Source organism: Pseudophryne corroboree, chromosome 7 (genome assembly GCF_028390025.1).
Source record: "Pseudophryne corroboree isolate aPseCor3 chromosome 7, aPseCor3.hap2, whole genome shotgun sequence".
Taxonomy (NCBI): Eukaryota; Metazoa; Chordata; class Amphibia; order Anura; family Myobatrachidae; genus Pseudophryne; species Pseudophryne corroboree.
This window is the reverse complement of record NC_086450.1, coordinates 392,442,803-392,586,981: the sequence shown is the minus strand read 5'-3', so window position 1 is coordinate 392,586,981 and position 144,179 is coordinate 392,442,803. Positions and strand designations below refer to the sequence as shown.

General features: G+C 46.7%; 1 protein-coding gene and 2 pseudogenes across 4 annotated transcripts; all 3 read left to right on the top strand.

Annotated features, from left to right (window-relative positions):
• Positions 1–38,050: 38,050 nt before the first annotated feature.
• On the top strand, positions 38,051–125,097 carry SNX8 (sorting nexin 8). Of its 4 annotated transcripts, none has more exons than XM_063934618.1 (11): positions 38,051–38,246; positions 77,920–78,089; positions 80,221–80,338; positions 92,524–92,645; positions 93,687–93,767; positions 100,386–100,546; positions 101,653–101,785; positions 108,647–108,715; positions 118,830–118,979; positions 119,314–119,463; positions 120,255–125,097. In XM_063934618.1, exons 2-11 carry the CDS (start codon positions 77,946–77,948, stop codon positions 120,366–120,368), a joined length of 1,242 nt encoding a protein of 413 aa, XP_063790688.1. In that variant the 5' UTR covers positions 38,051–38,246; positions 77,920–77,945; the 3' UTR covers positions 120,369–125,097. The 4 variants fall into 4 exon arrangements, with proteins under 4 accessions (XP_063790688.1, XP_063790687.1, XP_063790689.1 ...); XM_063934617.1 differs by having other exon boundaries at positions 38,051–38,302; XM_063934619.1 differs by lacking the exon at positions 38,051–38,246 and adding an exon at positions 38,335–38,589.
• Positions 67,200–67,319, top strand: LOC134946065 (5S ribosomal RNA; annotated as a pseudogene).
• Positions 67,496–67,615, top strand: LOC134947314 (5S ribosomal RNA; annotated as a pseudogene).
• Positions 125,098–144,179: the final 19,082 nt, after the last annotated feature.

Sequence of the window (144,179 nt, the reverse complement as noted above, 5' to 3'; positions counted from 1 at the left end):
GCTAGACACGCCCAGTAGGTAGTGCTAGACACGCCCCTCCAGTGCACCCCCTAATGAAATGTTCTGTGCACTCCTATGTATATATATAAAATGCAGGCTTCAGCACAGATGAGTAAATCAAAATAAGTGATATACTAATTAAGTCACCTGTGCTCAAGCATGGATATCATTAAAACTTGGACTGTTAGTGTGCCTTGAGGACTGAGATTGGGAATGCCTGCCCTACATTATCTCCACATAGAACTATTTTGTCACAATGAGTACCATTTTATAAGATAGATATACCACTCTTGGGTGTGCGGTCACACTCAGATAAACGCACGCATTGGGTGGTTGAAAGCACAAGGCCGAAGGCATATATCAGAGCAAGACCGCACACATACCTCCCAACATGACCCTCTCCAGGAGGAACAAAATGCTCTGCTTCTGGACTTTTCTCTTTGTTTATGATTGCCGGCACCTGTTTTGAACAGGTTAATGGATAAGAAAGGTGTTTCAGTACAGGTAATGGCAATCATAAATTAAGAGGGAAGTCCAGGAGCAGAGCATTCTGTCCCTCCTCGAGATGGTCATGTTGAGAAGTATGCACACACCCAAGAGTGGTATATGTATTACATATATAGTGACAAGATCACAGGAACAGTGGTGGACGCCAGATATATTTGCCCCAGATTTCTAACATATGTTAAAACCCCAGGAATGTTGTATTGGTTCTGCTGACAGCATTTGGATTTTAGTCAAAGCCAGATAAGGGGTTGGATGTGAGCAGAGAGGGTAGGTCTCCATCCATTTAGGCCCAGTTCGGGTCTTCGGGCTGCCTCAGCTCTGTTCTGTCTGCTTAATTGCTGTAGCAGCTGCATGGGATTAGTGATCTTTGGGCTTGGCTTCAGGAGTCTGTTGATTTTTACCTGTTCCCTTTATCTCCTGAATCTGCCTTGCACTGCTTGCTGGTCGTAGAGCTTAGTTGCAGCGGGAACATTTGTCCCTCTGTGTCAGGTCCTAGTTCGGTTGGAATACTGTCTTCCATTCTCCCACAGCTGCAGCTCTGCAGAATCCCTGTTGTTTGTTCATGCAACCAGTCAGTTGTTTGTGACCCTGTTTCATGTGCTGTCTGTAGGAGTACACTGTATTGTTCATTGGATACTCAACAGCAAACACCAGCTGAGTATCTAGCACTCCTGCTATACCGTAATCATCTCCTAACAGTAGTATTGCTCCTTAGTGTCGGTTGCTGCAGTTGCATCTACTAGCCTGGAGCATTCTGTGTTATTTGTGTACAGTGGCGGATCCAGGGGGGGTGCACTCGGGCCCGTGCCCCCTCTTTCATTTGTGGCCTCCGTCCCCCGTCCCCTCCCGGCGCCGGCTCCACACAGGGAGATTACGGGTGCCTGCTGAGATTGTGTTACCAGCGGGCGCCCGTCTCCCTGCACAGCGGCAGCCGGAGGCAGGAGCTCAGTACTGAGCTCCGGCTTTCGGCGCTGTCACTGTGCGGCGTGCACTATGGGGGAGACGGTCACTGTAGGGTGCAGGGCGCAGGGGGGGGGGGCGCCCTAGGCAGCAATTAGAGACCTCTTGGCAAAAGTTGGGCATATATACAGTTGGGCACTGTATATATGCATGAGCCCCCGCCATAATTTTACACAGAAACGCGGGACAGAAGCCCGCCGCTGAGGGGGCGGGGCTTCTTCCTCAGCACTCACCAGCGCCATTTTCTCTCCACAGCTTCGCTGAGAGGAAGCTCCCCAGGCTCTCCCCTGCAGAAACACGGTAGAAGAGGGTAAAAAGAGAGGGGGGGCACATAAATTATGCGCAAAAACATTATATACAGCAGCTACTGGGTTAAAACTAAGTTACTGTGTGATTCCTGGGACATATAGCGTTGGGGTGTGTGCTGGCATACTCTCTCTCTGTCTCTCCAAAAGGCCTTGTGGGGGAACTGTCTTCAAAAAGAGCATCCCCTGTGTGTGTGTGGTGTGTCGGTACGCTTGTGTAGACATGTTTGACGAGGAAGGCTATGTGGAAGCAGAGTGGGAGAAAATGAATGTGGGGTCGCCGATGACGGCGCCGACCCCTGATTGGATGGATATGTGGAAGGTTTTAAATGATAATGTTAATTCCTTGCATAAAAGGTTGGATAAAGCTGAAACCTTAGGACAGTCGGGGTCTCAGCCCATGCCTGATCCTATGTCGCAGAGGCCGTCAGGGTCTCAGAAGCGCCCACTATCCCAAATTGTTGACACAGATATCGACACGGATTCTGACTCCAGTGTCAATGGCGATGATGCAAAGTTACAGCCTAAATTGGCTAAAGCTATCCGTTATATGATTATAGCAATAAAGGATGTGTTGCACATCACAGAGGAAACCCCAGTCCTTAACAAGAGGATTCATATGTTTGGGGAAAAAAGGCAGGTGGTGACCTTTCCCCCTTCACATGAGCTAAATGAGTTATGTGAAAAGGCTTGGGAATCTCCAGATAAAAAACTGCAGATTTCCAAATGGATGCTTATGGCGTATCCTTTCCCGCCAACGGACAGGTTATGCTGGGAATCATCCCCTAGGGTGGACAAAGCTCTCACACACTTATCCAAAAGGGTAGCCCTGCCGTCACAGGATACGGCCACCCTAAAAGATGCTGCGGATAGAAAGCAAGAGGGTACCCTGAAGTCCATTTATATACATTCAGGTACCTTACTAAGGCCGGCAATTGCGTCGGCATGGGTGTGTAGTGCTGTAGCAGCATGGATGGATACCTTATCTGAGGAACTTGATACCTTGGACAAGGATACTATATTAATGACCCTGGGGCATATAAAAGACGCTGTCCTATATATGAGAGATGCTCAAAGAGACATTAGCCTTCTGGGCTCTAGAATAAATGCAATGTCGATTTCTGCCAGAAGGGTCCTGTGGACTCAGCAATGGACAGGCGATGCCGACTCAAAAAGGCACGTGGAGGTTTTACCTTACAAGGGTGAGGAGTTGTTTGGGGAAGGTCTCTCGGACCTGGTCTCCACAGCTACTGCTGGAAAGTCAAATTTTTTGCCATATGTTCCCTCACAACCTAAGAAAGCACCTTATTACCAAATGCAGTCCTTTCGATCACAAAAAGGCAAGAAAGTCCGAGGTGCGTCCTTTCTTGCCAGAGGCAGGGGCAGAGGAAAGAAGCTGCACAACACAGCTAGTTCCCAGGAACAGAAGTCCTCCCCGGCTTCCACTAAATCCACCGCATGACGCTGGGGCTCCACAGGCGGAGCCCCAGCGTCAGCTTCCCTCTTAGAGAGGGAAATAGTGTTAGCTGCAATTCACAATTGTATCTTCAGCAGGTGGTGGTCAAGGTTCCCCTCCTTCAACAAGGAAAGGGTTATTATTCGACCATGTTTGTGGTACCGAAACCGGACGGTTCGGTCAGACCCATATTAAATTTAAAATCCCTGAACATATACCTGAAAAGGTTCAAGTTCAAGATGGAATCGCTCAGAGCGGTCATCGCAAGCCTGGAAGGGGGGGATTTTATGGTGTCTCTGGACATAAAGGATGCATACCTTCATGTCCCCATTTATCCACCTCATCAGGCGTACCTCAGATTTGTGGTACAGGATTGTCATTACCAATTCCAGACGTTGCCGTTTGGTCTCTCCACGGCACCGAGAATATTTATCAAGGTAATGGCGGAAATGATGGTGCTCCTGCGAAAGCAAGGGGTCACAATTATCCCTTACTTGGACGATCTCCTCATAAAGGCGAGGTCCAGAGAGCAGTTGCTGATCAGCGTAGCACGCTCTCGGGAAGTGTTACAACAGCACGGCTGGATTCTAAATATTCCAAAGTCGCAGTTGATTCCTACGACTCGTCTGCCCTTCCTGGGCATGATTCTGGACACAGACCAGAAGAGGGTCTATCTCCCGATGGAGAAGGCTCGGGAGCTCATGACACTGGTCAGAGGCCTATTAAAACCAAAACAGGTGTCGGTGCATCACTGCACGCGAGTCCTGGGAAAGATGGTGGCATCATACGAGGCCATTCCCTTCGGCAGGTTCCATGCGAGGACCTTTCAATGGGATCTGTTGGACAAGTGGTCCGGATCACATCTACAGATGCATCGGCTGATCACCCTATCCCCCAGGGCCAGGGTGTCTCTCCTGTGGTGGCTGCAGAGTGCTCACCTTCTAGAGGGCCGCAGATTCGGCATTCAGGACTGGGTCCTGGTGACCACGGATGCAAGCCTCCGAGGGTGGGGGGCAGTCACACAGGGAAGAAATTTCCAAGGTCTGTGGTCAAGTCAGGAGACTTGCATTCACATCAATATCCTGGAACTAAGGGCCATATACAACGCCCTAAGTCAAGCGGAGACCCTGCTTCGCGACCAATCGGTGCTGATTCAGTAAGACAACATCACCGCAGTGGCTCATGTAAACCGCCAAGGCCGCACAAGGAGCAGGGTGGCAATGGCGGAAGCCACCAGAATTCTTCGCTGGGCGGAGAATCACGTAAGAGCACTGTCAGCAGTGTTCATTCTGGGAGTGGACAACTGGGAAGCAGAATTCCTCAGCAGGCACGACCTCCACCCGGGAGAGTGGGGACTTCATCAAGAAGTCTTCATGCAGATTGCAAGGCGGTGGGAACTGCCACAGGTGGACATGATGGCATCCCACCTCAACAAAAAGCTACAGAGATATTGCGCCAGGTCAAGAGACCCTCAGGCGATAGCTGTAGACGCACTAGTGACACCGTGGGTGTTCCAGTCGGTTTATGTATTTCCTCCTCTTCCTCTCATACCAAAGGTGCTGAGAATCATAAGAAAAAGAGGAGTGAGAACAATACTCATTGTTCCGGATTGGCCAAGAAGGACTTGGTATCCGGATCTGCAAGAAATGCTCACAGAGGACCCATGGCCTCTGCCTCTAAGACAGGACTTGTTGCAACAGGGGCCCTGTCTGTTCCAAGACTTACCGCGGCTGCGTTTGACGACATGGCGGTTGAACGCCGGATCCTAGCAGAAAAAGGCATTCTGGATGAGGTTATTCCTACGCTGATAAAGGCTAGGTAGGACGTGACGGCTAAACATTATCACCGTATATGGCGAAAATATGTTGCTTGGTGTGAGGCCAGGAATGCCCCTAAGGAGGAATTCCAGCTGGGCCGTTTCCTTCACTTCCTACAGTCGGGAGTGACTTTGGGCCTGAAATTGGGTTCCATTAAGGTCCAGATTTCGGCTCTATCCATTTTCTTTCAAAATGAACTGGCTTCTCTTCCTGAAGTCCAGACGTTTGTAAAGGGAGTGCTGCATATTCAGCCCCCTTTTGTGCCTCCAGTGGCACCTTGGGATCTTAACGTGGTGTTGAGTTTCCTGAAGTCACACTGGTTTGAGCCACTCAAAACCGTGGAGTTAAAATTTCTCACGTGGAAGGTGGTCATGCTATTAGCCTTGGCTTCAGCTAGGCGTGTGTCAGAATTAGCGGCTTTGTCACATAAAAGCCCCTATCTGGTTTTCCATATGGACAGGGCAGAATTGCGGACCCGTCCACAATTTCTGCCAAAAGTGGTGTCATCCTTTCATATGAACCAACCTATGGTGGTGCCTGTGGCTACTCGTGACTTGGAGGATTCCGAGTTACTAGATGTGGTCAGGGCTTTGAAGATTTATGTAGCCAGAACGGCTAGAGTCAGGAAAACTGAATAGCTGTTTATCCTGTATGCATCCAACAAGCTGGGTGCTCCTGCTTCAAAGCAAACTATTGCTCGCTGGATCTGTAACACGATTCAGCAGGCTCATTCTGCGGCTGGATTGCCGCTTCCAAAATCAGTAAAAGCCCACTCCACAAGGGAGGTGGGCTCTTCTTGGGCGGCTGCCCGAGGGGTCTCGGCATTACAGCTTTGCCGAGCAGCTACTTGGTCAGGTTCGAACACTTTTGCAAAGTTTTACAAGTTTGATACCCTGGCTGAGGAGGACCTTGTGTTTGCTCATTCGGTGCTGCAGAGTCATCCGCACTCTCCCGCCCGTTTGGGAGCTTTGGTATAATCCCCATGGTCCTTACGGAGTCCCCAGCATCCACTAGGACGTTAGAGAAAATAAGATTTTACTTACCGGTAAATCTATTCTCGTAGTCCGTAGTGGATGCTGGGCGCCCGTCCCAAGTGCGGACTTCTTCTGCAATACTTGTTTATAGTTATTGCTTAAATAAGGGTTATGTTTGGTTGCATCAGGGTTGATCTGATGCTCCGTTGTTGTTCATACTGTTAACTGGGTAAGTTTATCACGAGTTATACGGTGTGATTGGTGTGACTGGTATGAGTCTTGCCCTGGATTCCAAAATCCTTTCCTTGTACTGTCAGCTCTTCCGGGCACAGTTTCTCTAACTGAGGTCTGGAGGAGGGACATAGAGGGAGGAGCCAGAGCACACCAGTATCCAAATTCTTTGTTAAAGTGCCCTGTCTCCTGCGGAGCCCGTCTATTCCCCATGGTCCTTACGGAGTCCCCAGCATCCACTACGGACTATGAGAAATAGATTTACCGGTAAGTAAAATCTTATTTTTTCATAAGAGTCATACATTAAAAAAAACTTTTAAATACAGAGGCAATAATCCACAGATGGCAGAAACATGCATATAACATTCACACCTAAGTCCTATCAGGTATGCTGGTCAAATATGTGAATGATTTTCTGCTGATTTTATGGATAGTGTGATGACAACAAATGATCCTACGCATTTTGTTCTTACGAACTTCTTCAGGGGTGAATAACAGAATGTATGTAAGCATGTAACTTTCACATCTAGTGTAAGCTTACTGAACGATTAAAATAGTAAATCCATCTTGATGTTGAAGAGAATATAAAAAAAAAAATTAATATTGATTTTTATTAAGGTTTTACAATTATACAAAAAATAAGGGGAGAGTACAGAAAAAAAAGGGTGGAAGGGAACAGTAATGGGGTTACACACAGTTTAATATGAAATCGTTCAAAGTACTATGGTCCATTTTAAATAATAGTAGAATGAATTAAAACAGGCATCTAAGATTCACAAAAATATCGAGTACAGGTTTATGGTGTAAAAAAAAGTGTAAAAAAATGTTGTGTATAGCCTTTTTAAATAGGGTGGAGATCAGCATACATAAAGAGTCTGTAAGTAGCCAGTCTCATAGATACTGATGGGTCTAGTGAAAAGGTATTATCAATTGTCACATTAGATGCAAGACACCTATAGGTACTCCAAGAATACCAACGCAGAAAGGGGCAGGAGGCTAAAGAGTAATATACTGCTCCAGCTATTTCAAACTGGTAATGGGAATGAACTGCGCTTTCAATAGCAACTAGGGACGGAACTATCGGTGTGCGCCAGTGGCGAGCGATTAATATCTTTATTGATATAAGGATATGACCCATTATATACCGATCACTGGGAGAAAGATCGACACAGTATATGTGGAGGATAGCCAATTTAGGATGTGGCGCTACATAGAATTTGCAGGCAGGCACCAAATGTCACTTGGAGGGAATGGGAACAGCATATATAATTCTGACTGGGCCCACCACTTAGGATAATATCAGATATACAGTACCATGCACCTATCTGGGACATGATGCATGCTAATTGATAAGAGTGCAGACCTGAGTACGCCAAACCTTTCTCTGTTTCAGAATGAGACATCATCTTTCGTGCCAGTCTTGTTTTTTTACAGCACCAGACATATTTGTTGAAAACAGAATTGAAATTGGACAATAAATAGGTGGTGTGGCCGGAGAGACCCCAGCCCACGTGGACAATGGCCGCTGCGGCACTCAAAGGGTTAACCCTCGTGCCCGGCGCCATATTAAGGGACAATGGGCACTTGGCGACACTGTTAAACGTACTTACGGCGCTGGGCGCGGACTGTTTAAAAGTTTGTTTAATGATGTGTTTTAACATGTCATATGTAGTGCTCTGTGCACAATTGCAGGAATGCATGTTTAACTATATTTATTTTATATTCAAGATATGGTCACCTGTATTTTAAAGGAGAAAATGCACTTACTCTTATCAATGTCTGAATAATCATCTCCTGTCAGTAGGAAGTGGCATGCTAATGGCCCTGTCCTAGCAGAGAGGTGTGAATGACAAAACCTTTTGATGTGTAAGTACCTTAGAGAAATATGCTAATCACGTGGGATCTCCTTATCCCATAGATAAAGTCTATGGGCTTGGAACCTGTTTGTTTCATGTAGCTGATTTAATTGATATACGAATCCTGAATGGTAGATGCAGGAAGGAAGAATATTTGTTTGGTAAATCCAATACAAACCGTATTTAAAGCTATGTGTTAAATGTATCAATGGTGAAGTGTAACCTCCCAGGTGGTAGGAATTGGAGTTTAAATTATACACAACTTTGTCTGTGTGTGGCAGGAAAAAGGAAATAGCTTTTTTGCACTTACTGACATCCTTGTAAAATGTAATTTATTTATACTTTGTGCGATAACCTGATTGGTTGGAGAAGACAGGGAGGGCTTACCCCCCTGAGGTACTGTGTGGAAAATTGACAAAAAAAGGAGGCCTGCGTGCCTCCGTATTGTAGTTGCACCATCTTTATTCTGCTGGAACATCTTGCTGTATGCTGTTGCCCCTAGCAATAGGGAAGAGTCTTTTTTAAGGCTATTATTGAGCAAATAAACATCTCATCTGCCTCAAGAAGATTGCTTCATCTTGTGACCTACAGGGTTATGCCAAACATAGCCCCGTCCTCCGGCTGTCCAGGGAAGCACCTAACGTCTCCAAGTTCCGCCTTCCACCAGCTACTGGTAGAGGCCTAGCAAGTGGCTAGTGGGGATTCGTCAACACCACACAGGTGTGGTAAGGCAGTGCATCGGCACATACAGAGCAGAACCGTGGTTCCAAACGCCACGGCAGGTTAGGAGTTTGGTGGTGGCAGCATAAACCCGCCCACAGCGCAGTGGGTGGAGTCAGTAACAGGCGGTTACTGATGGTAAGCGGGAATCCCCTATGTGGTCAGGCCTCGTGTGACCTGACCCTCCATTCTGTGCGCAGGAGACGGGACACAAAAGCGGCGAGTGCTTTCGTGCGGGACCGTCCTGTCACAGAAATTGGTGGCATAGCGGTGGGATAATCCCAGGCGGCTTTTCATCACCCGATTGGAGAAGCCGAGTTACTCAGGGGAGGAGTAACTGCAGCGCAGGAGAACGCACAAGATGGCGGAATTCAGCGGAATGTCCAAGTATGATCTGGAGATCGTGTGCCAGGAGAAGGATGTGGATATCCATTTCAACGCGTCCAGAAGCGTCATGAAGGCGGCGCTCATGAGCGTGGAAGAGTCCCATCGGGCGGAGGTGGAAAGCACTGACGGCATCAGCATCGCAGAGGACGGCCCAACAGTGGACCTTCGCAAGGAACCGGTGAGACCCACAAGCCCCGCCCTCTCTCACAGCAGCAATGTTTCCCAGCAATCCCTAGCAGGGCCAGGATCCCAACGTCCCAGGGGGGGCGGCCCGGATACCCTAGCAGATCGGCTAGCGGAGTTGGGGGAAAGGGCAACGGAGCAAGAACGCATGCTTTTCATTCGGATGTGGCATGCGGAGCGGGCACCACAGGCCGTGGTACCCCGGGAGCCGTTGTCAGCTGTTGTACACAGATCAGGACGCATTCAGTTTGCCAAGTTTGCAGACAGTGATGGGGACATTGATGGACATTTACAAGTTTTTGAAAGGACTTGTAAACTACACGATTTACCCAAGTCGGAGTGGGTGAGACACCTTGTGCTCACTCTGCATGGCGAGGCCTTGGAGGCCTATCGAGGAGTGGCCACGGAGGACTGTGGGGACTACGACGAAGTCTCACGGGCCCTCCTCCAGCGATTCTTCATCACTCCAGAGTCTTACAGGAAGAAGTTCAGAGACTTGCCCAAGAATCCTAGCAGCACCCATGAGCAGTTCGCCAACCAGCTGCGGCAGTACGTGGTGAAGTGGGTGAAGGATTCGGAAGCCACTACATGGGACGCACTGATCGACCTGATCTGCAGGGAGCAGTTCTACCGCAGGTGCGCCCCAGAAGTGAAGGAGTGGGTGCTAGACCGGGAGCCACCCAGCTTAAAGATGGCTGCGCAGTTAGCAGACAAGTATGTGGCAATTCGGCCACAGGGCCAGAAGCGCCCAGCCAGCAGCCAGCTCCAAAAGACTGTACCACCAATGGAACCCTCCTCTTCAGCTCATCACCCCCAAAGACAAGCATCTTCCAACCCGGGTGCTCTTGGCCAGCAACCGCACCGCAGCGTCCCTGCAACTGATCAGAGATCATCGGTGCCACGACTGGAGCAGAAGTGCTACGGCTGTGGGAAAATCGGACATCTGAGGATGAACTGTCCTGCATCCCAAGCACCCCAGACTCGTGCCCCAAATCCGAGTGCTGGAGCCCAGATCGCTTGTTTGACGAGAGGAGATGAGCCTACAGAGACTGTTCCCCCTCCAGTCAGTCCGATGGAGTGTGGCGAGAGACAGGTGCACTCTGCGGAGAGAGTCACCTGCATGGCCAAACAGCCCCTACACAATATGTGGAGGCACCTGCAGCCGGTCCACGTGGGACCCCTGCAGGGGGAAGGCCTAAGAGACTCTGGGGCCTCAATCACTGTGGTGAGCCCCCACCTTATAGATCCTGCTGCAGTATTGCAGGGTCGCACTGCCAAGGTCACCCTGGCAGATGGAACAGAGAAAGAGGTTCCCATGGCAAGAGTCTACCTGGACTGGGGAGCTGGACCAGAGTTGCGAGAAGTTGCCATCATGGATGGTATCCCAAATGCTGTGGTCCTAGGAAATGATCTGGGTGGTGGGATCGTCACCACGTTTGCTGGCGCCATTTCCCGGAGTCAAGTTCCACAACCACCGTTGACATCAGCTACTCCAGCACAGCCCAGCCCAGAGGAAAAGACTACAGCTGCTAAACAACTGCCAGCACAGCCAACCACAGCATCAACCAGCCCAGAGGAAAAGATTACAGCGGCTAGATCGGCACATCGACCCCGCATGACTTTTGCCTCTGGTATGCCTACGTCCCCTAGCAACGCAGAGGATGTTGGTTCCAGCTCGTTTGATCCTGTGGGGGTGCCCAATGATGCTTCTGACCCAAGTGGTTTGCCAACTCCAGCGGTGAGTATGAGAAACCACACTGACTTTTCCATGACTGACCCCTACCAGACTGACCCTAGCAGTCCCAACCTAGATCCCCCTGTAGAGTGTCCCAATTTAGGAGAGATTGGGGGCCACAGGCAGGAGTTTAGGGAGGCTCAACTCTCTGACCCATCCCTGAAAGACATGAGGCGCCACTCTGGCAGCGGCCTTGACAGGGTTGGGGCACGAAGTTTGACCTGGCAGGAAGGGTTAAGGTACAGGGTAGCCAGGAAAGTGGGAGGGGATAGACCAGATAGGGAACATGTCCAGCTGGTCCCCCCAGGGAACTTTCCTGCGCAACCGGTGTCGGTTGCCAGCGAAACCCCTTTGGACAGCCACTCAGAGATAGACCGTACCCTGAAGTGCCTGACACAGAGCTTACCCTGGTCTGGAATGTCGGATGACGCCCAGACCAACTGTAAGGCTGGTGCCATGCGTTGGCAGCTGGGGCACTCCACTGGTTGTGTTGTCTCTGGGCCTCTGCCCATAGGAGAACCTTTACAGCGAGTTGCTGTGGACATAGCAGGTCCCCTGCCTGTGCGCAGTAGATCGGGGAAGACACGCAGCCTCCTTGTAGTGGATGCCACACAGGATCCAGAGGCTGGTGGTCTGGCCGCCATCACTGTGGCACAGGTAGCGGACGAGGAGGAAAGAGTAGGCCTAGGTGACAGGGTAGGTTTCCCGAGTCGTAGGTCAACAGAGGAGGATTGGAGGGCAGACAGTTGCCAGATAGAAATGACGGAGGTGCAGTGCCTGGGGCACCATGTGGGAGGAGACAGGGGTAGGCCCAAAGCAGAGGCCACCAGAGGCTGTCCCCGACTCACATCACCCAGACAGGTACTGACCTTAGAACCTGTAAGGCCCTACGGACACGTTGTCCTTGACTTTAGTCCTGTAGTGAACCCCTGTACAGAGATGGCTAGGAAGGGCATTCCCAAGTCAATGGACTTTGCACCCGCTTGCGAGTTGGCATTCCAGTCATTGAAGGAGGCTCTGGTACCCGCTCCAGTGCTGATGGCGCACATTCTTGACCAGGACTGTGTTTTACGAACTACTGCGCCACTGCACGGACTGAGAGTAGTACTGAGCCAGGAGGAGCCATATGGGCAGGAGCACCCTGTGGCCTATTTGAGCAGAAAGCTGCTACCGCGGGAGGTGGGGTATGCCACAATTGAAAAGGAGTGTTTGGCTATTGTTTGGGCTGTGAAGAAGCTTCAGCCCTATTTGTATGGCCGCCATTTTACGGTGGTAACGGACCACAATCCATTACGGTGGCTCCAGCACACCACGGGGGAAAACGACAGACTGTTGCGGTGGAGCCTTGCTCTTCAGTTTTATTACTTTCATATTATCCACAAGCAAGGCAAGGCTCATAGCAATGCGGATGGACTGTCTCGTCAGGAGGAGCCTGAACCCCCAAAGAACTCCCGGTAACCCCATTAAGGACTGCGGGACCAGGGACCAAATCGTTGGGACATGAGTCCCTGGTTGACCCGCTTGAATGGGAAGGGGGGGGAGTGTGGCCGGAGAGATCCCCAGCCCACGTGGACAATGGCCGCTGCGGCACTGAAGGGGTTAACCCTCGTGCCCGGCGCCATATTAAGGGACAATGGGCGCTTGGCGACACTGTTAAACGTACTTACGGCGCTGGGCGCGGACTGTTTAAAAGTTTGTTTAATGATGTGTTTTAACATGTCATATGTAGTGCTCTGTGCACAATTGCAGGAATGCATGTTTAACTGTATTTATTTTATATTCAAGATATGGTCACCTGTATTTTAAAGGAGAAAATGCACTTACTCTTATCAATGTCTGAATAATCATCTCCTGTCAGTAGGAAGTGGCATGCTAATGGTCCTGTCCTAGCAGAGAGGTGTGAATGACAAAACCTTTTGATGTGTAAGTACCTTAGAGAGAGATGCTAATCACGTGGGATCTCCTTATCCCATAGATAAAGTCTATGGGCTTGGAACCTGTTTGTTTCATGTAGCTGATTTAATTGATATACGAATCCTGAATGGTAGATGCAGGAAGGAAGAATATTTGTTTGGTAAATCCAATACAAACCGTATTTAAAGCTATGTGTTAAATGTATCAATGGTGAAGTGTAACCTCCCAGGTGGTAGGAATTGGAGTTTAAATTATACAAAACTTTGTCTGTGTGTGTCAGGAAAAAGGAAATAGTTTTTTTGCACTTACTGACATCCTTGTAAAATGTAATTTATTTATATTTTGTGTGATAACCTGATTGGTTGGAGAAGACAGGGAGGGCTTACCCCCCTGTGGTACTGTGTGGAACATTGACATAAAAAGGAGGCCTGCGTGCCTCCGTATTGTAGTTGTACCATCTTTATTCTGCTGGAACATCTTGCTGTATGCTGTTGCCCCTAGCAATAGGGAAGAGTCTTTTTTAAGGCTATTATTGAGCAAATAAACATCTCATCTGCCTCAAGAAGATTGCTTCATCTTGTGACCTACAGGGTTATGCCAAACATAGCCCCGTCCTCCGGCTGTCCAGGGAAGCACCTAACGTCTCCAAGTTCCGCCTTCCACCAGCTACCGGTAGAGGTCTAGCAAGTGGCTAGTGGGGATTCATCAACACCACACAGGTGTGGTAAGGCAGTGCATCGGCACATACAGAGCAGAACTGTGGTTCCAAACGCCACGGCAGGTTAGGAGTTTGGTGGTGGCAGCATAAACCCGCCCACAGCGCAGTGGGTGGAGTCAGTAACAGGCGGTTACTGACGGTAAGTGGGAATCCCCTATGTGGTCAGGCCTCGTGTGACCTGACCCTCCATTCTGTGCGCAGGAGACGGGACGCGAAAGCGGCGAGTGCTTTCGTACGGGACCGTCCTGTCACAGGTGGGTAGGAAAATAGGGATAGTTCTGAATAGATAAAGGAGCTTGGGGAGAACCATCATTTTTAAAGCTGCAATGTGCCCCATCCATGACCAAGATATTCCATCATCCATTCAGAAGTCAGGTGTGAAATCTTTTGTAAAAGGCGGGTAATTTGCTACTATGAGATCGGTCACTTTTGCTGTAATCTGAACACCCAGTTTGTTTGTTTTTAAATTGCGTAGTCTTTATTGTAAGTTTTTTAGAACATCCCCAAAAAATTTTTTTAATGAAGTAAAACAAACAATAATGGCAGATACAGTAAAGTATGCAATATGCAATATGCAGACAGGAGTACTGTCAGACTATGTATACCAAATAAAATGACAGTACATGTCTAACAAAAACAAGATATACAAAGCACTCCACAGTATAATAATAATAAGCAATAAGAGCCCACAGGCGCCATGTGAGCTCACATAACAAGGATAAAGTGAGAATAACCAATAGTTGAGGCATATAAAAGTACAGAGATAACAACATTGCAGACCATGATTAGAATAGTCATAGAGTGAAGGAATATAGAAAAATAAAAAAAAATCCTGAGACATCTGCCATATATCTGAACAAAACAAAAAAACCTACAGTCTCTAACTAAATCAAAACCCCCCCCCCCAAAAAAACAAACCACCCCAGAACCCCCCACCCTGTATAACCTAACCCCGACCTAGGTATACCTGGATCCTCAGATCCCCCCCCCCCCACACACTACTAAACTACTTAACTCGTCTAAGACCTATAAACCCCCACCCACCATTCACAAAACGAGGATAAATAAAATAGATATGACTGGGGCAACTGAAGATAAAATACCAAAAAGTCAAAATCTAAATTAGTAGATCTCCCACATATAAGCGTACATATATGAACATAAGGAAGTAAGATAAACAACCATAAAATATGAGGGATAATGTTTGCTATACCCGATAGATATTCCAATGCGCATCTGGATATATAAGCTCTTGTTAGGGTCTCCTGCCCTGTGCTGCCACGTCGTCATGGCAACCGGGAGACAAGTGCTAGTGGTGTAACCTGAGCGCAGCTGATACTCCGGTTCGGGTCTTTTGCTGTGCAGTGGTTATAGGCTCTGTGCACGGCAGGGGATCCGGTGCTGGTTTTTGTGCTCACAGTCTGTGAGGTCTGAGTGGGGCGTGGACAGCACCTGCTTTATAAGGCCTCTTTTCAGGGTAAGCAGATGCTGCTGAATCTGTGTTGGTTAGTCAGTTCATGAAAGTTAGCCAGTACTGTGTAGCTTTGTATTTGTTTGTTGCTTACTGCAAATAGGCCTGGGGATTTGGTATTACACTCTGCCAATCCAGACCTAGCAGTAAGACTGGAGTCAGTCGTTTAGCTTGCTGGGGTTCTGTTACTACTCTGTGAACTTAGCAAGTTTGCGGCTGTATTCTAAGACTTGCCTGTCTAATCCTGTCTCACTGTGCTAGGTGTCAGGGGTCAGTTTAGTGGCAGTAAGCTAAAACCTGTGCACTGCAAGTGAGAATTAGGATTGTGGAGATTCTCCTTGTGTCTATCATTCCATCTCTGACCAAGGAGTTTACTGCCACACCCGTTGGTAACCCTTTAGGGTTTTGCTGTTGCCCTTAGCAACAGCATTTCGGGTTCTCTACGTATTAAAACACAACATCTTGCTTTTCCATCTGAGCAGTTCTAATACAAGGGAGATACCCAGTTCCTTAGCCTCTGGGCTTCTCTGTTCACTTTGTGTGTATTTTGTTACCCTATCACCTTCTGTGTACATTATGTCATATCCCCCAGTTTGTCTGTGAGTCCATCTGTTTTGCATAACAGTTCAAACACCAGTACATTCCTGCAGACACTGGAGTGCATAACAGTTCTGACACCAGTACTTTCCTGCAGGCACTGGTGTGCATAACATATTCAGCAGCCTAATACTCCTGTTGAAATTTTGTGGGAATATGGAGCATACCCCTCAAAATACGTTGCAACAGGTGGTCGATCAGGTGCAGGTCCTGACTCGACAATTTAATGATTTGTCCATTAAAATGCACACCTCCCAGGCTGCTGGCGGAGCTCCCGCAGCAGCAGCACCTGCAGGGGTTAAGGAGCCGAAAGTAAATCTCCCGGATCGTTTTTCTGGAGATCGCTCGCAGTTCTTTTGTTTCAAGGAGAGCTGCAAGCTATACTTCCGGCTTAGGCCTCAGTCTTCTGGGTCGGAGATTCAGCGGGTGGGCATAGTGATTTCCTTGCTACAAGGAGACCCACAGGTCTGGGCATATGGGTTGCAGCCTGACTGTCCGTCGCTTAAAAGTGTTGATGCTTTTTTTACGGCACTGGGCATGTTGTATGATGACCCTGACAAGACGGCCTCAGCCGAGGCTCAGATTTCGATCCTTAAGCAAGGGCAAAGGCCAGTTGAGGTTTACTGTACGGAGTTTCGGAGGTTGGCCCATGATACCCAGTGGAATGACCCAGCCCTGAGACACCAGTACCGAAGAGGTCTTTCTAACCAGATAAAGGACCAACTGGTACAATATCCCTTGCCTGATAGCTTGGATCAGCTCATGCAGTTATCCATCCGGGTGGATAGACGGCTGAGAGAGCGTAGGCTTGAAAGGGAGACTGAGATTTCCTTCCTTCCCAAGGGAACCTCAGACTCTGAGGAATTTTCTGAGGAGCCTATGCAGATTGGGGCTACCCGCCTCTCCTCGCGTGAGAAGACGCGGAGGAGACAGCAGGGGTTGTGTTTGTACTGTGGGAATAAAGGTCATGTGGTAGTATCATGCCCAGAAAAGCCGGAAAACTTCAGGGCCTGAGGGTGATGGGAAATATCCTGTCAGGCCAGAAGTCAGAATTTCCCAAGAAGACTTTTATCATTCCGGTGACCTTGAAGATCCTTGGTCAAACTGTCAAGACTGAGGCCTTTGTGGACAGTGGGGCCGACGGGGTTTTTATGGACCGCCAATTCGCCCTGAAACACTCTGTTCCCTTAGTACCCTTGGCATCGGAAATTGAGATTTGTGGGTTAAACGGGGAACCATTATCCCAAGGTAAAATTACCTCTTGCACTAGCCAGATTTCTTTGTTTATTGGAGCCACACACTCTGAAAAATTGTCCTTTTATGTGACTGTCTGTACTTTTGCCCCATTGGTGTTGGGGTTACCCTGGTTAAGGGCCCACAATCCTCAATTTGACTGGGTCTCTGGGGAGATTCTTAATTGGGGTACTGATTGTTTCAGGAGTTGCTTGAGCCTTCCAGTCAGGCTCTCGCAGCTAAGTTTGCCAGGATTGCCAGGGTGTTATGTAGATTTTGCGGACGTGTTCTCCAAAAAAGTTGCAGAGGTACTACCTCCCCATCGCCCCTATGACTGTGCCATTGATTTGTTGCCAAATGCTAAGCTTCCCAAGAGCAGGTTGTACTCCCTGTCACGTCCTGAGACTCAGGCTATGGCAGAGTACATTCAGGAGAACTTGGCTAAGGGATTTATCAGACCTTCACAGTCTCCAGTTGGGTCGGGGTTCTTCTTCGTGGGTAAAAAGGACGGTTCGTTGCGACCCTGCATCGACTTCAGGGAATTGAACCGTATCACGATTAAAAACTCATACCCACTGCCTCTCATTTCGGTCTTGTTTGACCAGCTTCGTACTGCCACCATTTTTTCTAAGATTGACCTACGCGGTGCGTACAATCTAATCCGAATAAGAGAGGGGGATGAATGGAAGACTGCCTTTAATACCCACTCAGGGCATTATGAATATTTGGTGATGCCTTTTGGGCTCTGTAATGCCCCGGCAGTCTTCCAGGATTTCATGAATGATGTGCTCAGGGAATATTTGGATAGATTCTTAGTTGTATACTTAGATGACATCCTAATCTTCTCCCATTCCCTGGAGGAACATCGGAAGCATGTACGCTTAGTCCTCCAGAAACTCAGAGACCACCGGCTTGGGGCGAAGCTGGAGAAGTGCGAATTTGAAGTTCAGCAAATCGCATTTCTAGGATATATTATCTCCCCAGAAGGTTTCCAAATGGAGGGTTCCAAGGTACAGGCAGTCCTGGATTGGGTGCAGCCCACTAGTTTGAAGGCGCTTCAGCGTTTCCTGGGCTTTGCGAATTTTTATAGACGATTTATCGCTGGATTTTCGTCTATAGTGGCGCCCTTGGTGGCACTCACTAAGAAAGGGGCGGATGTTGCTCACTGGTCTTGTGAGGCTAAAGCGGCTTTTGCCCGTCTCAAAAGGGCATTTGTTTCGGCCAAGGTGCTGCGACACCCAGATCCAGAGCGTCCTTTTGTGGTGGAGGTGGATGCCTCTGAGATGGGTATTGGGGCAGTGCTTTCTCAGATGGGAGTGTCTGATAATCGCCTTCATCCCTGTGCTTACTTTTCCCGTAAATTTTCGCCTGCCGAGATGAATTATGACGTGGGTAACCGGGAATTGTTGGCTATTAAGGATGCACTCGAGGAGTGGAGACACTGGCTTGAGGGGGCTAAGTTTGTGGTCTCAATTCTCACTGACCATAAGAATCTGGCATATTTAGAGTCAGCGAAGCGTCTCAATGCCAGGCAGGCACGATGGGCTTTGTTTTTTGCTCGCTTTAATTTTTTGATAACATATCGCCCTGGGTCAAAAAACATCAAGGCTGATGCGCTCTCGCTGAGTTTTGCTCCAATCCAGGAGACCACCGAGGAGCCGTTGCCCATTGTTTCCCCATCATGTATTAAAGTGGGCATTACCCAGGACCTCTTATCATTAGTCCTTAGAGCACAGGAGCAGGCTCCTCCAGACCTTCCGGTAGGTCTTTTGTTTGTGCCTCCTAGGTTAAGACAGCGAGTGTTCCTGGAATTCCATGCCAAGAAGTCGGCAGGTCACCCGGGTATTGCCAGAACTCGGGAGTTGCTATCTAGGGCGGTGTGGTGGCCCTCGGTGGCTAAGGATGTGGATCAGTGGGTTCGGGCATGTGACATCTGTGCCCGAAATAAGACTCCTAGAGGGGTTCCTTTTGGCCCATTACATCCACTCTCTATCCCATCTAAGCCATGGACCCACATTTCAATGGATTTTGTGGTGGACTTGCCCAAATCCTCGGGGATGACAGCCATCTGGGTTGTCGTTGACAGGTTTTCGAAGATGGCGCACTTCGTTCCACTGGTTGGGCTGCCATCAGCCAGACGCCTGTCTGAATTATTTATGCTGCATGTTGTGCGTCTCCACGGGTTGCCACTTGATGTGGTCTCTGACCGCGGATCCCAGTTTGTGGCCAAATTCTGGAGGGCATTTTGTTCCGATCTCCAGATTTCTGTCAGCTTGTCGTCAGGCTACCATCCGCAGTCTAATGGGCAGACTGAAAGGGTGAACCAGTCCTTGGAGCAGTTCCTCAGGTGTTATGTCTCCAAGTGTCAGACTGACTGGGTTGCTCATCTGTCCATGGCGGAGTTTGCCTATAACAACGCGGCTCACTCTGCTACAGGGATCTCTCCCTTCCTTTGTGTGTATGGGCATCATCCTAAGGCCAATTCTTTTGACCCCCTGGACTCCACGCCTGGTGGTTCCTCTGTGGTTTCGGTCCTTAGAGGTATTTGGCGGAAAGTGAAGAAAGCCCTTGTGTCTGTGTCATTAGTGACCAAAAGGGTTTTTGATAAGCGGAAAAGACCCTGCAGCTTCAAATTAGGAGACTTCGTCTGGTTGTCTACCAAGAATTTGAAGTTGAGACAGCCATCTCATAAGTTAGGGCCCCGGTTCATCGGCCCTTATAAGATCACCAGGGTTATCAATCCGGTGGCATTTCAGTTAGATCTGCCCCGTTCTTTGGGTATCAATAAAACATTTCATTGTTCCCTTTTAAAACGGGCGATTAGTAATCCTTCTTCCAGTGGAAGACCTTCCCCTCTTCTGATACGTGGCCAGAGGGAGTTTGTTGTTGAAAGGATTCTTGACTCCAAGGTGGTTCGGGGTCGGCTGTCATTTTTGGTGCACTGGAAGGGGTATGGCCCAGAGGAGCGGTCGTGGGTGCGCAGTTGTGATCTTCATGCCCCCAGACTGATACGCTCTTTCTTCTCGCAGTTCCCCGATAAACCCGGTGGTAGGGGTTCTTTGACCCCTCGTCAGAGGGGGGGTACTGTTAGGGTCTCCTGCCCTGTGCTGCCACGTCGTCATGGCAACCGGGAGACAAGTGCTAGTGGTGTAACCTGAGCGCAGCTGATACTCCGGTTCGGGTCTTTTGCTGTGCAGTGGTTATAGGCTCTGTGCACGGCAGGGGATCCGGTGCTGGTTTTTGTGCTCACAGTCTGTGAGGTCTGAGTGGGGCGTGGACAGCACCTGCTTTATAAGGCCTCTTTTCAGGGTAAGCAGATGCTGCTGAATCTTTGTTGGTTAGTCAGTTCATGAAAGTTAGCCAGTACTGTGTAGCTTTGTATTTGTTTGTTGCTTACTGCAAATAGGCCTGGGGATTTGGTATTACACTCTGCCAATCCAGACCTAGCAGTAAGACTGGAGTCAGTCGTTTAGCTTGCTGGGGTTCTGTTACTACTCTGTGAACTTAGCAAGTTTGCGGCTGTATTCTAAGACTTGCCTGTCTAATCCTGTCTCACTGTGCTAGGTGTCAGGGGTCAGTTTAGTGGCAGTAAGCTAAAACCTGTGCACTGCAAGTGAGAATTAGGATTGTGGAGATTCTCCTTGTGTCTATCATTCCATCTCTGACCAAGGAGTTTACTGCCACACCCGTTGGTAACCCTTTAGGGTTTTGCTGTTGCCCTTAGCAACAGCATTTCGGGTTCTCTACGTATTAAAACACAACATCTTGCTTTTCCATCTGAGCAGTTCTAATACAAGGGAGATACCCAGTTCCTTAGCCTCTGGGCTTCTCTGTTCACTTTGTGTGTATTTTGTTACCCTATCACCTTCTGTGTACATTATGTCATATCCCCCAGTTTGTCTGTGAGTCCATCTGTTTTGCATAACAGTTCAAACACCAGTACATTCCTGCAGACACTGGAGTGCATAACAGTTCTGACACCAGTACTTTCCTGCAGGCACTGGTGTGCATAACAGCTCTTAGATGAAAGATGTTCAAATTAAACATAGTTTGGAACCATGTAATAATGAAGTTATACCAATAATAAGAAGACATACAAAAAGCATGAGAGTGGACAATATTTTAGAGATAATCACTGATAAAATGAAACATAGCAAGGGTCCTGGCAACATGTGAATCAACACACAGACTTGAAAAGAAACAAAATCAGTCTGGGGGATGGGCCCATTCAGGAACCAAGGAGTACAGCAATTCATGAGCAGTAACCAGCAAACAAATGGAGTCATCATCCATCTTGCATAGCATTATCCAAGTAGAGAAGAGTAAAGGCCTCAGATCCACAAAAATTATACAATGGAAATCCATCCCCCTCCCTAGCACCTCAGCGGACAGCAATGTGATACAGTACAGTTCTCCAGTGTCAAAAAAGTCACCCTGCGTAGCCTTGAATGAGATTGCAGTGGGGGTCCACACAGTCACCAATGACCGCCGACATCCCAAGCGCCATCACCAACCGTGAAAAACAGCGAATATGCATGGGATTAATCTGCAACTCCCCCCCTTGTATTTATAATGCATTGTGCAGAGGAACCCACAGCATTAAACATCGGCTGCAGCGGAGCAGCAGGCATTACAGATACAGGCTCACCCAAGGGCCCCAAGGGCAGCAACACAGGCAGGCAGGCGGACCCCTCAGGAGAAACAGTCACCGCATCAGTCTGTCCTCCAAAAATATTAAGAATCCTTTTCTTGGATTCCGCAATAGCCTTCAGGATAGATGAGATTAGATATCCAGAGTTAAACATGGCTGCAGGGGGTGCCTCGCCGTGCAGTTGTATGTAAAGAAGCACTGAATGGCAATTATAAATAATATAAAGGTCCAGTCTCAAACAGGCAATATCAGAGGTATAAAACACAGAAGAAATGGCAGTTCAGTTTGTTGTTAATAAAAGAAACCTCAGTGTTCAGCAGAGAACAATAGTGAAAAAAGGTGTGCATTCACTAGGGAAGCATAGGAGCGAGGTTACTAAGTGCCCAGTACTGCGGTTTCCTAGGGACCTGGTCCAAAGATGGCGTCTCCGCGGCGGTAAAGCACTCTCTCAATAAGCTGCTCCCAGGGTCGTCTAAAATGCAAAGATTCAGTCCCCAATATAGGGTGGCAGCAGCGGCAGAGACGCGGAGTTTAGAAGCATCTCCCAGAAGCCACTCCGTATTCAGCTCTGTGACTTAACATATAGACAGGTAGGAGAGGTGGCAGCAGGTAGGTTTGGCCACAGTAAGCAGGCAGTCAATCCCAGCGATGTAGAAGTCTCCCACCGTCGCCGTTCAGCGACGGCAGTCCCCAAATCAGCAGCCCGCCAGCCGTAGCCGGAGGTGAGTGAGCGCGCAGCACAACGTCAGGCAGCGAGGCCATCCGTGACACCCAGGATGTAGGCCACACTACGCAGCTCCGGCGGAATGCCAAGGCTTTTCTGTAGCTACAGACACGGCACAAACACCAAAGGATGCAGCACACAGGAACACCTCTGTGGAGCAATTTCCAACGAGAATGCGGCATGGAGCAGGATATATCAGCAGGATGTTGCTGAGGAGCTACAGCTTGCAGTTGCTACTCCATGCCCTGCCAAGCCACGCCCCCTGAACACCCAGATATTTAAGGCTTCTATCCTGCCATGTGTATGTATATTATAAAGCTTTCAGAGAGCGTAAAAGGGTTGGAGGAAAGTTAATGGGAACTGCTTCTGTTTTCGTATTATTTAGCTTATAATAGGATACCTTGGAAGAATATTAAAAAAAAATGTGTTCGTTGGTTTAAGAACAATAACCTGGTGCGGACCAGTAATAGATTCTTCCAAAAGGTTATTATAGTCCTACACACATCTATATGGTTAGATTGCGGACCGAATATAGTTAAATTCTCTCTGGGAGTGTGGTTAAAATGTGCATCAACAGCAGCAATACTGATTTGGTTAAAAAACAAGGATGGAATTAGCCAGTATTGCACGGACCTCCTTCACCATCAGCAATGAATATATATTAATTTAAGAGTTCTGTATAGCACACACATATCATCACATATAAAGCAATGCTTTATAGGGAATATTTGGTCATTCACACCAGTCCCTGCTCCAGCACTTCCTAAATTCCAATCAATTAGCTAATAATCCCAAATTGAAATAAGAAACCATCTGCCCACTCTGGTATGAGCCGGAAATTGGTCAACAAACAATGTTGTTTTTTTTATTGTAGATTTGAAAAGTCTGACCCTGCTTTATTTACTAGTTTGGACCGTTTTGTACAATCTTTTGTAAATTCTCCACGTAGGTCCATGAGTTCTACACCTGGGTTGAAGGTTGGACTGGTGGAGCTGTTCAGGGGGTTGAAGACCAGGAAGGCACCTGGTCCGGATGGTGTGTCACCATCTACCTTGAAAATCTGTGCTGAACATCTAGCCCCAGTTTTCATAAGGATCTTCAACAGATCTTTGGAATTGTATAAGGTTCCGTCTTTTTTTAAGTGCTCGATAATTGTTCCAGTACCAAAGAAATCCACTATAAAGGGTTTAATTGTTTACAGACCAGTTGCTTTGACTTCTATGGTCATGAAGACATTTGAACGATTGGTGTTGACCCACCTACAGGACTTTACAGGCCCTCTTTTGAATCCATTGCAGAATGCATATCTGGTAAATAGGTTTATGGAAGATGCAGTCAACATGGGGCTACACTATATTTTACAACATCTTGATTTGCCTGGTACATATGTGAGGGTCTCGTTTGCGGACTTCAGTTCGACGTTCAGCACAATTGTTCCGGGTTTATTGTATACAAAACAGATTAGTTTAGGGGATATTGTGTCTACTTGTAACTGGATTGTAAATTTCTTGGTAGACAGGAGTAGCAGGTGAGGATGAGGGAGTTTTCATCAAGTGTATGGAGAATTATTACTGGGGCTCCCCAAGGATGTGTCCTCTCCCCTCTGCGTCTTATTTTGTATACAAATTACTGCATCACTGAGGACCAGACTGAAAATTTGCGGACAATACTATGGTTATTGGTCTCAATAAAGATGGTGAGGAGTCCACTTGTAGAAGAGTGGTTGAACAGTTATCTTTGTGGTGCAGTGGGAATAATTTGGTGATAAATTCACTTACAACAGTGGAGATGATGGTGGACTTTTGGAAGCACCAAATTGTGGTGTCTCCCCTTTTTATAGCTGATGGCGTATCTGTGGTAGACACCATTAAATTTCTGGGTTCCATTATTTTGTGTGATCAGAACTGGGTTTCCAACACACTCGCATCCAGGCCAGGATTTGTTTCAGTTACTTCCCTCAGGCAGGCTAGACCTATGAATAGTTCCCACCATCCCACGGCTGTCAGCTTGTTAAACACCAGAGTTAGTGATACAGAGGTGGGGATATTGGAATGCGCAGTAAAATCCTATCTTATATATTATGTATTTTATTTATTGTATTTTTTGGGGAAGCAGTCAAGATCCGGCTGTTGGGAACCCGGCAGTCAGAATACAGACGCCAGGATCCCGACACCAGTCTGAATGCATACACCGGCATCCAGAAAGGGAGCAAGATCCCGAATCTCGACAACCGGGATCCCTAATAAGGACACACCGCACCGCTGCAGAGGTAAACCGCAGGGGAGAGGTTAGGTTTAGGCTGCAGGGAGGGGAGGTTAGGGTTGGGCTACGGGGTGGGAGGGTTAGGTTTAGGCTACGAGGAGCCGGGGGGGGGGGGAAGGAGGAGGTTAGGTTTAGGCACCTCCGGGGGGTGGTTAGGCACAAAAGGGGAAGATTAGGGTTATGGGGGTGGGGAGAAGGTAGAACACCCATAACTCATCCCTGTCGGTCTTTCTAGGTTCGGTATCCCAGCATCTGTGGTTTGACCGCCCGATACCACATGGCGGTATCTCATACGGATCCTGTTTTTTCGTATTGTAGATGTCAGTATGTTTTATGCATCTTGCTGTAGCAGTTAACCGGAGATGAATTCCTTGTGTATTATTGTATACTTGGCCAATAAAGAAAATTCTGATTTGCATTTAGAGCTTTATAGGACACCTGACCTAATGTGGAATACTCTAGAATCCACTTGGTGCAAAGACTTGCCAGTCCTTTTTCTGACTTAAATTATCACACAGAAAACACTGTGAAGGCACGTAGTTCCTCACGACTACAAGAGATTAAATTTAAAGTGTATACCTAGAGCCTACAAGACTGATCCTAATGCTACAGCGTCCGTGTGTGCATCTTTTGCCAGTATTGCTTCTGTGACTTTATGCATGTACTGCTACAGGCCTTTCCTTAGTATACAATGTGTGTCTGCATGTGCAAGGACTGAGACAGCCATTCTGAGCATCTTTAGACACACCCATCGGTCGTACCATCGAAACCTTCACTAGCCCCATGCTAGATGCAGAATGTCAAGTATGGCCGCAAATGTGACAGATTAGGTTTCTGCAACTACAACCCATGCCGGCGACACTTCCATTACAATCCAAAAAGACATGCCACATCCGTGCGTCTGCTTAGCCACCACCGTCACCTCTATGGAACGTACAATACATTTTAAGAAATCTATAGTCCTAATCACATGAACATAAACAGAAGGGTTAATTTTTCCCCCCAGAAAGTGTCAGCAATAATAGGATTTTAATTACCTACCGGTAAATCCTTTTCTCGTAGTCCGTAGAGGATGCTGGGGTCCATATTTGTACCATGGGGTAAAGATGGGTCCACCAGGAGCCATTGGCACTTTAAGAGTTTAATAGTGTGGGCTGGCTCCTCCCTCTATGCCCCTCCTACCAGACTCAGACTCAGTCTAGAAACTGTGCCCGAGGAGACGACATACTTTGAGAGAAGGAATTACACAGATAGTGGCGAGATTCATACTAGCTCACACAACAGGCAAATCCGACTAACATGCCGGAACAACTCAGCAACAGCTGAAACAGTAAATAACGCAGAACTTACCTAGGAACCAGGCAGAACTGAACTATAAAACCAATGCAGGAAAACGTAGCACTGGGCGGGCGCCCAGCATCCTCTACGGACTACGAGAAAAGGATTTACCGGTAGGTAATTAAAATCCTATTTTCTCTTACGTCCTAGAGGATGCTGGGGTCCATATTTGTACCCTAGGGATGTACCAAAGCTCCCAGTACGGGAGGGAGAGCGCGGAGGCTCCTGCAACACTGCTTGACCAAACTTGAGGTCATCAGAGGCCAAAGTATCGAACTTGTAAAACTTGGCAAACGTGTTCGACCCAGACCAAGTAGCCCCTCGGCAGAGTTGTACAGCCGAGACACCCCGGGCAGCCGCCCAGGAATAGCCCACCTTACGAGTAGAGTGGGCCTTTACAGATTTTGGATACTGCAATCCTGCCGTGGAATAAGCATGCTGGATAGTGAACCTGAGCCAGCGTGAAATCGACTGCTTAGAAGCAGGACACCCAATTTTCTCGGGATCATAGAGGACAAACAGAGAGTCACTTTTCCTATGACGAGCTGTCCTCTTCACATAAATCTTCAAAGTCCTTACTACATCCAAGGCCTTTGAAGCAATTGAGGAGTCAGTAGCCACTGGCACCACAATAGGTTGGTTGATATGGAAAGCCGATACAACCTTAGGTAGGAACTGTGGACGAGTCCTAAGTTCCGCCCTGTCTTCATGGAAGATCAGATAGGGGCTTTTACAAGATAAAGCCCCCAATTCCGACACGCATCGTGCCGAAGCCAAGGCCAACAAAGTGACCGCCTTCCACGTGAGAAACTTGAGATCAGCCTCCTGTAGAGGCTCGAACCAAGCAGACTGCAGAAACTGCAACACCACATCAAGATCCCAGGGCGCCGTTGGCACCACAAAGGGAGGCTGGATGTGCAGAACCCCTTTCAAAAAGGTCTGAACCTCAGGGAGGACAGCCAATTGTTTTTGGAAGAAGATGGACAAAGCAGAGATCTGGACCTTGATGGAGCCCAATCTCAGTCCCATATCCACTCCTGCTTGCAGGAAAAAAGAAAACGTCCAAGTTGAAACTCCACCGCAGTAAACTTCTTGGACTCACACCAAGAAACATATTTTTTCCAAATGCGATGGTAATGTTTAGACGTTATCCCCTTCCTAGCCTGTATCAGGGTAGGAATTACCTCACTCGGGATACCCTTCCGAGCTAAGATCTGGCGTTCAACCGCCATGCCATCAAACGTAGCCATGGTAAGTCTTGATAAGTGAACGGCTCCTGCAGTAGCAGATCCTCCCGAAGAGGTAACGGCCTTGGATCCTCCAGCAGAAGATCCAGTAGATCCGTGTACCAAGCCCTCCTTGGCCAGTCCGGAGCAATGAGGATTGCCAGAACCTTTGTTCTTCTTACCAGTTGAAGAACTTTTGAATCAGAGGAAGTGGAGGGAACACATACACTGACGTGAACACCCACGGTGTTACCAGTGCATCCACCACCCCTGCCTGAGGGTCTCTCGACCTGGAACAGTACCTCCCCAGCTTCTTGTTGAGGCGGGAGGCCATCATGTCTATGTGAGGAACCCCCCACCAACCGGTTTCCTCCTCAAACGCCTTTGGATGGAGGCCTCACTCTCCTGGATGGAGATCGTGTCTGCTGAGGAAGTCTGCTTCTCAGTTGTATACTCCCGGAATGAAGATTGCTGACGTCGCTACAGTGTGCCTTTCTGCCCAGAGGAGGATTCTTGACACCTCTGACATTGCAGCCCTGCTCTTCGTTCTGCCTTGTCGGTTTATGTAGGCCACTGTGGTCACGTTGTCCGACTGCACCTGAACAGCCCGATCCTGTAGAAGGTGTGCTGCTTGCAGAAGGGCGTTGTACATGTCCCTTAGCTCCAGGATGTTTATTGGGAGAAGGGATTCTTGATTCGACTACCTTCCTTGGAAGGTTTCCCCCTGAGCGACTGCTCCCCAACCTTTTAGACTTGCATCTGTGGTTAAAAGGATCCAGTCCTGAACTCCGAACCTTCGGCCTTCCAGAAGGTGCGGAAGTTGTAGCCACCAGAGGAGTGAAATCCTGGCTTTCGGAGACAGGCGAATCCTCTTGTGCATGTGTAGATGAGAGCCCGACCAGTGGTCCAAGAGGTCCAGCTGAAAAGGACGAGCATGAAACCTGCCGAACTGCAGAGCCTCGTAGGCGGCAACCATCTTTCCCAGAAGGCGGATGCACTGATGAACCGACACCCGGGTAGGTCTTAAGACATCCCGGACCATTGTTTGAATCACCAATGCTTTCTCCACCGGGAGAAATACCCTCTGCACTTCCGTGTCGAGGATCATTCCCAGGAAAGACAGCCTCCTTGTCGGCTCCAGATGAGACTTTGGAAGGTTCAGGATCCAGCCGTGCTTCCAGAGCATCTATGTCGTGAGCGCGATGGATCGCAACAACCTCTCCCTGGACGACGCCTTGATCAGGAGATAATCCAGATATGGAAGTATGTTCACCCCCTGTTTGCGGAGGAGAACCATCATCTCCGCCATCACCTTGGTGAAAATCCTTGGTGCTGTGGAGAGGCCAAACGGCAGCACCTGGAACTGATAGTGATCGTCCAACAGTGCAAACCTGAGATATGCCTGGTGCGGCGACCAAATGGGAATGTGGAGGTCAGCATCCTTGATGTCTAGAGACACCAGAAACTCCCCCTCCATTAGTCATGAGATGACAGCTCTCAGATATTCCATCTTGAATTTGAACTCCCTGAGATAAGGGTTCAAAGACTTTAAGTTTAGAATAGTCCTTATCAAACCATCCAGTTTTGGTACCACAAAAAAGTTTGAATAATCAACCTTGTTCCACTTCTGAGGTGTAACTGGAACAATGAACTGGAACAATGACCTCTTACACCACCAATTTTCTGATGGCCTCCAGAAGAATTGTTCTGTCAGCAGAGCTGGCAAGCCTGACTTGAAGAAACGGTGAAGTGGGGGATTTTGAAACTCCAGTCTGTACCCCCTGGACACTATATCCAGCACCCAGGGTTCCAGGCCAGACGACACCCAGACGTGGCTGAACTGCCGGAGTCTTGCCCCCACCTGACCCTCCTCCAGGCCTAGCTTGTCACCGTCATGCGGAGGACTTAAGCGTATCAGAAGCGGGCTTCTGGGCTTGGGAACCTGTGGGAGCAGGTTTCTTTCCTTTGGCACAACCACCTCTGAAGGTGTTCGATGGCTTGTTTTTTCTAGGCCTTGTAGGCCGAAAGGACTGTGATGTAGCTGGCGTAAAGGGCTTCTTCGTAGCCGGGGCAGCCGAGGAGAGAAAAGTAGACTTATCCGCGGTAGCCGTGGCAATCCACGCATCCAACGCCTCCCCAAAGAGAGCCTGACCAGTATAGGGTAGGCCCTCCACGCTCTTCCTGGATTCCGCGTCCGCAGACCAATGGCGCAGCCAGAGACCCCTGCGAGCCGAGAAGGACATGGAGGAGATCCCTGCAGCCATGGAACCCAGGTCCTTAATGGAATCCACCAGGAACCCTGCAGAATCCTGAATATGGCGTAAAAATACATCAACGTCAACCATATCCAGCGAAGTCGACTCCTCCTGCAAAGTGATTGACCACCTGGCAATAGCTTTCGCAATCCAAGCACAGGCTATAGTAGGCTATAATATAGCCCTGGAAGCCGTGTAAATGGATTTTAGTGTAGCATCCACCTTGCGATCTGCCGGGTCCTTCAATGCGGTAGATCCCGGGACTGGTAAAACCACCTGTTTTGACAGCCTGGAGACAGAGGCGTCAACCATTGGCGGAGACTCCCACTGCTTTCTATCTTCCTCTGGGAAGGGAAAAGCAACCAAGACCCTCTTAGGGATCTGAAATTTCTTTTCCGGAGTTTCCCAGGCTTTTTCAAAGATAACGTTTAGTTCTTTGGATGCCGGGAAGGGGGGGCTTCTTATTATCTGTAAAGAAGGCCTCCTCCACCTGTTCAGGAGCTGTGTCAGAAATATGTAAAATATCCCTCACAGCTTCAATCATCAACTGCAGCCCCTTAGCAAATGATACTGTCCCCCTCGACACATCCCCGTCACCGTCTGCAGTGTCAGAGTCGGTGTCCGTATCATCCTGCGTAAGCAATGCAAGTGCACGTTTTTGAGAATGTACCGCAGAGGATCCCGAGGAAGCAGTATCAGACCACACAACCATAGAGGATTTTAGGATCTGAGTGGCATGCTCAGTCCTAGCAACCCTGTCAGAAATCTGAGAAATAGTCCCCCTCAGAGAGACTAACCATTCTGGCTCTCTAGCAGAGATTTGCGCTACAACAGTGCAATCCTGATTACATGGTATGGAGTCTTCCTGGGAAGACAAATCCTCTGCAGCATATGAAACAGTGTCCCTAGACATGTTGTCACACACACCAAACGCTCCACAAACACACAAGGTATTCACTAGAGTTTCCCCCCAAGAATGGCAGAGAAACACAGAGATTGGAGCCAACCCACATGCAGCGCTGTTAGAGGCATAGGGAGACCCCAACCCGCTCTGACTGTGTCCCTTAATAGGTGACACAGCCTATAACACAGCTTCCCCCTCCTTCTACAACCCCCTGGTACCGTACAGATAGCTGGAGTTGCACTGGAGGGACCTGGACATCCACCAGAAGTGAGTGCAGGCAGGAAAAATGGCGCTGAACGCTGCTCGGTCCGCTCTGAGGAGAAGCTCCGCCCCTTCAATGGCGCTGTCTTCCCGCTCTGAAGATTATACTGGCCTGAGGAATTTTGTGCCGGCTGAGATCCACGGACCCCGACAGGCTGGAAATGGTTAGTGTAGGGTATCTTGCTGGCTCAGGGCGCCCCTCACAGCAGTACCGCTGAGCCGTCTGGAAGCGCGGTTAATACCGCGCTCCCACCCTTAAGCCGCCTTCTTCACACTGACCCCCTGAAGGGTTACCTCTTCTGTCTTGGTACATATTACTTTTTATATGATCAGTTTCCTTGTGGTGGTTACAGTGTAAAAGTGAATATTTCTATTTCCCTAGTGAAGGGTTAAAACATGCTATATGAACTCTTATGTGTTTGCATGGATGCGTGCTGCCCTGTGCTAGGTGCCTTTGTCTCTCATACAGATACCAGGCCTGTGTGGGTCTGGCATCCAAGGTCAGTTCCATACCAGATGAAACTTGTTCTTTCTACCCAAATATACTGTGTTACAAAAACTTTGTTAAATGTTTGAGAAACTTGTAGAAAACCCATATATGGACATCCGCCTTTTCTGTTCTGCCTGGTAACTATTAACGAGCCAATGGGAGTGTAACGACATGTCAGTTACACCCATATGCATTGCCTTATATACTTTTGTTAACCTCATAATAAAACAGTGTGAATTTTTACTGCTTGTGTTGTGCATGTACCTTGTGGCTAAAAGTTCATACTCCAGACGTCTAAGAGGCCATCACATCGAGGGTTAAGAATATAAGGTCAAATCCTTTCAGCTGGGGGCTATGTCCGGAATTCAGTGATCGTCCCTGAATGGTAAGATAGAGAATTTATTGTCTGTCTTTGCCATACAGGATTGCGGTCATACACTGAAGCTGAATCCGTGTCAGTGTTCCGGGAACACGTGACAAGGTAATATTTAAGTCCGGGACTTAATATTACGAAGTTTTATGTAAAAGCATAAAACAGGTATCAGGGATACCATAGAATCTTTAATGTCTGGGACTTAAAGATACGTCTGAGAAAGGACCCGGGGTCCAAGCGCAATTCTCCAAAGACGTCAGTATCTGGGATACTTAAAAATAGACCTGGGGTCTATACGTAACGTAGATTATACCTCGATTTGATCGTCTATATATATTTTTGTATGTTTGTAGTGAGATAAGTTCTTATATTTGGTCCAGACGGCTGGTAAGTTTTCGTCTGCCAGATATCTTTACTCAAACACTTTTCTTGCTTCCTGTCTAAAACGCTGTATTTTTCTGACATCTTGTACGAATGGTAAGTATCGTACCCGTCAAAAGATTTCATGTTCTCACTGTACAGATAATGTTGTGATATTGTCAATGACTAATTAACTGGTTAGCTGATGCATGTATAGTAGAGTTGTAAATTTTAGATATTTTCCTTTAAAGTTGTACTGTTGATTTATATTACTGTCTGACAATGGGCTCTAGTCAGAGTAAAAAAACCTGCATATTCCCCGCCCCTCCCTGGTGAGACATGCAAGATGTATGTCGCCCGCAACTCTACCTCAGAGTATTACTTAGTTAACCCATGGGTGGATAATTTAGCGGGATGGATAGAGAAAGCAGGACAGGACCCATTCCTACGGGAAGGCAGTAATTACCCTTTCTATATGGAGATTTAAGAAAAAATGTCAGTTTCCAATAGCACAGAAGCGAAGCAGTGAGAAACTGTATCCCTCTCGCCTCCCCCCTTTGCATTCCAATGTATCCTGCGCTCAGAGACACAAATCTCTTGGCAGCAGTAACCCTTTCACACTAAATGGGATCGCCTCCAACTCCACTGCTGGAGGGTGCGTCCACTAGCTCTGTCCCTAACGCACCAATAACCCAGAGTTTAGATAATAGTAAAACACTGCCCCAAGCCCACCATTACCCTCGATGGCTGTATATCTTATTTGCGCAAAGCTTGCAAAGGACGCAGCTATACACATATGAAGGAAGTCTTTAAAGCCTGTGCTTTTTGCCTGTCGCTGTAGCTTGTAAACAGAAACCTTCATAGTCTGTTACTGCGTTTTGGAAAAGGTTTAAGGACTGCTGGACAGATGACGCTGGCTTACCTTTGCTTAACTCAGAAAGCTTACTCACTTCCCCACTCACTCATAACTATCAGAACTCCAGACGCTTTGACAGACAGAACCAACCCCGCAGTCAGGGAAGATTCCAAAGACCCCGCGCACTGACGGGGCCCGGAGGAGGGTATCCCAGCCTTTATTCAACTCTCCCGTCATAGTAAAGATTCACCTCTGCTGCCACTTATTATAAATGGAAGTAAAATTCCCTTTTTAGTGGACAGCGGTGCAACAACCAGTGTTTTGTGTTCTGACCTATGCAGTATCCCCTCTCACCAGAAAAGATAGAAGGTCTCCGCCCCATGATACAGCAATTCTTACAACAGGGTATTCTCAGACATATTGTATCACCATACTGTACTCCTGTGAACCCTGTTGCCAAAGCTGATGGCAGTATAAGATTTGTACAGAATCTCAGAGCGATCAATCAGTTAATTGTCCCAATTGCACCAATTGTTCCAGATGTAAACTCACTCATTTCTGCAATCCCTGCAGATGCTGCGTTCTTCTCTGTATTTGATTTGAAGAATGCCTTTTTTCAGCATACCTGTAGATTCACAGACACAATTACTTTTGCCTTTTCTTTTGAGGGTAAACAACTTACCTGGTGCAGATTATTGACGCACCTGTTGTCTCCAGGCCACATTGAGGCCCTGGCAACCTCACCATGGTTCAGTCCTGCTACAGTATGCAGATGATCTGCTGCTCTGTAGTAAAACTGAGGAGGCCTGCCGAGTGGATGGTGTTTCATTACTAAACTGGCTTTGTGAATGTGGACACAAGGTGTCCAAAATAAAAATGCAATGGTGTAAAAAGCATGTTGATTACTTAGGTTTTGTGCTCACTCAGGGAGAGAGGAAAGTCAGTCCACAACGCATACAGTCTGTATTGGGCCTGGTCACCCCAACTACCCAGAAGGAACTACTGTCCTTCCTGGGTATGGTAAATTACTGCAGACAGTGGATTTCTGATTGCTCTTATTATGATAACATTTTGAGACAAGCCACACTGAAGGACAAACCTAAAGCTGTACAATGGTCACAAGAAATGTTAACTGCATATGAAAGTTTAAAATGTATGTTGATGAAAAGTCCGGCACTTGGCCTCCCCAATTATGTACTACCTTTCCATCTATATGCAAGGGACAATTGTAAAACCATGGCGGGGGTGCTCACACAGTTTCATGGAGGGAAGTTGCGCCCCGTGGCATTTTTTTTTTTTTTTTCCAAAGTCATGCCAGTGTCTGTGCAAGGTATGCCTGCCTGCCTCAGGGCTTTGGCAGCCTGTGCAATGGTTGCAGAAATGGCCACTACCCTCACTTTAGGCCACATCACAGTACTCCACACCACACATGATGTCCTGGCAATACTTAAAGGCTTGCACACACAGCACATGTCAGCACAACGCCTTAGTGGATATGAAGTACTCCTTTTGAGTAACCCTACCCTTACCATCAAGTACACTGCTAGTTCTTCTGGCCCTGCACCCATTCTCAATGCCCTTTTAGGCTTGAAAGGTCCCGAGGATGAACCACCCGACCTACATGACTGTGCTGCTTCCATTGAAGCTGAAACTTCTCCCAGACTTGACATGTCTCCCGTTCCCATACCAGGCGCAGACATAGTTTTTGTTGACGGCTCATGTAGTAGGCCCAATGACAATACATACCAGGCTGGCTATGCCATTGTCACCCTCCCTGACACTGTGTTGGAAACCCTACCAATACCTTATCAGTCCGCGCAAGCTGCAGAACTCATTGCACTCACTAGAGCATGTCCCTCCCTTGACAACGTCCATCTGCTCACTCAACTTCAAGCTGCTGCGACTAATACTGATCTCTCCGACTGGACTTACCCAATTCTGCAGAAAAAATCCTAAATCAGGATTAATCTGCAAAGAGGGGAAACCCTGTATACCCCAGTCCAGTGCCCCTTTGCTCGTTGCCCAGTGCCGTGGTGTTGGTCACCGTGGTGAAGCCACAACACTCCTCCTACTAACCAATGATTTTTATGTTACTAATGCCAAATCACTTGTGGACCAGTATGTTAGCAGATGCATCACTTGCCTCAGGAACAACCCTAATAAAGCTAAACACCAGCATCTTGAATACCCCACAGAAAACTCTAGGATACTCACCCTTTGAAATACTAATGGGTAGACCCTTTTCCTACACCCTGGGCTAAGAAACCACTAGTAATACAGGAAGGAGATCTAGAACTCATCAGAGAAGAGTATGTCAGGTCCCTGATAACAAAACTGAATGAAATTGAACATGAGGTTGTTTGTAAAAACCCTTTGAATCCACAGGAACCTACACACCCCTTTAAAGTCAGAGACAGAGTCGTGGTGAAGGTGCTCCCCAGGAACAAGAGCCCAGGAGACTTCACCTATGGTCCAGAGACAGAGGTCGTAGCAGTTACCCGAACAGCAGTCCTGACAGAGGAAAGTCCTACCTGGATCCATGCATCCCGAGTAAAAAAGGTTCCTAGACCAGACCTAGAGAGGGAAGCAAGTGATTCCAGTGAGGTACGAACCGGGGCAGACAGCCCTGACCTCCCACCTAGCGAAGAAAGAAGAACAGAAGAAGATGAGGAACCTGTCCCCTATCTCTATCCTGGGGACTATCTCGATAGCCCTACTGGCCCTCATTCACCTCACAATATGTGAAGTCGACATCACACAAACAAATGGGATCCCCACCTTGTGGTATAATTCCTCTAACACACACGTAGCCACATATATCCTTGACTATTTTATGTTCCCCAAAATTGCTGATGACAAATATTATATACAACACAGGAGGAAATCAGGAATGTCTGAGACAGTATATATTTGTGTTACTGACGAATGGTACTATGACATTAGATATTATGGATCTAATTGTAATTCCTGGGAAGCTGTGGGGTGGCAAACAGGATACTATAGTGCAAGACAAAGGTTTTATTTATGGGATATGTATAAAAAACCCAAAATACCAGCCTAAAATTGCTCCCCAAAACAAACCTTTAAAGCCCCATATTGCCACTTCTAAAGATATGGTGGCTATTACTAACCCTACCTTTGAAGACACCCTAGCTATTGAAACTGGTTTCCCTGACATTAATTTTTGGTTGGAATGGATGAAGTATAGTGCTAACAAACACAATAAAAGCAACTGTTATGTCTGTGGCAAATCTAGGCCCCACCTAGGTACAGTGCCCCTTAATATACCCCTAGAACAGGAAAATTGTTTTTTCAGCCTTTTTAATGACACCAAAACAAATGACAGTCAGTGCGAAATGTGGAAAAGGGAATATCCCATATTGTCAAAAAATCCCAACCCAGGAAGCACCATAACCATATATCCTGGAAACTATACCTGTTATACATCTAACACCACCACAGGGAGAAATCTAAAAACCTTCCCACCAGGGTATTGTGCAAATAAGCATATTCATACTTGTAACTTTAATTCTTGTAGGCATTATAGTTTATTGTGTAATTCCCTGTGGAAAGAAACTTACCTCCAAAGGCATTGATAAGGCCCTGATGTATTATGATATAACCACCAGTCCTGTCACCTCCTCTGATAGTGAGGGACCCGACGATTATGTCCAATATCTCAAGAACTGGAGGAACAAGAAAGGAGCCTCACTCAAGAATCATGTCATATAATAATCATGATTCTAAGAGGGGATTGAAGGGTTACCTCTTCTGTCTTGGTACATATTACTTTTTATATGATCAGTTTCCTTGTGGTGGTTACAGTGTAAAAGTGAATATTTCTATTTCCCTAGTGAAGGGTTAAAACATGCTATATGAACTCTTATGTGTTTGCATGGATGCGTGCTGCCCTGTGCTAGGTGCCTTTGTCTCTCATACAGATACCAGGCCTGTGTGGGTCTGGCATCCAAGGTCAGTTCCATACCAGATGAAACTTGTTCTTTCTACCCAAATATACTGTGTTACAAAAACTTTGTTAAATGTTTGAGAAACTTGTAGAAAACCCATATATGGACATCCGCCTTTTCTGTTCTGCCTGGTAACTATTAACGAGCCAATGGGAGTGTAACGACATGTCAGTTACACCCATATGCATTGCCTTATATACTTTTGTTAACCTCATAATAAAACAGTGTGAATTTTTACTGCTTGTGTTGTGCATGTACCTTGTGGCTAAAAGTTCATACTCCAGACGTCTAAGAGGCCATCACATCGAGGGTTAAGAATATAAGGTCAAATCCTTTCACCCCCCGCTTGTAAGGGGGGACAATGACTAACTCACCAACACTTCAGCTCATTGAAGGGGTGGCGGCTGGCTGCCGGGGTGAGCGTTCCCCTGTGGCGGGGCGCAATCTATCCCCTCTGGAGCTGAATGTCCAGTCAGCGGATGCAGTGGCTCAAGACCCCGCAGGGCGCACACTGCTCCACCCCTCAGTCCCTCGATGCAGGGAGGCTGTTGCCAGCAGCCTCCCTGTAAAAAAATAAACTCTAAAATAACTTTTCTAACGAAGCTCTGTAGAGCTCCCCTAGCTGTGACCGGCTCCTCCGGGCACGGTTTATAAACTGAGTCTGGTAGGAGGGGCATAGAGAGAGGAGCCAGCCCACACTATTAAACTCTTAAAGTGCCAATGGATCCTGGTGGACCCGTCTATACCCCATGGTACAAATATGGACCCCAGCATCATCTAGGACGTAAGAGAAATTGTATTAGGAGGTCATCTTATCTCGAGTTCTCAACCAAAATGGAAATTCACATTAGTGAGTTATGTTCCCCTTCTGCCACAAGGAAGTCAGGACATGGAACTTCCCATTTAAACAGTGAACTGTTTGAATGGAAGTTCCATGTGAGTGCATAAAGTGAAAGCAATGCATTGTACAGGGCACAGCCAGGTAGCGTCTAGTTTCCCTTCAGATTCTTGAACATAGTATACATACCCTCCAACATGACCCGCCCCACTAGGTACAAAATGCTCTGTTTCTGGACTTCCCTCTTAATTTATTATTGCAATCACCTGTGAAGAAACAGCTTTCTTATCATTTAACTAGTTCAACACAGGTGATGGAAATCATAAATTAAGAGGGAAGTCCAGAAACAGAGCATTTTGTACCTAGTGGGGCGGGTCATGTTGGAGGGTCTGAGTATACTGTACGCCTATATCACACGCTCCTCTAGAGGGCGACTACCCATTGCGCATGCGCAGCCAAACACGCTTCTTATGAGCAGGGAAGCTGGTGACGTCGGCAACTCCTGGCCTACGGCCGCTTCCGCCAGTCCTGCTGCTTGGACCGTTACCAAGGGAAGGAAGTCACGTGGCAGGGGGAGGGAGACAGTCACATGACGGGGCCCTAAGTAGTGCAATGCATTGCAATCAATGCGGGACTGGCTGACAGGAGAGCGGGCAGGGAGAGAGAGCCAGCACAGGTGAGCCGCTGGGAGTGACGTCATCACACACTTAACCTCTGCACTGCTGGCTGTGTGTAAGTACAGATAGTTGGGGAGAGGGGCGGATTACAGAGTTCCCTTACATTTTGAAAGCTCCCAAAAGTTTTCTTTTAAAATATTATTATTTCTTGAGTAAATGTTCTGGAATAAATAATATAGTCAGTGGATTTGTGCTTTGGACATGTTGCTGCATCAAATGGCTTGTTATAAAGCCCAGGCAACTTTTCTGGATTTTGTGGAACTACGTGTCCCAGCAGGCATAGCCAGGAGACCGTCGGCAGAGTAGTTTTGATGTATTACTGTCTGCAGTATCTTCACTGAGGTTTATCTTCCTTTACAGATGCATCTATAGTTAAAGTCTCAATGATTATGTGTGTTATCTGATGGTAGGGAATGCATAATGCATACAGCACTACAAGACATTTAAAATAATTTATAAACCATTTAGCTGTAATAGTGTGTGTGTGTGTGTGTATATATATATATATATATATATATATATATATATATATATATATATATATATATATATATACAGGTTGAGTATCCCTTATCCAAAATGCTTGGGACCAGAAGTATTTTGGATATCAGATTTTTCCGTATTTTGGAATAATTGCATACCAAAATGAGATATCCATGGTGATGGGACCTAAATATAAGCACAGAATACATTTATGTTACATATACACCTTATATACACAGCCTGAAAGTAATTTGACAATATTTTTTATAACTTTGTGCATTAAACAAAGTGTGTGCACATTCACACAATTCATTTATGTTTCATACACATCTTATGCACACAGCCTGAAGGTCATTTAATACAATATTTTTAATAACTTTGTGTATTAAACAAAGTCTGTGTACATTGAGCCATCAAAAAACAAAGGTTTCACTATCTCAGTCTCACTCAAAAAAGTCTGTATTTCGGAATATTCCGTATTTCGGAATATTTGGATATGGGATACTCAACCTGTATACACATTTTTTTTTATTTAACACAGATGGGCATCCTGCACTTACAAATGCAAAGATATTTACTGAATTGGATACAATATGAAATGCATGCGTTAGAAGTGTAATTCCCTTGCTGGCTTCTATTTTCCACATTTGTAGATCTCCCCATGTGAGGGCTATAAACACAGATTCTCATTTGTTCTCTGATGTGCCTCCATGAAAAGAAGCCTTGTTAAAGTAAGACTTTAAAGTCCGTATAAATATTTAGGAGTTTGCAAAGGGCCCTCCACCCTAGGTGGGAACTCTGCATTAGGAGCTGTGCTAATATGTGGGATTAGTAACTGCGACTACTACTTTTATCGTCTTTCTTTTCATGGCTAAGGAGCAGATTCTGTTTTTGGCTTGAGGAAAGGGCTGTGCCCAGATGAGTAGTGTGCTGAGACTTCGTAATGACTACTCAAGAGGAAAAAGAACCTGTTAAACGCTTTTCAGTAGATACATCCCTGTGATCCGAGCAGCCGGGGAAGCTAGAGTATGAAAATGATTGCTCAACCGGAATGAAAGTAATCCTGTTATTATATGAACGTTGCTGTTTTATTACAAAGTATGGAGTACAAGACTTTACGTAACTTTGCTAGTCTCCTACTACCTCAGAAGGGTTCAGTATGATTTACCGACGGACACAATAACTACAGTCAAGATACCAACATGGTCAAAATACCGTCATATGTTAAAAATGCCGATCTAGTCAGAATACCGACATTTGAAATGCCGATCTAGTCAGAATTCCGACATTTGAAATGCCGATATGTCAAAATACCGACATGAGTTTTTCAGTTTTCTTGTGTGTCAGTGTTGACATGGACACCATCTAAGTGTACCGCGTGCTCGGCACATTATTATATTCCCCCTCCAGGTCCATTGGGATGGTAAAGTATGAACAAGTCTAATTCAGGGTAAAAAAATTCCTTAAAAACACGTCGGCATTTTAAATGTCCGTATTCTAACTATGTCTGTATTTTGTATACGTCAGCATAATGAGTGACGGTATTGTGACCGTGTCGGTATTTTGACTCGGTCAATGGCTCTCAGGATTATGACCGTCGGTATTGTCTGTCGGTAAATCACCTGCTACCCCCTCAGAAGGGGGCGAGCAGAAATAAATAGGCGCACAAAGTATTAGCGTCCTAATGGAGCAACAAATGAAGTACTCCATCTGGTGCAGATCGCTCCAAAAAATAATTGAGTTTCCCGCTTTTTGTAGTTCAGAAAATTGTCTGTGTTAAAAAAAAAAAAAATGTGACAGAGGGGGAAGCATGAATTTGTTTATAGTGTGGAAACTGGGGCAAAACATCTGTACAAAATACATCAAGCAACGTTGCTCACTTTCTCGGCAAGTGTGAATGCAGACGAGGGTGCGCGGTCCCGCGGATTGTTAATGATCCTCGCTATCGGCTGTGCAGACAGCTCAATTTAGACTGTCGTCAAAGAGCTGCCTGCACGGCTCGGCTGCTGTGTGACGTCACTGAGCAATATGGTCGACGCCTAGTGTGTGCCCACCTTTCCCAGTGACTCTGCTCATATACTGGGGTCTATTCATGAAGCAGTGAAAAGAGGAGAAGTTGCCTATGGCAACCAATTAGCTGCTCCGTACAATTGTATAGTATGCAAATTATAATGTTACTTCAATGCTGATTGGTTGCCATGGGCAACTTCTCCACTGGCTCAGTTCTCCACACTTTTCACTGCTTCATGAATAGACCCCACAGTCTCTTATGCACCTTGCTTAGAATCGATCGGTGATATGTCAGTGACTGCGGCGCACACTTAAGCGTAAATCAATTGCATACAAATGGTGAATAGAAGAATTGCCATATTGTTAGCTGGGAGATATGGGCGTCTATTCATAAAGCAGTAAAAAGAGTGGAGAAGTTACCCATGGCAACCAAACAGCTTCTACGTATTATTTTATAAAATGCACTTTATAAATGTTACCTCAACATTAATTGGTTGCCATGGGCAACTTCTCGACTGTCTCACTTCTCCACACTTTTCACTGCTACATGAATAGACCACGTGGAGACAAGTGTTTTTTTAAGCGACTGCAATATCCCATATAGACTTTTGCCACATTTCCTTTCATCTTATTGTTTGGCGTGAAGGTACTGTACACTTCCACTATCAGTAAATAACTTCATTTACACCTGTCTTTTATGTACAGAGGAGGTCCCATCTACCTGTAAATATGTTTTATTACATTTGTTGATTGATTTATGGGTGTTTCACTCAGTGAGTTTTTTAGTGGGTGGGTAAATCTGTTGTAATTGGAAACGTTCAATTAATGCTGGGTTTGTGAGGTGGCAGTGATCCATATTAATCATCTGTATAGCAGATATTTGTATTGAAGAATTGTTGCACAAAATTGTGATTGAGAAACATCATTGTAACGTGGCATGAGATGCTGATCTGGCAATAAGTCACCTTTTCAGACTTTGTAAATACTAACTATTGTTCTAAGCTATACATGTAGCCAAGATGGTTTTCTTCTAATTTAAGCTTGGATGGAATCCTTATCTAGCTAAACTGGAATATGTTTTATTTACTGTATGTGTCCTCACTCCTACAAGCCTGTCTTCGCTTTAAGAGAACCACTGTTTGTGTGCCTCTGTTTCTCTGTAGGTAATTTAAGTGACGTTATAAGGTTGCATACACAGTGTATCTGGAAATTATTCACAGTGCTTCACTTTTTCCACATTTTGTTATGTTACAGCCTTATTCCAAAATGGGATAAATTAATTTCTCTAACGTCCTAGCGGATGCTGGGGACTCCGTAAGGACCACGGGGATAGACGGGCTCCGCAGGAGACATGGGCACTTTAAGAAAGTCTTTAGACCTGGGTGTGCACTGGCTCCTTCCTCTATGCCCCTCCTCCAGACCTCAGTTTGATGCTGGGTGCTTTTCAGTGAGCTCTCCTGAGTTTGCTGATAGAAAGTATTTTGTTAGGTTTTTTATTTTCAGGGAGCTCTGCTGGCAACAGACTCCCTGCATCGTGGAACTGAGGGGAGAGAAGCAGCCCTACTCTCTGAAGCTAGGTCCTGCTTCTTAGGCTACTGGACACCATTAGCTCCAGAGGGATGGGTACGCAGGATCTCACCCTTGCCGTCCGTCCCAGAGCCGCGCCGCCGTCCCCCTCGCAGAGCCGGAAGACAGAAGCCGGGTGAGTATGAGAAGAAAAGAAGACTTCAAAGGCGGCAGAAGACTTCATGATCTTCACTGAGGTAACGGACAGCACTGCAGCTGTGCGCCATTGCTCCCATACACCTCACATACTCCAGTCACTGTAAGGGTGCAGGGCGCAGGGGGTGGCGCCCTGGGCAGCAATATAAACCTCTTATTTGGCAAAAGGAGCATATATACAGCTGGACACTGTATATATGCAGGAGCCCCCGCCAATTTTACACTTTAGCGGGACAGAAGCCCGCCGTCGAGGGGGCGGGGCTTCTCCCTCAGCACTCACCAGCGCCATGTTTTTTTCCACAGCACCGCTGAGAGGAAGCTCCCCAGACTCTACCCTGCTTATACCACGGTAGAAGAGAGGGTTTTAAAGAAGAGGAGGGGCACATAATTCGGCGCAGATAATAACAGTTCTACTGGGTAAACATTAAATTGCTGTGTTTTTTCCTGGGTCATATAGCGCTGGGTTGTGTGCTAGCATACTCTCTCTCTGTCTCTCCAAAGGGCCTTGTGGGGGAATTATCTTCAGATGAGCATTCCCTGAGTATGTGGTGTGTCGGAACGTGTGTGTCGACATGTCTGAGGTAAAAGGCTCTCCTAAGGAGGAGATGGAGCAAATGTGTGTGAGTGGTGTCTCCGTCGACAACGCCGACACCTGATTGGATATGTGAAATTAAGTGCTAAGGTAAATTTATTGCACAAAAGATTAGAGAACAGACAGTGAATCTACACATATCTGTCCCTGTGTTGCAGAGACCTTCAGAGTCTCACAAAGCTTACTATACAAAATAATAGACACTGATATCGACACAGAGTCTGACTCCAGTGTCGACTACGATAATGCAAAGTTACAGCCAAAACTGGCAGCAAAGTATTCAATATATGATTATTGTAATAAAAGATGTTTTGCATATCACTGATGACTCATCTGTCCCTGACAGGAGGGTACACATGTTTAAGGGGAAGAAAGCTGAGGTAAATTTCCCTCCTCTCATGAAGAAAAAGAGCGGGAATCTCCAGACAAGAGACTGCAGATTCCCACAAAGAATTCTCAGGGAGTATCCTTTCCCTACTAGGGCCAGGATACGATGGGAATCTTCCCCTAGGGTGGACAAAGCTTTGTCACGTTTACCCAAAAGATAGCGCTGACTTAACCGCTATCCTCAGGGATCCTGCAGATAGCATGCTCTGGCTCCTCCCTCTATGTCCCTCCTCCAGACCTCAGTTTGAGACTGTGCCCGGACGAGCTGGGTGCTGTTCAGTGAGCCCTCCTGAGCTTGCTGTGAGAAAGTATTTTGTTAGGTTTTTTATTTTCAGGGAGCTCTGCTGGCAACAGACTCCCTGCATCGTGGGACAGAGTGAAGAGAAGCAGCCCTACTCTCTGAAGCTAGGGCCTGCTTCTTAGGCTACTGGACACCATTAGCTCCAGAGGGATCGTACACAGGATCTCACCCTCGTCGTCCGATCCCAGAGCCGCGCCGCCGTCCCCCTCGCAGAGCCGGAAGACAGAAGTCGGGTGAGTATGAGAAGCAAGAAGACTTCGAAATCGGCGGCAGAAGACTCCGTTCTTCACTGAGGTAACGCACAGCACTGCAGCTGTGCGCCATTGCTCCCACACACCTCACATACTCCGGTCACTGTAAGGGTGCAGAGCGCAGGGGGGGGCACCCTGGGCAGCATATGGACCTCTTTTGGCAAAAGTACACATATATACAGTTTGGCACTGTATATATGTATGAGCCCCCGCAAAGAAAATGTATATTTAAGCGGGACAGTAGCCCGCCGCCGAGGGCGGGGCTTCTTCCTCAGCACTCACCTGCGCCATTTTTTCTCCACAGCTCCGCTGAGAGGAAGCTCCCCAGGCTCTCCCCTGCAGATACACGGTAGAAGAGGGTAAAAAGAGAGGGGGGGCACATAATTAGGCGCAAAAATCAATATAAACAGCAGCTACTGGGTTAACATTAAGTTACTGTGTTATTCCTGGGTTTATAGCGCTGGGGTGTGTGCTGGCATACTCTCTCTCTGTCTCTCCAAAGGGCCTTGTGGGGGAATTGTCTTCAGATGAGCATTCCCTGAGTGTGTGGTGTGTCGGTACCAGTGGTGCAAGTGGGCGGGTACGGGTGGGTACGGCGTACCCGTAAGAATTTAGCCGTGGGTACGCCGTACCCACACCGACGGGCCGCCGCTCCACGCCGTCCCGCCGCCCGCCGTGACCGTCCCCGCCGCACCCGCCGCTGATGTGAGGGAAGGAGAGCGCAGCCTGTGCCTCTCCTTCCCCTCAGTCTCCGGTGGGTGTCTCACAGTTTAATTCAGCGCGATCCGTGAGCCAATCAGAGCTCGCGGATCGGCGCTGAATTAAACTGAGACACCCGCCGGAGACTGAGGGGAAGGAGAGGCGCAGGCTGCGCTCTCCTTCCCTCACACAGACAGACGGCAGCGGTGAGCAGGGGACTGGGGGGGGGCATGTATAACTGGCACTGGGGGATAACTGGCACTGGGGGGGGGCATGTATAACTGGCACTGGGGGATAACTGGCACTGGGGGGGGCATGTATAACTGGCACTGGGGGATATCTGGCACTGGGGGGGGGGGGGCATATAACTGGCACTGGGGATATCTGGCACTGGGGGGGCATGTATAACTGGCACTGGGGATATCTGGCACTGGGGGGGGGGCATGTATGTATACCTGGCACTGGGGGCATATCTGGCACAGGGGGGCATATATTCCTGGCACTGGGGGATAACTGGCACTGGGGGGGGGGGGCATGTATAACTGGCACTGGGGGGGGGGCACGTATAACTGGCACTGGGGATATCTGGCACTGGGGGGGGGCATGTATACCTGGCACTGGGGGCATATCTGGCACAGGGGGGCATATATACCTGGCACTGGGGGATAACTGGCACTGGCGGGGGCATGTATAACTGGCACTGGGGGATATCTGGCACTGGGGGGGGGGCATATAACTGGCACTTGGGATATCTGGCACTGGGGGGGCATGTATAACTGGCACTGGGGATATCTGGCACTGGGGGGGGGGGGGCATGTATGTATACCTGGCACTGGGGGCATATCCGGCACAGGGGGGCATATATTCCTGGCACTGGGGGATAACTGGCACTGGGGGGGGGCATGTATAACTGGCACTGGGGGGGCATGTATACCTGTCACTGGGGATATCTGGCACTGGGGGGGGGGCATGTATACCTGGCACTGGGGGCATATCTGGCACAGGGGGGCATATATACCTGGCACTGGGGGTTATCTGGCACTGGGGGCATATCTGGTACTGGGGGCATTTCTGTATCTGGCACTGTTGGGCAATGTATATATGACACAGTGGGAGCAATGTGTATCTGACACTGTGAGGCAATGTATATTGGCACTCTGGGGGCATTTCTGTATCTGGCACTGTGGGGCAATGTGTATCTGGCACTCTGGGGACATTTGTGTATCTGGCACTCTGGGGACATTTGTGTATCTGGTACTCTGGGGACATTTGTGTATCTGGCGCTGTGGGGTAATGTGTATCTGGCACTGTGGGGCAATGTATATCTGGCACAGTGGAGGCATTTGTGTATCTGGAACTGTGGGGCAATGTAAATCTGTCACTGTGGGGCAATGTATATCTGGCACTGTGGGGCAACGTGTATCTGGCACTATTGGGGTCATACGTGTATCTGCCCCATCCCCCATATGTGTATCACGCCCCCATTTCCATTGGCCACGCCCCATGTGGCATTTGGCCACACCCATTTTTTTTTGCGCGCGCGCCTTCGGCGCGCGCACACAGTACCCGTAAGACATTTTTTCTACTTGCACCACTGGTCGGTACGTGTGTGTCGACATGTCTGAGGTAAAAGGCTCCCCTAAGGAGGAGATGGAGCAAATGTGTGTGTGAATGGTGTCTCCGTCGACAACGCCGACACCTGATTGGATATGTGAAATTAAGTGCTAAGGTAAATTTATTGCACAAAAGATTAGAGAACAGACAGTGAATCTACACATGTCTGTCCCTGTGTTGCAGAGACCTTCAGAGTCTCTCAATGATCACTATACAAAATAATAGACACTGATATCGACACGGAGTCTGACTCCAGTGTCGACTACGATAATGCAAAGTTACAGCCAAAATGGCAGGAAAGTATTCAATATATGATTATTGTAATAAAAAATGTTTTGCATATCACTGATGACTCATCTGTCCCTGACAGGAGGGTACACATGTTTAAGGGGAAGAAAGCTGAGGTAAACTTCCCTCCTCTCATGAAGAAAAAGAGCGGGAATCTCCAGACAAGAGACTGCAGTTTCCCACAAAGAATTCTCAGGGCGTATCCTTTCCCTACTAGGGCCAGGATACGATGGGAATCTTCCCCTAGGGTGTCACGTTTGCCCAAAAGGTAGCGCTGACTTAACAGCTATCCGCAGGGATCCTGCAGATAGCATGCAGTAAAAGTACTTTGAAGTCCATTTACACACATTCTGGTACACTACTCAGACCGGCGATTGTGTCGGCATGGGTTTATAGCGCTGTAGCAGCGTGGACAGATACCTTATCAGCAGAGATTGAGACCCTAGTATGTGTGTGTGTGTATATGTATATGTATATATATGTATATATGTATATATATATATATATATATATATATATATATATATATATATATATATATATATATATATATTATAAAAGATGCTGTCTTAGATATATATATAAAACATGCCCAAAGAGACATTAGTCTACTGGGTTCTAGAGTCAACGCTATGTCGATTTCTGCTTGACGTGTCCTGTGGAACATGCAATGGACAGGTGATGCCGACTTAAGAGGCATATGGAAGGTTTACCTTACAAGGCTGAGGATTATGTGGAGAAGGGATCTCGGACCTGGTCTCCACAGCTATGGCTGGTAATTCTGATCTTTTGCCTTATATTCCCGCACAGCCTAGGAAAGCACGACATTTCATATGCAGTCCTTTCGATCACAAAGAAACAAGAAAGTCCGAGGTGCGTCCTTTCTTGCCAGAGGCAGGGGCAGAGGAAAGAAGCTGCACAACACAGCTAGTTCCCAGGAACAGAAGTCCTCCCCGGCCTCTACAAAATCCACCGCATGTCGCTGGGGCTCCACAGGCGGAGCTAGGCCCGGTGGGGGCACGCCTTTGAAATTTCAGCCACAAGTGGGTTTACTCCCTGTTGGATCCCTGGGCAATAGATATTGTGTTTCAGGGATGCAAGCTGTACTTCGAGGAGATGCCCCCTCACCGATGACCCTGCCGGCTTCCCCCCACGAGAGGGAAATAGTGTTAACTGCAATTCACAAAGTGGATCTTCAACAGGTGGTGGTCAAGGTTCCCCTCCTTCAACAAGGAGGGGGTTATTATTCGACCATGTTGTAGTCCCGAAACCGGACGGTTCTTTCAGACCCATATTGAATTTAAAATCCCTGAACATATACCTGAAAAGGTTCAAGTTCAAGATGGAATCGCTGAGAGCGGTCGTCGCAAGCCTGGAAGGGGGGGGATTTTATGGTGTCTCTGGACATAAAGGATGCATACCTTCATGTCCCCATTTATCCACCTCATCAGGCGTACCTCAGATTTGTGGTACAGGATTGTCATTACCAATTTCAGATGTTGCCGTTTGGTCTCTCCACGGCACCGAGAATATTTACCAAGGTAATGGCGGAAATGATGGTACTCCTGCGGAAGCAAGGGGTCGCAATTATCCCATACTTGGACGATCTCCTCATGAAAGCGGGATCAAGAGAGCAGTTGCTGATCAGCGTAGCACTTTCTCTGGAAGTGTAACGGCAACACGGCTGGATTCTAAATATTCCAAAGTCGCAGTTGGTTCCTACGGCTCGTCTGCCTTTCCTAGGCATGATTCTAGACACAGACCAGAAAAGGGTTTATCTCCCGATAGAGAGAGCTCAGGAGCTCATGACACTGGTCAGGAACCTATTAAAACCAAAACAGGTGTCGGTGCATCACTGCACTCGAGTCCTGGGAAGGATGGTGGCATCATACGAGGCCATTCCCTTCGGCAGGTTCCATGCGAGCACCTTTCAATGGGACTTACTGGACAAGTGGTCCGGATCACATCTTCAGATGCATCGGTTAATCACCCTATCCCCCAGGGCCAGGGTGTCTCTCCTGTGGTGGCTGCAGAGTGCTCCTACTCGAGGGCCGCAGATTCGGCATTCAGGACTGGGTCCTGGTGACCACGGATGCAAGCCTCTGAGGGTGGGGAGCAGTCACACAGGGAAGAAATTTCCGAGGTCTGTGGTCAAGTCAGGAGACTTGCCTTCACATCAACATCCTGGAACTAAGGGCCGTATACAACGCCCTACGTCAAGCGGAGACCCTGCTTCGCGACCAACCGGTTCTGATTCAGTCAGACACCATCACCGCAGTGGCTCATGTAAACCGACAAGGCGGCACAAGGAGCAGGGAAGCGATGGCGGAAGCCGCCAGAATTCTTCGCTGGGCGGAAAATCACGTAAGCGCACTGTCAGCAGTGTTCATCCCGGGACACGACCTCCACCCGGGAGAGTGGGGACTTTATCAGGAAGTCTAAGCACAGACTGCATGTCGGTGGGAACTGCCACAGGTGGACATGATACACAAACTGCAACCAGGCGCTTAATAGATAATTAAATTCAATTAATATCATCAATTAATTGTTTTCAAGCTGCAATACAGAGCTACTGACTTGGGGTCTTCAAGTCAGAATAATTAGCACAGGTGGACCACAAGTGGACATGATGGCATCCCGCCTCAACAAAAAACTACAGAGGTATTGCGCCAGGTCAAGAGACCCTCAGGCGATAGCTGTAGACGCCTTGGTGACACCGTGGGTGTTCCAGTCGGTCTATGTATTTCCTCCTCTTCCTCTCATACCCAAGGTGCTGAGAATAATAAGAAAAAGAGGAGTGAGAACGATACTCATTGTTCCAGATTGGCCACGAAGGAGGTTGCAACAGGGGCCCTGTCTGTTCCAAGACTTACCGCGGCTGCGTTTGACGGCATGGCGGTTGGACGCCGGATCCTAGCGGAGAAAGGCATTCCGGAGGAGGTCATTCCTATGCTGATAAAGGCTAGGAAGGACGTGACAGCTCAACATTATCACCGTATATGGCGAAAATATGTTGCTTGGTGTGAGGCCAGGAATGCCCCTACGGAGGAATTCCAGCTGGGCCGTTTCCTTCACTTCCTACAGTCGGGAGTGACTTTGGGCCTGAAATTGGGTTCCATTAAGGTCCAGATTTCAGCCCTATCCATTTTCTTTCAAAAAGAACTGGCTTCTCTTCCTGAAGTTCAGACGTTTGTAAAGGGAGTGCTGCATATTCAGCCCCCTTTTGTGCCTCCAGTGGCACCTTGGGATCTTAACGTGGTGTTGAGTTTCCTGAAATCCCACTGGTTTGAACCACTCAAAACGGTGGAGTTGAAATATCTCACGTGGAAGGTGGTCATGCTATTAGCCTTGGCTTCGGCTAGGCGTGTGTCAGAGTTGGCGACTTTGTCACATAAAAGCCCCTATCTGGTTTTCCATGCGGATAGAGCAGAATTGCGGACCCGTCCACAATTTCTGCAGAAAGTGGTTTCATCCTTTCATATAAACCAACCTATTGTGGTGCCTGTGGCTACTACTGACTTGGAGGATTCCGAGTTGCTTGATGTGGTCAGGGCTTTGAAGGTTTATGTAGCCAGAACGGCTAGGGTCAGGAAAACAGAGTCTTTGTTTATCCTGTATGCTTCCAACAAGCTTGGTGCTCCTGCTTCAAAGCAAACTATTGCTCGCTGGATCTGTAACACGATTCAGCAGGCTCATTCTGCGGCTGGATTGCCGCTGCCAAAATCGGTTAAGGCCCATTCCACTAGGAAGGTGGGCTCTTCTTGGGTGGCTGCCCGAGGGGTCTCGGCATTACAGCTTTGCCGAGCGGCTACTTGGTCAGGTTCAAACACTTTTGCAAAGTTCTACAAGTTTGATACCCTGGCTGAGGAGGACCTTGTGTTTGCTCAATCGGTGCTGCAGAGTCATCCGCACTCTCCCGCCCGTTTGGGAGCTTTGGTATAATCCCCATGGTCCTTACGGAGTCCCCAGCATCCACTAGGACATTAGAGAAAATAAGATTTTACTTACCGGTAAATCTATTTCTCGTAGTCCGTAGTGGATGCTGGGCGCCTTGCTTCAATAAGGGTTATGTTATGGTTGCATCAGGGTTGGACCTGTTGCTCTGTTGTTGTTCATACTGTTGACTGGGTATGTTTATCTCAAGTTATACGGTGTGATTGGTGTGGCTGGTATGAATCTTGCCCTGGATTACCAAAATCCTTTCCTTGTACTGTCAGCTCTTCCGGGCACAGTTTCTCTAACTGAGGTCTGGAGGAGGGACATAGAGGGAGGAGCCAGAGCACACCAGAATCTAAATTCTTTCTTAAAGTGCCCATGTCTCCTGCGGAGCCCGTCTATTCCCCATGGTCCTTACGGAGTCCCCAGCATCCACTACGGACTACGAGAAATAGATTTACCGGTAAGTAAAATCTTTATATATATATCTCAGCACTCTGTCCATGACATTAAGTTCTGGTGCAGGGTCCTAGCAATTAATATAAACACTCACTTCTTCCAAAAGAGAAAAAAGAAATAGACCAGCACTCACGTTTGGTAGATTAAGGAAAAAAAGGGTTTTATTCCTGACAAGCCATCTGGATATAACCCGCTACTACAGTCCGCCCGACAGCCGTTTCAACGCACAATTGTTTTCATCAGGGGCAGCTGTCACCCTGTCCAGAGTCTCTTTAAATAACAGAGAGGGCGCCGGAAAGTTTCAAACAGGAAGACCGTCACCTGGAGGCAGCGCGTCATAGTAGCTGCCCGATTGGCTCCTTTGCGTACATGTGAATTGTGTTGCTACAATAAACAAACCCGGCTCTCTCATTAGCAACCCGCTCCGGCAGCGCGACATCCGTGTAGCGCAGGCAGATCTGTATTTCCGTGCAGCGGCAAACAGGTAAAGTTGCTGCTGTCTTTACCTGTTTGCCGCTGCACGGAAATACAGATCTGCCTGCGCTACACGGATGTCGCGCTGCCGGAGCGGGTTGCTAAGGAGAGAGCCGGGTTTGTTTATTGTAGCAACACAATTCACATGTACGCAAAGGAGCCAATCAGGCAGCTACTATGAGGCGCTGCCTCCAGGTGACGGTCTTCCTGTTTGAAACTTTCCGGCGCCCTCTCTGTTATTTAAACAGGAAGACCGTCACCTGGAGGCAGCGCCTCATAGTAGCTGCCTGATTGGCTCCTTTGCGTACATGTGAATTGTGTTGCTACAATAAACAAACCCGGCTCTCTCCTTAGCAACCCGCTCCGGCAGCGCGACATCCGTGTAGCGCAGGCAGATCTGTATTTCCGTGCAGCGGCAAACAGGTAAAGACAGCAGCAACTTTACCTGTTTGCCGCTGCACGGAAATACAGATCTGCCTGCGCTACACGGATGTCGCGCTGCCGGAGCGGGTTGCTAATGAGAGAGCCGGGTTTGTTTATTGTAGCAACACAATTCACATGTACGCAAAGGAGCCAATCGGGCAGCTACTATGACGCGCTGCCTCCAGGTGACGGTCTTCCTGTTTGAAACTTTCCGGCGCCCTCTCTGTTATTTAAAGAGACTCTGGACAGGGTGACAGCTGCCCCTGATGAAAACAATTGTGCGTTGAAACTGCTGTCGGGCGGACTGTAGTAGCGGGTTATATCCAGATGGCTTGTCAGGAATAAAACCCTTTTTCTCTGACGTCCTAGTGGATGCTGGGACTCCGTAAGGACCATGGGGATTAGCGGCTCCGCAGGAGACAGGGCACAAAATAAAAGCTTAAGGATCAGGTGGTGTGCACTGGCTCCTCCCCCTATGACCCTCCTCCAAGCCTCAGTTAGATTTTTGTGCCCGGCCGAGAAGGGTGCAATCTAGGTGGCTCTCCTGAGCTGCTTAGAATAAAAGTTTAGTTAGGTTTTTTTATTTTCAGTGAGTCCTGCTGGCAACAGGCTCACTGCATCGTGGGACTAAGGGGAGAAGAAACGGACTCACCTGAGTGCAGAGTGGATCGGGTTTCTTAGGCTACTGGACACTAGCTCCAGAGGGACGATCACAGGTTCAGCCTGGATGGGTCACCGGAGCCGCGCCGCCGTCCCCCTTACAGAGCCAGAAGAGACGAAGAGGTCCGGTGAAATCGGCGGCAGAAGACATCCTGTCTTCAGACTAAGGTAGCGCACAGCACCGCAGCTGTGCGCCATTGCTCTCAGCACACTTCACACTCCGGTCACTGAGGGTGCAGGGCGCTGGGGGGGGAGCGCCCTGAGACGCAATATAACAGAATACCTTAGGTGGCAAAACAGAATACATCACATATAGCTCCTGGGCTATATGGATGTATTTTAATCCCCTGCCATTTTACACAAAAAAGCGGGAGATAAGGACGTCGTGAAGGGGCGGAGCCTATCTCCTCAGCACACAAGCGCCATTTTCCCTCACAGCTCCGCTGGAAGGACGGCTCCCTGACTCTCCCCTGCAGTCCTGCTTCAGAATCAGGGTAAAAAAGAGAAGGGGGGGCATTTTTGCCAGCAAATAAGCAGCTATAAGGGAATAACACTTATATAAGGTTATATATATATATATATATATATATATATATATATATATATATATATATATATATATATATATATATATATATATATATATATATATATAATTAATATATATAGCGCTGGGTGTGTGCTGGCAGACTCTCCCTCTGTCTCTCCAAAGGGCTAAGTGGGGTCCTGTCCTCTATCAGAGCATTCCCGGTGTGTGTGCTGTGTGTCGGTACGCGTGTGTCGACATGTATGAGGAGGAAAATTATGTGGAGGCGGAGCAGTTGCCTGTGTTGGTGATGTCACCCCCTAGGGAGTCGACACCTGACTGGATGATTGTATTTAAACAATTAAGTGATAATGTCAGCAATTTGCAAAAAACTGTTGACGACATGAGACAGCCGGCAAATCAATTAGTGCCTGTCCAGGCGTCTCAGACACCGTCAGGGGCGCTAAAACGCCCGTTACCTCAGTGGGTCGACACAGACCCTGACACAGATACTGAGTCTAGTGTCGACGGTGACGAGACAAACGTAATGTCCAGTAGGGCCACACGTTACATGATCACGGCAATGAAAGAGGCATTGAACCTTTCTGACACTACAAGTACCACAAAGAAGGGTATTATGTGGGGTGAGAAAAAACTACCAATATTTTTTCCTGAGTCAGAGGAAATAAATGAGGTGTGTGAAAAAGCGTGGGTTTCCCCCGATAAAAAACAGCTAATTTCTAAAAAATTATTAGCATTATATCCTTTCCCGCCAGAGGTTAGGGCGCGTTGGGAAACACCCCCTAGGGTAGATAAGGCGCTCACACGTTTATCAAAACAAGTAGCGTTACCGTCTCCTGATACGGCTACCCTAAAAGAACCAGCTGATAGAAGGCTGGAAAATATCCTAAAAAGTATATACACACATACTGGTGTTATACTGCGACCAGCAATCGCCTCAGCCTGGATGTGCAGTGCTGGAGTCGCATGGTCGGATTCCCTGACCGAGAATATTGATACCCTGGATAGGGACAATATTTTGTTAACTATAGAACATTTAAAGGATGCATTACTATATATGCGTGATGCACAGAGGGATATTTGCACCCTGGCATCAAGAGTAAGTGCTATGTCCATCTCTGCCAGAAGAGCGTTATGGACGCGACAGTGGTCAGGGGATGCGGATTCCAAACGGCACATGGAAGTATTGCCGTATAAAGGGGAGGAGTTATTTGGGGCTGGTCTATCGGACCTGGTGGCCACGGCAACGGCTGGAAAATCCACCTTTTTACCCCAGGTCACTCCACATCAGCAGAAAAAGACACCGTCTTTTCAAACTCAGTCCTTTCGTTCCCATAAGTACAAGCGAGCAAAAGTCCACTCTTTTCTGCCCCGGGGCAGAGGAAGAGGAAAAAGACTGCACCATGCAGCCGCTTCACAGGAGCAGAAGCCCTCCCCTGCTTCTGCCAAGTCTTCAGCATGACGCTGGGGCTTTACAAGCAGACTCAGATATGGTGGGGGCCCGTCTCAAGAATTTCAACGCGCAGTGGGCTCACTCGCAAGTGGATCCCTGGATTCTACAGGTAGTATCGCAGGGGTACAAACTGGAATTCGAGGCGTTTCCCCCTCGTCGTTTCCTGAAGTCTGCTTTACCAAAGTCTCCCTCCGACAGGGAGGCAGTTTTGGAAGCCATTCACAAGCTGTATTCCCAGCAGGTGATAATCAAGGTACCCCTCCTGCAACAAGGAAAGGGGTATTATTCCACGCTGTTTGTGGTACCGAAGCCGGACGGCTCGGTGAGACCAATTTTAAATCTGAAATCCTTGAACACTTACATAAAAAGGTTCAAATTCAAGATGGAGTCACTCAGAGCAGTGATAGCAAACCTGGAAGAAGGGGACTATATGGTGTCTCTGGACATCAAAGATGCTTATCTCCACGTCCCGATATACCCTTCTCACCAAGGGTACCTCAGGTTTGTAGTACAAAACTGTCATTATCAGTTTCAGACGCTGCCGTTTGGATTGTCCACGGCACCTCGGGTCTTTACCAAGGTAATGGCCGAAATGATGATTCTTCTACGAAGAAAAGGCATTTTAATTATCCCTTACTTGGACGATCTCCTGATAAGGGCAAGATCCAGGGAACAGTTAGAAGTCGGAGTAGCACTATCTCAGGTAGTGTTACGTCAGCACGGGTGGATTCTAAATATTCCAAAATTGCAGCTGATTCCAACGACACGTCTACTGTTCCTAGGAATGATTCTGGACACAGTCCAGAAGAAGGTGTTTCTCCCGGAGGAGAAGGCCAGGGAGTTATCCGAGCTAGTCAGGAACCTCCTAAAACCAGGACAGGTCTCAGTGCATCAGTGCACGAGGGTCCTGGGGAAAATGGTGGCTTCTTACGAAGCGATTCCATTCGGAAGATTCCATGCAAGAACATTTCAGTGGGATCTACTGGACAAATGGTCCGGATCGCATCTGCAGATGCATCAGCGGATAACCCTGTCGCCAAGGACAAGGGTGTCTCTCCTGTGGTGGCTGCAGAGTGCTCATCTACTAGAGGGCCGCAGATTTGGCATTCAGGATTGGATCCTGGTAACCACGGATGCCAGCCTGAGAGGCTGGGGAGCAGTCACACAGGGAAGGAATTTCCAGGGCCTGTGGTCAAGCTTGGAAACGTCTCTTCATATAAACATTCTGGAACTAAGGGCCATTTACAATGCCCTAAGTCAAGCAAAACCTCTGCTTCAGGGTCAGGCGGTGTTGATCCAATCGGACAACATCACGTCAGTCGCCCACGTAAACAGACAGGGCGGCACGAGAAGCAGGAGGGCAATGGCAGAAGCTGCAAGGATTCTTCGCTGGGCGGAAAATCATGTGATAGCACTGTCAGCAGTATTCATTCCGGGAGTGGACAACTGGGAAGCAGACTTCCTCAGCAGACACGACCTTCACCCGGGAGAGTGGGGACTTCACCCAGAAGTCTTCCACCTGATTGTAAACCGTTGGGAAAAACCAAAGGTGGACATGATGGCGTCACGTCTAAACAAAAAACTGGACAGATATTGCGCCAGGTCAAGGGACCCTCAGGCAATAGCAGTGGACGCTCTGGTAACGCCGTGGGTGTACCAGTCAGTGTATGTGTTCCCTCCTCTGCCTCTCATACCAAAAGTACTGAGAATCATAAGAAGGAGAGGAGTAAGAACTATACTCGTGGTTCCGGATTGGCCAAGACGGACTTGGTACCCGGAACTTCAAGAGATGCTCACGGACGAACCGTGGCCTCTACCTCTAAGAAAGGACCTGCTACTGCAGGGGCCTTGTCTGTTCCAGGACTTACCGCGGCTGCATTTGACGGCATGGCGGTTGAACGCCGGATCCTGAGGGAAAAAGGCATTCCAGAAGAAGTCATCCCTACTCTGGTCAAAGCCAGGAAGGACGTAACCGCAAAACATTATCACCGCATTTGGCGTAAATATGTTGCGTGGTGTGAGGCCAAGAAGGCCCCTACAGAGGAATTTCAACTGGGTCGTTTCCTTCATTTCCTGCAAACAGGACTGTCTATGGGCCTAAAATTAGGGTCCATTAAGGTTCAAATTTCGGCCCTGTCGATTTTCTTCCAGAAAGAACTGGCTTCAGTACCTGAAGTTCAGACATTTGTAAAAGGGGTGCTGCACATACAGCCTCCTTTTGTGCCTCCAGTGGCACCTTGGGATCTCAATGTGGTGTTGAGTTTTCTAAAGTCACATTGGTTTGAACCACTTTCCACTGTGGACTTAAAATATCTCACATGGAAGGTGTCGATGCTGTTAGCCTTGGCTTCAGCCAGGCGTGTGTCAGAATTGGCGGCTTTATCATATAAAAGCCCTTACTTAATTTTTCATTCTGACAGGGCGGAATTGAGGACTCGTCTTCAATTTCTACCTAAGGTGGTTTCTGCATTTCACATGAACCAACCTATTGTGGTACCTGCGGCTACCAGGGACTTAGAGGACTCTAAGTTGCTTGACGTTGTCAGGGCCTTGAAAATATATGTTTCCAGGACGGCTGGAGTCAGAAAATCTGACTCGCTGTTTATCCTGTATGCACCCAACAAGCTGGGTGCTCCTGCTTCTAAGCAGACGATTGCTCGTTGGATTTGTAGTACAATTCAGCTTGCACATTCTGTGGCAGGATTGCCACAGCCAAAATCAGTAAAAGCCCATTCCACAAGGAAAGTGGGCTCATCTTGGGCGGCTGCCCGAGGGGTCTCGGCTTTACAACTTTGCCGAGCAGCTACTTGGTCAGGGGCAAACACGTTTGCTAAATTCTACAAATTTGATACCCTGGCTGAGGAGGACCTGGAGTTCTCTCATTCGGTGCTGCAGAGTCATCTGCACTCTCCCGCCCGTTTGGGAGCTTTGGTATAATCCCCATGGTCCTTACGGAGTCCCAGCATCCACTAGGACGTCAGAGAAAATAAGATTTTACTTACCGATAAATCTATTTCTCGTAGTCCGTAGTGGATGCTGGGCGCCCATCCCTAGTGCGGATTGTCTGCAATACTTGTATATAGTTATTGTTACAAAGATTCGGGTTATTATTGTTGTGAGCCATCTTTTCAGAGGCTCCTTTGCGTTTATCATACTGTTAACTGGGTTCAGATCACAAGTTGTACGGTGTGATTGGTGTGGCTGGTATGAGTCTTACCCGGGATTCAATATCCTTCCTTATTATGTACGCTCGTCCGGGCACAGTATCCTAACTGAGGCTTGGAGGAGGGTCATAGGGGGAGGAGCCAGTGCACACCACCTGATCCTTAAGCTTTTATTTTGTGCCCTGTCTCCTGCGGAGCCGCTAATCCCCATGGTCCTTACGGAGTCCCAGCATCCACTACGGACTACGAGAAATAGATTTATCGGTAAGTAAAATCTTATTTTTTTCCTTAATCTACCAAACGTGAGTGCTGGTCTATTTCTTTTTTTCTCTTTTGGAAGAAGTGAGTGTTTATATTAATTGCTAGGACCCTGCACCAGAACTTAATGTCATGGACATAGAGTGCTGTCATTTTGTCATATTTTGTATTTACAACGTCTATTGACTTGCACCGGTCAGTGTGGTTAAGATCTCTGCAGTGGAGATCAATTGATCACCAAACATTTTTGAACATTACTGTTTATTTAAATCATCCTTTTTTTTTTTTTTTTTGGAATATGCAGTGATTTTTATTTTTGTCGCACACAGAAATATATGGTTGCCACTTTGCACTTTTTCACTCTTTTATATTACGCAATATACCACTGTGTATATAAATGTCTACCAGTGCCAACAAAGATCTAGTTTCTGTTCTTCAATTTGACAAAACAGATGCTGAACGGATTCTTTTTGACAATACTGAATCCTTGGCTTTTGATAAAGATAGTCCAGAGGAATTTGTAAATGATGTGCTCAGACTTAAAAAGAGAGAGGTTGAACTACATTTACATGGCCTAACCCTCTCTCAATACTATAAAGAATCTCTCATCCCCAGAGGGTTCAGACTGCACAACCAACCCACACTGGGGAGACACAATAATGATTTTTGCACGAAGTGGTGTAACATTTTGAATAAATGTTCCCAGGATCTAATGCTGCTTGTAATTGAACAGGCTGGATTACATCTAACTGAAATTAGAAGAGACATTTCAGAACTAGAGGCTTCAGAACTATTTAGGACAGTACAATCTCCAGACTGACCTTTTCACCAAATGAAATAAGGACATTGACAAATTTCGTGGAGACCTGCTAAGATTTAAGAAAAATAAATATAAACAGGTTAAACTGGACTATAAGGAGAATAGGGTATACCCCTGGTTGTCACGGAGTGAGCCACGCAAATACAGACCGCAACAGAGACGTGGAGGACGCAGACCTATCGCACCCTTCACGGACATTGAAAGCAGATTCCAAATGTCAGCGAGCGACTCTGATGCACCATCTACATCTGCACAAGGTGCCACATACCTTTCCAGATCCGAACGCAACAGGAGGGCTCCAAAAACCCCGCTTTACCTACCCATAGAGGTGGGAGAAAAAGGAAGAAAAAAATAGAGAATAAAGCACAGGCATCGGTGGTCTTCAATTTATCCAAACATGAACTGACGGATGAAGAACTCTCTATTCTGAACAAGGGATTAACATTTGTGCCAACGGTTGGCCAAGACAGCTTCCATTGGCAGGTTGACCTCTATAAATTAGGAAGACAACTCCGTTTAAAAGACTACTACTCCAATTCCCAGCTTCCAGACTCTTCCACGACGGCTTCATCCTCTACTCCTCACTGTCCTTGGAAGAAACCCAGTCAGTTTGATCCACCTACCCTAAATCCTTCAATCCATACCTTCTTGAGAGTACTTAAAAGGGACATGATGCCCTATATAGAGAAGCAAAGGATTAGTAATTCTAACATCACGAAGGGAGAAAGAGCTGCCATTAAATCTTTACAGAATGACAATCGCCTGGTCATCAGGTCTGCAGATAAGGGAGGAGGCATTGTCCTCCTTGACTATGACTATTATGTACAAGAGGCTAATGGACAATTGTCAAACTCAACTTGCTATCAGAAACTTCCTTACGACCCCACATGGACATACAAAAAGGAAATTGATTCAATAATCAACTTGGGAGTCAATAACAGGTACATTAATCAAACTACTGCTGACTTTCTAACTACGCCTCATCCAAAAACCCCAATCCTGTATACGTTACCCAAAATCCATAAATCATTGACACAGCCCCCTGGGCGCCCGATCATTTCAGCACGTGGATCATTATGTCAACCACTCTCACAGCTTGTAGACTTCTATCTACAGCCTCTTGCTAAAAGTGCAGCTAGTTACATTGAGGACACAACAGATTTCTTAAGGAAACTGGAATGTATCAAGTACATCCCTGATGATGCATTACTGGTTACACTCGATGTCTCGAGTCTATATACGAACATTCCACATGCACTTGGCATTGAATCATGTAGACGGCTAATAACAGAGAGTGATGGGTATTTTGGACCTCCGTCAGAGTATATGGTATTATTGATCAGCCTTATTTTGAACAAAAATTACTTTTTTATTTGAAAATTGTTTTTTTCTACAAAAACAGGGTACAGCTATGGGGTCTAACATGGCCCCAGCATACGCTAACATTTCCATGTCAGCGTATGAACAGGAACATATTACAGGTCACCCCTTGTTTGGCCGGTTTTTGACAGCATATGTCCGGTATATTGATGATGTATTTTTCATCTGGTATGGGGGAGAGAAAACACTCCTGACCTTCATTGATCATCTGAATTTACTTCCTGGCACCATTAGATTCAGCCTCACGTTTAGCAAAACAGAAATTTAATTTTTCTCTGACGTCCTAGTGGATGCTGGGGACTCCGTAAGGACCATGGGGAATAGACGGCTCCGCAGGAGACTGGGCACATCTAAAGTAAGCTTTAGGACTATCTGGTGTGCACTGGCTCCTCCCCCTATGACCCTCCTCCAAGCCTCAGTTAGATTTCTGTGCCCGGCTGAGCTGGATGCACACTAGGGGCTCTCCTGAGCTCCTAGGAAGAAAGTATATGTTAGGTTTTTTATTTTCAGTGAGACCTGCTGGCAACAGGCTCACTGCACCGAGGGACTAAGGGGAGAAGAAGCGAACCTACCTAAGTGGTGGTAGCTTGGGCTTCTTAGGCTACTGGACACCATTAGCTCCAGAGGGATCGAACACAGGACCCGACCTCGTCGTCCGGAGCCGCGCCGCCGTCCCCCTTACAGAGCCAGAAGCAAGAAGGTGGTCCGGAAAATCGGCGGCTGAAGACTTCTGTCTTCTCCAAGGTAGCGCACAGCACTGCAGCTGTGCGCCATTGCTCCTCATGCACACCACACACTGCGGTCACTGATGGGTGCAGGGCGCTGGGGGGGGGGCGCCCTGAGCAGCAATATTAACACCTTGGCTGGCGAACTGACACCATATATAGCCCCAGGGGCTATATAGGTGTTTATTAACCCCTGCCAGAACTTTTACAATAGCGGGAGAAAGCCCGCCGAAAAAGGGGCGGAGCCATCTCCCTCAGCACACGGGCGCCATTTTCCCTCACAGCTCTGCTGAAGGGATCGCTCCCTGACTCTCCCCTGCAGTCCTGCACTACAGAAAAGGGTTAAAAAGAGAGGGGGGGCACAAATTAGGCGCAGTATATATATATTATGCAGCTATAAGGGAAAACACTCTCTATAGGTGATATCCCTGTGATATATAGCGCTCTGGTGTGTGCTGGCATACTCTCCCTCTGTCTCCCCAAAGGGCTTTGTGGGGTCCTGTCCTCTGTCAGAGCATTCCCTGTGTGTGTGCTGTGTGTCGGTACTGCTGTGTCGACATGTATGATGAGGATAATGATGTGGAGGCGGAGCAAATGCCTGTGAATGGGATGTCACCCCCTGCGGGGTCGACACCGGTGTGGATGGACTTATGGAAGGAATTACGTGACAGTGTCAACTCCTTACATAAAAGGTTTGACGACATAGGACAGCCGGCTGCTCAGCTTGTGCCTGTCCAAGCGTCTCACATGTCATCAGGGGCTCTAAAACGCCCGCTACCTCAGATGGCAGACACAGATGTTGACACGGATACAGACTCCAGTGTCGACGACGATGAGACTAGTGTACCTTCCAATAGGGTCACCCGTTACATGATTGAGGCAATTAAAAATGTATTACACATTTCTGATAATACCCCAGATACCACAAAAAAGGGTATTATGTTTGGTGACCGAAAACTACCAGTAGTTTTCCTGCATCTGAGGAATTGATATGAGGTGTGTGAGGAAGCGTGGACTTCCCCCGATAAGAAATTGATAATTTCTAAGCAGCGTACCCTTTTCCGCCAGAGGATAGGTCACGTTGGGAAATAACCCCTAGGGTAGATAAAGCGGTTACACGCTTATTAAAAAAGGTGGCACTACCGTCACGGATACGGCCGCCCTGAAGGACCTGCTGATAGAAAGCAGAAAACTACCCTTAAAGCTATATACACACACACGGGCATTATATTGAGACCTGCTATTGCCTCGGCATGGATGTGCAGTGCGGCAGCTGCGTGGTCAGATTCCCTGTCGGATAATATTTATACTATAGATAGGGACAATATTTTGCCGAAAATAGAGCATATAAAAGACGCTGTCTTATACATGCGTGATGCACAGAGGGATATTTGCCGACTGGCATCACTAATAAGCGCTATGTAAAACCATTGCCGCCAGACGGGGGTTATGGACTCGGCAATGGTCGGGCGATGCCGATTCAAAACGGCACATGGAAGTTTGCCCTAGAAGGGGGATGGTCTTTCAGACCTCGTTTCCACAGCTACGGCTGGGAAATCAAAACTTTTGCCACAAGCTACCCCACAGCAAAAGTAAGCACTGTATTATCAGGTACAGTCCCTTCGGCCCCAGAAAAGTAGAGGGCCGAAGGGACTGTACTGTGCTCATCTTTTCTGCCAAGAGGAAAAGGTAGAGGGAAAAAGCTGCAGCACACAGCTAGTTCCCGGGAGCAGAAGTCCTCCCCTGTGTCCGGTAAGTCCACAGCATGACGCTGGGGCTGCTCAGGCGGACCCGGGTATGGTGGGGGCCCGTCTCAGAAATTTTCAGCGCACAGTGGGCTCTCTCACAGGTGGATCCCAGGGTTCTTCAAACAGTATCTCAGAGGTACAGGCTGGAATTCGAGACATCTCCCCCCCGCCGTTTCCTAAAATCTGCCTTACCGGCAACTCCCTCTGCCAGGGAGGCAGTGTTGGTGGCTATCCAAAAAACTGTATTCACAGCAAGTGATTATCAAGGTACCCCTCCTTCAACAGGAAAAGGGTTACCTTTCCACAATGTTTGTGGTACCGAAACCGGACGGTTCGGTGAGACCCATCTTAAATTTAAAATCCTTGAACACATATAACAAAAGATTCAAGTTCAAGATGGAATCGCTCAGGGCGATTATTGCGATCCTGGACGAGGGGGATTACAGGGTCTCTCTGGACATCAAGGATACTTACCTGCATGTCCCCATTTACCCTCCTCACCAGGAGTACCTCAAGATTGTGGTACCGGACTGTCACTATCAGTTCCAGACGCTGCCGTTTGGATTATCCACGGCACCGAGGGTCTTTACCATGGGTAATGACCGAAATGATGATACTCCTTCGCAAGAAGGGAGTTTTAATTATCCCGTACTTGGACGATCTCCGGATAAAGGCGAGGTCCAAGGAACAGTTGGTAAGGGGGTAGCACTTTCTCGGGAAGTGCTGCAACAGCAGGACTGGATTCTCAATTCCAAAGTCACAGCTGGTCCCGACGACACGTCTTCTGTTCCTGGGAATGATTCTGGAAACAGACCAGAAAAAAGGTGTTTCTTCCAATGGAAAAAGCCGAGGAGTTGTCATCTCTAGTCAGAAACCTCCTAAGACCGGGACAGGTGTCGGTACATCAATGCACACGAGTCCTGGGAAAAATGGTAGCTTCGTACGAAGAAATTCCATTCGGAAAGTTCCACGCAAGGATTTTCCAGTGGGACCTGTTGGACAAATGGTCCGGGTCCCATCTCCAGATACAGCAGCGGATAACCCGGTCGGCAAGAACCAGGGTGTCGCTGCGGTGGTGGCTGCAGAGGGCTCATCTACTAGAGGGCCGCAGATTCGGAATACAGGACTGGGTCCTGGTAAACACGGATGCCAGCCTTCGGGGCTGGGGTGCAGTCACACAGGGAGTAAAATTCCAAGGACTGTGGTCCAAACAGGAGATTTCACTTCACATAAATTTTCTGGAGCTAAGAGCCCTTTACAAGGCCGTAAGCCAAACAAGGCCCCTGCTTCAAAACCAGCCGTACTGATCAAATCAGACAACATCACGGCGCTCGCCGATGTAAACAGGCAGGGCGGTACAAGAAGCAGGAGGGCGATGGCAGAAGCCACAAGGATTCCCCGTTGGGCGGAAAATCATGTGGTAGCACTGGCAGCAGTGTTCATTCCGGGAGTGGACAACTGGGAAGCAGACTTCCGCAGCAGACTCCACCCGGGAGAATAGGGACTTCATCCAGAAGTCTTCCAAATGCTGGTAAACCGTTGGGAAAGACCACAGGTGGACATGATGGCGTCCCGCCTCAATAAAAGATATTGCGCCAGGTCAAGGGAACCTCAGGCGATCGCTGTGGACGCTCTAGTGACACCGCGGGCGTACCAGTCGGTTTATGTGTTCCCTCCTCTCCCTCTCATACCCAAGGTACTGAGGATAATAAGGAAAAGAGGAGTAAGAACTATACTCATTGTTCCGGATTGGCCAAGAAGGGCTTGGTACCTGGAACTTCAGGAGTTGATCTCAGAGGACCCATGGCCTCTGCCACTCAGACAGGATCTGCTGCAGCAGGGTCCCTGTTTGTTCAAAGACTTACCGCGGCTGCATTGACGGCATGGCGGTTGAACACCGGATCCTGAGTGAAAAAGGCATTCCGGAGGAAGTCATTCAAATCCTGATCAAAGCCAGGAAGGATGTCAGCCTGAAGTGCAGACGTTGTAAGGGAGTGCTGCATATTCAGCCCCTTTTTTGTGCCCCAGTGGCACCTTGGGATCTCAATGTGGTTTTGAAGTTCCTGGAATCACATTGGTTTGAGCCACTTAAAACCGTGGATTTGAAATATCTCACATGAAAAGTGGTCATGTGTTGGCTCTGGCTTCGGCCAGGCATGTGTCAGAATTGGCGGCTTTGTCATAAAAAAGCCCTTACCTGACTTTCCATATGGATAGGGCAGAGTTGAGGACTCGTCCTCACTTTCTCCCGAAGGTGGTATCAGGTTTTCACTTGTACCAACCTATTGTGGTGCCTGCGGCTACTAGGGACTTGGAGGATTCCAAGTTACTGGACGTAGTCAGGGCCCTGAAAAATTATATTTCCAGGACGGCTGTAGTCAGGAAAACTGACTCGCTGTTTATCCTAGATGCACCCAACATGCTGGGTGCTCCTGCTTCTAAGCAGACTATAGCACGCTGGATTTGTAGCACTATTCAGCTTGCGCATTCTGCGGTGGGACTACCGCAGCCTAAATCTGTAAAAGCCCATTCCACATGGAAGGGGGCTCATCTTGGGCGGCTGCCCGAGGGGTCTCGGCTTTACAACTTGGCCGAGCTGCTACTTGGTCAGGGGCAAACACGTTGCAAAATTCTACAAATTTGATACCCTGGCTGAGAAGGACCTTGAGTTCTCTCATTCGGTGCTGCAGAGTCATCCGCACTCTCCCGCCCGTTTGGGAGCTTTGGTATAATTCCCATGGTCCTTACGGAGTCCCCAGCATCCACTAGGACGTCAGAGAAAATAAGATTTTACTCACCGGTAAATCTATTTCTCGTAGTCCGTAGTGGATGCTGGGCGCCCATCCCTAGTGCGGATTGTCTGCAATACTTGTAAATAGTTATTGTTACACAAATCGGGTTGTTACTGCGAACCATCTATTCAGAGGTTCCATTGTTATCATACTGTTAACCGGGGTTCCTATCACGAGTTATATGGTGTGATTGGTGTGGCTGGTATGAGTCTTACCCGGGATTCAAAATCCTTCCTTATTGTGTCAGCTCTTCCGGGCACAGTGTCCTAACTGAGGCTTGGAGGCGGGTCATAGGGGGAGGAGCCAGTGCACACCAGATAGTCCTAAAGCTTTCTTTAGATGTGCCCAGTCTCCTGCGGAGCCGTCTATTCCCCATGGTCCTTACGGAGTCCCCAGCATCCACTACGGACTACGAGAAATAGATTTACCGGTGAGTAAATTCTTATTTTTGGACGTGTCCGTTCTTTTGTCCAACAACAAACTGACCACTAAGATTCATTGTAAAGACTCTGATAGGAACACGCTCTTGCTCTCAACGAGTTTCCACCCGGCACCCCTCAAAAGAGGATTACCGTTCTCACAGCTCTTAAGGGTGATACGGATCACCTCTGACCCTTCTGCAATACCATCTGCTCTACAATCTGAGTCAACGCTTCCTCGATCGTGGATATTCAAAGGAAGAGATTGATTTGGCACTCACAAAAATTGGCCAAATAAGGAGAGAGGAACTCCTATATGGTAAAGACGCTTCCCTTAACAAAGACAATGACAGGTTCAATTTTGTCAGCATGTATACCACTGCTTCTAGATTCATTCGCAACAAGATTCATGAACATTGGCACCTTATTGGCACAGATCCAATTCTGGCAAAAGCTATCCCGCAACCACCTCGATTCGCCTATAGACGAGGACCCAATCTGAAAGATATGCTTGTTGTAACAGATTTCTCTAAGAGAAAAAAAGAACATACCTTCTCACTGGTTGACTATCAAAACAGGGGTTTATAAATGCACGGGCTGCCCAAACTGTCCATTCTTGCTACTTGGCAATCGGTTTGTTAACCCTCAGGACAACAAGGCATATACTATTAAACAAAGACTTGACTGCAACAGTAAATTTGTAGTCTATGTGCTAAAATGTCCATGTAATTTGCTTTATGTTGGAAAGACCAGTAGGATGCTAAAGGAGCGTTTAAGCCAGCACCGTTCGACAATCAATAAGAGCATTACCCAGGGTGGGACTGCAAGTGACTTCTCAAATTTACCTGTGGCAAGACATTTCAGGGAGGCGAAACACACTATCAATCAACTTAAGTGTTGCATTTTGGACCAAATCCCACCACTACAAAGGGGTGGTGACCGCAACAAAATCTTACTACAAAGAGAACATCAATGGATTGATAGATTACAAACATTGGCCCCAAATGGGCTCAATAAAGAATTCCGCTTAGGGTGCTTCCTTTGACCCTGTACAACAGTGTATAGAGTCTAGCATTTTGGTTTACTTTTCTGAGACACCGCCGTGTGTCATGTCTTGTTAAATATGATATGTTTCACCACTTGTCACCTGCCGATGCCTGATTGTTTTAGACTACAGTGATGGTCTTTTCGAGAAACATGTGTTTCTGACTTACGGTGCCTTCCTTGGTACCTGGAGTTTGAATATTAGACATGCCTTATAGTTTACTGTGATTACAGACTTTGGTCTAAGTTTGCCTTAGCCCTCAATATCACATATGATTTTGAGTTGATGAACACCGTGGAGATTGATACTACCACACCACACTGGAACCCATCCGATCCCGTCTGATCTTGGTAATTAAGCAGTGATGGGCCCAGCTAGTACCACACTTGGAGACAGTGTGGGAATACTGGGTGTTGTATCAAGGGACTCGGTGTGTCCCTCTTTTGAGGTTCCCCTGATTTGTCTCTCATTCGTTAGCATCAACATTGGTATCTTTTCTTGAATATTATTATAAGTCTATAGGATTATGACGTGATGTAGGTGAGAGATGAGGGGTGATACTGATACATCGGGATATACATATATGGACACATCTGTTTGATACAATCATACCACACTGGAAACCATCCGATCCCGTCTGATCTTGGCAATTAAGCAGTGTTGGGCCCAGTCAGTACCATGCTTGGAGACGGCATGGGAATACCGGGTATTGTACCAAGGGACAAGTTTTGTCCTACAGGTGAGGATTATTTTATCCCTTTGGTTCTTAACATCACACGGCGCTCTCATTTACTTTTCACTCTTGCCAAGTATAGTTTCGGTGGTGCATTACTTATGGTGACTTTAACCATGGTTATATCTCATCAGTGTAACGGTGTTATGCTGTATTTAGATACTAGCATTCCCTGAGTGTTTGATACTATTGCTGTGCAAGTTAGTACAGTTTGTTCATTTGTGTTATGTTTTGTTTCACGGTTTGTATAATTTTGGGCTGTCGAATCTCCATGCTGTCGGCGCACTGTGGGGTGACTACTCTACAGGTGTGCCTCTGGCTGGGGACACAGAGAGCAGCAACTTTACCTGTTTGCCGCTGCACGGAAATACAGATCTGCCTGCGCTACACGGATGTCGCGCTGCCGGAGCGGGTTGCTAAGGAGAGAGCCGGGTTTGTTTATTGTAGCAACACAATTCACATGTACGCAAAGGAGCCAATCGGGCAGCTACTATGAGGCGCTGCCTCCAGGTGACGGTCTTCCTGTTTGAAACTTTCCGGCGCCCTCTCTGTTATTTAAAGAGACTCTGGACAGGGTGACAGCTGCCCCTGATGAAAACCATTGTGCGTTGAAACGGCTGTCGGGCGGACTGTAGTAGCGGGTTATATCCAGATGGCTTGTCAGGAATAAAACCCTTTTTTTCCTTCATCTACCAAACGTGAGTGCTGGTCTATTTCTTTTTTTCTCTTTTGGAAGAAGTGAGTATGTGTGTGTGTATGTATATATATATATATATATATATATATATATATATATATATATATATATATATATATATATAGATATAATCTAATCTGTACAGACCGGCACTCCACTGATCAAGGGAGAAGATTGCCCCGGTGCCTTCCGTGTGGGATCAAATGATAGAGGAAAATAACCAGCGGCACTCAGGGTCTTGTTGCGGAGTAGATTGTATTTAAAACATCAATACAAGACCATCAACGTTTCGGGGATTTAAACCCCTTTGTCAAGATGTGTTCTCACATCTTGACAAAGGGGTTTAAATCCCCGAAACGTTGATGGTCTTGTATTGAAGTTTTAAATACAATCTACTCCGCAACAAGACCCTGAGTGCCGCTGGTTATTTTCCTCTATATATATATATATATATATATATATATATATATATATATATATATATATATATATATATATATATATATATATATATATATATATATATATATATATATATATATATATATATATATATATATATATAATATCCATCCATCCATCCCAAAGAGACATTGGTCTACTGGGTTCTAGAGTCAACGCTATGTCGATTTCTGCTAGACGTGTCCTGTGGAACATGCAATGGACAGCTGATGCCGACTAAAAGAGGCATATGGAAGGTTTACCTTACAAGGCTGAGGAATTGTGTGGAGAAGGGCTCTTGGACCTGGTCTCCACAGCTATAGCTGGTAATTCTGATCTTTTGCCTTATATTCCCTCACAGCCTAAGAAAGCACGACATTATCAAATGCAGTACTTTCGGTCGCAGAATAACAAGAAAGTACGAGGAGCGTCCTTTCTTACCAGAGGTAAGGGCACAGGGCACAGCTAGTTCCCAGGAACAGAAGTCCTCCCCGGCCTCTACTACATCCACCGCATGACGCTGGAGCTCCGCTAAGGGAGTCCGTCCCAGTGGGAGCACGTCTTCGACTCTTCAGCCACATCTGAGTTCACTCACAGGTGGATCCCGGGGCAATAAAAATAGTTTCTCAGGGTTACAAGCTGGAATTCGAAAGGTGCCTCCTCGCTGGTTTTTCCTTATCGGACCTACCGGCTTCTCCCCCAGAAAGGGAGATAATATTAAATACAATTCACACATTGTATCTCCAACAAGTGGTGCTCAAGGTTCCCCTCCTGCAACAAGGAAGGCGATATGACTCAACCTTGGCTGTAGTCCCGAAACCGTACGGTTCGGTCAGACCTATTTTAAAATTAAAATCTCTGAACCTATATGGGAAAAGGTTCAAATTTAAAGTGGAATCGCCCAGAGCGATCATCGCCAGCCTGGAACGGGGGGGATTTGATGGTGTATCTAGACATAAAGGCTGCATACCTTCATGTTCCCATTTATCCAACCCATCAGGCGTACCTGACAATTGCGGTACAGGATTGTCATTACCAATTTCAGGGTAATTGGCGGAAATAATGGTTCTCCTACGCAAGCAAGGAGTCACAATTATCCCATACTTGGACGATCTCCTAATAAGGGCGAGATCAAAAGAGCAGTAGTTCAACAGCGTGTCACTTTCGCTGAAGGTGTCACAGCAACACGGCTGGATTCTCAATTTCCCGAGGTCCCAGTTGGTTCCTATAACTCGTCCGCCCTTCTTGGGTATGATTCTGATACAGACCAGAAATGGGTTTACCTTCAGATAGAGAAGTCCCAGGAACTCATGACTCTAGTCAGAGACCTATTGAAACCAAGACAGGTGTCAGTGCATCACTGCATTTGAGTCCTGGGAAAAACATTCCCTTAGGCAGGTTCCATGCGAGGACTTCAAATGGGACCTACTGGACAAGTGGTCCGGGTCACATCTACAGATTCATCAGTTGATCACCCTATCCCCCAGGGCCAGGGTATCTCTCCTGTGGTGGCTGCAGAGTGCTCACCTTCTAGAGGGCCGCAGATTCGGCATTCAGGACTGGATCCTGGTGACCACGGACGCGAGCCTCCGAGGCTGGGGAGCGGTCACACAGGGAAGAAATTTCCAAGATCTTTTGGTCAAGTCAAGAGACTTGTCTTCACATCAACATATTGGAACTAAGGGCCATATAAAACGCCCTTTGTCAAGCGGAGACCTTTCTTCGCGACCAACCAGTTCTGATCCAGTCAGACAACGTCACCGCAGTAGCTCATGTAAACCGCCAAGGCGGCACAAGGAGCAGAGTGGCGATGGCGGAAGCCACCAGAATTCTTCGCTGGGCGGAGAATCATGTAAGAGCACTGTCAACAGTGTTCATTCCGGAAGTGAACAACTGGGAAGCAGACTTCCTCACCAGACATTAGTCCTGGAGAGTGGAGACTTCATCAGGAAGTCTTCGCACAGATTGCAGTTCGGTGGGGACTGCCACAGATAGACATGATGGCGTCCCGCCTCAACAAAAAGCTGCAGAGTTATTGCACCTGGTCAAGAGACCCTCAGGCAGTAGCGGTAGACGCCCTAGGGACACCGTGGGTGTTCCAGTCAGTCTATGTATTTCCTCCTCTTCCTCTCATACCCAAAGGTTGAGAATAATAAGAAAAAGGAGGAGTGAGAACAATCCTCATTGTTCCAGATTGGCCACGAAGGATCTGGTATCCGGATCTGCAGGAAATGCTTACAGAAGATCCGTGGCCTCTTCCTCTAAGGCAGGACCTGTTGCAACTGGGCCCATGTCTGTTCCAAGACTTACCGCTGCTGCGTTTGACGGCATGGCGGTTGAACGCCGGATCCTAGCGGAAAAAGGCATTCCGGATGAGGTCATTCCTAAGCTGATAAAGGCTAGGAAGGACGTGACATCTAAACATTATCACCGTATATGGCGAAAATATGTTTCTTGGTGTGAGGCCAGGAATGCTCCTACGGAAGAATTCCATCTGGGCTGTTTCCTTCACTTCCTACAAACTGGAGTGAATTTGGGCCTAAAACTTAGGCTCCATTAAGGTTCAGATTTCGGCCCTATCCATTTTCTTTCAAAAAGAATTGGATTCTCTCCCAGAAGTTCAGTCTTTTGTGAAGGGAGTGCTGCATTTTCAGCCTCCTTTTGTACCTCTGGTGGAGCCCTGGGACCTTAACGTGGTGTTAAGTTTCCTTAAGTCACACTGGTTTGAACCACCTAAAACGGTAGAGTTAAAATATCTCACTTGGAAGGTGGTCATGTTATTAGCCTTGGCTTCGGCTAGGCAAGTGTCGGAATTGGCGGCTTTGTCTCATAAAAGCCCCTATCTGGTTTTCCATGTCGATAGAGCGGAGTTGCGGACACGTCCTCAATTCCTGCCTAAGGTGGTATAATCCTTTCATATGAACCAGCCTATTGTGGTGCCTGTGGCTACGCGTGACTTGGAGGACTCCAAGTCCCTGGATGTGGTCAGGGCTTTGAAAATTTACGTAGCCAGAACGGCTAGAGTCAGAAAAACAGAATCACTGTTTGACCTGTATGCTGCCAACAAGCTTGGCGCTCCTGCTTCAAAGCAGACTATTGCCCGCTGGATTGGTAACACCATTCAGCAGGCTCATTCTACGGCTGGATTGCCGTTGCCTAAATCGGTTAGGACCCATACCACTAGGAAGGTGGGCTCTTTTTGGGCGGCTGCCCGAGGGGTCTCGGCATTACAGTTGTGCCGAGCTGCTACTTGGTCGGGTTCAAACACCTTTGCAAAATTCTATAAGTTTGATACCCTGGCTGAGCAGGGCCTCATGTTTGCTCATTTGGTGCTGCAGAGTCATCCGCACTCTCCCGCCCGTTTGGGAGCTTTGGTATAATCCCCATGGTCCTTACGGAGTCCCCAGCATCCTCTAGGACGTTAGAAAATTTTTTTTTTTAAACCTACCGGTAATTCTTTTTCTCGTAGTCCGTAGAGGATGCTGGGCGCCCGTTCCAAGTACGGACTTCTTCTGCAATACTTGTATATAGTTATTGCTTCAATAAGGGTTATGTTATAGTTGCATCGGTCCTGAACTGATGCTATGTAGTTTCATACTGTTAACTGGGTAGTTTATCACAAGTTATACGGTGTGATTGGTGTGGCTGGTATGAATCTTGCCCTTGGATTAACAAAATCCTTTCCTCGTACTGTCCGTCTCCTCTGGGCACAGTTTCTCTAACTGAGGTCTGGAGGAGGGGCATAGAGGGAGGAGCCAGTGCACACCCAGGTCTAAAGACTTTCTTAAAGTGCCCATGTCTCCTGCGGAGCCCGTCTATCCCCGTGGTCCTTACGGAGTCCCCAGCATCCTCTACGGACTACGAGAAAAAGATTTACCGGTAGGTTTAAAATCTTATTTTTTTTTTACCTCAGAATTCTACACACAATACCCCACAATGACAATGTGAATTTTTTTTTTTTGTGCAAATTTATTAAAAATAAAAAAACTTGCATACATACTACTTCCCCTGCATTCCTATTTGACCTATAATGTAACCTCCTTTGGGATAGTGTTCTTTGATACTATTGAATTTTTCTAATACCTTATTGATTTACTGTTGTTTGATATGTCTGATCAATCTTTTATGTTGACTGTCTTTGGTTATGTGTAAAGTGCAGATGTCCAATAAAATGCTTTTGAAAAAAAAAAAAAAAAGAGATCACCTGTACATAAGTATTCACAGCCTTTGGCATGAAGCTCATAATTGAGTTCAGGTGCATTCTGTTTCCACTGATCATCCTTGATATGTTCCTACAGCTTAATTGGAGTCCACCTGTGGTAAATTCAGTTGATTGGACATGATTTGGAAAGACACACGCCAGTCTATATAAGGTCCTACACTTTACAGTGCATGTTTGAGCACAAACCAAGCATGAAGTCTAAGGAATTGTCTGTAGACCTCTAAGACAGGATTGCCTTGAGGCACAAATCTGGGGAAGGGTACAGAAAAATATCTGCTGCTTTTGAGGGTTCCAATGAGCACAGTGGCCTCCATAATCTGTAAATGGAAGAAGTTCGGAACCACCAGGACTCTTCCTAGAGCTGGCTGGCTGTCTAAACTGAGCAATCGGGGGAGAAGGGCCCTAGTCATGGAGGTGACGAAGAACCCGATGGTCACCTTGTCAGAGCTACAGCATTCCTCTGTGGAGAGAGGAGAACCTTCCAGAAGGACAACCATCTCTGCAGCAATCCACCAATCAGGCCTGTATGGTAGAGTGGCCAAAAAGAAGCCACTCCTTAGTAAAAAGCACATGGCCGGCCGCCTGGAGTTTGCCAAAATGCCCCTGAAGGACTCTCAGACCATGAGAAACAAAATTCTCTGGTCTAATGAGACAAAGCTTGAACTCTTTGGCATAAATGCCAGGCGTCATGTTTGGAAGAAACCAGGCTCATCACCTGGCCAATACCATCCCTACAGTGGCTTCAGGACAACTTTGTGAATGTCCTTGAGTGGCCCAGCCAGAGCCCAGACTTGAATCCGATTGAACATCTCTGGAGAGATCTGAAAATGGCTGTGCACCGACACTTCCCATCCAACCTCATGGAGCTTGAGAGGTGCTGCAAAGAGGAATGGTCGAAAATGCCCAAAGCTAGGTGTGCCAAGCTTGTGGCATCACATTCAAAAAGACTTGAGGCTGTAATTGCTGCCAAAAGTGCATCAACAAAGTATTGAGCAAAAGCTGTGAATACTTATGTACAAGTGATGTCTTAGTTTTTTATTTTTAATAAATTTGCAAAAATCTAAAAAAAAAACCTCTTTTTTTTCACGTTGTCATTATGGGGTATTGCGTGTAGAATTTTGAGGGGAAAAAATTAATTTATTCCATTTTGGAATAAGGCTGTAAGATACCAAAATGTGGAAAAAGTGAATCGCTGTGAATACTTTCCGGATACACTGTAAATTTACTGCACTAAGTTTCCAGAGCTGGCTGCTTTTTATCCATCAGCCTTTCCAACTTCCATGTCCACGTCCTGTCCCAGCTGGCTAGATCAGTAAATCACAGTATAAGTGTAGAAAGGATGAGCTGAAAATGACACCATGCAGTTGGGGGTCAAGGGTCGGCTGAACCGGAAAACCAGGAACTTGCAGAGGAAGTAGAGACAACGCTGTATCTCGTGTAGATGTTCTAAATTATATTATCCTACCAGAATTCCAAAGTGTTGAGGTTGGGAAAACGGGTTATAATGAAACTATGTCTGAGGTTATTGCTTGGAAAGCCAGTGCTAAACAGAAAGCACAATAGGAGTGTGCCTTTTGGGGTCTACTACTCCCTTGAATAAAAGTAAATTTTCCTATTTGTACAGATATATAATATTATCTCTATGCTCAGATCTACCTCTCCTCACTCATACTGTATCTCCAGCGGTCTCTCTGCTATTTCCTCCTGGATGTCCCAGCACTTTCTTAAACTTAACATGTCTAATACTGAGCATATTCTCTTTCCACCCTTCCAAATAACCTCCGCTCCCACAGTGTCATTATCTGTTGCCAGCACCACTATCTTCCTTAGCCCACAAGTACGCTTTCTTGGAATTATTCTTGACTCCTCCCTCTCCTTCAAACCACACATTCAGTACCTTTTGCAGTCCTGCCGTTTGCATGTCCGATACATCTCCAGTATCAAACCCTTTCTCACCCTGGAGGAAAATAAGATCCTCATACACTCACCTGTCATCGTCAGATTGGACTCCTGTGACCTCCTCTTATCTGACCTTTCTCTACTCCAGAGTGTCCTCCATGCTGCTGCCTGGCTCATCTTCCTCTGCAAATGTGCCTCCTCTCCACTACAAGCCCTACGCTGGCTCCCTTTTCCCTTCAGAACCCAAATTCAAGCTTCTCGCACTCGCAAAGCCCTCACCCAATCCTCTCCTTTTTACATATGTGACCATATCTCTCTTCACATTCCTATCCACCCACTTTGCTCCACAAATAAGTGCTGCCTATCCTTCCAACTGATTACTGCCTTCCACTCCTACCTCCAAGATTTTGCCTGTGCTATTCCTTACCTCTGGAACTCTCCCCCTCTCCCTATCACTGTCTACCTCTCTACAAACTTCAAAGGGTTCTCTCAAGAACAGCTTCTTTATCAAAGCCTTCCAGCTCTCAGCCTAACCCAGTGCTCCTTTCTCTGCCCCTCCCCTTTAAACTGTAAGCGCTCATGAGCAGGGCCCTCTTCCCTCATGTGCTTTTCCTTCACTCACCGAATACCATCATGTCCTCCCCACTGCCTGCAATTGCACCTAAGCCTTGGGTTCTGCCACCCTGCTACTTATTTGAGTACTTATTTGAGTATCATGACCGCTGATGCAGCAATGTTTATAAACCATATCCATGTCCTGCAGTGTTCTTTAATGTAAGACTTTTTTTTTCTTGTTTTGTTCGTTCTGCTTATGTACTTTATAAGGCGCTGCAGAGCCCTTTTGTAGCTTTATATAAATAAAGGATAATACAATAGAACCCCCGATTCCACTATTTAAGCCACATCTTTGCAGATGCTTTGCCGAATATAGGTGATTTATGGGAATGCACAAGTATAAAATCTTCCTGCCTGTTATAACTTAATGACAACCTCTGTTAATTAGTATTAACAAGCGTATCTTGTTTTGGCACAAAGTTAATGAAATCTATTAGAAATTATTTTGCGTTGAAGTTTCCAGCAATTCTCCATAAACTTATCATCAATTCTTTGTTTACAAATAGGCCTATCTACTTTTCTGTCTTTACTACAACTGTAATGGGGGAGAAAGGTGCAATAACATAAAATTCATTTACAATTCTTTTACACGCTGACTTATTTCCAGTAAGGAACATTCATTAGATTACTTATTAAAGTAAACTAATAACTCAGCTAACCAGGTTATTATCAGTGGCAGACAGTGAATTCTACTATAAATGTAAGAAATACATTGGGATTTAATAACCCCCGCTGTCAAAAGACTGTGTGTGTATGTATATGTGTGTATATCCAGTAGATGCACTCAGGTGGTCTTGAAGAAATGTGACTCAAGAGACAGCAGCTTTACATATAAATATTATAGAAATCCAGAGGTCTTAGTTACATGGATTTGCAAATATATGTTGTGTTCAGTCCTAGTGACTTAAAGTGGACCACCAGCTTCCCAAATTGTAGAGCTGAAGGGGTCTCACAACTCAGCCCAAACAGCTTCTGTCCGACAGTGAGAACATAAAAACTTCAATAAATTAACTGGACGGTGTCAGTTACATTGTTAAGTTCGATTAACAAACAGGAAGAAAAAGCAAAACCTTAAATACACAAATGTTCAGGCCACTGCGACTGCTAAGCGTGTGTGTGAAACCCCTATGAAATGCGTACACGTTGCGTAAGCACGCCGTCACGCTGTAAGCACAAAGTAGCTACACGTGCTGCGGGATACACTTTATAACCCCTAACAGGAAAGGAATGCGACACCAATTGTGTATGTAATGTTGTGGTCCAACGCAGCAACAAATATTTACTTAAAAGGGGGTACAACAGAAATACAAGAACACAAGAGAAAAGCTACAACCAATGGATACATACGTTTGTTCGCCTGCGCCACCAGGATCCGGTCCTCGGTCAATCTGGAAAGATGACCTTCAGAGAATGAGACTGGCCAGGAGGCTTGGCTTTTATACAGTAGTCCAAAGCATGAAACAAAGGAAACTGTAATCTCTTCATCCATAGGTCAAAGGGCTGGTTATTTACAGTACATGAGGGGTCATAGGTCGGTTTGAATAGGTGGGCGATGCCTGGTCCAGGTGCACTTAAAGATGTCCTCCACTGGGTTCCCGCCGAATATCAAAAGTACAGTAAATACAGTGTAATATTAATATTGTACTCTTGCGCATATCTATGTGCAGGAGCGTGCTACATTCTGCAAACTGCCATCGGAATATTGCCCTTGAAATACTGTACAGCTGGAACCAAACACCACCTCCTAACCTAATTCTGTCCCCTCATATCCTGTAAAGTTGAATCCCTCTGTTGTTATACCTCTGAAGCACTTGCTGGTGTGGCGTGTGTGGGCTATGTGTAACTTATGCACTATGTGAATTAAATATCAGATATGTCTTTGTGGCTATTCCATGCGAATGCGTATGCTACCGTATTTACTCATACCACGCGTTAATACGCAGGGCTTTGTGAGCCAATATATGTAACGTGCATGCATGCGCATGCACGGAGGCCACTCTGTGTGGTGTTTGCACGTGATGCATGTGGGTATAATATTTTCGACTTCAACAACATTTAATACCCTCTTCACTTACAGTTCTCTTCAATGTGGAATTTTGAATCCCATCATATGTTGCAGCCTTATCTCTGCTGTTATAATGGTCATTTTATAATTACAGTAATGATGACTTATAATGGTTTAAAGCAGGTAATTGTATAAATGACACTACTCAATTTGTTTAAACCACTGTGTTTGGAGAGCAGACAGAAACTTTGATCTCTGTGTATGTACAGTATATATTTTGTGCTTGGTTAATATTGCTGTTAAAAATCTACTCCAAGCTCTCAGCCGGTGAAGTGCCCCTGGCTGGCTGCATTACGGATATATGCTCAGTGATGATCTTACAGCTGTGCTGACATGACGTCTCCTTGCAGGATTGTTGAGCAGCTCTGAATGCAGAATGATGGAGGTCACCCAGGAGAGTCCTTTGATGCTGGCATACACCTTACAGGAATTATTGGGTCATGATACAGTGCAGGTAGAACTCATCCCAGAGAAGAAAGGCTTGTTCCTCAAACATGTGGAGTATGAGGTTTCCAGCCAGGTGAGATGACACCCTGGGCTTTGTATTAGATAACTGGAAGCTGTTATATTTGTGTTTTAATATAGTTAAGTGCAATCCAGCGAGTTGTATCTGTGGATGGCTTGTTATTTAGGGGGACATGTACTAAGCATTGATAAAAGTGGAGAAGTGAGCCAGTGGAGAAGTTGCCCATGGCAACCAATCAGCATTGACGTAACATTTATAATTTGCATACTATAAAAGTATACCAGAGCAGCTGATTGGTTGCCGTGGGCAACTTCTCCACTGGCTCACTTCTCCACTTTTATCACTGCTTAGTACATGTCCCCCTTAGTGTGTTGGTATACTTCCAGCTTCTGGTAAAAAAAACTATTCTGCTCAGGATAAGTGATTATTAGCAGTGATTTTTTCTGAGGGCATTTAAACAGCCCACATCAAAGGACTATTTTATTTTAGTTTTTGGGTAATGTTTTGATTTAGAACTAGTTTCAGAAACTAAGAAATTTGTGAAATCATTACAGAAATTAATCAAATAAGTGTCTGATTATTATTATTATAATATTAATTTGTGAAACACTGACAGTACTATAGGGCAGATTCCGTTAGCTGCGAGGATCCTTCAGAACCTCCTGCGATGTGCGGCAGAGCGTATTTCCGGTCACTAGGTTAGGTTAGCCCTTACTAATGTTTGGTTAGGGACAATGAGGCTCCTTCAGATGTGGTTGTTCTTGCAGCTGCCGTTGCTATCATTTGCCATACACATATGCTAATATGGGCAGCAGCTAACTTGAGCTTCTGCAGACGCTCAGGCTGAATTGCTTTCCAGGGACGCAGAGTGTTCTCCAGTAGCAAGTAACAGCGCAACTGCTAATTTATGCACGCCCAGAAAACATGTGTGAGCGGTTGTGACGCCTGCATTTACCCGACCCCTCCCTATTACCACCCCCAAATGCTGTCTTCCTGTCACAATTCCTCTGTGCGACAGCAATCGCAACTCACTCGTTGCGCGTGCACACTGCGGCTCAGACGCATGCGCAGTAAGATAACAACGACCGATGTGCGTTCAAAAGCTGCTTTGTGACCACGCCTGAATGAGCCTCAATATGTAAATAGTTGGTGGCACAGTGTTTAGCATTGCTACCTCGACGGGCCAGGGCCCTATCTGTGTGGAGTTTGTATGTCCCATTTGCCATGTCGGTTAATCAATTAATGAATGTGTTGGATAGATCATTTTTGACTATATGGGGTATATTTATTAAAGGTCCATTCTGTTAGATTTAAATCGATTTCAGATCGATTAAAATGGACCTTAATTGATGTTGGATTTCCAGGGCTAAACATACATTTACTAAAAGTTGTTTTTTTTTCGTTTTGTTTTTAATATTCATTTTTAAATGTGAGGAAATCTGTGTTGTTTTTGTTTGCTGGGTCAGAATCTTACACTTGGAATGATCCCTTTTTGGGGCTCATCTATAATGAAAGGGTTTTGGGGCTGTAGGATGCACCCTGGGGCATTTCCCATAAATTAAGTCTCCTGAATTGGAGTTTCTTATTTGTATGTAAATATAAACCTTTAAAATTTGCACTGAGCACCCAAGAATTGTGTAATGAAACATTTTAATTACGTGGCAGTTGATTGGTATTGTTACGGAATGTTACTTTTACCTGTCAACACCTGCCTCAAATTCCCTGAGTACCCATCTGGTTCATATGCATGGCCATGTTGGGTATCACTGTCATAACTTGACCCTAAATTCTTCCTTTAATATTGGAACCCACTTAGGAACTATTCTGCTGTAAGGTAAGAGGAACAATTATTTTTATCTGACAGCTGAAACGATCCAGACAACCCCCAATACACAATCATTGCTCCTGTATGGACGATAAATTAACTTAATGATAGAGGTGACATTAGTCGCACTGATCATGTTCACATTGTATTTGCACGACATTGTCACATTGGGACAACAGTCATTCCCAGATGCTGTGTATACACCGTGCAGTGATCATACTGACTCGCTGAGAATTGGCTGATCAGCCCGATTATTACGGCTTTTTACCTACCCTAAGATTTACAGGGATAATCTGAATATTTGTTTTAGAAATTGAGTTGTCCATTTTGTTTTAATTATTTTCCTTTGTCACTCTGCAGTTCTTTAAGTCTTCTGTGTACAGAAGATACAATGATTTTGTCATGTTCCAAGAGATGTTGTTGCAGAAGTATCCCTACCGTATGGTCCCAGCACTACCGCCAAAGAGAATGCTTGGAGGTAGGAAACTGTTGTTAAGCTTTTCCCAGGCACCATGCAGTGTTTGTGTTTAATGAGGTCTCTATGGTTTATGCCCATACTCACACTTTTACCTGTTTGTTATATATTTATTTCCTTTTTTTTTTTTTTTTTATGTGCTATTTATGTTCTGCAACACTTATGCAGTCTGATTCGTAAATCGCAAAGGAAGCAAAAGTGAAGCTCGATTTTCTGCAAAGTGTGCATGTGTAAGCATTCATAGTGTGATTGACAATGGCGGCCATCGGGAGAGGGGGAGGTTTGGCAGAATTTCGGGGGAGTGACCAGACTAACGGGCGGGGCTGTACTGTTTTCTGGGTGGCTTTGTGACCTCACACACAGCCACTCCGATGAAGAAGATGGCGGTAGACTGCCTGCATATGCAGGAGGGGGTCATCATTAATTCTGGACTCAGCGATGCAATTGTTTTGTGATCACATCGCTGGCCGCTAATTAGCATGCTGGGCGGCCTTGCCGTGCGCTGGCAGAATCTGCAATTTACTGAATAGGGTCCTCCTATATTTTGTGCCAGCCAATAAGATATTTGCTTTCATCTTCTGTCTTTATTAGAAAATCACACAACTTTATTAGTTGCAATGCCTTACAGCACATTTTTAAGTTTGTTCCTTTTGCATCATTGTTCGTAACTGTGAGCCAGTATGGCAAATTGATGATTCTATAGTGTTTGAAATGATAATTCACATAGATTTTTGTCTGTTTATTTTTTAGTTTGAATTAAATTGCCATTATACTTCTCTCCCTTTTTCTTATCTGTACATGTTACACTGGGCCTCTTCCGTCCCCCATGTCTGTATGCTGTGCTCAGCCTTCCACCCTTGCATTTCTAATTAAAATATGCTCAAGAAGAAGAAAATGAATTGGTCTTGTAGTGGCGCACTAACAGTCAAAATACTTATACGCATTTAAAATATAACTTTTATTTTCATCATCTTAAAAGGCCTGTAACTGTGAGATATTAAAACACCATAGACGAATGACAAGACAAAAAATTACATGTAATGTTAAAACCACACACTGGGCCTAATTCAGAGTTGATCACAGCAGCAGATTTGTTAGCAGTTGGGCAAAACCATGGGGGTCATTCCGACTTGATCGCTAGCTGCCGTTCGCTGCGTAGCGATCAGTGTAAAAAAATGGCTAATCTGCGCATGCGTATGCGCACGTGTGACGTACGGGTACAAAGAGCTTTGCGGTTTTGCACAGGTTCTAGTATTAACGTTTTCAGTCGCACTGCTGGCCGCAAGAAGATTGGCAGGAAGGGGGACATTTCTGGGTGTCAACTGACCGTTTTTCAGGGAGTGTTTGGAAAAACGCAGGCGTGCCAGGGAAAACGCAGGCGTGGCTGGGCGGGTGTGTGACGTCAAAAACCGTCCCTCCAACGTTAGAATCAACGCACACGAAGAGTAAGTCCATGGCTGGTCTTGTTTTGCGCAAAATATTTTTGCAGGCGCTCTGCTGCACAAGCGTTCGCACTTCTGCAAATCGAGAATACACTCCCCGGTGGGCGGCGACAATGCGTTTGCACGGCTGCTAAAAACTGCTAGTGAGCGATCAACTCGGAATGACACCCAATGTGAACTGCAGCTGGGGCAGATATAACATGTGCAGAGAGAGTTAGATTTGGGTGGGGTGTGTCAAACTGAAATCTAAATTGCAATGTAAAAATAAAGTAGCCAGTATTTACCCTGCACAGAAAAAAAATAACCCACCCAAATCTAACCCTGTCTGCACATGTTATATCTGCCCCCCCCCCTGCAGTGCACATGGGCCCTCATTCCGAGTTGTTCGCTCGCTAGCTGCTTTTAGCAGCATTGCACACGCTAGGCCGCCGCCCTCTGGGAGTGTATCTTAGTTTAGCAGAATAGCGAACGAAAGATTAGCAGAACTGCTACTAAATAATTCTTTGCAGTTTCTGAGCAGCTCCAGACCTACTCACAGATTGCGATCAGCTCGGTCCGTTTAGTTCCTGGTTTGATGTCACAAACACGCCCTGCGTTCGGCCAGCCACTCCCCCGTTTCTCCAGACACTCCCGCGTTTTTCCCTGACACGCCTGCGTTTTTTAGCACACTCCCGGAAAACGCTCAGTTACCACCCAGAAACGCCCGTTTCCTGTCAATCATTCACCGATCAGCAGTGCGACTGAAAAGCGTCGTTCAAACACCAGTAAATCTACTACGTTTTGTGTTAAATAACTTAGCGCATGCGCTCTGCGTACCATGCGCATGTGCAGTTAGCAACAAATCGCAGCATAGCGAAAATCGGCAACGAGCGAACAACTCTGAATGACCACCATGGTTTTGCCCAACTGCTAACAAATTTGCTGCTGTGATCAACTCTGAATTGTCTCCACTGTACTTTCATGTGTTAGCAATGTATTGGGGAAATAATCCTCCTCTGGGTACTATGACCTCCAATAATTTTGTAATGTTTTCTCTCAGGATGTAAAATGAGTACAATAAAGAGGATTATTCAGGTCTCTGTATGTTTTCTTATAATTGTACTTGGCCTAACCTCAGCATGCGGGAATGGTTGTTCTATATATTAGATCCAAAATTCCTAATCCCGGTATTCCTGGATTCAAAAAAAGTCACTAAATTCAATATATTAATAATTATCAACTAAAATTGCCAACACCGGTAACTTTATGAAAAAATGTGACTGCTGTAATAATAACAGAGCAACAAAGATTGGCAGCAGCAGCTTACTATAGCATAGGATCTGAAATACAACAGCTGTGGTAGAATAACCAGCTAAAAAATAGGGCCAATATGACCAACAGCAGAAAATAAGGACAGTTCATTTCCTATATGTGCCTAAAAATTCAATAATGAGATTAAAGACGGGAACACTAGCCAGCAGCTCTCAATTGCTGAGGTAGAACTAAAGCACCCATTGGGTACAACAATACCATCAGTGGCTTTTTTTGAATCCAGGAATACTGGGATTAGGAATTTTGGCTCTGGGGTATATTCAATTGAACTCGGATCCATTCCAACATTCACTTGTCGGAGTGGATCCGACCAGGACTATTCAATGCCATCTCAATTCGACTTTAAAAAGTCGAATTGAGATGCGGGAGCTGAGACGGGGGAGAGCAGTGCTGCAGCAGCGGCTCCAGCAAGTGTAGCCGGAGGATGTGTCACAGGCGCCACTCACGGCAGCGTCCACCCGGGTGGGTGGACGCTGCAGTGAGCGGCGGCTGTGACACATCTTCCAGCTACACTTGCTGGAGCCGTTGCTATAGCGCCGCTCTCCCCCGTCTCCTCCTCTCTCCCATCTCTACTCCCGCATCTCAATTCGACTGTTTTTTAAAGTGGAATTGAGGTGGTCGAAAAGGGGGCCAAAACCTGTCGGTTTTGGCCCCGTTTTCGACAGAAGCACGCGGATTGCCAGCTATTCTGCCGATCCACGTGCTTTTTCGACAAGTCGAATTCCCCGACTTTTCGAATAATTTGGGGTTATATTTAATAGGTCGGAACCCCTCCTGACCTAAGAAAAAAAAAAAAGTCGAAAACTGCTGTATTTTCAACAGACGGCAGCTTTCGATTTCAATTGAATATACCCCATAGAACAACCATTCCCGCATGCTGAGATTAGGCCAAGTACAATTATAAGAAAACATGCAGACACATGAATAATTCTCTTTATTGTACTCATTTTACATCCTGAGAGAATACATTACAAAATTATTGGAGGTCATAGTACCCAGAGGAGGATTATTTCCCCAATACATTGCTAACACATGAAAGTACAGTGTGTGGTTTTACCATTGCATGTAATTTGTCTTGTCATTTGTCTATGATGTTTTAATATCTCAGTTACAGGCCTTTTAAGATGAACATAAAAGTTATATTTTAAATGCGTATAAGTATTTTGACTATTAGTGCGCCACTACAAGACCAATTATTTTTCTTCTTCTTGAACATATTCTAGCATATTGGCAACGATAGAATTTGTGGCAGCACCCCCAGAGTTTGACTTGAGGTATTGTTATATGAGGTTTCTTTTGTGATTGAAGACCTAAAACTAGTGCAGTAGGTTTCCCATTTTCCCTTCCCCAATACAATTTCTAGTTAAAAGCCTTTAACTACTGCTTCACATGCTATTCTAGACTGCAGATCATCCACTCTGTGGCATCCATAAACCAGTGCTGAACCCCATAGACTATGTATCCTGATTCCTAACCCAGCACTCCTCAACCATGCACACTGGGTGAAGGCACGTCGCACAGCCCTAGTTATGGCCCTGTTATTAATACAGGGGGCAGTCAATTGCCCGCCTGTCAGGATCCCGGCGGTCAGGTTACCGACGCCGGAATTCCGACACCAGCTGAAATACCGGCGGTCTGAATCCTGACCGCCGGTTGGTTACCCCTCTTTGGTGGTGATCCATGCCACCACCAGGAGGGGAGTAGAACCCTGTGGCGACTGAAGGTCATCACTGGGCCCGAAGCGCGGCGAGTCTGCGAGGGGACACGCTGCGCTCGCTGCTGGGTTCCCGGCTGTCGGGCTCCTGGCATCGGTCTTCTGACCGCCGGGATCTCGTACTGATCCCATTAATACGATATGATACAAGAGTGACCCATGTAAGTAAGACTGTATATGTGCCCTCACACTCATGACTTATCTAAGCCATGGATGGGACTGTATTTTCTTTTTCTCTATCGTCCTAAGTGGATGCTGGGGTTCCTGAAAGGACCATGGGGAATAGCGGCTCCGCAGGAGACAGGGCACAAAAAGTAAAGCTTTTACAGGTCAGGTGGTGTGCACTGGCTCCTCCCCCTATGACCCTCCTCCAGACTCCAGTTAGATTTTTGTGCCCGGCCGAGAAGGGTGCAATTCTAGGTGGCTCTCATAAAGAGCTGCTTAGAGAAGTTTAGCTTAGGTTTTTTTATTTTACAGTGATTCCTGCTGGCAACAGGATCACTGCAACGAGGGACAGAGGGGAGAAGAAGTGAACTCACCTGCGTGCAGGATGGATTGGCTTCTTGGCTACTGGACATGAAGCTCCAGAGGGACGATCACAGGTACAGCCTGGATGGTCACCGGAGCCTCGCCGCCGGCCCCCTCGCAGATGCTGAAGCAAGAAGAGGTCCAGAATCGGCGGCTGAAGACTCCTGCAGTCTTCTAAAGGTAGCGCACAGCACTGCAGCTGTGCGCCATTTTCCTCTCAGCACACTTCACACGGCAGTCACTGAGGGTGCAGGGCGCTGGGGGGGGGCGCCCTGGGAGGCAAATGTAAACCTATATAAGGCTAAAAATACCTCACATATAGCCCCCAGAGGCTATATGGAGATATTTAACCCCTGCCTAAATACAATAAATAGCGGGAGACGAGCCCGCCGAAAAAGGGGCGGGGCCTATCTCCTCAGCACACAGCGCCATTTTCTCTCACAGAAAGGCTGGAGAGAAGGCTCCCAGGCTCTCCCCTGCACTGCACTACAGAAACAGGGTTTAAACAGAGAGGGGGGGCACTAAATTGGCGACATAAATATATTAAAGATGCTATAAGGGAGAAACACTTATATAAGGTTGTCCCTATGTAATTATAGCGTTTTTTTGGTGTGTGCTGGCAAACTCTCCCTCTGTCTCTCCAAAGGGCTAGTGGGGTCCTGTCCTCTGTCAGAGCATTCCCGGTGTGTGTGCTGTGTGTCGGTACGTGTGTGTCGACATGTATGAGGACGATGTTGGAGGAGACGGAGCAATTGCCTATGATGGTGATGTCACTCTCTAGGGAGTCGACACCGGTATGGATGGCTTATTTAGGGAATTACGTGAGAATGTCAACACGCTGCAAGGTCGGTTGACGACATGAGACGGCCGACAAACAATTAGTACCGGTCCAGGCGTCTCAGAAACACCGTCAGGGGTTTTTAATAACGCCCATTTACCTCAGTCGGTCGACACAGACACAGACACCGACACTGAATCCAGTGTCGACGGTGAATAAACAAACGTATTCCTTATTAGGGCCACACGTTAAGGGCAATGAAGGAGGTGTTACATATTTCTGATACTACAAGTACCACAAAAAAGGGTATTATGTGGGAGTGAAAAAACTACCTGTAGTTTTTCCTGAATCAGATAAAATAAAATAAAGTGTGTGATGATGCGTGGGTTTACCCCGATAGCAAATATTGGCGTTATACCCTTTCCCGCCAGAAGTTAGGGCGCGTTGGGAATGAATAAGGCGCTCACACGCTTATCAAGTGGCGTTACCGTCGCCAGATACGGCCGCCCTCAAGGAGCCAGCTGATAGGCAGCTGGAAAAATATCCTAAAAAGTATATACACACATAAGGTGGTTATACTGCGACCAGCGATCGCCATCAGCCTGGAGATGCAGTGCTGGGTTGGCTTGGTCGGTTTCCCTGACTGAAAATATTTGATTGATATAGAGCATTTAATAGGATGCATTATATATTTATGTATGCGAGATGCACAGAGGGATATGTGCACTCTGGCATCAAAATAAGTGCGTGATCCATATCTCCCAGAAGATGTCATGGACACGACAGTGGTCAGGTGATACATATCCCATACGACACATGGAAGTATGGCCGTATAAAGGGAAAGAGTTATTTGGGGTCGGTCCAACGGACCTGGGGGTCTCGGCAACAGCTGGAAATCCAACCTTTTTACCCCAAGTTACATCTCAGCAGAAACAGACACCGTCTTTTCAGCCTCAATCCTTCCGTTCCCATGAGGGCAAGCGGGCAAAAGGCCAGTCATATCTGCCCAGACATAGAGGAAAGGGAAGTAGACTGCAGCAGACAGCTCCTTCCCAGGAAAGGAAGCCTTCCACCGCGTCTGCCAAGTCCCCAGCATGACGCTGGGGCCGTGTAAGCGGACTCAGGTTAGGTGGGGGTGTAGTCTCAAGAGTCTCAACGCGCAGTGGGATCACTCGCAAGTTGACCCCTGGATCGTACTAGTATTATCCCAGGGGTACAGATTGGAGAGTCGAGACATCTTTTCCTCGCAGGTTCCTGAAGTCTGCGTTACCAACGGCTCCCTCCAACAGGGAGGCAGTATTGGGAAAAATTCACAAGCTGTATTTCCAGCAGGTGATAATCAAAGTACCCCTCCTACAACAAGGAAAAGGGTATTAGTCTTCCACACTATATGGTGGTACTGAAGCCAGACGGCTTGGTGAGACATAGTCTAAATCTGAAATCTTTGAACACTTACATAAAGGTTCAAATCAAGATGGAGTCACTCAGAGCAGTGATAGCGAACCGGAAAGAAGGGGACTATATGGTGTCCCTGGACATCAAGGATTACCTCCATGTCCAAATTTGCCCTTCTCAACAAGGGTACATCGGGTTCGTGATACAGAACTGTCAATATCAGTTTCAAAAGTTGCCGTTGAATTATCCACGGCACCCCGGGCCTTTACCAAGGTAATGGCCGAAAAGATGACTCTCTTCAAAGAAAAGGGCATCTTAATTATCCCTTACTTGGACGATATCCTGAAAGGGGCAAGTTCCAGAGAACAGTTGGAGGTCGGAAAAGAACTATCTAAAGTAGTTCTACGATAGCACGAGTGGATTCTAAATATTCCAAAAATCGCAGCTGTGTTTTCCGATGATACGTCTGCTGTTCCCAGGAATGATTCTGGGCATAGTCCAGAAAATGGTATTTCTCCTGGAGGGGAAAGCCAGGGAGTTATCCGACCTAGTCAGAAACCTCCTAAAACCAGGCCAAGTATCAGTGCATTTATGCACAGGAGGCCTGGGAAAAATGGTGGCTTCTTACGAAGCGATTCCATTCGGCAGATCTCACGCAAAACATTTTCAGGGAGATTTGCTGGACGAATGGTCCGGATCGCATCTTCAGATGCATCAGCGGATAACCCTGTCTCCAAGGACAAGGGTATCTCTTCTGTGGTGGTTGCAGGAGGCTCATCTACTGGAGGGCCGCAGATTCGGCATACAGGATTGGATCCTGGTGACCACGGACGCCAGCCTGAGAGGCTGGGGAGCAGTCACACAGGGAAGAAACTTCCAGGGAGTGTGGACGAGCCTGGAAAAGTCTCTTCACATAAACATTCTGGAACTAAGAGCAATCTACAATGCTCTAAACCAGGCGGAACCTCTGCTTCAAGGAAGACCGGTGTTGATCCAGTCGGACAACATCACGGCAGTCGCCCATGTAAACAGACAGGGCGGCACAAGAAGCAGGAGTGCAATGGCAGAAGCTGCCAGGATCCTTCGCTGGGCGGAGAATCACGTGATAGCATTGTCAGCAGTATTCATCCCGGACGTGGACAACTGGGAAGCAGACTTCCTCAGCAGACACGATCTTCACCCGGGAGAGTGGGGACTTCATTCAGAAGTTTTCCTCATGATAATAAACCGTTGGGAAAAACCAATGGTGGACATGATGGCGTCTCGCCTCAACAAAAAACTGGACAGGTATTGCGCCAGGTCAAGAGATCCGCAGGCAATAGCTGTGGATGCGCTGGTAACACCTTGGGTGTACCAGTCGGTATATGTGTTTCCTCCTCTGCCTCTCATACCAAAGGTATTGAGGATTATACGGCAAAGAGGAGTAAGAACGATACTAGTGGCTCCGGATTGGCCAAGAAGGACTTGGTACCCGGAACTTCAAGAGATGGTCACGGACGATCCGTGGCCTCTACCTCTGAGAAGGGACCTGCCTCAGCAGGGTCCTTGTCTTTTTCAAGACTTACCGCGGCTGCGTTTGACGGCATGGCGGTTGAACGCCAGATTCTAAAAGAAAAAGGCATTCCTGAAGAAGTCATTCCTACCTTGATTAAGGCAAGGAAAGAAGTCACCGCAAAGCATTATCACCGCATTTGGCGGAAATATGTGGCATGGTGCGAGGGTCGGAATGCTCCGACGAAGGAATTTCAACTGGGTCGTTTCCTACATTTCCTGCAATCAGGATTGTCTATGGGTCTCAAATTGGGATCTATTAAGGTTCAAATTTCGGCCCTGTCTATATTCTTCCAAAAAGAATTGGCCTCAGTTCCTGAGGTCCAGACTTTTGTCAAAGGAGTACTGCATATACAGCCTCCTGTGGTGCCTCCGGTGGCACCGTGGGATCTAAATGTAGTTTTAGATTTCCTCAAATCCCATTGGTTTGAACCACTTAAGAAGGTGGATTTGAAATATCTCACATGGAAAGTGACTATGTTACTGGCCCTGGCTTCGGCCAGGAGAGTATCAGAACTGGCGGCTTTATCTTATAAAAGTCCTTATTTAAGTTTCCATTCAGATAGGGCAGAGCTGCGGACGCGTCCGCATTTTCTCCCGAAGGTGGTGTCAGCGTTTCACCTGAACCAGCCTATTGTAGTGCCTGCGGCTACAAACGACTTGGAAGACTCCAAGTTGTTGGACGTTGTCAGAGCTTTAAAGATATACATTTCAAGGACGGCTGGAGTCAGAAAATCTGACTCGCTGTTTATACTGTATGCACCCAACAAGTTGGGTGCACCTGCTTCTAAGCAGTCGATTGCTCGTTGGATTTGTAACACGATTCAACTTGCACATTCTGTGGCAGGCCTACCACAGCCTAATTCTGTTAAGGCCCATTCCACAAGGAAGGTGGGCTCATCCTGGGCGGCTGCCCGAGGGGTCTCGGCATTACAACTCTGCCGAGCAGCTACGTGGTCAGGGGAGAACACGTTTGTAAAATTTTACAAATTTGATACCCTGGCAAAAGAGGACCTGGAGTTCTCTCATTCGGTGCTGCAGAGTCATCCGCACTTTCCCGCCCGTTTGGGAGCTTTGGTATAATCCCCATGGTCCTTTCAGGAACCCCAGCATCCACTTAGGACGATAGAGAAAATAAGAATTTACTTACCGATAATTCTATTTCTCGGAGTCCGTAGTGGATGCTGGGCGCCCATCCCAAGTGCGGATTATCTGCAAGACTTGTACATAGTTATTGTTAACTATTTCGGGTTATTTTGTTTAGGGAGCCATCTTTCAGAGGCTCCTCTGTTATCATACTGTTAACTGGGTTTAGATCACAAGTTGTACGGTGTGATTGGTGTGGCTGGTATGAGTCTTACCCGGGATTCAAAATCCTCCCTTATTGTGTACGCTCGTCCGGGCACAGTACCTAACTGGAGTCTGGAGGAGGGTCATAGGGGGAGGAGCCAGTGCACACCACCTGACCTGTAAAAGCTTTACTTTTTGTGCCCTGTCTCCTGCGGAGCCGCTATTCCCCATGGTCCTTTCAGGAACCCCAGCATCCACTACGGACTCCGAGAAATAGAATTATCGGTAAGTAAATTCTTATTATAATTAACAGTTGTAGCTAGTTACGTTGACGTTAGTCCAAATGAATTGGTAGGAAACACTTTATAGCAAATTTGTCCCGACATGCACCTTCCCATCTTCTGCAATTGGATGTGCAATGCTTCCCCATGCTGAAGGTGAACCTGTATTTACAAGGCAAACAATAGGCGTACTTGCACAAAACTAAACACGCTAAGCACTGCACATTTATACAATCATTCCCTTTTCTAGTGGAACAAAAGTTTACAAAGTATCTATGTCTGTAAGAGACCTTGCAATGCATGACGACTGTTATAATATCCTGGTTTTCTTAATAAAAAAAACCTTTCCTGGGGGAAAAAAAAAGAAAATAGAATTTGGCAATATCAAAAATCATACCCCAACCCCCCCCCCCCCTTTTTTTTCCCTCAGAGCAGCGCCGGTAGTCACATGGCGTCAGAGCTGTGCAGATCCGTGTTGCTGTCAGTGAGATGAAACCCTTTGAGATGTGTGTTAGTTATTTTTGTCCTTCATGAAACAGAATAGATTTGTTAGGAAGGATATAAAGACGGTATTATGAGACCGAGCAGTGATGGGACTGTCACAGCCACTGCTTCTCCCTCTTTGATCAGGGCTGATGGGTGAGCAGATAGCTGTACAGTACGAAATTACAGAAAGAGAAAAATGGCCTCGAAAGAGATAACGGTTTATTTATCAGCACTTCAAGGGAGGAAGTCAAATTCTGACGAGTCCTTTTTCTGAGGATCACGCAATCCTAATTATCTGAAGTACGGATTAACGCTTTCCTTGTGGCGTGCTGTTGCAGGGTTTAATCATACAGTGTAAATATATATCAAGAGAGAATGTTTTAGAAGCGAATCTACTTTTGTCAGAACTAACATGACTGTGGTCATGTAACACATTGAGGACAGAACAGAATAGAGATAATATAGATAAGGGTGCCAATCAAGCTGCCCATAGACACGTAGGTATAAAAGTGTCCCCCACGCTTCTGACAATATCACAAACCACAGAAATGTCACCACTGTGTATCCGGGCGCTAGACATATGCAGATAAATATATAATGGCTGTCCTTTTTGGGTAATAGCGATGAAAGCAGAGAATACAATACAATGGGTAAGTTCTATGAAAATGCTCAAAATACCGGAAAAAAAGATTCCCATAGCGTAACTCTAATATCAACTAACGTTTTCTCATATGGGGAGACTCGTACCAGATAATGTGGTCTACTACATAAAGAAGACAAACCCGCATTCAGTGCTCCTATTCTGTCCAAACCCACGTTTCATCACTCCGCCACCAGTTCCTCAATGGAGTATGACTAGTCTATTCATGAAGCAGTGAAACGTATGGAGAAGTGAGCCAGTGGAGAAGTTGCCCGTGGCAACCAATAAGCATTGACGTAACATTTATAATCTGCATACTATACAATTGTACGGAGCAGCTGATTGGTTGCCAAGGACAACTTCTCCACAGACTCACTTCTCCACACTTTTCACTGCTTCATGAATAGACCCCTAAAGCAGGAGAAGAACACCAAATAGTGTAACACTGTATGTTAATAACTAAAATAATAAAAAGTACAAACAATGAATAAGATGGTCTCTTGCCGGATCACTCGGTCTACAAACCAAGGTAGATAAAACGGCATGAATGCAATAAACAAACAGGAGTCCCTGGAGGATGCAGCTGTGGAAGGAGAACTTCTGAAAAATTGGGGTCTCTGTTCTGGGACGTCTACTGTTCTGCTAATTAAATGGAGGGAGCTGGTAAATGAAAAATGTACTTTGTATACTTTCTAGATCAGTGCCATTGTGCTGCTTCATTGTCTGAAATAAACCAAACGCGTGCTGTATTTCTCTTTTTATATTTCTCCAGCTGACCGCGAGTTTATAGAATCTCGCAGACGGGCGCTGAAGAGGTTTATCAATCTGGTGTCTAGGCACCCTTCTTTCTGGGATGACGTGCTTGTGAATATGTTCCTGTCGTATAACGGCCAGGTGAGTGTGGACTAGCAGGAGACTGGCAAATAATAATAATGGTGGTTCTAAAGAATGATTTGCTGTAGCGTTTGGAAAAAATTTCGTCCCTCCTACAATGATGTATTCCTGTAGTGCCTGTACGTTATTCATGGATGAAAATAGCAAGATTAAAAAGCAGAAAATAATTATCACTCTTCAAGACCTAATAAATCTGGCCCGTAGTTTGGAATCTAGTTAATAAATGTAAAAAATACGTGAGATTTTTTTTTTCTTAAACCAAGGTGGTAAAAAAAAAACCCACAATAAAACCTTCACCAAAATTTCTGATAATGTCTTCTGTCTTATTGGGAAAGGTATTTGGCCTTCTAGGATCATCACCTATATTACAGTAGTGGGTAATTGTGATTTCTGTATTTCAGTCGGTAACATGACAGTGGGATGTGGGATTGAGGAGCCATTGTATGTAAAATCCACAAAATTGTCATGTGATTACCGGGGCAGGTTTATGAAAATTATTTATGCCTTATTGGAGATATGAGGACCTCGGAGAACATTATAGCCTGTGATTCTGAAGGCAGAGGTATAACCGCTTGTGCACAGTGGAAATCGCGCATCCCATTCCGAGGTTTCACTGCACAAAGGCACTGGAATGCTGTTACTTTCTCACTGAGTGGATAATGGAGGCAATTTACTGGCTGTTGGAATCCTGACCGCCGGCTGGAATCCACCATCCGAGGGAGAATCTAACCCTGTGGCGACCGATCCCGGGATCTCCTGACCGCGGGTTCCCGACAGCCGAGATATCATACTGATCCTTATCAAACATTCTACAGACGACAAGTGTAGATGTTGCCCATAGCAACTTTACAGAATGTACTACAAAATACAGTATTTAGAATCTGATTGGTTGTTATGGGCAATACATCCACATGTTCTCTATAGCTACATCTCCCCCTGAAAGTGCAATGTTCTGTAACATCTGTGTGACGCTGACATTTAGTGAAGGCAAATATATCTAAATGGCTATCATGAAAATGTTTTTGTGCCTTTTTACTTTAGGATATACAGAATAAAATGCGTGACTCTATCCGTGGGGTAGGAGATGAATACATAACGTCTAATCTTGCAGCACAAGCCAAGGTATGTATTATTATGTATAGGATAGCGATACATTTAGATAATTGTAGTCTTCCCTTTTATCTCTGACATGAGATTCCGATTTCATGCAAAGTATAGAATTTTCTCTGCAAATGAATGACATGTTTCATGTTTGTTGTACAGGGTCTTCAGTAGGAAGCCCTGCTAGAGAAACGGGTGCTCCATCTACAGCCTATAGCTGACTAGTCTTCCATTCCATACACTACAATGACTACTGGGCACCTCTGTATGAGTCTTGCAGATAATAGATTGTAAGCTCTCATGTGCTCTTCCTTCCCTCACTTAGGGTGGGTACACATCAGAACGACGGCCAATCCGGCCGATTTCCCTTCATCTCGGACCATCCCCTGGCCGTACGCCTCAGATGATTTAATGAACAACAGAACAATATGACGTTCCGTACTTGTTTTAATATGCACAGTGCTTCATGCAGTGTAGTCCAGCCGACCGGAAGATGTTGCATGTGACCCGCAGGAGCCCGAAATTGAACATACACATCAGACGATATGCATGATTTATCGTTCTGATACAGCAAATTGTGGCGATATCGGCCTGATGCATACCCACCCTTATACAGTCATCTCCTCCCCACTTCCAAAAACAGCACCAAACCTTCGGGTTTGGCCACCCCTCTTCATGTTTGGGTGTTATGATGCAGCAATGTTTATGCACCTTGTTCATATCCTGCAATGTTACGTACTGTCAGCCTTTTGTTTTTCTCTAACGTCCTAAGTGGATGCTGGGACTCCGTAAGGACCATGGGGAATAGCGGCTCCGCAGGAGACAGGGCACAAAATAAAAGCTTGAGATATCAGGTGGTGTGCACTGGCTCCTCCCCCTATGACCCTCCTCCAAGCCAGTTAGATTTTTGTGCCCGGCCGAGAAGGGTGCAAACTAGGTAGCTCTCCAGAGCTGCTTAGAATAAAAGTTTAGTTAGGTTTTTTTATTTTCAGTGAGTCCTGCTGGCAACAGGCTCACTGCATCGTGGGACTAAGGGGAGAAGAAGCGAACTCACCTGAGTGCAGAGTGGATTGGGCTTCTTAGGCTACTGGACGTTAGCTCCAGAGGGACGATCACAGGTTCAGCCTGGATGGGTCACCGGAGCCGCGCCGCCGTCCCCCTTACAGAGCCAGAAGAGACGAAGGTCCGGTGAAAGCGGCGGCAGAAGACATCCTGTCTTCAAGACTAAGGTAGCGCACAGCACCGCAGCTGTGCGCCATTGCTCTCAGCACACTTCACACTCCGGTCACTGAGGGTGCAGGGCGCTGGGGGGGAGCGCCCTGAGACGCAATATAACACACATATACCTTAGCTGGCAAAAGGAATACATCACATATAGCTCCAGGGCTATATGGATGTATTTTTTCCCCTGCCATTTTACACAAAAAAGCGGGAGTTAAGGACGTCGTGAAGGGGCGGGGCCTATCTCCTCAGCACACTGGCGCCATTATTCCCTCACAGCTCCGCTGGAAGGACGGCTCCCTGATTCTCCCCTGCAGTACTGCATCTGATTCAGGGTAAAAAAGAGAAGGGGGGGCATTTTGGCAGCAAATAACTAGATTAACAGCAGCTATAAGGGATTAACACTTATATAAGGTTATCCCTATATATATATATATAGCGCTGGGTGTGTGCTGGCAGACTCTCCCTCTGTCTCTCCAAAGGGCTAAGTGGGGTCCTGTCCTCTATCAGAGCATTCCCGGTGTGTGTGCTGTGTGTCGGTACGCGTGTGTCGACATGTATGAGGAGGAAAATGAGGTGGAGGCGGAGCAGTTGCCTGTGTTAGTGATGTCACCCCCTAGGGAGTCGACACCTGACTGGATGATTGTGTTTAAGCAATTAAGTGATAATGTCAGCAATTTACAAAAAACTGTTGACGACATGAGAAAGCCGGCAAATCAATTAGTGCCTGTTCAGGCGTCTCAGACACCCTCAGGGGCCCTAAAACGGCCGCTACCTCAGTGGGTCGACACGGATCCAGATACAGATACTGAATCTAGTGTCGACGGTGACGAGACAAACGTAATGTCCAGTAGGGCCACACGTTACATGATCACGGCAATGAAAGAGGCATTGAACCTTTCTGACACTACAAATACCTCAAAGGCGGGTATTATGTGGGGTGTGAAAAAACTGCCAATAGTTTTTCCTGAGTCTGAGGAAATAAATGAGGTGTGTGTGATAAAGCGTGGGTTTCCCCCGATAAAAAACAGCTAATTTCTAATAAGTTATTAGCACTATACCCTTTCCCGTCAGAGGTTAGGGCACGGTGGGAAACACCCCCTAGGGTAGGTAAGGCGCTCACACGTTTATCTAAACAAGTAGCGTTACCGTCCCCTGATACGGCCACCCTCAAAGAACCAGCTGATAGGAGGCTGGAAAATATCCTGAAAAGTATATACACACATACTGGTGTTATACTGCGACCAGCAATCGCATCAGCCTGGATGTGCAGTGCTGGAGTCGCATGGGCGGATTCCCTGACTGAGAATATTGATACCCTGGATAGGGACAATATTCTGTTAACTATAGAACATTTAAAGGATGCATTGCTATATATGCGTGATGCGCAGAGGGATATTTGTACCCTGGCATCAAGAGTAAGCGCAATGTCCATCTCTGCCAGAAGAGCATTATGGACCAGACAGTGGTCAGGGGACGCAGATTCCAAACGGCACATGGAAGTATTGCCGTATAAGGGGGAGGAGTTATTTGGGGCTGGTCTAACAGACCTGGTGGCCACGGCAACGGCTGGAAAATCCACCTTTTTACCCCAGGTTACTTCACATCAACAGAAAAAGACACAGTCTTTTCAAACTCAGTCCTTTCGTTCCCATAAGTACAAGCGAGCAAAAGGTCACTCTTTTCTGCCCAAGGGCAGAGGAAGAGGAAAAAGGCAGCACCATGCAGCCGCTTCCCAGGAGCAGAAGCCCTCCCCTGCTTCTGCCAAGTCTTCAGCATGACGCTGGGGCTTTACAAGCAGACTCAGACACGGTGGGGGCCCGTCTCAAGTATTTCAACGCGCAGTGGGCTCACTCGCAAGTGGATCCCTGGATTCTACAGGTAGTATCACAGGGGTACAAACTGGAATTCGAGGCGTTTCCTCCTCATCGGTTCCTGAAGTCTGCTTTACCAAAGTCTCCCTCCGACAGGGAGGCAGTTCTGGAAGCCATTCACAAGCTGTACTCCCAGCAGGTGATAATCAAGGTACCCCTCTTACAACAGGGGAAGGGGTATTATTCCACACTATTTGTGGTACCGAAGCCGGACGGCTCGGTGAGACCAATATTAAATCTAAAATCTTTGAACACTTACATAAAAAGGTTCAAATTCAAGATGGAGTCACTCAGAGCGGTGATAGCGAACCTGGAAGAGGGGGACTATATGGTGTCGCTGGACATCAAGGATGCTTATCTCCACGTCCCAATATATCCTTCTCACCAAGGGTACCTCAGGTTTGTAGTACAAAACTGTCATTATCAGTTTCAGACGCTGCCGTTTGGATTGTCCACGGCGCCTCGGGTCTTTACCAAGGTAATGGCCGAAATGATGATTCTTCTACAAAGAAAAGGCATCTTAATTATCCCTTACTTGGACGATCTCCTGATAAGGGCAAGAACCAAGGAACAGTTAGAAGTCGGAGTGGCACTATCTCAGGTAGTGCTAAGTCAGCACGGATGGATTCTAAATATTCCAAAATTGCAGCTGATTCCAACGACACGTCTACTGTTCTTAGGAATGATTCTGGACACAGTCCAGAAGAAGGTGTTTCTCCCGGAGGAGAAGGCCAGGGAGTTATCCGAGCTAGTCAGGAACCTCCTAAAACCAGGACAGGTCTCAGTGCATCAGTGCACAAGGGTCCTGGGAAAAATGGTGGCTTCTTACGAAGCGATTCCATTCGGAAGATTCCATGCAAGAACTTTTCAGTGGGATCTACTGGGAAAATGGTCCGGATCGCATCTTCAGATGCATCAACGGATAACCCTGTCGCCAAGGACAAGGGTGTCTCTCCTGTGGTGGCTTCAGAGGGCTCATCTACTAGAGGGCCGCAGATTTGGCATTCAGGATTGGATCCTGGTAACCACGGATGCCAGCCTGAGAGGCTGGGGAGCAGTCACACAGGGAAGGAATTTCCAGGGCTTGTGGTCAAGCATGGAAACATCTCTTCATATAAACATTCTAGAACTAAGGGCCATTTACAATGCCTTAATTCAAGCAAAACCTCTGCTTCAGGGTCAGGCGGTGTTGATCCAGTCGGACAACATCACGTCAGTCGCCCACATAAACAGACAGGGCGGCACGAGAAGCAGGAGGGCAATGGCAGAAACTGCAAGGATTCTTCGCTGGGCGGAAAATCATGTGATAGCACTGTCAGCAGTGTTCATTCCAGGAGTGGACAACTGGGAAGCAGACTTCCTCAGCAGACACGACCTTCACCCGGGAGAGTGGGGACTTCACCCAGAAGTCTTCCACCAAATTGTAAACCGTTGGGAAAGACCAAAGGTGGACATGATGGCGTCACGTCTAAACAAAAAACTGGACAGATATTGCGCCAGGTCAAGGGACCCTCAGGCAATAGCAGTGGACGCTCTGGTAACGCCGTGGGTGTACCAGTCAGTGTATGTATTCCCTCCTCTGCCCCTCATACCGAAAGTATTGAGAATCATAAGAAGGAGAGGAGTAAGAACTATACTCGTGGTTCCGGATTGGCCAAGAAGGTCTTGGTACCCGGAACTTCCAGAGATGCTCACGGACGAACCGTGGCCTCTACCTCTAAGACAGGACCTGCTACTGCAGGGGCCTTGTCTGTTCCAAGACTTACCGCGGCTGCGTTTGACGGCATGGCGGTTGAACGCCGGATCCTGAAGGACAAGGGCATTCCAGAAGAAGTCATCCCTACTCTGGTAAAAGCCAGAAAGGAAGTAACCGCAAAACATTATCACCGCATTTGGCGTAAATATGTTGCGTGGTGTGAGGCCAAGAAGGCCCCTACACAGGAATTTCAACTGGGTCGTTTCTTGCATTTCCTGCAAACAGGACTGTCTATGGGCCTAAAATTAGGGTCCATTAAGGTTCAAATTTCGGCCCTGTCGATATTCTTCCAGAAAGAACTGGCTTCAGTACCTGAAGTTCAGACTTTTGTGAAAGGGGTGCTGCACATACAGCCTCCTTTTGTGCCTCCAGTGGCACCTTGGGATCTCAATGTTGTGTTGAGATTTCTAAAATCACACTGGTTTGAACCATTGTCTACGGTAGATTTAAAATATCTCACGTGGAAGGTGTCGATGCTGTTGGCCTTGGCTTCAGCTAGGCGTGTGTCAGAATTGGCGGCTTTATCATGTAAAAGCCCTTACCTAAATTTTCATTCTGACAGGGCGGAATTGAGGACTCGTCCTCAATTTCTACCTAAGGTGGTTTCTGCATTTCACATGAACCAACCTATTGTGGTACCTGCGGCTACTAGGGACTTAGAGGACTCTAAGTTGCTGGACGTTGTCAGGGCCTTGAAAATATATGTTTCCAGGACGGCTGGAGTCAGGAAAACTGACTCGCTGTTTATCCTGTATGCACCCAACAAGCTGGGTGCTCCTGCTTCAAAGCAGACGATTGCTCGTTGGATTTGTAGTACAATTCAGCTTGCACATTCCGTGGCAGGATTGCCACAGCCAAAATCAGTAAAAGCCCATTCCACAAGGAAAGTGGGCTCATCTTGGGCGGCTGCCCGAGGGGTCTCGGCTTTACAACTTTGCCGAGCAGCTACTTGGTCAGGGGCAAACACGTTTGCTAAATTCTACAAATTTGATACCCTGGCTGAGGAGGACCTGGAGTTCTCTCATTCGGTGCTGCAGAGTCATCCGCACTCTCCCGCCCGTTTGGGAGCTTTGGTATAATCCCCATGGTCCTTACGGAGTCCCAGCATCCACTTAGGACGTTAGAGAAAATAAGATTTTACTTACCGATAAATCTATTTCTCGTAGTCCGTAGTGGATGCTGGGCGCCCATCCCTAGTGCGGATTGTCTGCAATACTTGTATATAGTTATTGTTACAAAAAATTCGGGTTATTATTGTTGAGCCATCCTTTCAGAGGCTCCTTTAAATTTATCATACTGTTGACTGGGTTCAGATCACGAGTTGTACGGTGTGATTGGTGTGGCTGGTATGAGTCTTACCCGGGATTCAATATCCTTCCTTATTATGTACGCTCGTCCGGGCACAGTATCCTAACTGGCTTGGAGGAGGGTCATAGGGGGAGGAGCCAGTGCACACCACCTGATATCTCAAGCTTTTATTTTGTGCCCTGTCTCCTGCGGAGCCGCTATTCCCCATGGTCCTTACGGAGTCCCAGCATCCACTACGGACTACGAGAAATAGATTTATCGGTAAGTAAAATCTTATTTTTTCTTCTAGTTGTGTTCATACTGTTTCTGTACTTTGTAAGGCACTGGGGACCCCTTATGGTGCCATATAAAGAAGAATAATATTAACAGAATTTATAAATGTAATGATTGCATTGATACATATGGATTTCTTTTCCCTGATTCACACATTTTGAGATGGAATTTTCCTGACATCCTGTCGTTTTGCTGCTGTCCTACCAGGATTTCCTCCCAGCTGATATCCAAGTCCAGTTTGCAGCCAGCAGAGAGTTGATCAGGAACATCTTCAACAGCTTTTACAAGCTGCGGGATCGCGCGGAGAGGATGGCTGCACGAGCCATCGATAATGCCACCGATCTTCTAGGCTTCGGCAAGGAACTAAGGTAGAGCCATCATGCTCATTAAATGTTTTTGCATCAATAATTACCAATCCCAGATTTTCTTTCTTATTACAGGTTGAGTATCCCATATCCAAATATCCGAAATACGGAATATTCCGAAATACGGACCTTTTTGAGCGAGAGTGAGATAGTGAAACTTTTGTTTTCTGATGGCTCAATGTACACAAACTTTGTTTAATACACACAGTTATTAAAAATATTGTATTAAATGACCTTCAGACTGTGTATATAAGGTGTATATGAAACATAAATAAATTGTGTGAATGTAGACACACTTTGTTTAATGCACAAAGTTATAAAAAATATTGGCTAAAATTACCTTCAGGCTGTTTGTATAAGGTGCATATAAAACATAAATGCATTCTGTGCTTAGATTTAGGTCCCATTGCCATGATATCTCATTATGGTATGCAATTATTCCAAAATACGGAAAAATCCGATATCCAAAATACTTCTGGTCCCAAGCATTTTGGATAAGGGATACTCAACCTGTAATGGGTTTTTTTTTTTTGCTCCCTTATCCCATTGGTACAGTATGGGTATGATATATAGGCTGACGGGATGCCGGCTGTCAGTATACCGACAGCGGCATCTCGACTGCCGGTACACCGTCAGCGAGTCCCCTCGCGGGATCGCTGTGCTCGCAATGCTTTGGGCCCGGTGGCGAACGTAGTGTTCTATTCCCACTCGGTTGGTGGTGCGGGCCCACCAGCCGAGTGGGAATTACGGGCGGGTGTCGGCATTCAGACTGCCTGTAATATGTCGGCTGTCGGAATTGCAGCGTCGGTTTCCTGAACGCCAGGATCCTGACAGCCAGCATTATAAAGGCAACCCAATTGGTACATAGTTAACCTTAATGTCCAATAAACTGCTATACTCTATCAGTAATTACAATTATTGAGGATTTATTTTATTCTGGCAAGTGTGTTCCAATATACTCTGTTCCCATCCTCCGCAAAAGTAAAGACAGAGATTGTGTGAAATGGCTCTGATCTGTGGAGCCTGAGTAAGCACCTTTTAGCTTGGAGGAACATACACTGGGCTTGTATGTACTACGATGTTATTGACCATTACTTCTTCCTGTCTAGTGCCTTGGGTTCCGACTCTACTCCACTTCCCTCTTGGGCTTCACGCACTCACAGCTCATGGGGTGCGTTGAAACAGGCACTTAAGGGGCTCTCTGTTGAGTTTGCCCTGCTCGCTGACAAAGCTGCACAGCAGGTATGTTATAAAGGCTTTATACAGTATTCCTTCACTATTGCAGATCTCCTGATTTTACAGCACAGTTCTAGAATATCACAATAAATGGTATTGCATTTTGTTATGTATTTCTCTAACGTCCTAAGTGGATGCTGGGACTCCGTAAGGACCATGGGGATTAGCGGCTCCGCAGGAGACTGGGCACAACTAAAGAAAGCTTTAGGACTACCTGGTGTGCACTGGCTCCTCCCACTAAGACCCTCCTCCAGACCTCAGTTAGATTTCTGTGCCCGGCTGAGCTGGATGCACACTAGGGGCTCTCCTGAGCACCTAGAAAGAAAGTATATTTAGGTTTTTTATTTTCAGTGAGATCTGCTGGCAACAGACTCACTGCAGCGAGGGACTAAGGGGAGAAGAAGCGAACCTACCTAACAGGTGGTAGTTTGGGCTTCTTAGGCTACTGGACACCATTAGCTCCAGAGGGATCGACCGCAGGACCCGACCTTGGTGTTTGTTCCCGGAGCCGCGCCGCCGTCCCCCTTACATAGCCAGAAGCACGAAGAAGGTCCGGAAAATCGTCGACAGAAGACTTCGGTCTTCACCAAGGTAGCGCACAGCACTGCAGCTGTGCGCCATTGCTCCTCATGTACACCTCACACTTCGGTCACTGATGGGTGCAGGGCGCTGGGGGGGGGGGGGGGGGGGGGGCCCTGAGGGCAATAAATAACACCTTGGCTGGCAAAATATACATCATATATAGTCCCAGAGGCTATATAGATGTAAAATTACCCCTGCCAGTATCACAGAAAAAGCGGGAGAAAGTCCGCCGAAAAGGGGGCGGGGCTTCTCCCTCAGCACACTGGCGCCATTTTCTCTTCACAGTGCAGCTGGAAGACAGCTCCACAGGCTCTCCCCTGTAGTTTTCAGGCTCAAAGGGTTAAAAAGAGGGGGGGCACTAAATTTAGGCGCAATATATGTATACAAGCAGCTATTTGGGGAAAAATCACTCAGTTATAGTGTTAATCCCTGCATTATATAGCGCTCTGGTGTGTGCTGGCATACTCTCTCTCGGTCTCCCCAAAGGACTTTGTGGGGTCCTGTCCTCAGTCAGAGCATTCCCTGTGTGTGTGCGGTGTGTCGGTACGGCTGTGTCGACATGTTGGATGAGGAAGGTTACGTGGAGGCGGAGCAGAGGCCGATAAATGGGATGTCGCCCCCTGTGGGGCCGACACCAGAGTGGATGGATAGGTGGAAGGTATTAACCGACAGTGTCAACTCCTTACATAAAAGGCTGGATGACGTAACAGCTGTGGGACAGCCGGCTTCTCAGCCCGCGTCTGCCCAGGCGTCTCAAAGGCCATCAGGGGCTCAAAACAACGCCCGTTACCTCAGATGGCAGACACAGATGTCGACACGGAGTCTGACTCCAGTGTCGACGAGGTTGAGACATATACACAATCCACTAGGAACATCCGTTACATGATCTCGGCAATGAAAAATGTGTTACGCATTTTCTGACATAAACCCAAGTACCACATAAAAAGGGTTTTATTTTTGGGGAGAAAAAACAGCCACTGTTTTGTTCCCCCATCAGATGAATGAATGAAGTGTGTAAAGAAGCGTGGTTTCCCCCGATAAGAAACTGGTTATTTCTAAAAAGTTACTGATGGCGTACCCTTTCCCGCCAGAGGATAGGTCACGTTGGGAGATATCCCTTAGGGTGGATAAGGCGCTCACACGTTTGTCAAAAGGTGGCACTGCCGTCTTAGGATACGGCCACCTTGAAGGAACCTGCTGATAAAAAGCAGGAGGCGATCCTGAAGTCTGTATTTACACACTCAGGTTATATACTGAAACCTGCAATTGCCTCAGTATAAATAGTGCTGCTGCAGCGTGGTCTGACACCCTGTCAGATAATATTAATACGCTAAGACAGGGATAATAATATTTGCTAACATTGAGCATATTAAAGACGTTGTCTTATATATAAAGGATGCACAGAGGGATATTGCCGGCTGGCATCCAGAATTAATGCAATGTCCATTCTGCCAGGAGGGTAGTAGAAACCCGGCAGTGGACAGGTGATGCAGCATTTAAAAGGCACATGGAGATTCTGCCTTATAAGGGTGAGGAATTGTTTGGGGATGGTCTCTGGGACCTCGTATCCACAGCAACAGCTGGGAAGAAAATGTTTTACCTCAGGTTTCCTCACAAAAGCCTAAAGAAAGCACCGTATTTTCAGGTACAGTCCTTTCGGCTTCAGAAAAGCAAGCGGGTCAAAGGCGCTTCCTTTCTGCACAGAGACGAGGGAAGAAGGAAAAAGCTGCACTAGTCAGCCAGTTCCAGGATCAAATATCTTCCCTCGCTTCCTCTGAGTCCACCGCATGACGCTTGGGCTCCACAGGTGGAGACAGGTGCGGTGGGGGCGCGTCTCGGGAACTGCAGGGATCAGTGGGCTTGCCCACAGGTGGATCCCTAGGTTCTGCAAGTAGTATCACAGGGATACAGGCTGGAGTTCGAGACGACTCCCCCTCGCCGTTGCCTCACATCAGCCTTGCCTGCTGCCCTCGGAGAAAGGTAGTACTGGCGGCAATTCACAAGCTGTACTTCCAGCAGGTGAAATCAAGGTACCCCTCTTTCAACAAGGCCGGGGTTACTATTCCAAAATGTTGTGGTACCGAAACCAGATGGTTCGGTGAGACCCATTCTAAAATTGAAATCCTTGAACCCTTATATACGAAGGTTCAAGTTCAAAATGGAATCGCTCAGGGCGATTATTGCAAGCCTGGAAAATTTCAGGGTATCACTGGACATCAAGGATACTTACTTGCATGTCCCTATTTACCCTCGTCACCAGGTGTACCTCAAAATTGTGGTACAGGATTGTCATTACCAATTCCAGACGTTGCCGTTGGTCTGTCCCCGGCACCGAGGGTATTTACCAAGGTAATGGCCGAAGTACTTATCCCGTACTTGGACGATCTCCTTATAAAGGCGAGGTCCAGGGAGCAGTTGTTCGTCGGAGTAGCACTATCTCGGGAAGTGCTACAACAGCACGGCTGGATTCTGAATATTCCAAAGTCACAGCTCGTTCCTACGACGCGTCTACTGTTCCTGGGTATGGTTCTGGACACAGAACAGGATAAAAAGGGTTTCTCCCGGAGGTGAAGTCCAAGGAGTTGGCGTCTCTAGACGGAGACCTCCTAATACAAATACAGGTATCGGTGCATCTATGCACGCGAGCCTTGGGAAAGGTGGTAGCTTCTTACGAAGAATTTCCATTCGCCAAGTCCCATGCAAGGATCTTCCAGTGGGATCTGTTGGACAAGTGGTCCGGGTCGCATTCTCAGATGCATCGGCGGATAACCCTGTCTCCAAGGGCCAGGGTGTCGCTGTGGTGGTGACTGCACATCTTCTAGGGGGCCGCAGATTCGGCATACAGGACTGGGTCCTGGTGACCACGGATGCCAGCCTTCAAGGCTGGGGGGCAGTCACACAGGGAAGAAACTTCCAAGGCCTATGGAAAAGTCAGGAGACTTCCCTACACATAAATGTTCTGGAACTTTGGGCCATTTACAATGCCCTAAGTCAGGCTAGACCCCTGCTTCAACAACGGCCGGTGCTGATCCAGTCAGACAACATCACGACGGTTGCTCATGTAAACCGACAGGGCGGCACAAGAAGCAGGATGGCGATGGCAGAAGCCACAAGGATTCTCCGATGGGCGGAAAATCATGTGTTAGCACTGTCAGCAGTGTTCATTCCCGGAGTGGACAACTGAGAAGCAGACTTTCTCAGCAGACACGACCTCCACCCGAGAGAGTGGGGATTTCATCCAGAAGTCTTCCAAATGATTGTACACCGTGGGGAAAGGCCACAGGTGGACATGATGGCGTCCCGCCTCAACAAAAAGCTACAAAGATATTGCGCCAGGTCAAGGGACCCTCAGGCGATAGCTGTGGATGCTCTGGTAACACCGTGGGTGTACCAGTCGGTGTATGTGTTCCCTTCTCTGCCTCTCATACCCAGGGTAATGAGAATAATAAGGAGGAGAGGAGTAAGAACTATACTCATTGTTCCGGGTGGCCAAGAAGAGCTTGGTACCCAGAACTCCAAGAAATTATCTCAGAGGACCCATGGCCTCTGCCGCTCAGACAGGACCTGCTGCAGCAGGGGGCCTGTCTGTTCCAAGACGTACCGCGGCTGCGTTTGACGGCATGGCGGTTGAACGCCGGATCCTGAAGGAAAAGGGCATTCCGGAGGAAGTTATCCCTACGCTATTTAAAGCTAGGAAAGAAGTGAACGCAAACCATTATCACCGCATATGGCGGAAATATGTTGCGTGCTGTGAGGCCAGTAAGGCCCCAAAGGAGGAATTTCAGCTAGGTCGTTTTCTGCACTTCCTACAAGTCAGAGGTGACTATGGGCCTAAAATTGGGTTCCATTAAGGTCCAGATTTCGGGTCTATCGATTTTCTTCCAAAATGGAACTGACTTCACTGCCTGAAGTTCAGACTTTTGTTAAGGGAGTGCTGCATAGTCAACCCCCGTTTGTGCCTCCAGTGGCACCGTGGGATCTCAACGTAGTGTTGGATTTCTTGAAGTCGCATTGAGTTGAGCCACTTAAATCCGTGGAGCTACAATACCTCACGTGGAAAGTGGTCATGCTGTGGGCCGTGGCGTCGGCCAGGCGTGTATCAGAATTGGCGGCTTTGTCATACAAATGCCCTTATCTGTATTCTATATGGATAAGGCGGAATTGAGGACTCGTTCCCAATTCCTTCCTAAGGTGGTATCAGTTTTTCATGTGAACCAACCTATTGTGGTGCCTGCGGCTACTTGGGACTTGGAGGATTCCAAGTTTTCTGGACGTAGTCAGGGCCCTGAAAAGTATATGTTTCCAGGACGGCTGGAGTCAGGAAAACTGACTCGCTATTTATCCTGTATGCACCCAACAAGCTGGGTGCTCCTGCTTCTAAGCAGACTATTGCTCGCTGGATCTGTAGCACGATTCAACTTGCACATTCTGCGGCTGGAATGCCGCACCCTAAATCTGTGAAAGCCCATTCCACAAGGAAAGTGGGCTCTTCTTGGGCGGCTGCCCGAGGGGTCTCGGCTTTACAAATTTGCCGAGCTGTTACTTGGTCGGGTTAAAACACTCTTGCAAGAGTCTACAAGTTTGATACCCTGGCTGAGGAGGACCTAGAGTTTGCTCATTCGGTGCCGCAGAGTCATCCGCACTCTCCCGCCCGTTTGGGAGCTTTGGTATAATCCCCATGGTCCTTACGGAGTCCCAGCATCCACTTAGGACGTTGGAGAAAATAAGATTTTACTCACCGGTAAATCTATTTCTCGTAGTCCGTAGTGGATGCTGGGCGCCCATCCCAAGTGCGGATTGTCTGCAATACTTGTATATAGTTATTGCCTAACTAAAGGATTATTGTTGAGCCATCTGTTGAGAGGCTCAGTTGTTATCATACTGTTAACTGGGTATAGTATCACGAGTTATACGGTGTGATTGGTGTGGCTGGTATGAGTCTTACCCGGGATTCAAAATCCTTCCTTATTGTGTCAGCTCTTCCGGGCACAGTATCCTAACTGAGGTCTGGAGGAGGGTCTTAGTGGGAGGAGCCAGTGCACACCAGGTAGTCCTAAAGCTTTCTTTAGTTGTGCCCAGTCTTCTGCGGAACCGCTAATCCCCATGGTCCTTACGGAGTCCCAGCATCCACTACGGACTACGAGAAATAGATTTACCGGTGAGTAAAATCTTATTTTTTTTGTACATTTGGCGACATGTCATGCACAGTGCTGTGCAATATTAAATGGGGTTTTAAATGTTAGAAAAAAGAAAAAAAACTAAAATGCATTACTTGCCCTGTGATCTTTCAGTATAAGAAAAGTTGTCTGACAATTTGTCACTTAGTGCTTCAAGTCCCTGGAATTTATATTCTGTGAAAGAGGGGACAATGGAATGAAAATCCTTTTGTACTATTACTGACTGGTTAAACATTTTGCTCTTTAGCGGTTTTTAAAGCTGCATACACACGGTGCGATCCAGGCTTTTGGCCGATACTGACTATATTGTACCCGGAGGCATATAGTAAGTATCTTCCCCGCCTGCACACACTATATTTTCTTGAGATGCTGATCCCGCGGGACCGCGCATTGGCGTCGCAAACTTATACACACGGTGCAAAATGCACAATGTTTCCGTGTGATATGGACTACATAGTCCATAACGCACGGAAAATCGCACCGTGTGTATGCAGCTTAAGACCAATGTTGTTAGTCCTTGCATCAGTATTATGAACCAGTGTTCCTGGGTGATAAATCAAAATATTGAGGAAGATCTCCATCTGAAACTTATGCTGGGTACACACTAAGCTATATGTATCGGCCTTTTGGTCAAACAGCCGTTATAGAAGAGCACGTCACTGAAAACACAGCTGCATGTAGGAAATATAAGCACAGCGTAGCTCTTGCCCATTGGAAGCTTTTAGGGAACCTGCAGGACCTAGAAAACAATACCCAATAAAAAAATTTACCTTTTGGGTGCAGGTCTTCCAAGCCTAGAAACTGGTTCTTTGTTCTGGCTATGCTAATAAACAATACGAGAAAGTGCAGCTTGTTTAGGTTATGTAGTCTAAAATGTAAATGAGTTTCAGACGAACAAAGATGCAATATTCTGTGTACATTTGTCTTTTTAATAATAATGACTGTTTTAGCCTCCATCTTCAGAAGCAGAATCTAGTTGTCGTGTCATTAGTATAACTGATGTTCTTCTAGGAGTCATACTGATATGTGTTTGGTGGTATATATACAGTATACTGTGTATATATGCTAATTTCTTCTTTGTTTTTATTTTGTTCCTGATAATTTATAGGGTAGACTTGAAGAAATTGATGTTGTAGAAAAGTTAAATCTTTTCTTGGACCTCCTTCAGTCATATAAAGTAGGCAACATCATATTATTTATTGTTTTGTTTCATATTGTCAGAGTTTATTGTCGTGATTATGGAACGATTTGGAATTAACAAAAGGTAAACTGCTTAAATGTGGTCATGATTACTCTCATCAAGATTGGAGTACTTGTAAAGTCGCCCTGTTTAAGTAAACCAGGGGTTAATGGATACTATCAGCACTGGATCCGCAACATAGAGGAATGGTTGTATCATGTAACGTCATCTATGGTTTATGGCTAGTCCAGTTGTTGTGCCTTCAGAAGACAGTGATGGATGGCTCTCCCAGGGGGGTTTATTTACTAAAATTCGTATTTTTCTGAATGAGGTTAAAGTTCAAACACGAATGACATCGAATGTGTGAATTTGCAACTTTTTGAATTGTGTACGCCTCATTTACTATGCTGTCGTATTCTGCATTTTCGTTTTTTCCGATGTCTATGTCATTCGTAATTTCGGCCAGTGTTTTACGTGAGTGATTAGTAAAACACTGCCGAACTTAACACAGTGAATCCCGGCCGGATCTGTGAGATCCGTGCAGGGCTTCATTGTGTACCTTAAAAACAGTGTTTAAAGAGTTAAAAATCAGAAAAAAAAATTGCATGGGGTCCCCCCTCCTCAGCATAACCAGCCTCGGGCTCTTTGAGCCGGTCCTGGTTGTAAAAATATGGGGGGGGAAATGACTGGGGATCCCCCATATTTGAACAACCAGCACCGGGCTCTGCGCCTGGTCCTGGTGCCAAAAATACGGGGGACAAAAAGCGTAGGGGTCCCCCGTATTTTTAACACCAGCACCGGGCTCCACTAGTCAGAGAGATAATGCCACAGCCGGAGAACACTTTTATATAGGTCCCTGCGGCCCTAGCATTAAATCACTAACTAGTCACCCCTGGCCGGGGTACCCTGGAGGAGTGGGGACCCCTTAAATCAAGGCGCCCCCCCCCCTCCAGCCACCCAAGGGCCAGGGGTGAAGCCTGAGGCTGTCCCCCCCCCATCCAAGGGCGGCGGATGGGGGGCTGATAGCCAAGTGTAAAAATAAGAATATTGTTTTTTGTAGCAATACTACAAGTCCCAGCAAGCCTCCCCCGCAAGCTGGTACTTGGAGAACCACAAGTACCAGCATGCGGTGGAAAAACGGGCCCGCTGGTACCTGTAGTAGTACTACTACAAAAAAAATACCCAACAAAAAACAGAACACACACCGTGACAGTAAAACTTTATTACATACATTTAGAAAAACGTTTTCGAACCAGCGCTCCAACACAGCAGTGCTGCAAACTCCGCTGAAGTGGTCACCCCCACTTCCAAGGAAACTTTTAAACAATGTACAGAATGCAGATATGCGCACCCTGGGGTGTTACAGGATAATTGTATGTTCTGTGAAGAACGTTCAATGTTCAGATGTTCGAATCCTTCCCTTTGAATCAGAACAGAGTTTCTCCTTTTTCCTTTTAGTGGGGCAAATGTGCGTACCAGAATGTGTGGGGTCCCCAACAAAGGTTACCCTATAGCACTTGTGAGGTGTTAAACAGATACCTCCCGGGATCTCAGTACTGTTCCTCCTCTAGCCGTGGTATTCCTGGGTACTCCCCCTCTTACTGGATCAATCGCAGTCTGTCCCACAGCAGACCGCGAGTAACCTCAACCGCTGACCACAAAGTTTCCACCATTGGATACAATGTAGCGACTATGCGCTACATTGTATCTTCAGTGCGCAGCCTGACTGACAGCTCAGGAGCGCACAGCCAATCAGGAGAGTGCCACGACGTGGCGCTCCCTGATTGGCTGAAGGGACCCTCTTTGACAGGAGTCACGGGGGGTCCCGCCAGTCGGGGAAAGGGGTCCCATGTGTAAACATGGGACCCCTTCAGTGCGTGGTTCGGGTTTTCCGGTTTATTTTTTTGCCAAGTACGTGGATTACAAAGAGGACAGAAGCTACACTGGATTGTGTGAGTATAATTTTATTCACAGGTACCCCGTGGATTCTACATGGAGAAGTGGACCGAGCCTCGTGTGAACATAGGTAAGTATGTGTGCATGTATGTAATAAAGTTTTACTGTCACGGTGTGTGTGTTCTGTTTTTTGTTGGGTATTTTTTTTGTAGTAGTACTACAGGTACCAGCGGGCTCGTTTTTCCACCGCATGCTGGTACATGTGGTTCTCCAAGTACCAGCTTGCGGGGGGAGGCTTGCTGGGACTTGTAGTACTGCTACAAAAAACAATATTCTTATTTTCTCTTGCGTCCTAGAGGATGCTGGGGACTCCGTAAGGACCATGGGGATAGACGGGCTCCGCAGGAGACATGGGCACTAAGAAAGAACTTTAGGTATGGTTGTGCACTGGCTCCTCCCTCTATGCCCCTCCTCCAGACCTCAGTTTATTACTGTGCCCAGTGGAGACTGGGTGCATTACAGGGACCTCTCCTGAGTTTTCCTGAAAAGAAAGTATTTGTTAGGTTTTTTATTTTCTGGGAGCCTGCTGGCAACAGACTCCCTGCAGCGAGGGACTGAGGGGAGAGAAACAGACCTACTTTAATGTTAGGCTCTGTTTCTTAGGCTACTGGACACCATTAGCTCCAGAGGGAACGGAACGCAGGTCTCACCCCGCAGTTCGTCCCAGAGCTGCGCCGCCGTCCTCCTTGCAGAGCCGGTAGACAGAAGCCGGGTGAGTATGTGAAGAAAGAAGACTTCAAAGGCGGCAGAAGATTTCAGATCTACACTGAGGTAACGCACAGCGGTAGTGCTGTGCGCCATTGCTCCCACACAGCACAAACGGCAGTCACTGTAAGGGTGCAGGGGGGTCGCCCTGGGCAGCAATATGGACCTCCAAAGGTGGCAATAAACTTATATACAGGCTGGGCACTGTATATAAGAGAGATCCCCCGCCATATTTTGAATTTTTAAGCGGGACCGAAGCCCACCGCTGAGGGGGCGGAGCTTGTTCCTCAGCACTTACCAGCGCCATTTTCTCCACAGCACACCGCTGAGAGGAAGCTCCCCGGACTCTCCCCTGCTTACACGGTGAAAGAGGGTTTTAAAGAAGTGTGTGGGGGGGGGGGCACATAATTTTGCGCAAATAGATAATTACAGCGCTACCTGGGTAAACATATAGTGTGTTTTTTCCTGGGTCATTAGCGCTGGGTGTGTGCTGGCATACTCTCTCTCTGTGTCTCTCCAAAGGGCCTTTTGTGGGGGAACTGTCTTCAGATAAGAGGTTTCCCTGAGTGTGTGGTGTGTCGGTACGCGTGAGTCGGCATGTCTGAGGTAGAAGGCTTTCCTAGTGAGGAGGTGGAGCAAATGAAAGTGGTGTCTCCGTCGGCAACGCCGACACCTGACTGGGTGGATATGTGGAATGTTTTAAGTGCTAATGTAAATTTATTGCACAAAAGGTTGGACAAAGCTGAGTCCAGGAATTATGCAGAGAGTCAGGCCCTGCCTGCCCCTATGTCGCAGGGACCCTCGGGGTCTCAAAAGCGCCCACTATCCCAAATAGTAGACACTAATACCGACACGGATTCTGACTCCAGTGTCGACTACGATGATGCAAAGTTACAGCCAAAATTGGCTAAAAGTATTCAATATATGATTATTGCAATAAAGGATGTTTTGCATATCACAGAGGAACCCCCTGTCCCTGACACGAGGGTACACATGTATAAGGAAAAGAAACCTGAGGTAACCTTTACCCCTTCTCATGAGCTGAACGAGTTATTTGAAAAGGCTTGGGAATCTCCAGACAAGAAACTGCAGATTCCCAAAAGGATTCTTATGGCGTATCCTTTCCCGACTAAGGACAGGATACGGTGGGAATCCTCCCCGAGGGTAGACAAAGCGTTGACACGCTTATCCAAAAAGGTAGCACTGCCATCCCAAGATACGGCTACCCTCAGGGATCCTGCTGATCGCAAGCAGGAGGCTACATTAAAGTCCATTTACACACACTCTGGTACCTTACTCAGACCGGCGATAGCGTCGGCTTGGGTTTGTAGCGCTGTAGCAGCGTGGACAGATACCTTATCTGCGGAATTGGATACCCTGGATAAGGATACCATTTTATTAACCCTGGGTCATATTAAAGATGCTGCCTTATATGAGGGATTCTCAAAGAGACATTGGCCTACTGGGTTCTAGAGTCAACGCTATGTCGATTTCTGCTAGACGAGTCCTATGGACCCGGCAATGGACAGGTGATGCCGACTCAAAGAGGCATATGGAGGTTTTACCTTACAGGGGTGAGGAATTGTTTGGGGAAGGTCTCTCGGACCTGGTCTCCACTGCTACGGCAGGTAAATCAAATTTTTTGCCTTATTTTCCCTCACAGCCTAAGAAAGCGCCACATTATCAAATGCAGTCCTTTCGGTCACATAAAAACGAGAGCACGAGGATCGTCCTTTCTTGCCAGAGGTAAGGGCAGAAGGAAAAAGCTGCCATGCACAGCTAGTTCCCAGGAGCAGAAGTCCTCCCCGGCCTCTACAAAATCCACCGCATGACGCTGGGGCTCCGCTGAGGGAGTCCGCCCCAGTGGGGGCACGTCTTCGACTTTTCAGCCACATTTGGGTTCACTCACTGGTGGATCCCTGGGCAATAGAGATTATTTACCAGGGTTACAAGCTGGAATTCGAAGAGGTGCCTCCTCGCCGGTTTTTCAAATCACCCTTACCAGCTTCTCCCCCAGAAAGGGAGATAGTCTTAAATGCAATTCAAAAATTGTGTCTTCAACAGGTGGTGATCAAAGTTCCCCTGCTTCAACAAGGGAGGGGGTATTACTCAACCCTATTTGTAGTCCCGAAACCGGACGGTTCGGTCAGACCCATTTTAAATTTAAAATCCTTGAACCTATACTTGAAAAGGTTCAAGTTCAAGATGGAATCGCTCAGAGCGGTCATCGCCAGCCTAGAAGGGGGGGATTTCATGGTGTCCCTGGACATAAAGGATGCATACCTTCATGTTCACATATATCCACCTCATCAGGCGTACCTGAGATTTGCGGTACGGATTGTCATTACCAATTTCAGACGTTGCCGTTTGGGCTTTCCACGGCCCCGCGGATTTTCACCAAGGTAATGGCGGAAATGATGGTGCTCCTGCGCAAGCAGGGGGTCACAATTATCCCATACTTGGACAATCTCCTAATAAAAGCGAGATCACGAGAGCAGTTGTTGAACAGCGTGTCCCTTTCACTGGAGGTGTTACAGCAACACGGCTGGATTCTCAATATCCCGAAGTCACAATTAGTTCCTACGACCCGTTTGACCTTCTTAGGCATGATTCTGGATACGGACCAGAAAAGGGTTTATCTTCCGATAGCAAAGGCCCAGGAACTCATGACTCTGGTCAGGGACCTATTGAAGCCAAAACAGGTGTCGGTGCATCACTGCACTCGAGTCCTGGGAAAGATGGTGGCATCTTACGAGGCCATTCCTTTCGGCAGGTTCCATGCGAGGACCTTCCAATGGGACCTACTGGACAAGTGGTCCGGGTCACATCTACAGACTCATCAGTTGATCACCCTGTCCCCCATGGCCAGGGTATCTCTCCTCTGGTGGCTGCAGAGTGCTCACCTTCTGGAGGGTCGCAGATTCGGCATTCAGGACTGGGTTCTGGTGACCACGGACGCGAGCCTCCGAGGTTGCGGAGCAGTCACACAGGGTAGACATTTCCAATGTCTTTGGTCAAGTCAAGAGACTTGTCTCCACATCAACGTCCTGGAACTAAGGGCCATATACAACGCCCTTTGTCAAGCGGAGACTTTGCTTCGCGACCTACCGGTTCTGATCCAGTCAGACAACATCACCGCAGTAGCTCATGTAAACCGCCAAGGCGGCACAAGGAACAGAGTGGCTATGGCGGAAGCCACCAGGATTCTTCGCTGGGCGGAAAATCATGTAGGCGCACTGTCAGCAGTGTTCAATTTCGGGAGTGGACAACTGGGAAGCAGACTTCCTCAGCAGACACGATCTACATCCAGGAGAGTGGGGACTTCATCAGGAAGTCTTCGCACAGATTGCAAGTCAGTGGGGCCTGCCCCAGATAGACATGATGGCGTCCAGCCTAAACAAAAAACTACAGAAATATTGCGCCAGGTCAAGAGACCCTCAGGCGGTGGCAGTGGAAGCCCTAGTGACACCTTGGGTGTTCCAGTCGGTCTATGTGTTTCCTCCTCTTCCTCTCATCCCCAAGGTGTTGAGAATAATAAGAAAAAGAGGAGTACAGACAATTCTCATTGTTCCAGATTGGCCACGAAGGGCCTGGTATCCGGATCTGCAGGAAATGCTCACGGAAGATCCGTGGCCTCTTCTTTTAAGACAGGACCTGCTACAACAGGGGCCCTGTCTGTTCCAAGACTTAACGCGGCTGCGTTTGACGGCATGGCGGTTGAACGCCGGATCCTAGCGGAAAAGGGCATTCCGGATGAGGTAATTCCTACTCTGATAAAGGCTAGGAAGGACGTGACCGCTAAACATTATCACCGTATATGGCGAAAGTATGTTTCTTGGTGTGAGGCCAGGAGGAATTCAATCTGGGCCGTTTTCTTCACTTCCTACAAACTGGAGTGAATTTGGGCCTAAAATTAGACTCCATTAAGGTTCAGATTTCGGCCCTATCCATTTTCTTTCAGACAGATCTAGCTTCTCTCCCAGAAGTACAGACTTTTGTGAAGGGAGTGCTGCATATTCAGCCTCCTTTTGTACCTCCGGTGGCGCCTTGGGACCTTAACGTGGTGTTGCGTTTCCTTAAGTCGCACTGGTTTGAACCACTTCAAACAGTGGAATTAAAATATCTCACTTGGAAAGTGGTCATGTTGTTAGCCTTGGCTTCGGCTAGGCGAGTGTCGGAATTGGCGGCTTTGTCTCATAAAAGCCCCTATCTGGTTTTCCATATGGATAGAGCGGAATTGCGGACCCGTCCTCAATTCTTGCCTAAGGTAGTTTCCTCTTTTCATATGAACCAACCTATTGTGGTGCCTGTGGCTACGTGAGACTTGGAGGATTCAGAGTACCTTGATGTGGTCAGGGTTTTGAAAATTTACGAAGCCAGAACGGCTAGGGTCAGGAAAACAGAGGCGCTGTTTGTCCTGTATGCTGCCAACAAGGTTGGCGCTCCTGCTTCAAAGCAGACTATTGCTCGCTGGATCTGTAACACGATTCAGCAGGCTCGTTCAATGGCTGGATTGCCGTTACCAAGATCGGTTAAGGCCCATTCCACTAGGAAGGTGGGCTCTTCTTGGGCGGCTGCCCGAGGGGTCTCGGCGTTGCAATTGTGCCGAGCTGCTACTTGGTCGGGTTCAAACACCTTTGCAAAGTTCTACAAGTTTGATACCCTGGCTGAGGAGGATCTCCTGTTTGCTCAGTCGGTGCTGCAGAGTCATCCGCATTCTCCCGCCTGTTTGGGAGCTTTGGTATAATCCCCATGGTCCTTACGGAGTCCCCAGCATCCTCTAGGACGTAAGAGAAAATAAGATTTTAAACCTACCGGTAAATCTTTTTCTCCTAGTCCGTAGAGGATGCTGGGCGCCCGTCCCAAGTGCGGACTACTTCTGCAAGACTTGTATATAGTTTTTGCTTACATAAGGGTTATGTTACAGTTTTCATCAGTCTCGGTCTGATGCTGTGTTGTTTCATGCTGTTAACTGGTTCGTACATACCCTAGTTATACGGTGTGAATGGTGTGGGCTGGTATGAATCTTGCTCTTGGATTAACAAATCCTTTCCTCGTACTGTCCGTCTCCTCTAAGCACAGTTTTTCTAACTGAGGTCTGGAGAAGGGGCATAGAGGGAGGAGCCAGTGCACACCCATACCTAAAGTTCTTTCTTAGTGCCCATGTCTCCTGCGGAGCCAGTCTATCCCCATGGTCCTTACGGAGTAACCAGCATCCTCTACGGACTAGGAGAAAAAGATTTACCGGTAGGTTTAAAATCTTATTTTTACACTTGGCTATCAGCCCCCAATCCGCCGTCCTTGGATGGGGGGGACAGCCTCTGGCTTCACCCCTGGCCCTTGGGTGGCTGGAGGGGGGGACCCCTTGATTTAAGGGGTCCCCACTCCTCCAGGGTACCCCGGCCAGGGGTGACTAATTAGTGATTTAATGCCAGGGCCGCAGGGACCTATATAAAAGTGTCCTCCGGCTGTAGCATTATCTCTCTGACTAGTGGAGCCCGGTGCTGGTGTTAAAAATACGGGGGACCCCTACGCTTTTTGTCCCACTGTATTTTTGGCACCAGGACCAGGCGCAGAGCCCGGTGCTGGTTGTTCAAATATGAGGGATCCCCAGTCATTTCTTTCCCCCATATTTTTACAACCAGGACCGGCTCAAAGAGCCCGAGGCTGGTTATGCTTAGGAGGGGGGACCCCACGCAATTTTTTTTTCCTGATTTTTAACCCTTTAACACCCCTTCCCACTGATAAACATGCACGGATCTCACGGATCCGTGCATGCCTATCAGAACATGGTAAAAAAAAACAGGTCTATTTTAAAACTGCTTTTCTTTTACGATTTGTATTTTTTCATGGCAGTGTTTGGCTATTACCGGCAGTGTTTGTGAATTAGAATTTTTAGTAAATTACCGAGTTGTATCAAATAACAGGGGTATTTGACCAATGGTGTATTCATTCGTATTTTTTTTCTTTGACTTCCAAAAAATACGACTGCCCTCATCACTGCCGAGATTTTAGTTTAGTAAATTCCCGAGATGACACTTTGAAGAAAAAACACCAAATCGGTCAAAATCGGGACCTTAGTAAATATACCCCCAGGTCTGTTATCTTCTGTGCTGAAAGTACATCAAAGCAGCACTTTACAAATAAATACATAAGAGATATGGATTATGAAATCAGGAGAATGAGCAACAAAACAATAGGCAGCAGTTACATGAAAAGCATATGATTTTTTTTATTTTAGTTTTTGGTTTTTATTCCTGTTTACGAAATTCTATTGTATAATTTTATTATATATATTTTTTAAACGATAATTATTGTGACTTTTTTCATCATATTTAATTCAATTCTAAAATGTGTTATCTTTGTATTCTTAAATATATTCATGTGTTAGTGAGGCTTGGTTTTTTTAAAGTGCTCCATTTAGGTCCTAATTCAAGGTTGATTGATTGCAGAAAAATCTTCCTTTAATGGGCAAAACCATGTGCAGTGCAGGTGGGGCAGATATAACATGTGCAGAGAGAGTTAGATTTGTGTGGGTTATATTGTTTCTGTGCAGGGTAAATACTGGCTGCTTTATTTTTACACTGCAATTTAGATTTCAGTTTGAACACACCCCACCCAAATCTAACTCTCTCTGCACATGCTGCAGATGGTGCCTCCGTTATCTTTGCCTGCCTAGTCGCAGGTGTACACTCCCGGCGTGACTAGGCGATCCATCCACCTAGTCACGCTGGGAGTGCACAGAGACGCTCCCATTCAGAGCGTCTGTCAGTCTCCGTCCGCGCGCACGATCTCCATGCAAGTAAATAGGGCGCGTCCCCGTCCAGACGGAAACGCTCACAGTGACTAGGTGCGCCCAGGCGGGTGTGCCTAGTCACAGAATAAGGACAGATAACGGAGGCTCCATCTGTATATCTGCCCCACCTGCAGTGCACATGGTTTTTCCCATTAGAGGAAGATTTTGCTTTTGCAATCAACCTTGAATTAGGTCCTTAAGGCAGATCATTGTGGAGTTTACAATAACTGATTAAGGGGAGATGTACTAAGCAGTGATAAGAGTGGAGAAGTGAGCCAGTGGAGAAGTTGCCCATGGCAACCAATCAGCATTGAAGTAACCTTTATAATATGCATACTATAAACGTATACAGAGCAGCTGATTTGTTGCCATGGGCAACTTCTCCACTGGCTCACTTCTCCACTTTTATCACTGCTTAGTACATGTCCCCCTAAATTAGGTTGAGGTTATATTTTGATAAAAGTCAAGAATTTCCTGAAGACTTCTCCAGTGTGTCAGCTTAGGAATCTAGTGGCAGAACTAGGTAGGGGGTATGAGAGATACTTTTGTAGGATCTAAACCATTTTTCCATTAACCCTTATACACCCACGAGTCATGCATGCTCAATTGATGCTGCTTGTTACATTAATGATGCGATGCTTGTGCCCCGTACAGGACCTTTGTGAGCGTCATGAGAAAGGGGTACTGCACAAGCACCAGAAAGCCTTACACAAGTACAGTCTTATGAAGAAGCAAATGATGAGTGCCACCGTACAGAATAAGGAGACAGAGTCGGTGGAGCAGCTGGAGTCTCGCATTGTTGAGGCAAGTTCAGAAAGAGAAACAAATGAGGCAATACAAACTTTCACTATAAAGTTCACATATTTATCTTAGCCTCTACAATAAAGACCTTATACTTTGGCCTGGTTTAAGTCTAACATTTCTTACATTCTTTTCTGAATTTTCGAATCTTTCTGAACATCCCATTTATTGACCTTATTGCAGATTAACCTTTTTTGATTTTCCAGATGCCTTCACAATCATTTTTGCCACTTTACTTACAAAAATTGCTTTAGCAAATCACTTTTTCTTTTTTTTCTTTTTCACTTCTGCTTCTGAAATGAGGGGACTTTTCCAGAAACTTCTGTTTTTCTTTTAGCAAGAAAATGCGATCATCGTCATGGAGCTGAGGAATTACTTCTCCTTGTTTTGTTTGCACCAAGAAACACAACTTATACATATCTACCTACCCCTCACCTCCCACATTCTTGGGGCATTTGTGAATTCACAGATCCAGGGACACAAAGAGGTTAGTATCATAATAATGAACTTTCCTTTTGTTAAAAAATAAGTACATGGTATGTAAACATTCCTGCATCAACGATGACACCACTCAAATAAACAGCAGGGTGGCAGCAACCAAGAGTTAGATGCTGTTGTAGGGAATATGGAGTAGCTGATAGTAAAAGTAAGGGTAGGAGAAGCACATAATGGAGGATGGCCCTACTTGTAAGAGCTTACATTTGAGGGGCAGACAAACAGGGGAGATGCAGATGGCATAGACAGTGAGGAAGGAGCAAGGGGCTGTGGTTTAGGATGAGAGCTGGATGACATTGATGAAGAAGTGGGTCTTGAGAGTCCGTTTGAAGAGCGGTGGAGAGGCTGATAGGGAGAGAGTTTCTGAGGTAGGGAGCAGCACGGGCAAAATTTTGGAGGCGGGATTGGGATGAAGTAATCAGCTGGCAGGAGAGGTGGCATGCACATTATACATTTTTTAGAAATGCATTTGGTTTGTACAGAGCTGAATTTTTTCTTGTTGTAAATAAACCTGTGTTTCTTACCCCCAGTCCTTGCGCACCCTCAACAGCTCATGTTTTGAGGTTATTGGCCACCTGTGTATGAGTAAGGAAATCCTGAGAACATGATCTGTTGGGTGGCTGTGATCACTGGAGGTAGGAAAGGCTAATTGATGAATGAGCTACAGCACAAAGGGGGATCCATCAGATTCTAGTTAAGATTTAATAAATCTTTCCTAAAATATTTCCACTATACATATGGACTGTAAATTGGGTGATTTGGTGTGTTTTCTTTGTATTCTAGATGAACCAAGTCTGGAATGATCTGAAGCCAAAGCTGAATTGTCTGTTTGTGGGTTCCTCCAGCCTGTCCACTCCACCTCTGTCTCCAGAGGAACGACACTTTTTCTCCCGCTAGTATTGATTTCAGTGAGATGCAAATAGAGCAGACTGTGTGGCCTTGGACACTTCTTCTGGATTGCTAAAGTCAATTGGCTTTGGAATAACCATTTTTGTTATGGGAAAAACTGCATATAATGTAGACTTGATTTCTAAGTGCCTCCATCGCTCACACACTGGAAGAGCTGAACTGATACTAATGTTAATGACTCCTATTAATTTACTAAGAACCATTGACATCACTGAGCCATGAAGTGGAACCAACCTTGTCTTCATGATGTCATTGGTTTCTAAGTATCATTAATATCCTACCAAACTCCACTGTGTAGTTGACGGGAGCACTAGGACGTTTGCATGTCTGCCTTTGTTACAGTGTTATAAATGTGACCAAAAGTCATTTACATAAGTTGGTTTATTATGCTGCTTTTGATATTACAGACATAAGTATGTTAGATAATGCTGCTCCTCTTATTGTCTGGAGGGAAACCATAATGAAACAAAAGGACAAGTCTTAGGCAAAATCCAATATAAAACAACACTCTCAAAACTGGAACTCCATATGTTTTGGGGGAGAAGTACTGAGCCTTGGAGAGAGATAAAGTGGAGATAGATAAAGTACCAGCCAATCAGCTTGTAACTGTCATGTTACAGGGTGTGTTAGAAAAATGACGAGCTGATTGGTTGGCACTTTATCTCTAAGGCTTAGTACACAGGTTCTCAAACTCGGTCCTCAGGACCCCACACAGTTCATGTTTCGCAGGTCACCTGTTGATTTTTAAAATGTGACAGTTGGTGATTCACAGTGCACCTGCTGGGTGACATGGAAAACGTGAACCGTGTGGGGTCCTGAGGACCGAGTTTGAGAACCATTGGCTTAGTACATCTGCCCCTTTTATATAAAAAACATAATAGAACGATCACAAATCTATCTGCAAATGTTTCAGAGATGAGAAACAGACGTTTTTCCTGTCTATAGACTGTTTGCAGAAAGGAGCCATGTGAAGCCTTTAATGGCTCATTATACTGTAGTTTTCTATCTTAACTATTTTGTATGGTGGGGAAATGTTTCCATAGATTTGTGCATGTTACAGATGTCTTTATATTGGACAAACTAGTTTAGATTTAGAGCCATATTACTGTGGTTTTCTGAACTCAATCCGTATCAGAGAAACTGCTTCTTACATAGTAAAGATAGACCCTCTTGTACCGGACATATGTATTCCTTATACTGGAAATATGGACACATGGAAGATGCATTTGTGCTTACCATGCGCTTATTGATATCGTAATGATGGAAGACTCACTACTTACATGCGTGCACTACTACGTCTAATGCCTTACTGTATAGTATTTCTTCTTTTGCTTTATGGATTCTGAACACGAAGCATCTGTGACAGTGGTAGTAACTGTTTGCCTGGTCATCACTTGTGGTCCTCAAACAGGCTAGCTGCGGCCCAACTGAGCAAAAGTGATTTCCCCCTGATCTTTCCTCATGAGTACTCTTAGGTTAGTCTGTCACCACTGGTGTCTTCTCTCCAGCTTGATCAGCCACAGGGTAACTCTCCATTGCTAGTGATCCTATTGCATAATGCCGTTTGCACAATTGTATTGTGCTGCCCCCTGGTGGGTGGTGGGACCAGGAAAATACCAGTTTTTGGCCATCGCTCACTTTGGGCAAGTTATATTACCAGTGGTGTTTGTGTATTTCAAAAAGGCACCAAGGAACTCGGGGGCAGATGTAGTAAGCCTGGAGAAGGCATAAAGAGGTGATCAGTGCAAGGTGATAATGCACCAGCCAATCAGCTCATAACTGTCAATTTACATATTGGAGTTGATTGGCTGGTGCGTTATCACCTTGCACTTATCACCTCTTTATCACTTTTTTTATGCCTTCTCCAGGCTTACTACATCTACCCCATAGACCACTATACATCTCCTATATACCCAAGTCTTTATTCTAATTTGTACTGTGGTGGTCCTTCTTCAGGTTTTGTCAAAGCCCTCCACCATAGCAACAGCCATAGAGATGTCACAGGTTTCTAGTGATCTCCTAGTATGCATTCCCATCAATGCATTTGGGTGAACTGGAGCTTCCACTGTGTGTATACCATTTGCTTATGTTTCCCTTTAATGCGGCTCTGTTGCTTTATAGAGCGGATGTACAGTATTTGCAGCGGCTTGCTCTCAGTATTCCCCAGTTTGATGGTTGTCTCATCCACCGTCAACAGCCAGAAGCCAGGACCTGCGCAATGAGTGAAAAATGCTTTATTAAATCCTCTTTCAAGGGATGCTTGGAGTTGTCACAGGTCACCTTACCCTTTAGTATTCTATGCAGCCAAAGCACTTTATTTCTGTGCTAAAATACTGTGCTGTCATTTAATTCCTGATACAGCCTTTTCAATTATGCGGTATTGCTTCAGAGAACTGATTGCACTATTAGGATAGTTCCAGCAGTTGGATATTCTAGAAGTAATCATGCAACAGTTGCAAAATAGGAAGCAGCTTTAATGCTGGAAGGTATGTTCATTATATTAGCAATAGGTTAAGGATAACTATATGTATTATTGTTGCATCAGTATTAGCTTGCTGTATGTCTTTGTTTATGTATGTGTATGGAAAACCAACCTTCTTTTTCTTGCTACATTTAAGTGCAGATGTTTGGTAGGCAGAACTAATATATATATATATATATATATATATATATATATATATATATATATATATATATATATATATATATACATATATATATATTATGAATTTTTTTTTTTTAAATAATATTTTGTTTGCTGACATTCCTTTGTTGCCTTAGTTATGCCCATGATACCTATTGAATGCCTCCAGTATGCGTTATTATAAGAAAATACTGCACAAACATGGTCAGAAATACATTAAATGAATTGTACCTTTTTATAAAACTGACAAGTTATGAAATATAATCTGAAACCCTAAACACTTATTATTACAAACTGTGTGAAGATGTTGTTGAAGGTGATAATCACTCCGTAATAAGTGTATGTACAATATAATCTTGTGTATAAATTTGCTTATCATGCTAGACTCCCCCCAAAAGTGAATATACAGTATGGTTTCCGGGGTTAGCAGCCAAATGGATTTTCCATTCTCAAATGAGTTTTAAACATGATTTGGTTAAAATAAATAATACACTGACCAGGCTTGTGTGTGTGGGGGTACTATAAAGCTGTTATTTTATATGGGGACCATTTCTGTCTGCCAGCCTATGTATAACAAGGATGGGAGCCATTGGGAGCTTTATTATGTAAGAATACAGAGGCAGCTTGTTCATTCAGCAAGGGTATATAGAAATCCAAACAGCAACTTCTAGTTGGGAACTATATAAATTACTCATTGGCTCTTCCTTTTGTTTTTCTGTGCATTGAAAGTAAATCAGACACATTGGGCCATATGTACTAAGCCTTGGAGAGTGATCAATTTCACGGTGGTAAAGTACCAACCAACCAGCTCCTAACTGTCATTTTTCAAACACAGCCTGTGACATTACAGTTAGGAGCTGATTAGCTGGTACTTTGTCACCATGAAATGTATCACTTTTCAAGGCTTAGTACATCTCATTAACACCATAAGAAGTAGCAATTTTATTGTACGCTGTTAGCAACTTATTGCGGCTTTCTTAGTAAATTGTTTGTTTTATATACCTAACACTGTGTGATTGTAAATATCTAAGATGTTACATTTTAGAAGCCTTAAGTAATATACAGTAATAGAATATATATAAGCAGAATATATATATATATATATATATAAAAAATTTCTATCAGGGACTATAGTAAAACTTAATGCACATTGGGGGTAATTCCAAGTTGATCGCAGCAGGATATTTTTTAGCAGTTGGTCAAAACCATTTGCACTGCGGGCTGGGGGGCGGGGGGGGGCAGATATAACATTTGCAGAGAGAGTTAGATTTGGGTGGATTATTTTGTTTCTGTGCAGGGTAAATACTGGCTGCTTTACTTTTACACTGCAATTTATATTGCAGATTGAACTCACCACACCCAAATCTATCTATCTCTGCACATGTTATATCTGCCCCCCCTGCAGTGCACATGGTTTTGCCCAACTGCTAAAAAAATTCGTGCTGCGATCAACTTGGAATTACCCCCATTGTGTTTTATACTTCATTATGTAAGAGATTATGGGGTCTATTCATGAAGCAGTGAAAAGTGTGGAGAAGTGACACAGTGGAGAAGTTGGCAACCAATCAGCTGCTCCGTACAATTGTGTAGTATGCAAATTATTAATGTTCCTTCAATGCTGATTGGTTGCCATGGGCAACTTCTCCGCTGGTTCACTTCTCCACACTTTTCACTGCTTCATGAATAGACCAGTATATACCAAAGCTGTATCTTGTTTTGTAAAGTTATTGCATAGTTTTCTGTTCTCCCCATCTAGTGTTCTCGCAAGATCACCGGAAGATATTAATACAGACTTGGATGGTCTCTTTCTGATTAAAAATATGTAACTGGCAGCAGCTGAGTTGCTGACTGTTACACTTTTTAACTAACTTTTGCTACACAAAAAAATGCTCAAAACTATCCAGTTGATGAAAAAATCAAAATAAAAAAAAGTAGAGTTGTGATTGTTACATTCCAAAGAGGATACAAATATTCCCAGGCCTATATAAGCTAATGAAATATTCATGTATAGAAAAATATATTTGTAAGAAATGCATATATAAAATATATTTAATAAAATATGAAATCACAAAACGTGTGTAGAATGGTTTTGTCCTCATATGTTATAAAGGTGAATATACCTTTTCTCATACGTCCTAGAGGATGCTGGGGACTCCGTAAGGACCATGGGGGTATAGACGGGATCCGCAGGAGACATGGGCACACTATAAGACTTTGAATGGGTGTGAACTGGCTCCTCCCTCTATGCCCCTCCTCCAGACCTTAGTTAGATTTGTGCCCAGGAGTGACTGGACACACACTAGGGGAGCTCTACAGAGTTTCTCTAAAGACTTTGTTAGGTTTTTTATTTTCAGGGAGACCTGCTGGTTACAGTCTCCCTGCATCATGGGATTGAGGGGAGAGAAGTCAGACCTACTTCTTCTTAGTTCAAGGGCTCTGCTTCTTAGGCTACTGGACACCATTAGCTCCAGAGGGTTCGATCACTTGGTTCGCCTAGCTGCTTGTTCCCAAAGCCGCGCCGTCACCCCCCTCACAGAAGCCAGAAGATAGAAGCCGGGTGAGTATGAGAAGAACAGAAGGCGTCAGACGGCAGAAGACTGCGCCCGGCACTCTCAGGGTGCAGGGCGCTGGGGGAGAGAACCCTGGACAGCAGTTACTGAGGTCTCGATGTGACTGGCAAAAGAGCAGAGTCGGGCCCCGGGCACCGCATACGATACCCCCGCCAGTCCATAGCAGCGGTCGCGCTGCGCGCCAGTGCTCCCGCACACCAACGGTTTTACTTGGGTGCGGGGGGGGGGGGGCGCCCTGGACAGCAATTTGTATATTGTTTTAGGAGGTGTATAGTGTATATACACTATATACGGCCCCCTGCCTGCTTATAGAAGGATCATATAACGGGGCTGAAGCGCGCCGATGAGGGGCGGGGCTTAGCCCTCACACAGTGCTCAGCGCCATTTTCTCACTGTCCCCGCCAAAATATGTGTACAGCACAAACAAGGGGAGGCACATACTTTTAGTGTTATGTTGAGGGATATAGAACACTATTTGCTTTTAGAAATGGGCATGTAATCATTGTTGTGTATAGTCTCTGTGTGCTCCCTGTCAGATATAACCTCTATAGTTCACTTGTGTCTACATGCGTGAGTGTTCTGTCACAAACACCTATGGGGTTCACTGTTGGCATCGCCGACGCCTGTTTTGTACTTGATACAGTAGATGCTGAGTCAACAGGTCGGTAGTGGTATGCTTGTTAAAAATAAACACTGTATGGGAGACACAGTAGTATGTGGGTGACCCTGTTGGCGCCAACTGTTATTACCGGGTGTAAATTGACATGCTGTAACTAACTTATACCTGTATATATATTTATATGTATATGTATGGTTCAGTTCCATGAGCCTGTAGCTCGAGCACAGACATGGTAATATTTGTGGAGGAGTGATATTAAAATGATATATGTATAATTCTCTCGGACCCCTCGGGGTCGCAAGAATGTTATTTTGCCTGGATACTACTCCCTGCTGTCGACGAATACTAGGTTTTCTGTCGACTATAATGTTTCCTGGTAGATCCACACCTGGGGCATTCAGTACATGGTCATACACATTCAGAACACATTAATGTCACTAGGGATCCGACGGTTCCAGACAATCCGCTTATATGTATGTTATATAATTTATATATATTTATATATATATATATATATATATATATATATATATATATATATATATAAGTATGTAGGATATGTGTGTATATGTGTATTACAATATGTATATTCATCTTATGATTTATAATGAATGCTGAAGTAACAGTATTCCTTCTTATGTGCTGGTCGCTCTGTTGATAAAGCTCTAGGTCGGCCGTGACGAGTTGGTATCAGATCCTCTCAAGGAGTCCGAATGTTTATTCTTTTCCCGCGGCGGATAGAATACTGTGAAAGTCAACTCCTGGTCGACACGGGGCCCTGTCGCAAAGGATCGTATGCAGGAAGCTAAGTGATATTTTATTTCTATGCTTTGGGCTTATTTGCATTACATGCACATGGGGGAGTGTTTATATTCGGAAAGACATCCGACAGAATTATCCTAAAGAGATAGGGGATGTTTCTTATGTTGGTTCTTCTCTATAACATTGCGGCAGGCTGCCTTGCGTATACAGGAGGTGTGGCCGGGGGAATGCTGAGGCTGACTCCGAGAGATACTGGAGTTTTTCCCTGGGACGGTGTACCGCTGTTTGGGGATGCCTCAGTTCAGTCAATCTCGGCGGATACTGCTGGTAAATCTAACTTCGTGAGTTAGATTCCCTCACAACGGTTGGTGACGCATTCTTTTGTGGGATGCAGTCGCTTTAACTGGTTCGATACCGTTCTTTTTTCCTTTTCTGTGCAGGCAGTGGAAGGTGAAAAGGTATGTGTTCTGCAGCCTTGTTAGGTTCGCAGAAGCGGATGTCGTTTTCTGTTTCTACCACATCCACCACATGGCGCTGAGTCTGACTGGACCCCACTCCGGTGGGGACTCGTCTACTACCTTTCAGTTAGTCCGGGAATAGACCAGGACCTGTGAGTTAATTATAGAATCCAAAGGGGGACATTCTGAAGTTACTGATGTTTCCCCTCACTGATTTTCTAATAGATATTGCCGTTTCCCCTCTGGAAGGGGAGGTAGTATGCGACGCCATACCAGAGGTGCGTCAGGTTCAGGGCATTGTCCTGCTGTCCCCTGTTTAAAAAAAAAAAAAAACTAAGAGGTTTAAATGCGATTTTTTCCGCATTCAGATTACCTGGCTGGATATCCAGGATTGTATTTGCCATTTCACCGGAGTGATGGCAGTATGATGGTTTTCTTTCAATAATAAGAGCTATTGTTATTCTGTACTGAGACGCTCTCCTGATTAAGGCGAGGTCAAGAAACAAGTGGTGCAAAGCGTTGTTTCTCTCTGACTGTTCTTCAACACAGGGAATGGCTGTTGTTACCAACGACGCAGATGTCGGGGATGGGTATCAGATTAGATACTGAACGGTTGAGGTTCTGTGTTTTTCCTGTGGAAAGAGGTCTGAGGATCCGGAGTCGGATCAGATTTGCAGTGACTATCCATCACTATGTTCCGTTATGAAGCAGATGGGTGCAGCCTAAGAGGCCTTTTCGGTGAGCAGGTCAAATGCCAGAGTGGTTTCAAGGGACCAGTTGGAAATGTGGTCCGGGTCTCACCTGCACATGCACCGGAATATGATCCTAATGGCCAGGACATCGCTCCTCTGGTGTCTGCTCGGTTCTCACCTTCTAGAGGGACGAAGGTTCGGGATCCAAGATTAGATCCTGGTGTCCATGCATATGCAGATCTCCGAGGCTGGGGATTAGTCCTTGCAAGGGACATATTTCCGGAGGAAAAGGTCAAGCTGGGAAGCTTGTCTGTAATATGCTTTCTTGAATTAAGAGCTATTTTCGACGAACATATTATTCGTGGTCTGCCCGTGTTAGTTCTGTCAGACGACTTGACAGCAGTGGCGTAAGTAAGCCGCTAGTGCGGAACAAGGAGCAAAGCGGCAATGGCAGAAGATGCAAAGTTTGCCGCTGGGTGGAAAGACTGGTAAACGCTATATTAGCGGTCTTCGCTTTGGAGGTAAACAACGGAGAATTAGATTTCCTCTGCAGACGCGATCTCCTTCCGGGAGAAATACAGTCGTCATCGAGAAGTTTTCACAGAAGTGACAAGTCTTTGAGGATTACCTCAATTGGACATGTTGGCGTCTCGCCTCAACGAGAGGCCTCAGGGATATTGTTCCAGGTCAAGGGACACTCAAGCTATGGCAGTGGACGCCCTCGTGACACCTTGGGTGTTTTCAGTCTGTCTATGTGTCCCCTCCGTTTTCACTTTTTCTGAAGGTGATAACCGTAAGAAGAACAAAGGTTCAGGAGATCCTCATTGTTCCGGTCTAGCCAAGGAGGGCTTGGTTTCCAGGTTTTCATGATTACTCATAGAAGATTCCTGGCCGCTTCCTCTACGTGAGGAACGGTTACAAAGATCCGGGCGTGTATCAAGACTTACCGTGGCTGCGTTTGACGGCGTGGCGGTTGAATGCCATATCCTAGCCCAGAAGGGTATTCCCAGTGACGTTGTTTCCACACTTCTTCAGGCTAGAAAAGAAGTAACGGCAAAGCCTTACCACCGTAGTTGGCGTAAAGATGTGTCTTGGTGTGAATCCAAGAAGGCTCCTACGGAAGATTTTCAGCTGTGTCGTTCTTCTCTATTCCTTGCAAGCAGTTGTGGATGCAGGCCTAAAGTTATGCTCCATTTCAGTTCAGTTTTGGACTTATAAATTTTCTTAAAAAAAAAAAAAAAAAGAATTGGCCACCTTTCTGGAAGTTCGGACTTTCGTGAAAGCAGTACTGCACATCCAACCTCCGTTTGTGCCCCCATTGGCACCGTGGGACCTTGACGTGGTGTTGCATTTTCTTGTGTCACACTGTTTGGAACCTTTATGAAAGGTTGTGTTAAAATTTCTCTCTTGAAGAGTGGTCATGCTATTGGCTTTGGCATCCGCAAGGCGGGTGTCGGAAGAAGCGGCTTTGTCTCACAAGAGCCCCTGTTGGATCTTCCATGTGGATAGAGCGGAATTGAGAACTCTGATAATAGTTCTGCAAAGAAGGTGGTTCTGTGTTTCGCAGAAACCAGCCTATTGTGATGCCTGTGGTTACTTAAGCATTGGCTGATTCAAAGGCTCTCGATGTTGTCGGGGCTTTGACTATTTTTGTCGCCACTTTGGCTCAGGTTGGGGAAACAGAGGCTCTGTTTGTCCGGTATTCTCCCAGCATGATTGGGGCACCTGCGTCTATGCAGTCTGTTATACGCTGGATCTGTGATACGATTCGGCGTGCTCATTCTACGGCTGGATTGCTGTTACCGTTGTTGGTGGAGACCCATTCTGCTAGGAAGATGGGCTCTTCTTGGGCGGTTGCCCGATGAGTCTCCGCAGTTCAACTTTGCCGAGCGGCTACTTGGTCGGGTTCAAACTCTTTTGCTAAGCTCTACGAATTTGATACCCTGGCTGCTGGGGACCTCATGTTTGCTCAATCGGTGCTGCAGAGTCGTCTGCACTCTCCCGCCCGGTCTGGAGCTTTGGTATAAACCCCATGGTCCTTACGGAGTCCCCAGCATCCTCTAGGACGTATGAGAAAATAGGATTTTAATACCTACCAGTAAATCCTTTTCTCTTAGTCCGTAGAGGATGCTGGGTGCCTGTTCCAGTGCGTACTGTGTCTGCAGTTATTGGTTATGGTTACACTCTTGTGGTGTTTCTTTCTGTCGGGCTGTTGCTGACGTGGTGCTTGCCATGGCAGGCGGTGTTTTATAATTGGTTGTATTGACACACTGGTTGTGTTGTATATTCTCTCAGCATGTGGCTGTGTATTTTTCATGCCGTTGGCTGGTATTCTATTGAATGCCACGTTCTGTGGTATGTTCGTGGTGTGAGCTGGTATGACACTGACCGTGTTTAAACAATAAATTCTTTCCTCGAAATGTCCGTCTCCCTGGGCACAGTTTTCTAACTAAGGTCTGGAGGAGGGGCATAGAGGGAGGAGCCAGTACACACCCATTCAAAGTCTTATAGTGTGCCCATGTCTCCTGCGGATCCCGTCTATACCCCCATGGTCCTTACGGAGTCCCCAGCATCCTCTACGGACTAAGAGAAAAGGATTTACCGGTAGGTATTAAAATCCTATTATTTATATTATCATTTGTTTATTTTAGCATACGCGGTCAATTAAGGTTTTTTTTGCCACCTAAGAGGGGAGTCAATTGGTGGTGGGAAGTTAAAAAAAAAAAAAAAAAACTTATGGCGCAGGGTTTTGAAATTCAATTAAAGCACAGAAAATAGTTAATTTTAGGGAAAATCACCAGGACTTGCTCTGGTACCCAGGCATGTTGCACTTACTTTGTTCTTATTTTAATATTTCATTAATAAAAAGATCAATGTCCCCATTTAATGACTGGTTTTAATACATAAGCATGGGAAAAAGTGGTCTTGGAAAAACCCGTGACAGAAACCACGGTTGCCAAAATCTGGGAGCTTGGCAAGTCTGCATACTTCTCAGTTGGTGGGAAAATGCAGTGGAATACCATCTTTATCAACCTGATAAAGAGAATAAAAGGTTTATCACCTCCTGCTTCTCAAGTATAATTATTATTATCCTTTATGATATGGTGCCACCTTGCAATAAACAGAAACAGTATGAACACTACCAGAATAGTGACTTCCAGTACAGAACTGAAGGACATGGATAAGGTTTATAAACATTGCTGCATCAGCGGTCATAATACTCAAAGCAGCAGAGCGGTAGAATCCAAGGGTTAGGTGCCATTGCAGACAGGGGGAGGAGATGATGTTGTGAGTGAGGGACGGAAAAAGCACATGCGGGGAGAGGGCCCTGCTCATGAGAGCTTACAGTCTAAAGGGGAGGGGCAGAGACACAGGGGTGTCACAAAGGGGAGATATGGTGAGTATTCCAATCAAGCACATGCTCTGGCCTAGATACTGACACAGATGTAGCCATTGACGATGCATTATGAATGGATTTGGTAGAATTATGATAGAAGAAAAGAAAGCAAGTAATTTCACTGCACCCAATCAAAATGAATTTACATATAATATGGACCACCGCATTAGGATTTTATTTTGAATGGCCTCATTATTATGCAAATAAATTTTTCTCTAACGTCCTAGTGGATGCTGGGGACTCCGTCAGGACCATGGGGAATAGCGGCTCCGCAGGAGACAGGGCACAAAAGCAAGCTTTTAGGATCACATGGTGTGTACTGGCTCCTCCCCCTATGACCCCCCTCCAAGCCTCAGTTAGGTTTTTGTGCCCGTCCGAGAAGGGTGCAATCTAGGTGGCTCTCTTAAAGAGTTGCTTAGAAAAAGTTTTTAGGTTCTTTATTTTCAGTGAGTCCTGCTGGCAACAGGCTCACTGCATCGAGGGACTTAGGGGAGAGAATTTCAACTCACCTGCGTGCAGGATGGATTGGATTCTTAGGCTACTGGACACCATTAGCTTCAGAGGGAGTCGGAACACAGGTCTCGCCCTGGGGTTCGTCCCGGAGCCGCGCCGCCGACCCCCTTGCAGATGCTGAAGATTGAAGAGGTCCGGAACCAGGCGGCAGAAGACTTTTCAGTCTTCCTCAGGTAGCGCACAGCACTGCAGCTGTGCGCCATTGTCTGTCAGCACACTTCCCACAGCGATCACGGAGGGTGCAGGGCGCGGGGGGGGGGGCGCCCTGGCAGCAATGTAGAATACCTGTATGGCGAAAAATACATCACATATAGCCCTTGAGGCTATATGGATGTATTTAACCCCTGCCAGACTTCACAATCTCCGGAGAAGAAGCCCGCCGAAAAGGGGGCGGGGCCTATTCTCCTCAGCACACAGCGCCATTTTCCCTCACAGAAAGGCTGAAGGGAAGGCTCCCAGGCTCTCCCCTGCACTGCACTACAGAAACAGGGTTAAAACAGAGAGGGGGGGCACTGATTTGGCGATATACATATATATTAAATGCTATATGGGAGGAACACTTATATAAGGGTTGTCCCTGTATAATTATAGCATTTTGGTGTGTGCTGGCAAACTCTCCCTCTGTCTCCCCAAAGGGCTAGTGGGTCCTGTCCTCTATCAGAGCATTCCCTATGTGTGTGCTGTATGTCGGTACGTGTGTGTCGACATGTATGAGGAAAATGTTGGTGAGGAGGCGGAGCAAATTGCCTGTAATGGTGATGTCACTCTCTAGGGAGTCGACACCGGAATGGATGGCTTACTTATGGAATTACGTGATAATGTCAACACGCTGCAAGTGGGTTGACGACATGAGACGGCCGGCGAACAAATTAGTACCGGTCCAGGCGTCTCAGACACCGTCAGGGGCTTGTAAAAACGCCCATTTACCTCAGTCGGTCGACATAGACCCAGACACGGACACTGATTTCAGTGTCGACGGTGAAGAAACAAACGTATTTTCCTTTAGGGCCACACGTTAAGGGCAATGAAGGAGGTGTTACATATTTCTGATACTCCAAGTACCACAAAGAAGGGTATTATGTGTGAGGTGAAAAAACTACCTGTAGTTTTTCCTGAATCAGATAAATTAAATGAAGTGTGTGATGATGCGTGGGTTTCCCCCGATAGAAAATTATTGGCGGTATACCCTTTCCCGCCAGAAGTTAAGGCGCATTGGGAAACACCCCTCAGGGTGGATAAGGCGCTCACATGCTTATCAGAAAAATATCCTAAAAAGTATACACACACATGCTGGTGTTATACTGTGACCAGCGATCGCCTCAGCCTGGATGTGCAGAGCTGAGGTGGCTTGGTCGGAATTCCCTGACTAAAAATATTGATACCCTTGACAGGGACAGTATTTTATTGACTATAGAGCATTTAAAGGATGCATTTCTATATATACGAGATGCGCAGAGGGATATTTGCACTCTGGCATCAAGAGTAAATGCGATGTCCATATCTGCAAGAAGATGTTTATGGACACGACAGTGGTCAGGGGATGCAGATTCCAAACGGCACAAAGATGTATTGCCGTATAAAAGGGGAGGAGTTATTTGGGGTCGGTCCATGGGACCTGGTGGCCACGGCAACTGCTGGAAGATCCACCGTTTTTTACCCTAAGTCACATCTCTGCAGAAAAAGACACCGTCTTTTCAGCCTCAGTCTTTTCGTCCCTATAAGATATCTGCCCAGGGATAGAGGAAAGGGAAGAAGACTGCAGCAGGCAGCCCATTCCCAGTAACAGAAGCCCTCCACCGCTTCTACTAAGTTCTCAGCATGACGCTGGGACCGTACAGGACCCATGGATCCTACAAGTAGTATCAAAGGGGCACAGATTGGAATGTCGAGGCGTTTCCCCCCTCGCAGGTTCCTGTAGTCTGCTGTACCAATGTCCCCCTCCGACAGGGAGGCAGTATTGAAAACAATTCACAAGCTGTATTCCCAGCAGGTGATAATAAAATTACCCCTCCTACAACAAGGAAAGGGGTATTGTTCCACACTATAGGGTGGTACTGAAGCCAGAAGGCTAGGTGAGACCGATTCTAAATCTGAAAAATTTGAACACTTACAAGGGTTCAAATCCAGATGGAGTCACTCAGAGCAGTGATAGCGAACTGGGAACAAGGGGACTATATGGTGTCCCGGGACATCAGGGATGCTTACCTCCATGTCCCAAAATTTGCTTTTCTCACCAAGGGTACCTCAGGTTCGTGGTACAGAACTGTCACTATCAGTTTCAGACGATGCCGTTGGAGTGTCCAAGGCACCCCAGGTCTTTACCAAGGTAATGACCGAAATGAGGATTCGTCTTCAAAGAAAATGGACGACCTCCTGATAAGAACAAGGTCCAGAGAACAGTTGGAGGTCGGAGTAGCACTATCTCAAGTAGTTCTACGACAGCACGGGTGGATTCTAAATATTCCAAAACCGCAGTTGTTCCGACGACACGTCTGCTGGTCCTAAGGATGATTCTGGACACAGTCCAGGAAAAGGGTGTTTCTCCCAGAGGAGAAAGCCAGGGAGTTATCCGAGCTAATCGGGATCCTCCTAAAACCAGGAAAAGTGTCAGTGCATCATTGCACAAGAGTCCTGGTAAAAAATGGTGGCTTATTACGAAGCGCTTCCATTCGGCAGATTTCACGCAAGAACTCTTCAGTGGGATCTGCTGGACAAATGGTCCGGATCGCATCTTCAGATGCATCAGCGGATAACCCTATATCCAAGGACAAGGGTGTCTCTCCTGTGGTGATTACAGAGTGCTCATCTTCTAGAGGGCCGCAGATTCGGCATTCAGGATTGGATGCTGGTAACCACGGAGGCCAGCCTGAGAGGCTGGGGAGCAGTCACACAGGGAAAAAATTTCCAGGGAGTGTGATCAAGTCTGGAGAATTCTCTCCACATAAATATACTGGAGCTAAGAGCAAATTTGTAATGCTATAAGCTTAGCAAGGCCTCTGCTTCAAGGTCAGCCGGTATTGATCCAGTGGGATAACATCACGGCAGTCGCCCACGTAAACAGATAGGGCGGCATAAGAAGCAGGAGGGCAGTGGTCAAAACTGCAAGGATTTTTCGCTAGACGGAAAATCATGTGATAGCACTGTCAGCAGTGTTCATTCCGGGAGTGGACGACTGGGAAGCAGACTTCCTCAGCAGGCACGACCTCCACCCGGGAGAGTGGGAACTTCATCGGGAAGTTTTCCGCATGATTGTGAACCGTTGGGAAAGACCAAAGGTGGAAATGATGGCGTCCCGCCCGAACAAAAAACGGGACAGGTATTGCGCCAGGTCACGAGACCTTCAGGCGATAGCTGTGGACGTCCTGGTAACACCGTGGGTGTAACAGTCGGTGTATGTGTTCCCTCTTCTGCTTCTCATAACCAAGGTATTGAGAATTATAAGACGTAGAGGAGTAAGAACTATACTCGTGGCTCCGGATTGGCCAAGAGGGACTTGGTACCCGGAACTTCAAGAGATGCTCACAGAGGACTAATGGCCTCGGGAGCTAAGATGGGATTTGCTTTCAGCAAGAACCATGTCTGTTCCAAGAGGAACCGTGGCATCTGCCTCTAAGAAAGGACCTGCTCCAGCAGGGATCTTGTCTGTTCCAAGACTTACCGCGACTGCGTTTGACGGCATGGCGGTTGAACGCCGGATCCTAAGGGAAAAGGCATTCCGGAAGAGGTCATACCTACCCTGGTCAAAGCCAGGAAGGAGGTGACCGCACAACGTTATCACCACATGTGGTGAAAATATGTTGCGTGGGTGAGGCCAGGAAGGCCCCACGAAAAAAATTTCAACTAGGTCGATTTCTGCACTTCCTGAAAACAGGAGTGTCTATGAGCCTCAAATTGGGGTCCATTAAGGTTCAAGTTTCGGCCCTGTAGATTTTCTTCCAGAAAAAAATTGGCTTCAATTCCTGAAGTCCAGACGTTTGTCAAGGGAGTATTGCATATACAGCCCCTTGTGTGCCTCCAGTGGCACCGTGGGATCTCAACGTAGTGTTGGGATTCCTCAAATCATATTGGTTTGAACCGATCAAATCTGTGGATTTGAAATATCTCACATGGAAAGGGACCATGTTGTGGCCCTGGCCTCGGCCAGGCGATTGTCAGAATTGGGGGCTTTGTCTTAAAAAAAGCTCATATTTGTTTTTCCATTCGGACAGGGCAGAACTGCGGACTCGTCCCCAGTTTCTTCCTAAGGTGGTGTCAGCGTTTCGCCTGAAACAACATATTGTGGTGCCTGCGGCTACTAGGGACTTGGAGGACTCCAAGTTGCTAGACGTTGTCGGGGCCCTAAAAATATATATATATATATATATATATATATATATATATATATATATATATATATATATTTCCAGGACGGCTGGAGTCAGATAGTCTGACTTGCTGTTTATATTGTATGCACCCCAAAAGATGGGTGCTCCTGCTTCTAAGCAGACTATTGCTCGTTGGATTTGTAGTACAATTCAGCTTGCACAGTCTGTGGCAGGCCTGCCACAGCCAAAATCTGTCAATGCCCATTCCACAAGGAAGGTGGGCTCATCTTGGGCGGATGCCCGAGGGGGTCTCGGCTTTAAAATTTTGCCGAGCAGCTACGTGGTCAGGGGGGAACACGTTTGTAAAATTCTACAAATTTGATACCCTGGCTGAGGAGGACCTGGAGTTCTCTCATTCGGTGCTGCAGAGTCACCCGCACTCTCCCGCCCGTTTGGGAGCTTTGGTATAATCCCCATGGTCCTGACGGAGTCCCCAGCATCCACTAGGACGTTAGAGAAAATAAGATTTTACTTACCGATAAATCTATTTCTCGTAGTCCGTAGTGGATGCTGGGCGCCCATCCCAAGTGCGGATTGTCTGCATTACTTGTACATAGTTATTGTTACAAAAATCGGGTTATTATTGTTGTGAGCCATCTTTTTTAGAGGCTACTTCATTGTTATCATACTGTTAACTGGGTTCAGATCACAAGTTGTACGGTGTGATTGGTGTGGCTGGTTTGGGTCTTACCCGGGATTCAAGATCCTTCCTTATTGTGTACGCTCGTCCGGGCACAGTACCTAACTGAGGCTGGGAGGGGGGTCATAGGGGGAGGAGCCAGTACACACCATGTGATCCTAAAAGCTTGCTTTTGTGCCCTGTCTCCTGCGGAGCCGCTATTCCCCATGGTCCTGACGGAGTCCCCAGCATCCACTACGGACTACGAGAAATAGATTTATCGGTAAGTAAAATCTTATTATCCCTCTCCTCAGATTGTTGTGTAACATAAATGGTATAAGTTACAATAACCTCTTATGTAACAATTACTGATTGGTAACAGATATGGTTTGCAGCAAAATCAGTAGTGAATGTAGGGTGGTGCGGGGCGGTACGGCAGACCATCAAGAAATTGTTAGGCGGTGTGTATTTATGTCTGACTAAAGTGGTAGAGCATATCTTTGCACTGTTAGGGGAATATTCAATTAGTGATGAGTTTTCCGACAGTCAGAAAATCGGCAGTAGTTCGACCGTTTGCTATTCAATAGCGGGAGTATTTAACAGTTTTTTGCTCCGTTTTCGCCATGCCTTTTTCTTCTTTTTTTTTGCGTCGAATCGGCATGGGTGAAAAACTGCAAATTCGACAAAACACGTGGATCGGTGGCTAATTCGCTGATCCACGTGGTTTTCGACCGGATTTCTTGTCAAGTCGAAAAATCAGAACGTGCTTTGAATAGGTTGAATGTGAATTCGACCTATGGTGGTCATTCCGAGTTGATCGCAGCCAGCAACTTTTTGCTGCTGGTGCGATCAACTAATCCACGCCTATGGGGTAGTGTATTTTAGCTTAGCAGGGTTGCGTTCGCTTGTGCAGCCCTGCTAAGCTAAAAAAAGTTTTGTGCTGCTGAAGAGTAAGGCAGGTTATACTTACCCTGTGCGACGGATCCAGCAACCTTCCTCCCTGCTTTTTTTTTTTTTTTCAAAATCTGTTTTATTATAGTTTTTTCAATAAAGGTTAATGAACAGACAGTACAGAAATTCTGACAGCCAATAAAGGTCAAACAGATATGATTGAATACTCAATGGTAAAGAACATAAACAGACTTAGGACAATAATTAGCAATAATAACTGTCACCAAAAAGAAAGAAACAAAATTCAACGAGGACGGGCAAAAGGGAGGAATGGGGGGGGGGGGGGGGGGGGGGTACACTAACGGACGTCTTGACGATGGTAACAGCATGTTCACAGACAAAACATATTGAAGGCAATACTTGAACAATAAAACTGTCGAGAAAAAGCTGGTCATAGAGCTACCAAGTTAGAGAAAAGAAAGAGGAGAAAGGAACATAAAAGAAAGCAAAACATTGGACACAATGTAGTAAGATATTACAGATCTTCAAGACAGGCGCATAGGTGGGAAAGTCAAAGTAGGGAGGAAGAGAAAAAGGGAAGAGAGAAATAGGACAGGGGTGTGAATGATGAGGGTCCATGCTCCGAGAAGGTTATCTGACCATTCTCCAGGAGGTATTTTCAAAGGTCTGAGCAAACTTAGAGTGAGTCCGCAGGGTCTAGTGTGGATATATAAGGGTCCCATTTCTTGAAATAGCTCGAGAGTCCAGGAAGTGACATGGTCCTACGGTCTAGGTAGAGACTTTGTTACATAACTTTTAAGACTTCCAATAGGGGCAGACCTAACAGTCCAGTGTTTCAAAATCACCTTTTTTGCGACCGTAAAGAGCATAGTAAGCATGGGAATCAGTGATTTTTAGACCCTTAATATCAATCCACACTGGAAAGTTTATACAAAGGCACGCTAGGGGGTCTGGTCTCAAGGAGAGCGAGAAATGACTGTTGATAAACCCAAATATTTTGTTCCCAAAGCGCCTGATCTTGGTACAATTGCAGAGACAGTGATAAAAGTCAGCTCTCGCACCACTACATTTTGGACATCTGTCAGACACAGACTGGTCAATGTACGTTTGGATACTGGGAGGCAGGTAGGCTTTGTGAAGGGACTTGAGGTGGACCTCCTGTAGATACGCCGAACCTAAGGTAGTCATGGTAGAGTGAAAATGTTGGAGGAGAGAGTCATATGGGGGTATATCAGGAATATCTGCTTTCCAAGAAGCAATCAGTTTTTGTAGGTGAGGCGTGGCGGGTAAATTGACTGAGAGTGTAAATATGTTTAAGTTTGTAGGGGTGAGATTCACAATATTGGAGAGCTTTTGCCAAAGGAGAAGTGGGGATAGGAACATAGGACTCAAGTTTCAAAGAAGAAACATAGTGTCTAGTTTGGAGAAACATGAAGAAATGTGAGGAGGGGAGGGAGTACCTGTCTCTCAGCGTGATAAACTGAGTTATATGTCCCCCAGGGTCAAATACCTGAGTGGCAGAGCACAGCCCCCTCTCCCGCCATTGGAGGAAGAGAGCATTGTGAAGGGAAGGAATGAAAGAGGGGTTCCCCCACAAAGTAACGCATGGGGAAGATGTGTGGGCACAGGGTAGTTTTTTTATGCAACTTCACCCAGCTAAGGTAGGTATCTCTAAAGAGAGGGTGCGCCAGAATGAGGGGGGGGATAGAGGATTGTTTTGAATGTAGCAGTGAGCAAGGGGAGTAGGGGTGGAAAATGGAAGAATCCAGGGCCAGGTCGGTGTATGTGCTTTTACTGAACAGCCAGTCTGCACCGTAACGGATAAACACCACTAAGGAGTAAGAAAGAAGATCGGGAACGCCAGCTCCGCCAACTGATCGATCCATCACAAGCTTAGGGAAAGCAATTTTTGGTTTCTTCCCCTGCCATAAAAAAAAGAGTCGTAGCCTTTCGTAATCTATGCCCGTCCGAATCACGCAGGAGTATCGGGAGGGATTGGATAATGTAGAATATTTTCGGGAAGATTACAGACTTAAGGACAGCAACTCTGCCCAGTAATGATAGGGGTAAGTTGGTCCATCCCTCGAATCTGGTAATCGTGTCTTTAATCACTGGGGAGAACTTGAGATCATAGATCTTAGCTAAATTGCAGGGAATGTTGACACCTAAATTTCTCTGACGTCCTAGTGGATGCTGGGAACTCCGTAAGGACCATGGGGAATAGACGGGCTCCGCAGGAGACTGGGCACTATAAAAGAAAGATTAGGTACTATCTGGTGTGCACTGGCTCCTCCCTCTATGCCCCTCCTCCAGACCCCAGTTAGAATCTGTGCCTGGCTCGAGCTGGTTGCACACTAGGGGCTCTCCTGAGCTCCTAGTAAAGAAAGTATTTATTAGGTTTTTTATTTTCAGTGAGATCTGCTGGCAACAGACTCACTGCTACGAGGGACTTAGGGGAGAGAAGCGAACCTACCTGCTTGCAGCTAGCTTGGGCTTCTAGGCTACTGGACACCATTAGCTCCAGAGGGATCGAACACAGGCCCAGCCTCGGTCGTCCGGTCCCGGAGCCGCGCCGCCGTCCCCCTTGCAGAGCCAGAAGACGGAAGATTCCCAGGAGAAAATCAGCGGCTGAAGACTCCGGTCTTCATTAAGGTAGCGCACAGCACTGCAGCTGTGCGCCATTGCTCCCCATGCACACCACATACTCCGGTCACTGATGGGTGCTGGGGGGGGGGGGCGGGGCGCCCTGGGCTGCAATTAGAGTACCTTAACATGGCAAAAAAAAACACATAATATAGTCTAATAAACTATATATGTGTAAAAATCCCCTGCCATAATATTAATAAAAGAGCGGGATAAGCCCGCCGAGAAGGGGGCAGGGCTATCTCCCTCAGCACACTGGCGCCATTTTCTCTTCACAGTTCCGCTGGAAGACAGCTCCCCAGGCTCTCCCCTGCAGTTTCCAGGCTCAAAGGGTTAAAAAGAGAGGGGGGGCACTAAATTTAGGCGCAAACTATACATGTTAAGCAGCTATAGGGAAAAATCACTTTCTGTAATAGTGTAAATCCCTAATTATATAGCGCTGTGGTGTGTACTGGCATACTCTCTCTCTCTGTCTCCCCAAAGGACTTTGTGGGGTCCTGTCCTCAGTCAGAGCATTCCCTGTGTGTGTGCGGTGTGTCGGTACGGCTGTGTCGACATGTTTGACGAGGAGGCTTATGTGGAGGCGGAGCAGGTGCCGATAAATGTGATGTCACCCCCTGCGGGGTCGACACACCAGTGTGGATGGATATGTGGAAGGTATTAACCGACAGTGTCAACTCCTTACATAAAAGGTTTGATGACAAATAACAGCTGTGGGACAGCCGGCTTCTCAGCCTGTGCCTGCCCAGGCGTCTCAAAGGCGATCAGGGGCTCAAAAACGCCCGCTACCTCAGATGGCAGACACAGATGTCGACACGGAGTCTGACTCCAGTGTCGACGACGACGAGACAAATGTACATTCCACTAAGGCTATCCGTTGCATGATTACGGCAATGAAAAATGTGTTGCACATTTCTGACATTAACCCAGGTACCACTAAAAAGGGTATTATGTTTGGGGAGAAAAAGCAACCAGTGGTTTTTCCCCCTTCAGATGAGTTAAATGAAGTGTGTGAAGAAGCGTGGGCATCCCCTGATAAAAAATTAGTGATTTCTAAAAAGTTACTAATGGCGTACCCTTTCCCGCCAGAGGACAGGGTACGTTGGGAGACATCCCCGAGGGTGGATAAAGCGCTCACACTCTTGTCAAAAAAGGTGGCACTACCGTCTCAGGATACGGCCGCCTTAAAGGAGCCTGCGGATAGAAAGCTGTGTATACACACTCAGGTACTATACTAAGACCTGCTATTGCTTCAGCATGGATGTGCAGTGCTGCAGCAGCGTGGTCTGATTCCCTGTCTGATAATATTGATTCCCTTGACAGGGACACTATATTGCTAACCATAGAGCACATTAAAGACGTAGTCTTATACATGAGAGATGCACAGAGGGATATTTGCCGGCTGGCATCTAGAATAAATGCAATGTCCATTTCTGCCAGGAGAGTATTATGGACTCGGCAGTGGACAGGTGATGCGGATTCTAAAAGGCACATGGAGGTTTTGCCTTACAAGGGTGAGGAATTGTTTGGGGATGGTCTCTCGGACCTCGTTTCCACAGCGACAGCTGGGAAGTCGACATTTTTACCCCAGGTTCCCTCACAGCCAAAGAAAGCACCGTATTATCAGGTACAGTCCTTTCGGCCCCAGAAAGGCAAGCGGGTTAAAGGCGCGTCCTTTCTGCCCAGAGGCAGGGGTAGAGGGAAAAAGCTGCACCATACAGCCAGTTCCCAAGAACAGAAATCCTCCCCTGCTTCCACTAAATCCACCGCATGACGCTGGGGCTCCACTGGTGGAGCCAGGTGCGGTGGGGACCCGTCTCCGGAACTTCAGCGACCGGTGGGTTCGCTCACGGGTGGATCCCTGGGTTCTACAAGTGGTATCTCAGGGATACAAGCTGGAATTCGAGACGTCTCCCCCTCGCCGTTACCTCAAATCAGCCTTGCCAGCTACTCCTCCAGACAGGGAGGTAGTGCTGGCGGCAATTCACAAGCTGTTCCTCCAGCAGGTGATAATAAAAGTTCCCCTCCTTCAACAGGGACGGGGTTACTATTCCACAATGTTTGTGGTACCGAAACCAGACGGTTCGGTGAGACCCATTCTAAATTTAAAATCCTTGAACACTTCTATAAGAAGGTTCAAGTTCAAAATGGAATCGCTCAGGGCGGTTATTGCAAGCCTGGAAGAAGGGGATTACATGGTATCACTGGACATCAAGGATGCGTACCTACATGTCCCCATTTACCCTCCTCACCAGGTGTACCTCCGTTTTGTGGTACAAGACTGCCATTACCAATTCCAGACGTTGCCGTTTGGTCTGTCCACGGCACCGAGGGTATTTCCCCAGGTAATGGCCGAAATGATGATATTCCTTCGAAAGAAGGGAGTTATAATTATCCCATACTTGGACGATCTCCTTATAAAGGCGAGGTCCAGGGAGCAGTTGTTGGTCGGAGTAGCACTATCTCAGGAAGTGCTTCAACAGCACGGCTGGATTCTGAATATTCCAAAGTCGCAGCTGGTTCCTACTACGCGTCTGCTGTTCCTGGGTATGGTTCTGGACACAGAACAGAAGAAGGTGTTTCTCCCGGAGGAGAAGGCCAAGGAGTTGTCATCTCTGGTCAGAGACCTCCTGAAACCAAAACAGGTGTCGGTGCATCACTGCACGCGAGTCCTGGGAAAGATGGTAGCTTCTTACGAGGCAATTCCATTCGGCAGGTTCCATGCAAGGATCTTTCAGTGGGATCTCTTAGACAAGTGATCCGGATCGCATCTTCAGATGAATCGGCTGATCACCCTGTCCCCGAGGGCCAGGGTGTCTCTGCTGTGGTGGCTGCAGAGTGCTCATCTTCTAGAGGGCCGCAGATTCGGCATACAGGACTGGGTCCTGGTGACCACGGATGCAGGCCTCCGAGGTTGGGGGGCAGTCACTCAGGGAAGAAACTTCCAGGGACAATGGTCGAGTCAGGAGGCTTCCCTACACAAGACCTCTGTTTCAAAACCAGCCGGTGCTGATTCAGTCAGACAACATCACGGCGGTCGCCCATGTAAATCGACAGGGCGGCACTAGAAGCAGGATGGCGATGGCAGAAGCCACAAGGATTCTCCAATGGGCGGAAAATCACGTGATAGCACTGTCAGCAGTGTTCATTCCGGGAGTGGACAACTGGGAAGCAGACTTCCTCAGCAGGCACGACCTCCACCCGGGAGAGTGGGGACTTCATCCAGAAGTCTTCCAACTGATTGCAAACCGTTGGGAAAGGCCACAGGTGGACATAATGGCGTCCCGCCTAAACAAAAAGCTAAAAAGATATTGCGCCAGGTCAAGGGACCCTCAGGCGATAGCTGTGGACGCTCTCGTGACACCGTGGGTGTACCAGTTGGTTTATGTGTTCCCTCCTCTTCCTCTCATACCAAAGGTGCTGAGGATAATAAGAAAGAGAGGAGTGAGAACTATACTCATCGTTCCGGATTGGCCAAGAAGGACTTGGTACCCGGAACTGCAAGAAATGATCTCAGAGGACCCTTGGCCTCTGCCTCAGACAGGACCTGCTACAGCAGGGGCCATGTCTGTTCCAAGACTTACCGCGGCTGCGTTTGACGGCATG

Bases quoted from the DNA above. Each gene is read 5' to 3' on its own strand.
- SNX8 (XM_063934618.1), top strand. From the start codon at position 77,946: ATGATGGAGGTCACCCAGGAGAGTCCTTTGATGCTGGCATACACCTTA. The intron at 92,646-93,686 runs GTGAGTGTGGAC...TTTTTACTTTAG, and splicing joins TCCTGTCGTATAACGGCCAG to GATATACAGAATAAAATGCG. The intron at 118,980-119,313 runs GCAAGTTCAGAA...TTTTTCTTTTAG, and splicing joins TGGAGTCTCGCATTGTTGAG to CAAGAAAATGCGATCATCGT.